General features: G+C 43.6%; 4 protein-coding genes and 76 non-coding genes across 82 annotated transcripts in view; 32 read left to right on the plus strand and 48 right to left on the minus strand.

Moving 5' to 3' along the window:
• Window positions 1–5,894, plus strand: part of LOC144949508 (leukocyte elastase inhibitor-like) — an 8,070-nt gene extending 2,176 nt beyond the window's left edge. Inside the window, exons 2-6 of the mRNA XM_078879433.1 lie at window positions 3,413–3,550; window positions 3,804–3,921; window positions 4,388–4,530; window positions 4,774–4,941; window positions 5,433–5,894. Of these exons, the coding sequence (XP_078735559.1) occupies window positions 3,413–3,550; window positions 3,804–3,921; window positions 4,388–4,530; window positions 4,774–4,941; window positions 5,433–5,894 (1,029 nt within the window). The remainder of the gene's footprint in view (window positions 1–3,412; window positions 3,551–3,803; window positions 3,922–4,387; window positions 4,531–4,773; window positions 4,942–5,432) is intronic.
• A 7,293-nt stretch (window positions 5,895–13,187) lies between these two features.
• Window positions 13,188–21,527, plus strand: LOC144949620 (leukocyte elastase inhibitor-like). Its single transcript, XM_078879591.1, has 6 exons — window positions 13,188–13,478; window positions 17,017–17,154; window positions 17,403–17,520; window positions 18,720–18,862; window positions 19,090–19,257; window positions 20,512–21,527. The coding sequence occupies exons 1-6, from the start codon at window positions 13,311–13,313 to the stop codon at window positions 20,923–20,925; spliced, it is 1,149 nt and encodes a 382-aa protein (XP_078735717.1). The 5' UTR covers window positions 13,188–13,310; the 3' UTR covers window positions 20,926–21,527.
• A 5,319-nt stretch (window positions 21,528–26,846) lies between these two features.
• On the plus strand, window positions 26,847–34,178 carry LOC144949621 (leukocyte elastase inhibitor-like). Its single transcript, XM_078879592.1, has 6 exons — window positions 26,847–27,026; window positions 28,986–29,123; window positions 30,321–30,438; window positions 31,491–31,633; window positions 32,232–32,399; window positions 33,765–34,178. Exons 1-6 carry the CDS (start codon window positions 26,859–26,861, stop codon window positions 34,176–34,178), a joined length of 1,149 nt encoding a protein of 382 aa, XP_078735718.1. The 5' UTR covers window positions 26,847–26,858.
• Window positions 34,179–40,449: 6,271 nt separating this feature from the next.
• Window positions 40,450–63,400, minus strand: NUP88 (nucleoporin 88). Of its 3 annotated transcripts, none has more exons than XM_078879595.1 (18): window positions 63,389–63,400; window positions 62,357–62,650; window positions 60,320–60,480; window positions 59,550–59,678; window positions 58,618–58,707; window positions 57,129–57,338; window positions 55,338–55,515; window positions 54,411–54,546; window positions 53,032–53,130; window positions 51,822–51,918; window positions 50,691–50,795; window positions 49,351–49,524; window positions 48,301–48,423; window positions 47,462–47,527; window positions 46,405–46,485; window positions 44,803–44,929; window positions 43,221–43,342; window positions 40,450–42,072 (listed from the first exon to the last, which is right to left on the minus strand). In XM_078879595.1, exons 2-18 carry the CDS (start codon window positions 62,633–62,635, stop codon window positions 42,009–42,011), a joined length of 2,241 nt encoding a protein of 746 aa, XP_078735721.1. In that variant the 5' UTR covers window positions 62,636–62,650; window positions 63,389–63,400; the 3' UTR covers window positions 40,450–42,008. The 3 variants fall into 3 exon arrangements, with proteins under 3 accessions (XP_078735721.1, XP_078735722.1, XP_078735719.1); XM_078879596.1 differs by lacking the exon at window positions 63,389–63,400 and adding an exon at window positions 63,087–63,114; XM_078879593.1 differs by lacking the exon at window positions 63,389–63,400 and adding an exon at window positions 62,767–62,790.
• Window positions 63,401–67,950: 4,550 nt separating this feature from the next.
• On the minus strand, window positions 67,951–68,023 carry TRNAT-AGU (transfer RNA threonine (anticodon AGU)). The gene has a single exon. It is a non-coding gene; the product is annotated as a tRNA-Thr (tRNA).
• Window positions 68,024–68,964: 941 nt separating this feature from the next.
• On the minus strand, window positions 68,965–69,037 carry TRNAT-AGU (transfer RNA threonine (anticodon AGU)). Its single transcript has one exon. It is a non-coding gene; the product is annotated as a tRNA-Thr (tRNA).
• Window positions 69,038–69,552: 515 nt separating this feature from the next.
• Window positions 69,553–69,625, minus strand: TRNAT-AGU (transfer RNA threonine (anticodon AGU)). Its single transcript has one exon. It is a non-coding gene; the product is annotated as a tRNA-Thr (tRNA).
• Window positions 69,626–70,566: 941 nt separating this feature from the next.
• On the minus strand, window positions 70,567–70,639 carry TRNAT-AGU (transfer RNA threonine (anticodon AGU)). Its single transcript has one exon. It is a non-coding gene; the product is annotated as a tRNA-Thr (tRNA).
• A 515-nt stretch (window positions 70,640–71,154) lies between these two features.
• TRNAT-AGU (transfer RNA threonine (anticodon AGU)) lies at window positions 71,155–71,227 on the minus strand. The gene has a single exon. It is a non-coding gene; the product is annotated as a tRNA-Thr (tRNA).
• A 142-nt stretch (window positions 71,228–71,369) lies between these two features.
• Window positions 71,370–71,451, plus strand: TRNAS-GCU (transfer RNA serine (anticodon GCU)). Its single transcript has one exon. It is a non-coding gene; the product is annotated as a tRNA-Ser (tRNA).
• A 715-nt stretch (window positions 71,452–72,166) lies between these two features.
• TRNAT-AGU (transfer RNA threonine (anticodon AGU)) lies at window positions 72,167–72,239 on the minus strand. Its single transcript has one exon. It is a non-coding gene; the product is annotated as a tRNA-Thr (tRNA).
• A 515-nt stretch (window positions 72,240–72,754) lies between these two features.
• On the minus strand, window positions 72,755–72,827 carry TRNAT-AGU (transfer RNA threonine (anticodon AGU)). The gene has a single exon. It is a non-coding gene; the product is annotated as a tRNA-Thr (tRNA).
• Window positions 72,828–72,969: 142 nt separating this feature from the next.
• On the plus strand, window positions 72,970–73,051 carry TRNAS-GCU (transfer RNA serine (anticodon GCU)). Its single transcript has one exon. It is a non-coding gene; the product is annotated as a tRNA-Ser (tRNA).
• Window positions 73,052–73,766: 715 nt separating this feature from the next.
• On the minus strand, window positions 73,767–73,839 carry TRNAT-AGU (transfer RNA threonine (anticodon AGU)). Its single transcript has one exon. It is a non-coding gene; the product is annotated as a tRNA-Thr (tRNA).
• A 515-nt stretch (window positions 73,840–74,354) lies between these two features.
• On the minus strand, window positions 74,355–74,427 carry TRNAT-AGU (transfer RNA threonine (anticodon AGU)). The gene has a single exon. It is a non-coding gene; the product is annotated as a tRNA-Thr (tRNA).
• A 516-nt stretch (window positions 74,428–74,943) lies between these two features.
• TRNAT-AGU (transfer RNA threonine (anticodon AGU)) lies at window positions 74,944–75,016 on the minus strand. The gene has a single exon. It is a non-coding gene; the product is annotated as a tRNA-Thr (tRNA).
• Window positions 75,017–75,158: 142 nt separating this feature from the next.
• On the plus strand, window positions 75,159–75,240 carry TRNAS-GCU (transfer RNA serine (anticodon GCU)). The gene has a single exon. It is a non-coding gene; the product is annotated as a tRNA-Ser (tRNA).
• Window positions 75,241–75,957: 717 nt separating this feature from the next.
• On the minus strand, window positions 75,958–76,030 carry TRNAT-AGU (transfer RNA threonine (anticodon AGU)). The gene has a single exon. It is a non-coding gene; the product is annotated as a tRNA-Thr (tRNA).
• A 142-nt stretch (window positions 76,031–76,172) lies between these two features.
• TRNAS-GCU (transfer RNA serine (anticodon GCU)) lies at window positions 76,173–76,254 on the plus strand. The gene has a single exon. It is a non-coding gene; the product is annotated as a tRNA-Ser (tRNA).
• A 694-nt stretch (window positions 76,255–76,948) lies between these two features.
• On the minus strand, window positions 76,949–77,023 carry TRNAT-AGU (transfer RNA threonine (anticodon AGU)). The gene has a single exon. It is a non-coding gene; the product is annotated as a tRNA-Thr (tRNA).
• A 514-nt stretch (window positions 77,024–77,537) lies between these two features.
• TRNAT-AGU (transfer RNA threonine (anticodon AGU)) lies at window positions 77,538–77,610 on the minus strand. The gene has a single exon. It is a non-coding gene; the product is annotated as a tRNA-Thr (tRNA).
• Window positions 77,611–77,752: 142 nt separating this feature from the next.
• On the plus strand, window positions 77,753–77,834 carry TRNAS-GCU (transfer RNA serine (anticodon GCU)). The gene has a single exon. It is a non-coding gene; the product is annotated as a tRNA-Ser (tRNA).
• A 694-nt stretch (window positions 77,835–78,528) lies between these two features.
• TRNAT-AGU (transfer RNA threonine (anticodon AGU)) lies at window positions 78,529–78,603 on the minus strand. Its single transcript has one exon. It is a non-coding gene; the product is annotated as a tRNA-Thr (tRNA).
• A 515-nt stretch (window positions 78,604–79,118) lies between these two features.
• Window positions 79,119–79,191, minus strand: TRNAT-AGU (transfer RNA threonine (anticodon AGU)). The gene has a single exon. It is a non-coding gene; the product is annotated as a tRNA-Thr (tRNA).
• A 142-nt stretch (window positions 79,192–79,333) lies between these two features.
• On the plus strand, window positions 79,334–79,415 carry TRNAS-GCU (transfer RNA serine (anticodon GCU)). Its single transcript has one exon. It is a non-coding gene; the product is annotated as a tRNA-Ser (tRNA).
• A 718-nt stretch (window positions 79,416–80,133) lies between these two features.
• On the minus strand, window positions 80,134–80,206 carry TRNAT-AGU (transfer RNA threonine (anticodon AGU)). Its single transcript has one exon. It is a non-coding gene; the product is annotated as a tRNA-Thr (tRNA).
• A 515-nt stretch (window positions 80,207–80,721) lies between these two features.
• On the minus strand, window positions 80,722–80,794 carry TRNAT-AGU (transfer RNA threonine (anticodon AGU)). The gene has a single exon. It is a non-coding gene; the product is annotated as a tRNA-Thr (tRNA).
• A 142-nt stretch (window positions 80,795–80,936) lies between these two features.
• On the plus strand, window positions 80,937–81,018 carry TRNAS-GCU (transfer RNA serine (anticodon GCU)). The gene has a single exon. It is a non-coding gene; the product is annotated as a tRNA-Ser (tRNA).
• Window positions 81,019–81,737: 719 nt separating this feature from the next.
• On the minus strand, window positions 81,738–81,810 carry TRNAT-AGU (transfer RNA threonine (anticodon AGU)). The gene has a single exon. It is a non-coding gene; the product is annotated as a tRNA-Thr (tRNA).
• Window positions 81,811–81,952: 142 nt separating this feature from the next.
• TRNAS-GCU (transfer RNA serine (anticodon GCU)) lies at window positions 81,953–82,034 on the plus strand. The gene has a single exon. It is a non-coding gene; the product is annotated as a tRNA-Ser (tRNA).
• A 719-nt stretch (window positions 82,035–82,753) lies between these two features.
• On the minus strand, window positions 82,754–82,826 carry TRNAT-AGU (transfer RNA threonine (anticodon AGU)). The gene has a single exon. It is a non-coding gene; the product is annotated as a tRNA-Thr (tRNA).
• A 142-nt stretch (window positions 82,827–82,968) lies between these two features.
• TRNAS-GCU (transfer RNA serine (anticodon GCU)) lies at window positions 82,969–83,050 on the plus strand. The gene has a single exon. It is a non-coding gene; the product is annotated as a tRNA-Ser (tRNA).
• Window positions 83,051–83,768: 718 nt separating this feature from the next.
• TRNAT-AGU (transfer RNA threonine (anticodon AGU)) lies at window positions 83,769–83,841 on the minus strand. Its single transcript has one exon. It is a non-coding gene; the product is annotated as a tRNA-Thr (tRNA).
• A 142-nt stretch (window positions 83,842–83,983) lies between these two features.
• TRNAS-GCU (transfer RNA serine (anticodon GCU)) lies at window positions 83,984–84,065 on the plus strand. The gene has a single exon. It is a non-coding gene; the product is annotated as a tRNA-Ser (tRNA).
• Window positions 84,066–84,782: 717 nt separating this feature from the next.
• TRNAT-AGU (transfer RNA threonine (anticodon AGU)) lies at window positions 84,783–84,855 on the minus strand. The gene has a single exon. It is a non-coding gene; the product is annotated as a tRNA-Thr (tRNA).
• A 516-nt stretch (window positions 84,856–85,371) lies between these two features.
• On the minus strand, window positions 85,372–85,444 carry TRNAT-AGU (transfer RNA threonine (anticodon AGU)). The gene has a single exon. It is a non-coding gene; the product is annotated as a tRNA-Thr (tRNA).
• A 142-nt stretch (window positions 85,445–85,586) lies between these two features.
• Window positions 85,587–85,668, plus strand: TRNAS-GCU (transfer RNA serine (anticodon GCU)). The gene has a single exon. It is a non-coding gene; the product is annotated as a tRNA-Ser (tRNA).
• A 718-nt stretch (window positions 85,669–86,386) lies between these two features.
• On the minus strand, window positions 86,387–86,459 carry TRNAT-AGU (transfer RNA threonine (anticodon AGU)). Its single transcript has one exon. It is a non-coding gene; the product is annotated as a tRNA-Thr (tRNA).
• A 142-nt stretch (window positions 86,460–86,601) lies between these two features.
• On the plus strand, window positions 86,602–86,683 carry TRNAS-GCU (transfer RNA serine (anticodon GCU)). The gene has a single exon. It is a non-coding gene; the product is annotated as a tRNA-Ser (tRNA).
• Window positions 86,684–87,400: 717 nt separating this feature from the next.
• TRNAT-AGU (transfer RNA threonine (anticodon AGU)) lies at window positions 87,401–87,473 on the minus strand. The gene has a single exon. It is a non-coding gene; the product is annotated as a tRNA-Thr (tRNA).
• A 516-nt stretch (window positions 87,474–87,989) lies between these two features.
• TRNAT-AGU (transfer RNA threonine (anticodon AGU)) lies at window positions 87,990–88,062 on the minus strand. Its single transcript has one exon. It is a non-coding gene; the product is annotated as a tRNA-Thr (tRNA).
• Window positions 88,063–88,204: 142 nt separating this feature from the next.
• On the plus strand, window positions 88,205–88,286 carry TRNAS-GCU (transfer RNA serine (anticodon GCU)). Its single transcript has one exon. It is a non-coding gene; the product is annotated as a tRNA-Ser (tRNA).
• A 717-nt stretch (window positions 88,287–89,003) lies between these two features.
• TRNAT-AGU (transfer RNA threonine (anticodon AGU)) lies at window positions 89,004–89,076 on the minus strand. The gene has a single exon. It is a non-coding gene; the product is annotated as a tRNA-Thr (tRNA).
• A 142-nt stretch (window positions 89,077–89,218) lies between these two features.
• On the plus strand, window positions 89,219–89,300 carry TRNAS-GCU (transfer RNA serine (anticodon GCU)). The gene has a single exon. It is a non-coding gene; the product is annotated as a tRNA-Ser (tRNA).
• Window positions 89,301–89,994: 694 nt separating this feature from the next.
• Window positions 89,995–90,069, minus strand: TRNAT-AGU (transfer RNA threonine (anticodon AGU)). Its single transcript has one exon. It is a non-coding gene; the product is annotated as a tRNA-Thr (tRNA).
• A 515-nt stretch (window positions 90,070–90,584) lies between these two features.
• On the minus strand, window positions 90,585–90,657 carry TRNAT-AGU (transfer RNA threonine (anticodon AGU)). Its single transcript has one exon. It is a non-coding gene; the product is annotated as a tRNA-Thr (tRNA).
• Window positions 90,658–90,799: 142 nt separating this feature from the next.
• On the plus strand, window positions 90,800–90,881 carry TRNAS-GCU (transfer RNA serine (anticodon GCU)). The gene has a single exon. It is a non-coding gene; the product is annotated as a tRNA-Ser (tRNA).
• Window positions 90,882–91,575: 694 nt separating this feature from the next.
• On the minus strand, window positions 91,576–91,650 carry TRNAT-AGU (transfer RNA threonine (anticodon AGU)). The gene has a single exon. It is a non-coding gene; the product is annotated as a tRNA-Thr (tRNA).
• Window positions 91,651–92,165: 515 nt separating this feature from the next.
• Window positions 92,166–92,238, minus strand: TRNAT-AGU (transfer RNA threonine (anticodon AGU)). Its single transcript has one exon. It is a non-coding gene; the product is annotated as a tRNA-Thr (tRNA).
• Window positions 92,239–92,380: 142 nt separating this feature from the next.
• Window positions 92,381–92,462, plus strand: TRNAS-GCU (transfer RNA serine (anticodon GCU)). The gene has a single exon. It is a non-coding gene; the product is annotated as a tRNA-Ser (tRNA).
• Window positions 92,463–93,178: 716 nt separating this feature from the next.
• TRNAT-AGU (transfer RNA threonine (anticodon AGU)) lies at window positions 93,179–93,251 on the minus strand. Its single transcript has one exon. It is a non-coding gene; the product is annotated as a tRNA-Thr (tRNA).
• A 515-nt stretch (window positions 93,252–93,766) lies between these two features.
• TRNAT-AGU (transfer RNA threonine (anticodon AGU)) lies at window positions 93,767–93,839 on the minus strand. The gene has a single exon. It is a non-coding gene; the product is annotated as a tRNA-Thr (tRNA).
• Window positions 93,840–93,981: 142 nt separating this feature from the next.
• TRNAS-GCU (transfer RNA serine (anticodon GCU)) lies at window positions 93,982–94,063 on the plus strand. The gene has a single exon. It is a non-coding gene; the product is annotated as a tRNA-Ser (tRNA).
• A 717-nt stretch (window positions 94,064–94,780) lies between these two features.
• TRNAT-AGU (transfer RNA threonine (anticodon AGU)) lies at window positions 94,781–94,853 on the minus strand. Its single transcript has one exon. It is a non-coding gene; the product is annotated as a tRNA-Thr (tRNA).
• Window positions 94,854–94,995: 142 nt separating this feature from the next.
• On the plus strand, window positions 94,996–95,077 carry TRNAS-GCU (transfer RNA serine (anticodon GCU)). The gene has a single exon. It is a non-coding gene; the product is annotated as a tRNA-Ser (tRNA).
• Window positions 95,078–95,795: 718 nt separating this feature from the next.
• TRNAT-AGU (transfer RNA threonine (anticodon AGU)) lies at window positions 95,796–95,868 on the minus strand. Its single transcript has one exon. It is a non-coding gene; the product is annotated as a tRNA-Thr (tRNA).
• A 515-nt stretch (window positions 95,869–96,383) lies between these two features.
• TRNAT-AGU (transfer RNA threonine (anticodon AGU)) lies at window positions 96,384–96,456 on the minus strand. Its single transcript has one exon. It is a non-coding gene; the product is annotated as a tRNA-Thr (tRNA).
• Window positions 96,457–96,598: 142 nt separating this feature from the next.
• On the plus strand, window positions 96,599–96,680 carry TRNAS-GCU (transfer RNA serine (anticodon GCU)). The gene has a single exon. It is a non-coding gene; the product is annotated as a tRNA-Ser (tRNA).
• Window positions 96,681–97,399: 719 nt separating this feature from the next.
• TRNAT-AGU (transfer RNA threonine (anticodon AGU)) lies at window positions 97,400–97,472 on the minus strand. The gene has a single exon. It is a non-coding gene; the product is annotated as a tRNA-Thr (tRNA).
• A 142-nt stretch (window positions 97,473–97,614) lies between these two features.
• TRNAS-GCU (transfer RNA serine (anticodon GCU)) lies at window positions 97,615–97,696 on the plus strand. Its single transcript has one exon. It is a non-coding gene; the product is annotated as a tRNA-Ser (tRNA).
• A 719-nt stretch (window positions 97,697–98,415) lies between these two features.
• Window positions 98,416–98,488, minus strand: TRNAT-AGU (transfer RNA threonine (anticodon AGU)). The gene has a single exon. It is a non-coding gene; the product is annotated as a tRNA-Thr (tRNA).
• A 142-nt stretch (window positions 98,489–98,630) lies between these two features.
• Window positions 98,631–98,712, plus strand: TRNAS-GCU (transfer RNA serine (anticodon GCU)). The gene has a single exon. It is a non-coding gene; the product is annotated as a tRNA-Ser (tRNA).
• A 718-nt stretch (window positions 98,713–99,430) lies between these two features.
• Window positions 99,431–99,503, minus strand: TRNAT-AGU (transfer RNA threonine (anticodon AGU)). Its single transcript has one exon. It is a non-coding gene; the product is annotated as a tRNA-Thr (tRNA).
• A 142-nt stretch (window positions 99,504–99,645) lies between these two features.
• TRNAS-GCU (transfer RNA serine (anticodon GCU)) lies at window positions 99,646–99,727 on the plus strand. The gene has a single exon. It is a non-coding gene; the product is annotated as a tRNA-Ser (tRNA).
• Window positions 99,728–100,444: 717 nt separating this feature from the next.
• Window positions 100,445–100,517, minus strand: TRNAT-AGU (transfer RNA threonine (anticodon AGU)). The gene has a single exon. It is a non-coding gene; the product is annotated as a tRNA-Thr (tRNA).
• A 515-nt stretch (window positions 100,518–101,032) lies between these two features.
• On the minus strand, window positions 101,033–101,105 carry TRNAT-AGU (transfer RNA threonine (anticodon AGU)). The gene has a single exon. It is a non-coding gene; the product is annotated as a tRNA-Thr (tRNA).
• Window positions 101,106–101,247: 142 nt separating this feature from the next.
• On the plus strand, window positions 101,248–101,329 carry TRNAS-GCU (transfer RNA serine (anticodon GCU)). Its single transcript has one exon. It is a non-coding gene; the product is annotated as a tRNA-Ser (tRNA).
• A 696-nt stretch (window positions 101,330–102,025) lies between these two features.
• Window positions 102,026–102,098, minus strand: TRNAT-AGU (transfer RNA threonine (anticodon AGU)). The gene has a single exon. It is a non-coding gene; the product is annotated as a tRNA-Thr (tRNA).
• Window positions 102,099–102,613: 515 nt separating this feature from the next.
• Window positions 102,614–102,686, minus strand: TRNAT-AGU (transfer RNA threonine (anticodon AGU)). Its single transcript has one exon. It is a non-coding gene; the product is annotated as a tRNA-Thr (tRNA).
• A 142-nt stretch (window positions 102,687–102,828) lies between these two features.
• Window positions 102,829–102,910, plus strand: TRNAS-GCU (transfer RNA serine (anticodon GCU)). Its single transcript has one exon. It is a non-coding gene; the product is annotated as a tRNA-Ser (tRNA).
• A 718-nt stretch (window positions 102,911–103,628) lies between these two features.
• TRNAT-AGU (transfer RNA threonine (anticodon AGU)) lies at window positions 103,629–103,701 on the minus strand. Its single transcript has one exon. It is a non-coding gene; the product is annotated as a tRNA-Thr (tRNA).
• A 142-nt stretch (window positions 103,702–103,843) lies between these two features.
• On the plus strand, window positions 103,844–103,925 carry TRNAS-GCU (transfer RNA serine (anticodon GCU)). Its single transcript has one exon. It is a non-coding gene; the product is annotated as a tRNA-Ser (tRNA).
• A 718-nt stretch (window positions 103,926–104,643) lies between these two features.
• TRNAT-AGU (transfer RNA threonine (anticodon AGU)) lies at window positions 104,644–104,716 on the minus strand. The gene has a single exon. It is a non-coding gene; the product is annotated as a tRNA-Thr (tRNA).
• A 142-nt stretch (window positions 104,717–104,858) lies between these two features.
• Window positions 104,859–104,940, plus strand: TRNAS-GCU (transfer RNA serine (anticodon GCU)). The gene has a single exon. It is a non-coding gene; the product is annotated as a tRNA-Ser (tRNA).
• A 718-nt stretch (window positions 104,941–105,658) lies between these two features.
• On the minus strand, window positions 105,659–105,731 carry TRNAT-AGU (transfer RNA threonine (anticodon AGU)). The gene has a single exon. It is a non-coding gene; the product is annotated as a tRNA-Thr (tRNA).
• Window positions 105,732–105,873: 142 nt separating this feature from the next.
• TRNAS-GCU (transfer RNA serine (anticodon GCU)) lies at window positions 105,874–105,955 on the plus strand. The gene has a single exon. It is a non-coding gene; the product is annotated as a tRNA-Ser (tRNA).
• A 718-nt stretch (window positions 105,956–106,673) lies between these two features.
• On the minus strand, window positions 106,674–106,746 carry TRNAT-AGU (transfer RNA threonine (anticodon AGU)). The gene has a single exon. It is a non-coding gene; the product is annotated as a tRNA-Thr (tRNA).
• Window positions 106,747–107,260: 514 nt separating this feature from the next.
• TRNAT-AGU (transfer RNA threonine (anticodon AGU)) lies at window positions 107,261–107,333 on the minus strand. Its single transcript has one exon. It is a non-coding gene; the product is annotated as a tRNA-Thr (tRNA).
• A 142-nt stretch (window positions 107,334–107,475) lies between these two features.
• On the plus strand, window positions 107,476–107,557 carry TRNAS-GCU (transfer RNA serine (anticodon GCU)). Its single transcript has one exon. It is a non-coding gene; the product is annotated as a tRNA-Ser (tRNA).
• A 522-nt stretch (window positions 107,558–108,079) lies between these two features.
• On the plus strand, window positions 108,080–108,152 carry TRNAT-CGU (transfer RNA threonine (anticodon CGU)). Its single transcript has one exon. It is a non-coding gene; the product is annotated as a tRNA-Thr (tRNA).
• Window positions 108,153–121,896: the final 13,744 nt, after the last annotated feature.

Raw genomic sequence — 121,896 nt, forward strand, 5'->3', positions numbered from 1 at the left:
ATCGCCCAATTCCCTGGCTGCAGGTAACCGTGAAGATTATCCCTATGAGAGGGCTTCTGGGTGAAAACCTGTCGGCCAGGTGACCTCCCCTCGGAGCTCTATGTGGGGGGAAATGTGTGAGGGTGTGGGTGTGTTTATGTGGGGGGTGGCGAGGGGGAAGCAGCGTCGGCCCCGTCACTTGGTGGTGACGAGATCGTAGATGGGGCACCCGCAGAGCGGCTTCGCGGTGGCGGCATCACACAGCGCCACATTAAATACGCACTACAATGACAATAGTTTCAAGCGATTTGAAGCATGTTTTATTTTCAAAATGGAAATATGATTTTGGGAGGGGGGCAGAGCTTTGTGACGTCATATTTGAGGGGGGTCTGACTTTTTGTGACGCCGTGTTACGAGGGGGGGGGGGGGGGTCAAAAATCGTCCAAAATCGTGTGACGTCATTTATGGACGGCCCCCCAAGGTCTTGCTAAATATTTCACGGCACTCTATTGTATGAAGGTGAAACAAAATTGGGGGTTTCAGTCCATAACAGACGGGGGTTTTTTTGGTGTTCGTGTCGTTAAACCTGCCACCACCCGACACACAGCCAATTAGTGAGGCTTGTCACGTAAATAAAACATGCCAACGAGTTACTAGTTCAGCACCCCGGTGTGTTGGAGAGTAAAACCCACAACATTTACAATAAAAATTTGGCCAGATAACCTGAGTGGATTCCTGTCTGGCTGGCTGCCGCGCTCACAATTGCTCGTGCGTGGTGTCGTCTTGTGGACTCGTGTCACGCCCATACCCCACCTCGGACGAATATCCCACACAAATGTGCGGCTTACTCTATCATGCGAAATCATCATCATACTCTCACTATCACACTCATGCTTACCATACTCTATTAGAACAGAGGTGGGAGGTGAAGACAAGGAGATAGAGCGGAGAGGAAGAGACGGAGAGTGGTGGGGGAGAGAGTGAAAGGGCATGAAATGAAGAGGAAAGAAAGAGCAAAACGGAAAGAGGACAGCAATGGAACGTGACAAGCAGCGGGAGAGAGAGGGTTAATGAGAGGCAAGATACATCGAGACGGGAAAGAGAAAGGTGGGAATAAGTAGAGCGAGTGTGAGAGGTGACAGGTGAGAGAGTAAACGGGGGAAGAGATCGTGGGAGGGAAGTGTGTGAGATACAGTGAAGCATGGAGAGGGGAGAGAGGAATTGATAAACGGATGGAAACAAAGATGGAGCGAGAAATCGAGATAAATCGCGATATACAGGAAAGAGAATGCAAGAAAAAAGTGGAGAGAGACAGGGGTCCGATATCAGAATTACAGTTTTGCGGACTGGCTAGCTGGCTCGGAGGGATGGAGGGTCACGTCCAAAGGTTGCCTGTTAAAGAAAACGTATGTATATTGCAGATCCACATTTTAATACTCCAATAAAACAGTACATATCCTATTGTGTGAATTGCTACCACGATACTCATGAAGCTCACAGACTCCAAACCTCTGGACGCCTTCTCTTTAGCCAATCAGCTGCCAATGAATATCCGAATCCCATTCAGCAATTGCAACAGTGCTGCATTAACCAGCTACGCAATGATAGTCTACTTCAGCAGTTTTTCCTTGCTGTGGTTGTCCCACCTGATGACAACTGCTTGTGTTGCGATCGAAACGTCGTATTTATTATTTTGCTACCTACGTGACTTTACCGAATGAACCAAAGAGTACGCAATGATACTTGATCAATAATGTAAAGTGGCCGTGCCAGTGGCATAAGCTATCCAGTGTGCAGGCATTGCAACTGCACCAGAGCGCACGGGCAGGTGGGGCCCAGGTGCTGAACTGCAATGAGAGGGAAGGCCGGTTTGGGCCCTGATTGCATTCCTTGCACCAGGGACGCAACGACCTAATTCGATAGGGGGGAGGCTACGCAAGTTACGACTGTGCCCCCCCCTCAACTCCTTTCTCACGACTCGCTTTTGCTGAAATAGCGGATGTTTTTTGAACCCGTATGCAATAATGTCGGCATTAACTCTTTATTGTTTTGGTTTTAGAGAAGAAAGACAGTCTCACAGTGACAGGTATTAATAAAAAATATATATAATAAAAGGCAACAATACTCACAATTAAGTCATGTGCGTCTTGTTTTCATGCCGGCCCACCGGTCTAAGATTTCCTCAATGGGGGTGGATTGCGCTGCTTGATGCTGCTGCTCTATTGATATGAAAGCCAGATGCGTTTATTGGGCTTGGTCCGTTGTAGACCGCAGGCAATTGTTCATGGATTTAAAAAAATGCATTTTTTCTTAACAATTCTTACTTGTTTAGTTCTTGATTCGAGGCCCCCTTCAAGAGTTGCGGCCCTCCCATGCCAACCACACCACGCCACCGCTTGTGACACAGCCACATTTGATAATTGCTGAAACTCAACATTTACTGTTGTCTTGCAGTCAAAATACCAACCAATAATTTACAGATGACCGTACACTTTACGCAGCGTGCTCATTTATAATAATGTAATGCGAGCGTAAATGGGGTTGTTGCTGGGCTCTGGCCCAACCACACGGCCTGGGGTATTGGGGGGCGGAGCTTGGTCTGCAGGGCAGTATGGGAAGGCCGGATCTTACGATCCGGAAGGGGAGGAGTCAGGGTCACGGGAGAGCGCGTGCCGGGCACGTGCGCGGCACGCGAGAGGAGACGCTGGTCCCTTGTCAGGACCAGCGGGGTGTGAGGACGAGTGGAGGAGCTGAGGAGGAAGTGCGTGCGGGGGCGCGCGCGAGACGACGCTGGTCCGCGGAGGAGACCAGCGGGGTGCGGAGAAAGAACTTTAATAAAAGACCAACGGAGACCAGCAGTGCCTGACGGAGTCTTTTATTACAATAACAAGCCGAAATAGACATTTGGCTGCCTGACGACGGAGATACTTTACGATACTCTTTGGTTCTTTAGGTAAAGTCACGTATGTAAGATTAAAATTAAATAAATCGCGACATTTCGAACGCAACACAAGCGTTCGTCTTCAGGTGAAAATCGCGATAGCTGCGATGTCTGCTGCGAGCAGCACGATGTCAGCTCCCTTTGACGATAAATCGTCGTTGACCCGAATACAATTCTTGAGTGGAGTGACAAACCTGGACACATTCAACAACAACAACAACAGAAAGGTGCAGGCAATGATACTATAATGTATAATTTAAAGACCTTGAATCACAACAATTCACATCCAATCGCTTTTGGTGTGACTCATTACATGCCTGCCCATCAGAATGCCCATCACAGCTGCACGCAGCCTCTGCACAGGCTGCTGTGAGGCATTGGGTGAAGTCCAAGCCGCAACAGCAAGGATTCTGGGTTACCGAGGATACTGGGTTACCGAGGATGTGTTGGATTCTCAAAGAAGGTGTGAATAATATTACATGTGTGTCTTAGGTACTTTGCTATAAAGGAATGAGCGATGTTCACGAAGCTTTCAAGAGTCTGCTCGGCACTTTGAAAGCTCCTGGAGCAGGCTGCGTCCTTCGCCTTGCCAACCGTCTCTACGGCGAGAAGTCCTTCGGCTTCCTCAAGGTGATCAGAAAGAGGAATGTTTAACCTAATGTAGAAACATGTGATGTATGTACATATGTTGCACTTCTTTCGCACTGTACGTAGCCAACCGTGATAATCGGAGTGTATGGGGGAAGGACAACAAACTAAGCATAAAGCAGTTCTAAAGAAAAAAGTTTTCACTCTCGATTTGAAACTTAAACATTTGGCATGTTGTTTTATTGCTGGAAAATGTATCTTGTAGTAAATGTGTTGCCATTGCTCTCTGCTTTAGGAGTTTCTAGAAAGCACTCAGAAGTTTTATGAGGCTGAGTTGGCTGCTGTAGACTTCACCGGAGCATCTAACGATGTACGGAAGGAAATCAATGCCTGGGTCGAAGGAAACACTGAAGGTGAATGATATATTTTCTCGTGTCTCAGACTAAAGTATTTGTTTTTTCACATGTTGAGACAATACGGTTGGTAGCAGCATGGTACATGGGGTCTCAACTTGCCTTTGCAGACCTCTGAAGATTATTCCTTTATACGTAGGTGGGGTTTTCTCCAGGTACAGTATCATAAAAAAAATTTAAGTGTATTTTATTTTTTCTCCCATGGTGATGGGACTTTGTAGGAGGAACGTTGAGATTTATAAGGGGGCACGGGGTGACCAATAAGGTCTGGATTGGTCTGTAGTGAGGTAGGCAATGATAAGTGGTTGACATGTATGCAATATTCCATTTCTTCCCGCATATGATAAACCTCAAGGGAAGTGTCCAACTACCCCCATTGCAAAACTGCACTGATGAAAAATCTTGATACTGAATGAGTTTTTACGTATTTCTATTTAACTGAATGCGAAGTGTTTTTCTCTTCTAGGCAAAATAAAAGATCTTTTGGGCGAGGGCACTGTGGACTCCATGACCCGACTCGTGGTCGTGAATGCTGTTTACTTCAAAGGGAAGTGGGCCACACAATTTAAGCTTCGAAATACCGCCCAGAGAACGTTTTACCTTAACAAGGTAACTGCCACCACGTTTGTCCACACACATTGTGGGATAAATTGTGCATGATGGGAAGGCGTGGGGAAAAGTCGCGGATAATGACAAACAATGGGAATAGGGCCTGAGGATAATCGGAAAATTCACAGACCCTACAACTGACGCATATAATAGGAGTCGCGGGTAAGGGGGGGGCCTTGGATAAGAGGAGTTCTGTATGCACAATGGGAATAACCAGTGATGTGTTTTATTTGTATTGCACAGCGAGAGACAAAGCCAGTGCAGATGATGTTCCAAGAGAATAAGTTTAAACATGGCTTTGTCAAGCACATGAATTTAAAAGTGCTTGAACTTCCATATGTGGGAAATGAAATGAGCATGATTATTCTGCTGCCAGCTACCATCAAAGATAAAACTACTGGTTTGGAAAAGGTATTTCATGTTACACATTTGCACATTCCAACATGTTAAATAGAATATCCACATGTTGGAGACATTTTTATTCCAGTGACCTCATTATGATGCTGATAGCATCAGTTCTCAAGGTATTGAATCCTTGAAAGCCTCCAATTGCATTTTATAAGAGTATACCAATGAACCTATATATTTATTGTATTAACTCACAACAATAACGTCTTGCCTGACATCACAGGTGGTTACACGTCCTTAATTGCAGTCTATTATTTTTACTAGCACGGTTGGCTACGTACAATGCGAAAGAAGGTCAACATAACCACACAGTGCAGGCCCTTCTTCCACAAGTGGTAGGAGCAAGCAATGCTGCAGGGCTGCACATTCACATTCCAGTTCCTGCGTGAGCACAGGAGTTGTTGCCTTCTCGCTAATGCTTCACCTAAGCATTGTCTGCTCGGTCACTTGTGCTTTAATCGTGTCTTTCGTTGTTCTCGCAATGAACGGATCAGCTGGAGAGGGAGCTGAACCTTCTGAGCCTTGAAAAGTGGACATCGCCCATGACGATGCACTCTGGGGACGTTTTCCTGCATCTCCCACGCTTCCGCCTGGAGCAAAGCTACACCCTCAATGAGCCACTCTCGACCCTCGGCATGGGAGACCTCTTCTCGCCGCTCACTGCCGACTTGTCGGGCATGGACGGAAAACGTGACCTGTTCGTTTCGCACGTGGCCCACCGCACTTTTGTTGAAGTGAATGAAGAAGGGACAGAGGCGGCTGCCGCCATAGATGAACACACGGTACTGTCTCTCATGTCCGATAATCGACCCTTTAAATTTTGCGCCGATCACCCATTCGTCTTCCTCATTCGTGACAACCGCAATGGAAGCGTTCTCTTTTTGGGTCGCTACACAACCCCTGAGGGTCCATCGAGGCTCCGATCTTCGTTGAGAAATGGGTGCCGTCTGATTTGACTGTGCTGCTTTAAGGGAAAAATATACTCATATACCAGTGGGAAGACACTCCGTCAGAGTAGGGGGGAAATATACTGGGGATAATATACACTCGACTTGAAATGTGTTGTTGTGGCACTCTTGATTATTGTTGTTTTTAAGTATTGTTGGCAAAACAATAAATTTTTTGGCTGCTGGGTTTTGTTGGGAGGGCTGCGTGATTAAAGTCTCTTGAAAAATTGCAGTGCGTGTGAGATTACTCTGGACACACCCGCAGTTATATCAACCAGCCACTTTACAATTATGAATTCCGGTTGTGACACGTGGCACATTTAAATAGCAGTTTCATGAAACAAAACAAGTTCATCTTTTTTGGAAGAATAAGTGTTGCTAGTCTTGATTTTATTGACAAGACTTTGGCAGTGATTTCAAGAGAACAGCAGCCATCAGATATTACCTCAGTTACCTTGGGAAATATTTGTTATCGTGAACCACTTAGTTTATGTTTAAAACTGTCCATCATATACTCCACTGGACGCTGGTCGTGTATAAAAAGACAGAAAAATAGTTGGACTGAATTATACACCACAGGGCCCTGACCTAAAATACATGTTTCCCGGTGAACAGTCTTACATTGGTGTATGACATTACCCAGAAGTAGATGTTAAATAACAAACAAACCCTTAAACATAAAAACAAATGTTACGCATGAATTTATTTGTATTTAAAGTAATCAAAGGTTGTTGACAGTGCATCATGGGTAACGTTATTACAGTTTGGTATCTGATTGAAGAGAGACCCATTGCCTGCTGAGTAACTCAATTATGGGCCTCGCTGATTATTTGAATAGGTCAAAAAAGGTTATTAAAGGTTGAATGAAAGGAGGTTGAGATATTTAGAAAAGACAACAAAGTTACACTTCGCCCAATGGAAAGGGACTTCACTCACATCTCCAGGGCACACAAGACACTCGAGATTATTTACTCATTTCCAGACCTTCATAAGCACATCTCACCACGATCTTATACGTGAAACTCTTTGATCACGCCCCAGTGATAATGCTACTCGTCTTGAATCCGGACGAGATCGAGAACCGCCTCTGGTCCCTGGACAGACGACTCCTGGAGGTAAATCTGTTCATCAGGGGATTTAAGGAGGATTTCTTTGAAAATAATACGGTCCCGACATAGCCTTCGTGACTGCAGGAATCCCTCCTCTTTGCTTCTTTCGGTAAAGTCACGTAGATAGAACATTCACAGATCACGACGTTTTGATCGCAACACAAGCAACCGTCATCAGGTGGGACAACCACAGCTGCGTCAGCAGGTCTCCTGCTGTGTTTGTTTCACCTGATGACGGTTGCTTGTGTTGCGATCGAAACGTCGTAATCTATTAATTTTCTATCTACGTGACTTTACCGAAAGAACCAAAGAGTACAGATTGTAAATGTTGTGGATTTGCTCTCCAACACACCGGTGTTGCTGTGCTAGTAACGAATTGGCCACGTTCTGTTTACGTGACAACAATTACTAGTTGGCTGTGTCGGGTGGTGGCGGGTTTTAGGACGCATTTATTTTTATGCGATCTAACCCAAAAGAAACCTGTTATGGATGATATTGGTGTCCAGTTTGGGGCAGAACGTTGTACCTTCCCGTGCCCCCACCCCCCGCAAACTCCGCCCATGAACCAACCCATACATATGTAATGCGAGCGTAAATGGGGTTGTTGCTGGGCTCTGGTACAATCACACGGCCCGGGGTATTGGGGGGCGGAGCCTGGTCTGCAGGGTGTGTGGGAGGGGCCACCGTTCACCTCGGCTCCAATGGGAGGCGAGGTGAATGGGGGCGGAGCCAGCGGGGTAGTATGGGAAGGCCGGATCTGACGATCCGGAAGGGGAGGAGTCAGGGTCACGTAGGGCGAATGGATATAAGTAGGAGCCCGGAAGAGATCTGGGCAGTCGGGGAAGTTAAGAGTCTGAGCCACGTTGGGTGGTGAGAGAGAGTACTGCGCCATTGGCCACGTGGCCGAAGGACCTCAGCACGCCGTCAGCCAGCGGTGTGCGGAGTGCGGGAGTAGAGGAGCTAACGGAGGAGCGTGCGTGGCACGCGAGAGGGAGCGTGCGCGGGGCGCGCGCGAGACGATGCTGGTCCGTGGAGGAGACCAGCGGGGTGCGGAGAAGAACCTGAATAAAAGACAAGCGGAGACCATCAGTGCCTGACGGAGTCTTTTATTACATATATAAGAGGCGACCTAAACGAGCATTGTCTTTTCTTGACTTAAAGCTTTCGTGACTGCAGGAATTCATATTCTTTGGGTCTTTCGGTAAAGTCACGTAGATAGATTAAAAGAAAATAACAGAAAATGAATGATTGCTTGTGTTGTGATCGAAATATCCTGATGACGATCGCTTGTGTTGTGATCGAAATGTCGTTTTTTGTTGTTATTTTTTTTTATTTTCTTTTAACCTATCTGTGTGACTTTACCGAAAGACCCAAAGAATATGAGCATTGTTTTTCTTTCCACCCCTCCGAATCTGGCTCCCGTCTCATCTGCAGTGGTTCAGTTTCATTTATTAGGCATAACCCTGTGAGCCATGCGGCTCTTGACTTGGGTGCAACCGCAACAAAACAAAAACATGAACAAGAAACATCTTAAAGTGACTACGCGCAACAGAAAAATCCTGGAAAAAACAGCAGTCTTCCAGAAAAAAACACCGTATTTCAACGCAGTGTGCAAAATCCCAGTGGGATGCAAGTCAAACAATAACAATCATAAGACAATTTAGATTAAATTTATCAGGCTAACTCTGTACTACAGCAAACAAACATGGCTAAACCAAAATGTTTTCAAAATCACCAAAATAAAGCTATAAAAACCATGTAACAGTGATCATAGGAACTGTGATTCAAATGTAACAATATACGATATACATAACATGTACGACCAAACTTTGCAGCCATAGCTGGCTGCCCCCCTTAGCCTCGGTTACCCGACCCCTCCATCCTGCAAACATATTTCAGGTGGTGTGTGAGGCGAGGGGGGAGGACCCATCTGACTATTGAACTATTGTTTTTTTAATTTTACCAGGAAAGGCCCACTGAGCTATGTAGCGCTTAAAAAAAGCCCTGGCCACAAATGATAGTCCAACGAAATGGCTCTTTATCATCGTATGGAAACAGCAGCCAAATTCTCTCAACGTGTGATGTTGATATCTAAATGTGGAGGGGCAAAAAACCGGAGGACCCGGAGAAAAATCCACGCGACCACGGGGTGAATATGCAAACTCCGAATAAACAGCAGCAAGCGTCAGGTTCGAGATCGAACCCACGACCTCGTGTATACCAGGCGATGTAGTTAACATCTCGCCACTGTGGCGCCCTGCAGTATTTCGACTCAATTGACGCTTTCCTGGATGTACAAGAGCAATGCCAACTCTCACTGACACCAAACACCAATACACAAAACGGGTGCAATGTAAGAACAAAAAATTCCCCCACAAATGTAATATTCATTCAAACGTGAAAAGTGGAAACGTGAAAATGCCCACGGTAGGCAGCAGAGGGCGGTCACGCGCTTAGCTGAGACACGTTCAGCTGAGCTCTTATAAGAATAGGTTTTACCATTTCTGGCAATAAAACAGGAGTTAAGATGTTAAACCACCAAACAGAAACCTTTTCCAAGGAATCATGTCCGCATTAACCACACGTACTTGTGGTGAACATGCAAAAAAAACTCTGATAATATATGCATTGTTTTTTAAATTGATTGGTCCACACCAGAAACAGCTTTCTTTAGAGCCTAGTCTCAAACAGTGTTAGACCAAAGGATGCCAAAAGGCGAACAGCACAGTATATGTTGAACACGTAGGCCTTTGCGACAAATATTATTGATAAAGGTTTTTGGGTGAGATCGCGTAAGTATAAATGTGTCGTAACCCTCCACCACCCGACACAGCCAATTAGTAAGGGATTTGTCACGTAAACAAAACACCAATTAATTACTACTTCAGCCCACTGGTGTATTGGAGAGTAAATCCACAACATTTACAATTTGAGTAGTACGACGTCTCGCTGGTAATTACATGCAGCATCATCGGGCATTTACCGACACATTTATACTTACGTGATCTAACCCCAAACCCTTTATTATGAAGCACAATATATATCTTCTTGGTTCTTTCGGTAAAGTCACGTAGAAGGGAAATAATAAAATAATAAAAATAAAACATTATAAAATAATTCTCACGACGTTTCGGCCACAACGCAAGCAGCCGTCTTCAGGTGGAGAACAGGTCTGTCAAGTAGACAGAGTCTGAATGGCACGCTCCAGGCTTGGAGCGACTATTTATGCTGGGATGGAGGGGCGGAGAACGTCTTGACAAAATAATTTGCATATCAAGAGGAATTTAGCATATTTATGGCAAATGCAGATATGCGATTCGTACTATTTGTGAGATACTTAGGATTGGCGAGGGGTTTAAAGTCATTATGGCCATGCATTATGCAGGATTAGCAGTATCAAAGGGAGGGAGTAAGGTTAGAATTAATAAAGGGAAAGAATGTTAATAATATGGCGCCGCAGCAACTAATATGTTTTTAGACTATACATTGTAATATTACACTATGTATTATTCTACCCACCCAACTGTATACCACACTGCTGTATATTAACTATACAATTACGATACTATATATTACCTTATACATTCTATTAAACATTACACTATTATACTATTTTTTTTTTCTTGGTTCTTTCGGTAAAGTCACGTAGAATGGAAATAATAAAATAATAAAAATAAAACATAATAAAATAATTCTTACGACGTTTCGGCCACAACGCAAGCAGCCGTCCTCAGGTGAAGAACAGGTCTGTCAGAAAGACAGCGTCTGAATGAACACCACTAGGCTTGGCAGCGTATATTTAAGCTGGGTTGGAGGGGGAAGAGCGCCTTGACAAAGGAATTTGCATATCAACAGGAATTTAGCATATTTATGGGAAATGCAGGTATGTGATTAGTACTACTTATGCCCGTGCATTATGCAGGATTAGCAGCATCAAAGGGAGGGGATATGGGAAATGCAGGTATGTGATTAGTACTATTTATGCCCGTGCATTATGCAGGATTAGCAGCATCAAAGGGAGGGGATATGGGAAATGCAGGTATGTGATTAGTACTACTTATGCTCGTGCATTATGCAGGATTAGCAGCATCAAAGGGAGGGGATAGGGGTAGCATTAATAAAGGGAAGGAGTGTTAATAGTATGTAGCTGCAGAAACTAAAACCACCACGTAAACAACTAAAGTATAAACTGCATAGTGTCATCAGTATACTAAATATACTCTACAATAAGCTGAGTAACTAACAGTAAGTAATACATTACAATTCTACGTCGTAAAAAATATAATATGCTTCCATCTAAACTTTATTCTCTTACATCACACGAGTCTACACCGTACTATATACTGCCATAGACAAACCCAACATTAAATTATATACTGTATTGCTATAAACCACCCGAAACCTTATACATTGTAATATTACACTATGTATTATTCTACCCACCCTAATGTATATCACACTGCTGTATATTCACTATACAATTACGATACTATATATTACTTTGTACATTGTATTAAGCATATACATTTTATACTATTTGTTATTATACACTGTACCATTGACCGTCGTGTGAAAGATACTAAGAGGAAGCAACGAAATGTCAATGGGAGAGGAAACTTGCAGCGGAGCAAAGAATCCATTCCCTGCAAAGAATACAATGCCAGTGAGTGGAAAGCGCTCTGAAAGTCACCGTAAACGTGAACACAATCAGTTAAGATCCGAAATGGTTTATTACGTCCTTCCAATGATTGCCAAGCCAGAATCCATCTTCTCGGTTGAAATTGTCTCTGTGTTTGTATATGTGGATCGCCTCATAAACGAATCTCTCATGGTAGCCAGATGGCTTGCAGAGAACCTCTGTCTTGGAGAAGTCAATATCATGTGAGCCCACTGAATTGTAACAGTGATCTGCCACGGCTGAGGTGTTTGTCCTACCGTGTTTCAAGTCTGCTTTATGTTCACGAATGCGGTCCGAGACATGTCGTTTGGTTTCCCCAATGTAACTGCTACCACAGAGGCAACTTAGTTTGTAGACGCCAGGATACTGAATGTCTGGAATTACATCTTTTACAGACGGGACCAGATCACGGATTTTATGTACTGTGTTGAATCGGACCTGAATCTTGTTTATTCAGGATTTTGGAGATATTTTTTGTGACCCCGCAATGTAGGGTAGGGTGATGGTTTTGAATGGCTCCTCAAGAGGATCCTTCAAAGTTGAGCAGGAGGGATCTTATAGTCCACTCCATACGTGATTGGTATAGCCAGTGCAAAAACACAAGAAAGAGGAGCAGGCGTGATGATAAGTGAACTGTGCTAATCGGAGGTCCGGGGGAATGACACGTGGGCTTGCGAAATTGTGTGGGCGTAAGGAATCTAGCAGCTGCATTCTGTCAAGGAGCACAAACCATCATCACGCAAACTCCGGTCGTCGTCTGCGCAGCAGTCGGTGGCCACCGCATCGCGAGGTTTCAGGTGCGCTTTTGCGGCCGTCTGGAACGCTCTTCCTTCCAATATTCGGAAGCCACTGGAGCTATGCACTTTTAAATCATCTGGACTGAAAACTAATTTCTAAAGAACTGCTTTTGTGTGTTTAGTTTGTTGTCCTTCCCCCGCACCTCCAATGAGCACAGTTGGCTACGTACGGTGCGAAAGAAGTTCAACGTGCGACCAATATTATCCGTAATAAAGGTGTTTGTTGGGTGAGATCGCGTAAATATAAATATGTCGTTTACCTGTCACTACCCGACAAGCCAATTAGTGAGGTGTGTCACTTAAACAAAACGTAACAACAACAACGAGCTGGAGTCTACCCAGCAGCACCTGACGCGGAATGCCGAACCAAGAAGTCATTCGCTGCAGTAATTCCACTGCCATTGGCTCAGCAACCTCATGAAGACTCCCCAACAATGACATCTACCCCGTGCTGTGTCGATCCACTCTCCCCCCACCCTCCCTCCACACGAACCTACACCCCCCACCCTACCCACCCCAAACCCGATCCTCCCTACCCACCCACCCTACCCACCCACCCTCCTCTACCCACCCACCCCCACCCTACCCTACCCACCCTCCCCTACCCACCCCCCACCCTCCCCTACCCACCTCCACCCTCCCCTACCCACCCACACCACCCTCCCCACGCTATAGGAACGCCCTGCGTGGTGGTGCTTGTAACAGGAAGGATGAACAACTTAAAGGCGTGTCCAGCCAAACAAATCCAGAGCAGAGGAACGAGTTCATCCTGACGGACAGGGCCTCTCTCTCTGTCTCTCCGCTCAGTTGAAAGTTTTCGAGGACGCGACCCCAGGCAGCGATGGAGAAGGCGGTTGCAGCCAACGCCGAGTTCGCCATCAACGTCTTCAAGACGCTGGGTGCACGGGAGGCTGGTGGCAATGTCTTCTTCTCCCCGCTCAGCATCTCCGCGGCGTTGGCCATGGTGCTACTCGGCGCCAAGGGACAAACGTCTGAGCAAATGTCCAAGGTAACAACAACAACAAACAAACAACAGCAAACAACAAGAGCAGCAACAGCAAAAAAAATCGCTCACGAATCCAACCCGGCAGCATGTGCCTTCGACTTGAACGTGGACTGTACACGGGGGGTCCAGATGTCTTGTGACCCGCCCCTCCCCTCCCAATTAATTCTCTAAAACGTAATGTGTCGTTTTAAAAGGAAGGTTTATTTAAAACATAAGTGGATATGCAAAAAGAAAAAAAAAACACCAATCGGGGGTCACGAGACATCTGGACCACTTGTGCAGTTTATTTGTCGGCGTTTAATTCGCGAATCTTGAGTGCACAGCTGTGGACTGTCGAGTTGGTGCCACACTAACGAAATGTTCTCGACGGACACATTTCGAACGATTAAAATAATACAGTACCATGCTGTGTGCTGTGACAGAAGGCACGTTGCCCAAAACGTCGTCTTGTTATCAATCAGGGCAGATAATTTCCTGGTTTTATTTTAAGAAGTGATGCCACAATCGTGCAACGCAATTTCTCCCATTACTCTCTTAACGCGTATCCCAAGGGCGTCGCTGTCATTTGATGAAAACATAAACGACAACATTTGTTTCGACGAAACATCTAAGACAAAAACAGGTTAACTTTTTTGTAACGAAGAACATTAATTTTAAACGGTCTTTGTATATTTCGATTTAAAGCTTTCGTGACTGGAGGGATTCATCTTCTTGGTTCTTTCGGTAAAGTCACGTAGAAGAGGAATAATAAAAATAAAACATAAAATAATTCTCACGACGTTTCGGCCACAACGCAAGCAGTCGTCCTCAGGTGCGTCTGGCTGTCTTTCCGACAGACCTGTTCTTCACCTGTGAATGACTGCTTGCGTTGTGGCCGAAACGTCGTGAGAATTATTTCATTGTTTTATTTGTATTATTTTATTAATTCCCTTCTACGTGACTTTACCGAAAGAACCAAGAAGAAAACGGTATTTGTATACTTTGCCCATTCATAATGAGGCGTGGTCATTCTCAGTAAACGCATGCAGACGAAGATCAGCGAGTCGATTGTGCTGCTCTGCCTTGCGCAGGCCACCTTTGAGGCACTGCTGCTGGTGGGGTGTGTTGGAGAGTAAAACCCACAACATTTATAATTAACATTTTTTTTTGGCCGGATAACCTGAGTGGATTCCTGTCTGGCTGGCTGCCGCGCTCACAATTGCTCGTGCATGGTGACGTCTTTGTGGACTCGTGTCACGCCCCACCCCACCCCGGACGAATATTCCACGCACAAATATGTGGCATACTCTTATCATGCGAAATCATCATCATACTCTCACTATCACACTCATGCTTACCGTACTCTATTAGAACAGAGGCGGGAGGTGAAGACAAGGAGATAGAGCTGAGAGGGAGAGACGGCGAGTGGTGGGGAGAGAGTGAAAGGGCATGAAATGGAGAGGAAAGAAAGAGCAAAACGGAAAGAGGACAGCAATGGAACGTGACAAGCAGCGGGAGAGAGAGGGTTAGTGAGAGGCAAGAGACATCGAGACGGGAAAGAGATACGTGGGAATAAGGAGAGCGAGTGTGAGAGGTGACAGGTGAGAGAGTAAACGGGGGAGAGAGATCGTGGGAGGGAAGTGGGTGAGATACAGTGAAGCATGGAGAGGGGAGAGAGGAATTGATAAACGGATGGAAACAAAGATGCAGCGAGAAATCGAGATAAATTGCGATATACAGGACAGAGAATGCAAGAAAAAAGTGGAGAGAGACAGGGGTCCGATATCAGAATTACAGTTTTGCTGACTGGCTAGCTGGCTTGGAGGGATGGGTGGTCACATCCAAAGGTTGCTTGTTAAAGAAAACGAGTACACGGCATGTATATTGCAGATCCACATTTTATTACTCCAATTAAACAGTACATATCCTATTGTGTGAATTGCTACCACGATACTCATGAATCTCACAGACTCCAAACCTCTGGACGCCTTCTCTTTAGCCAATCAGCTGCCAATGAATATCCAAATCCCATTCATAAATTGCAACAGTGCTCCATTAACCAGCTACCCAGCTACGCAATGATAGTCTACTAAAGCAGTTTTTTCTTGCTGTGGTTGTCCCACCTGATGAAGACTGCTTGTGTTGCGATCGAAACGTCGTGATCTATTATTTTGCTACCTACGTGACTTTACCGAACGAACCAAAGAGTACGCAATGATACTTGATCAATAATGGAAAGTGGCCGTGCCAGTGGCATAGCTATCCAGTGTGCAGGCATTGCAACTGCATCAGAGCCCACGGGCTGGTGGGGCCCAGGAGCTGGGCTGTAATGAGAGGGAAACCCGGTTTGGGCCCTGATTGCATTCCTTCCACCAGGGACGCAACGACCTAATCCGATAGGGGGGGCTACGCAAGTTACGACTATGCCCCCCCCCCCGACTCCTTTCTCACGACTCGCTTTTACTGAAATAACGGATGTTTTTTAACCCGTATACAATAAAGTCGGCATTAACTCATTATTGTTTTGGTTTTAGAGAAGAAAGACAGTCTCACAGTGCCAGGTATTAATACAAAAAAATATTTGAAGGTAACAATACTCACAATTAAGTAATGTGCGTCTTGTTTTCATACCGGCCCATCGGTCTAGGATTTACTCAATGGGGGTGGATCACGCTGCTTGATGCTGTTGCTCTATTGATATGAAAGCCAGATGCGTTTATTGGGCTTGGTCCGTTGTAGACCGCAGGCAATTGTTCATGGATAAACATTTTGTTTAATTCTTAACAATTCTTATTTGTTGATTCGAGGCCCCCTTGTGACCGATTGGGCCCCCCCCCCCGCAAGAGTTGCGGCTCTCCCAGGGCCCATGCCAACCACACCATGCCACCGCTTGTGACAGCCACATTTGATAGTTGCCGAAACTCAACATTTACTGTTGCCTTGCAGTGACAATTCGAACCAATGATTTACAGACGACCGTACACTTTACGCAGCATGGTCATTTAAAATAACAAGCCAAAATAGACATTTGGCTGCCTGACGGCAGAGATACTTTATGATACTCTTTGGTTCTTTCGGTAAAGCCACGTAGGTAGAAATAAAATAAAATAAATCACGACGTTTCAAACGCAACACAAGCGTTCGTCTTCAGGTGAAAATCGCGATAGCTGCGATGTCTGCTGCGAGCAGCACGATATCAACTCCCTTTGATGATAAATCGTCGTTGACCCGAATACAATTCTTGAGTGGAGTGACACACCTGGACACATTCAACAACAACAACAGAAAGGTGCAGGCAATGATACTATAATGTATAATTTCAAGACCTTGAATCACAACAATTCACATCCAATCGCTTTTGGTGTGACTCATTACGTGCCTGCCCATCAGAATGCCCATCACAGCTGCACGCAGCCTCTGCACAGGCTGCTGTGAGGCATTGGGTGAAGTCCTAGCCGCAACAGCAAGGATACTGGGTTACCGAGGATGTGTTGGATTCCCAAAGAAGGCGTGAAAATATTACATTTGTGCATTTTTTTCTCCCGTGTTAAATGTGTCGTAGGTACTTTGCTATGAAGGAATGAGCGATGTTCACGAAGCTTTCAAGAGTCTGCTCGGCACTTTGAAATCTCCCGGAGCGGGCTGCGTCCTTCGCATTGCCAACCGTCTCTACGGCGAGAAGACCTTCGGCTTCCTCAAGGTGCTCAGAAAGAGGAATGTTTAACCTAATGTAGAAACATGTGATGTATGTACATAGGTTGCACTTCTTTCGCACTGTACGTAGCCAACCGTGATAATCGGAGTGTGCGGGGGAAGGACAACAAACTAAGCATAAAGCAGTTCTAAAGAAAAGTTTTCACTCTCGATTTGAAACTTAAACATTTGGCATGTTTTATTGCTGGCAAATGTATATTGTAGTAAATGTGTTGCCATGGCTCTCTGCTTTAGGAGTTTCTAGAAAGGACTCAGAAGTTTTATGAGGCTGAGTTGGCTGCTGTAGACTTCACCGGAGCATGTAATGATGTACGGAAGGAAATCAACTCCTGGGTCGAAGGAAACACTGAAGGTGAATGATATATTTTCTCTTGTCTCAGGGTAAAGTATTTGTTTTTTCACATGTTGAGACAATACGGTTGGTAGCAGCATGGTACATGGGGTCTCAACTTGCCTTTACAGACCTCTAAAGATTATTCCTTTACACGTGGGTTGGTTTTCTCCAGTATCATGCCTGTCAACCCACACGGTTTACCCGTATTCTTGTACAGGGAAATATAATTTACAAAAAAATGTGTTTCTCCCTTGGTGAAGGGACTTTGTAGGATGAACGTTGAGATTTATAAGGGGCACGGGGTGACCAATAAGGTCTGAATTGGTCTGTAATGAGATAGGCACTGATGAGTGGTTGACGTGTAATGATTTTATTAGGCGAACGTACACCATCTCCGGCTAGCACCCACTGCTTACCTGCAGGGGACAGTCGCGATATCCCTAGCCCCGTGGCAGGGGGGGCTGTGGGGTGTCCTGTGATCCCCCGGGGCCCCTCCTGTGGGGAGGGGGCTGCGGGGTGTTTGGATCCCCCGTGGCCCCTCCCAACGGGTGGGGACTGCGGGGTGTCCTGGGATCCCACAGAACCCCGCCCCTCGGTGGGGAGATGTATTAAAGGCAGGAGCCCGAGAGAGTTGGGCAGTGTGCGCGAGCCGAAGCCAGAAGAGCCAGTAGAAGACTGAAGACCGGCTAGCTCGACCCTGGGACTCCTCTGGGCTGCCGTCCTTGTCGGGGCCGGGCAGAGAGAGCCAGTGGTGCGACCCTGGAAGCCTCGGAGCCTCACATACTTGTCAGGGCCGGGTCCGTGTGGCTGAGGGTCGAGACCTGTACCTTGGCTGGGTCGGGTCGGCTAGCCTCCCTTAGGACCCACTTAGCCGGAGGACCCGAGACCCTAGTTCAAGAGTAGGGTGTGTTAGATTAAGTGTACCTCCCAGCTAGCATCAGGTGAAGGGGCTGTTACCCCTTCGACAAGTGGTCTATACACAGTGCGTTAAGTGTGTTATCCGTTAATAAATAAGCGTTGCCTCTACGAGTCATCTGCACCGTCATAAGAACCCACTACACATGTATGCAGTATTCCATTTCTTCCCGCATATGATATACCTCAAGGGAAGTGTCCAAATACCCCCATTGCAAAACTGCACTGATGAAAAATCTTGATACTGAATGAGTTTTTACGTATTTCTATTTAACTGAATGCTACGTGTTTTTCTCTTCTAGGCAAAATAAAAGATCTTTTGGGCGAGGGCACTGTGGACTCCATGACCCGACTCGTAGTCGTGAATGCTGTTTACTTCAAAGGGAAGTGGGCCACACCATTTAATCTTCAAAATACCTCCCAGAAAACGTTTTACCTTAACAAGGTAACTGCAACCACGTTTGTCCGCACACATTGTGGGATTAAATTGTGCATGATGGGAAGGCGTGGGGAAAAGTCGCGGATAATGACAAACAATGGGAATAGGGCCTGAGGATAATCGGAAAATTCACAGACCCTACAGTTGACGCATATAATAGGAGTTGCGGGTAAGAGGAGTTCTGTATGCGCAATGGGGAATAACCAGTTATGTGTTTTATTTTTCTTGCACAGCGAGAGACAAAGCCAGTGCAGATGATGTTCCAAGAGAAAAAGTTTAAACATGGCTTTATCCAGCACATGAATTTAAAAGTACTTGAGCTTCCATATGTGGGAAATGAACTGAGCATGATTATTCTGCTGCCAGCTGCCATCGAAGATGAAACTACCGGTTTGGAAAAGGTATTTCATGTTACACATTTGCACATTCCAACATGTTAAATAGAATATCCACATGTTGAAGACATTTTTATTCAAGTGACCTCATTATTATTCTGATAGCATCAGTTCTCAAGGTTTCCTTGAAAGCCTCCAATTGCATTTTATAAGAGTATACCAATGAACCTATATATTTATTGTATTAACTCACAACAATAACGTCTTGCCTGACATCACAGGTGGTTACATGTCCTTAATTGCAGTCTATTATTACTTTTTACTTTATTGCATTTTATAAGAGTATACCAATGAACCTATATATTTATTGTATTAACTCACAACAATAACGTCTTGCCTGACATCACAGGTGGTTACATGTCCTTAATTGCAGTCTATTATTACTTTTTACTTTATTGCATTTTATAAGAGTATACCAATGAACCTATATATTTATTGTATTAACTCACAACAATAACGTCTTGCCTGACATCACAGGTGGTTACATGTCCTTAATTGCAGTCTATTATTACTTTTTACTTTATTGCATTTTATAAGAGTATACCAATGAACCTATATATTTATTGTATTAACTCACAACAATAACGTCTTGCCTGACATCACAGGTGGTTACACGTCCTTAATTGCAGTCTATTATTACTTTTTACTTTATTGCATTTTATAAGAGTATACCAATGAACCTATATATTTATTGTATTAACTCACAACAATAACGTCTTGCCTGACATCACAGGTGGTTACACGTCCTTAATTGCAGTCTATTATTACTTTTTACTTTATTGCATTTTATAAGAGTATACCAATGAACCTATATATTTATTGTATTAACTCACAACAATAACGTCTTGCCTGACATCACAGGTGGTTACACGTCCTTAATTGCAGTCTATTATTACTTTTTACTTTATTGCATTTTATAAGAGTATACCAATGAACCTATATATTTATTGTATTAACTCACAACAATAACGTCTTGCCTGACATCACAGGTCATACACGTCCTTAATTGCAGTCTATTATTTTTACTAGCACGGTTGGCTACGTACAATGCGAAAGAAGGTCAACATAACTACACCGTGCAGGCCCTTCTTCCACAAGTGGTAGGAGCAAGCAATGCTGCAGGGCTGCACATTCACATTCCAGTTCCTTGTGTAAGCACAGGAGTTGTTGCATTCTCCCTAATGCTTCACCTAAGCATTGTCTGTTCGGTCACTTGTGCTCTAATCGTCTCTTTCGTTGCTCTTGCAATTAATGGATCAGCTGGAGAGGGAGCTGAACCTTCTGAACCTTCAAACGTGGACATCGCCCATGGCGATGCACTCTGGGGACGTTTTGCTGCATCTCCCACGCTTCCGCCTGGAGCAAAGCTACACCCTCAATGAGCCACTCTCGACCCTCGGCATGGGAGACCTCTTCTCGCCGCTCACTGCCGACTTGTCGGGCATGGACGGAAAACGTGACCTGTTTGTTTCGCACGTGGCCCACCGCGCCTTTGTCGAAGTGAATGAAGAGGGGACAGAGGCGGCTGCCGCCACCGCATTAGTCATGATGGTGATGTGTGCCATGCCTTTCCAGCCACCCTTTCAATTTTGCGCCGATCACCCATTCATCTTCCTCATTCGTGACAACCGCAATGGAAGCGTTCTCTTTTTGGGTCGCTACACGTCCCTCTGAGGGTCCATCGAGGCTCCGATTTTCGTTGAGAAATGTGTACCGTCTGATTTGATTGTGCTACTTTAAGGGAAAAATATACTCACATACCAGTGGGAAGACACTCCGTCAGAGTGGGGGGGAAATATACTGGGGATAATATACAATATGAGAACTCTTTTGCCAATAGCAAGATAAAGTAATAGGTTTTTAACCTTTTATCTGGCACCAAAAATGACACCTTTATACAAGGGATGATGTTTTTCAGTTGTGCGCCTTTTGGTGTCACCTGCTCCAACACCATGTGAGACTAGGCTCTAAGAAAAGCCGTCTCGGGTGTGGACCAATCAATTTCAAGAACAGCGCATATCATTATCAGAGTTGTCTCTTCTTGTTTGCATTTTGACTGCAAGTGTTGTGGTTATTGCAAACATGATCCCTCGTATAAAGGTGTCAGTTTTGGTGCCAAATAAAGGGTAAAAACCTATTGCTGGATAATATACACTCCACTTGAAATGTGTTGTTGTGGCACTCTTGATTATTGTTCTTAAGTATTGTTGGCAAAACTTTGATTTTTGGCTGCTGGGTATTGTTGGGAGGGCTGCGTGATTAAAGTCTCTCGAATCTTAAAACTTGTAGTGCGTGTGAGATTGATCTGGACACACCCACAATTATATCAACCAGCCACTTTACAATTATTTTTCCGGTTGTGATACGTGGCACATTTTAATTTGCAGTTACATCAAACAAAACAAGTTCATCTTTTTTGGAAGAATAAGTGTTCATAGTCCTGATTTTATTGACAAGACTTTGGCAATGATTTCAAGAGAACAGCAGCCATCAGATATTACCTCAATTACCTTGGTAAATATTTGTTAATGTGAACCACTTAGTTTATGTTCATCATATACTCCACTGGACGCTGGTCGTGTATAGAGAGGCAGAAAAATTGTTGGACTGAATTATACACCACAGGGCCCTGACCTAAAATAAAGAATGTTTCCAGGTGAACAGTCTTACATTGGTGTATGACATTACCCATGAGTAGATGTTAAATAACAGACAAACCCTTAAAAAAAAAATGTTACGCATACATTTATTTGTATTTAAAGTAATCAAAAGTTGTTGACTGCATCATGGGTAACGTTATTACAGTTTGGTATCTGATTGAAGAGAGACCCATTGCCTGCTGAGTAACTCAATTATGGGCCCCACTGATTATTTGAATAGGTCAAAAGAGGTTCTCAAAGGTTGAATGAAAGGAGGTTGAGATATTTAGAAAAGACAACAAAGTTACACTTCGCCCAATGGAAAGGGACTTCACTCACATCTCTAGGGCACACAAGACACTCGAGATTATTTTTTCATTTCCAGACCTTAATAAGCACACCTCACCACGATCTTATACGTGAAACTTTTTGATCACGCCCCAGTGATAATGCTACTCGTCTTGAATCCGGACGAGATCGAGAACCGCCTTTGGTCCCTGGACAGACGACTCCTGGAGGAAGATCCGTTCATCAGGGAACTTAAGGAGGATTTCTTTGAAAATAATATGGCCCCGACACCTTCTCCTTCCCCCCAGATATTGTGGGATGCTCTTAAGGGATACTTCAGGGGACTTGATAGAGAAGGGTCCGCATACGGACGAAAATCCAGGAAAGACATCAGCAATTGGAGGAGACTGACCAGGCTTCACAGAAACTTTAAGACCTCACCTTCCGCAGAAATCTTAAAATAAATGGACGGGATAAAACGAGTTCAATAAGCTATTAAATGACCGAACATCAAGGCTATTTATTTAAAAAAACAGGCTTCCATTCCACGAACCATCCCCGACCACCGCAAGAGTTCTTGCAAGCATGTTGAAAACCAGGAGACATCGTTCACGCAGAGTGTCCATTCGCAAGTGAAACGACCCCCCCCCCCCCCCCCACTAACCAAAACCAAGGGTATCAATGAACAATGTATAGAATACTATGAATCTCTTTACAAATCCGTCTCGCCATCCATTGAAGCCATCAGCTCCATCATTGACAAAGTCCCTTTACCCGGCTTGAGTGTGAATCTTAGCAAAGAGCTGTGTGGACCCATCACGCCCAGAGTTACATTTGGCCATAGCTGCATCCCGGATGGATTTCCTGTAGATATTTACAAGAAGATGCACCCCCCCCCCCCCCCACTTTCAACAAAGCTTAAGGGCACCCTCGATGCCACGCTACAATTAGGACAACCTCCCCGACTCCATGAATGACGCTCGGATATCTGTCCTCTGCAAACCAGGGGCCCCTTAGACTCCACAAGGGACAGCTACCGGCAGATCTCCCTTTTAAATTCAGACTACAAAATCTTATCCATAATACAGGTGTTTCTTTTGGGTTAGATCGTGTAAAAATAAGTGTGTCGTTAAACCTGCCACTACCCGACACAGCCAACTAATAAGGTTTGTCACGTAAACAGAACATGCCAATTCGTTACTAGTACAGCACACCGGTGTTTTGGAGAGCAAATCCACAACATTTACAAGCTGAGTACGACGTTTCACCAGTGATTACAACTAGCTTCATCAGGCGACAAGCCAGATTTGTGGAGAAATCCTCCTGCTTCGATCCTTAAATAGAGGGATAGATGTGATGACGTCACTTGTGAGTCCTTCACGTGCCGGGGGGGGGGGGGATTAATGAATACAAATAAGAGAATTGGGTTTCCCCTTTTTTTACAACGGGTATCCATTGCCGGTTGGGTTATTCATATGGGAACTACCATATCAATATGGTAATGTATGTGTAAGAGATCCTCGCAACATTTTTCATGTATGATATCTTTTTTTCAATAACATTGAAAATTGTAAAACATTTGAAAATTAAAAACTTTTACAATTTATTTATTTTTTTACAAATTTTATAACATAAAATTCCGAGCAACAATTGTCCATCTTACCTTCCAGAGTTTTTTTTGCATTGCTGGCAGGTGAAATGAGGTGCCCAGGGTTTGTCTTGATCCCCGACAGGCATTCCGAAATATGCCTTGTAGGCCTCACACATCTTAGCAGATGATTCCATAGAGTACTTTTTCGCTCTTGTTATGATAAATTGGCCGCAGACATAGCAAAATGCGTCTGCCGGATGCTTGCAGCCTTTTGATGCCTTCTCAGAAAAATGCAGATATCTATCCATTTAGGCAGCTGGAACCAAACTGAACTGGTGGGCTTAAGGCATTATTTTATCCTTTTTGAGCCGGGACGGCTGGATTTTTCATCAGGGGGGGGGGGTCATGTATTGCGAGCGTAAATGGGGTTGCTGCTGGGCTCTGGCCCAATCACACGGCCCGGAGTATTGGGGGGCGGAGCCCGGTATGGGGGGCGTGTGGGAGGGGCCGCCGTTCACCTCGGCTCCAATGGGAAGCGAGGTGAATGGAGGTGGAGCCAGCAGGGCAGTATGGGAAGGCCGGATCTGACGATTCGGAAGGAGAGGAGTCAGGGTCACGTGGGAGAGAGGATATCGAGGGGAGCCCGGAAGAGATCGGGGTCAGTTGTTTGAGTGAAGAAGCGGGACCACGTTGGGTGGCCGCCTGTATGTACTGTATACGACTATTTATACTGGTAGGAACCTCTGGTTACACCAACCCACAGGGGATTATTTTGTCCGTCGTGCATTCCATATATGGGGTGGGTGGGGCTGGGTGGGGAAGGCGGCCACGGCACTCAATCTTCTACATTTAAGCCGCCAATTCGTTGAGCCATCATTCGAGGCAAGGTCACTTCGGAATCGTATACAGCTCAGTGGGCCCTGCCCGGTCAAAATAAAACATTTAGTTGAGCACTGTACACATTTTTGCACAGGGCACTGTACACACATGTGCTGTATCAACCAGAGGTGGGACAAAGTCATTGTTATGCAAGTCCAAGTCGAGTCGCAAGTCATCAAATTCATGACTCGAGTCTGACTCGAGTCCAAGTCACATGACTCGAGTCCACATCTCATAGGTGGGACAAAGTCATTGTTATGCAAGTCCAAGTCGAGTCGCAAGTCATCAAATTCATGACTCGAGTCTGACTCGAGTCCAAGTCACATGACTCGAGTCCACACCTCTGGTATCAACTACCGACCTTGGGAGCTGCTGCTATACGAGGTTCGGTTCGTGTTTTGAAAAAAAAAACACCATTCCTCCTGGGTCGATAAAATAGGTACCGGTTTGTGGGGAAGCCAACGGTGCTTGTGTGTGTACGCCTATGTTAACCACGCAGTGTGTGTGTGTACACCTATGTTAACTATGCTCTGTGTGTGTACACCTTTGTTAACTACACTGTGTGTACACCTATGTTAACCACACTGTGTACATCTATGTTAACCAAATGCTAACGTTGGCTCAACGTTGCATGTGTACTGAGTTTGAATGAAAATGTTGTTTTCTCGATGGAGTAACTTCTGCCCTTTTATATTTTTCAACGGTTTTACTTCACTTGATTCCTCTGTCGTGGTCAAATCTTGTAATACAAATTTACTCTACAGTAGAACCTCGGAGATCGAACGCCCCAGAACTCGAACAATTCGGTGATCGAACAAAATGCTCGAACATTTTTTGCCCCAGACATCGAACAAAAATTCGGAGGTCGAACAACTGGAAAGAACCTGTTTGGGCCGAGATGCGTAGCCAGGGCGACCGAGACAAAGGCGATTGACCCAGTTTACGCATAGCTCTCGCCCAGTGCAGACCCGCAAAACATCGTTCTGTTAACTTTTGTAGAAAATCATCCAGATAAGGCAGGAGCCAGCAAAGCAGGCGATTTTTTATAATGATAATGCATTGAGTCGTTTCAGAAACATCTTAAAGCTGAGGCAGAAACAATCCTCTCTTGACCAGTTTTTAGTAAAAAGGCCCTCAAGTGAATCAGTTAGTGCTAGAAAAAAGGCAAAGAAAGAACCCCAGAAGGGCAGTTACCCAAAGTTTTTATGGAGGGGAACTCCCCTTCCAAGCAACACTGACACCTCCTCCTCCCCTCGTCACCACCTTTCACTCAAGCCATCCACTTTCCTTACTACAGGTAAAGTGAAGTTCAATGTTAATTTATTCCATTACTGGTAGGAACCCCCAGGTTACACCAGCTCACAGGGGATTATTGTTTCCATCGTGCAGGGAGGGGCTGGGTGGGGTGGGGAGGGGTTGGGTGGGGAGGGTGGGGCTGGGTGGGGAGGGGAGGGTGGGGAAGGGCTAGGTGGGGAGGGTGGGAGGGGTGGGGCTGGGTGAGGAGGGGCTGGTCACCCCGTGGTGCCCTTATAAAACTCAACGTTTAACCTACTCACGCCGGCTTGTGCCCGCCCTCACAGTCGGGCATATGTGCAGAATACACCACGCCGCCGTTGACCCTGGCCATGGACCGAGCAACCCAACGTTCCTACCAGCTCCCTCTGCAGAAATGTGTTATTACTGAAAAGTTCTAGAATGTTCTAGAAGTTACTCCAAGTTTACTCAGCACTGAATCTATCTGGAATATTCTAGAAATAACACTTAATACCCAGGAACAACAACAAACATGTGTTACACAGTGTATATAATCAACGTACATTATGCGTGCACATTATGCATACTCATTGTTCTTGTATCGCCTAGCAGTACATGTTATTGTCTGCGTACAGGTGATCCGCAATGATGTATGGGTGACCCTTTATAGGCATGCATTTAAACAATGTATAATTGTTTAAATGCATGACCTGTATAACAGACACTCGTCTTAAAATTCTATCCCAATGTAGCAGGGCCCTCCTGAAAAAGGGTGCTTATGACTCAGTCTGGCTTCCAGACTGAGTCATAAGCACGTAGCAATTTTCTTTTCAGTCGGGCTTTTGTGGTTCGAGGGCGTTTCCAGCCACTGCGACGCAGAGCGGTCGAGCGAGTTCGCCTCTTCTCTCCCTGCACCAGAGCAGCAAACTCGGGCGAGGGCGCGACCCCAGGCAGCGATGGAGAATGTGGTGGCAGCCAACGCCGAGTTCGCCATCGACGTCTTCAAGACGCTGGGTGCAAGGGAGGCCGGTGGCAATGTCTTCTTCTCCCCGCTCAGCATCTCCGCGGCGCTGTCCATGGTGCTGCTCGGCGCCAGGGGACAAACGTCTGAGCAAATGTCCAAGGTAACAACAACAACATACAAACAAACAACAACAGCAGCAGCAAAAAATATCCACGTCGCTTGCAACGGCGCGCTCACCCCCGGGCAACGTGATACAAGAAACCCGCTCGCATGCGGCATCGAACGCCGTGGGTTAGTCGGCGTTTTGATTCACTTCGCGTCTGCACCTGGTCTCTCCTGTGTCGAGTTCTGTCGAGTGCAGGGTGGTCCAAGATGTCTCGTGACACCCATTCATCGTTGCTTTAAAACGTAATGTTTTAGCGTGCGTACCAATCGGGGTGTGGAATGTGTAATGTGAGCAATGTAACTTTTTAAAGTGTCATTGTTAGATATTTCACAGCAATACTTTGGAAGATCTTTCGCGATTTGTTTTCTGGTTTGTGGTCTTTCGTGAGCCCATGCGCCCACGACAAGACGTTCTTCCATAGCATTTGAACTCACGACAGGCATCTCAAATAAGTAAAGGTTAATTTAAAACAGAAATGAATCAACAAAGGGAGGGAAAAAATGTTATTAGTCAATTAAGTACATAGCACATATATAAACACACAAACTACTCGTGGTGCTGTCGTACATTATCGGGTCATTTCACTACAGTACTTCCTTGTGTTGTACAGGTTAAGCCTCGAGGCAATGGTGGCGTGTTTACGTGTTTAAGTGGGGTGTCATGCCGAGAATCGCTGCGTGCAAATTGTGTCAGTGTCTTGTAATCCGGCGCATGGACACGTATCACAGGTGAGCGAGGCCACTGTCGTGAAGATTTTGAAGAAGATGCATTTTGTTTTTATTTTGGAGGAAAAGGGCCAATTCCACTGAGGGGAAACGCCCATCGTCTCGTCAGGGTGGGGGGGGGGTGACCGACAACACTCACTAACTCATGCAGATTGAGCAATACTCTACCTTCAGTATGAAATGGTAAGAATTATGGTTTTATCCTTTCTGGAATGAAAACAGGTGTTAAGATATTCTTGCTTCTTTCGGTAAAGTCACGTAGAAGGGAAATAATAAAATAATACAAATAATAAACAATAACAATTCTCACGACGATGTTTTATATTTATTTTATTTTATTATTTCCCTTCTACGTGACTTTGCCGAAAGAAGCAAGAATATTAATCCCTGCTGTGACGAAAGCTTTAAATCAGGTGTTAAGATGTTCAAACACCAAAGAGGAACCTTTTTGCAAGGAACCGTGCCTGCATTTAACACACACGGTACTTATGGTGTACATGCGATCAAAGATGCTCTGGTAGTGTGTGCATTTGCTTTGAAACTGATTGGCCTACACCAGAGACAGCCTTCTTTATGGCCTAGTCTCACCAGGGTCAGACCAGAGAACGCCCAAAGGCGAACAGCATTGTCTTGGAAACAATCAGTTTCAAAGACAATGCATATATAATTTTAGACTTCAAACTTTCGTGACTGCAGGAATTCATATTCCTGGTTCTTTCGGTAGTCACGTAAATAGAAGAAAAAAAATAGATGAAAATGTAATAAAAATAAATAATAAATAAAGTCTCTACCCTGGATAGCCCCCCCCCCGTTAAAATAGGTGGCAGTGTCCCTGGTTGCACAAATGCGGATATAACACAGCCATTGCCAATAATACAACTAAGATAATGCGAATGGAATGGAAATTGTATCCTTGAATCATGTCCCCGATTCACGACAATACATAGCAAATTGCTTGTGGTGTGAATCATCATGTGCCCGCCCATCGCAATGCCCATCAGGGCTACACGTAGCCGGCTCTGGTCGCTGCGAGCCATCCCATCATGTGTGAGTCATCCCGTCATGTGTGAGTCATCCCATCATGTGTGAGGCATCTTGTCATGTGTGAGTCATCCGGCGGAGGTCCAAGCCACGACTGCAAGGATACCGGCTTCACCAAGGATATTTTGATTCCTCAAAGAAAGTGTGTCAACGTATTCGTGCCTGTGTCCATGTGCTTTGCTTGTAGGTGCTTTGCTTTGAAGGAGTGAGCGATGTTCACGAAGCTTTCAAGAGTCTGCTCGGCACTTTGAAATCTCCCGGGGCAGGCTGCGTCCTGCGCGTCGCCAACCGCCTCTACGGCGAGAAGTCCTTCAGCTTCCTCAAGGTGATTAGAGAGAGAGACATTTTTAACCTAAAGGGCCGTCCATAAATGACGTCACGCACCTAGGGCGGGGGGCGTCAGACATTTGTGACGATGTGCGACGAGGGGGGGGGGTTGAGAAACGTGTCCTCACGTAAAAATGCGCAACTTTAAATAAATATAGACGACACGTTCTATTTAATTAAATAGACTTTTTAATAAATGTTTTCTCCTACAACATCAGAGTGCAGCGCCACATTAAATACGCACTACAATGACATGTTTTATTTTGGGGGGGGGGGCAGAGGTTTGTGATGTCATATTTGAGGGGGGGGTCTGACTTTTTGTGACGCTGTATGACGATGGGGAGGGGGGGGTCAAAAATCGTCCAAAATCGCGTGACGTCATTTATGGACGGCCCCTAATGTAAAAACGTGATGTATGTACGTACATACATTGAACTTCTTTCGCACCGTACGTAGCCAACCGTGCTAACCGGAGGTGCGGGGGAAGGACAACAAACTAAACACAAAACAGTTCTAATGAAATTCGTCTTCAATCTAGATTTAAAACTTAAACATTCGGCATGTTTGTTTTCCGCCTACAAATGTATCTTGCGGTAAATGTGTTGCTATGGCTCTCTGCTTCAAGGGTTTCTAGGTGTGGCTCAGACGTTCTATGAGGCCGAGTTCCTCAAGGTGATGAGAGAGACACAGAGAGAGAGGAGACGTGTTTAATCCGATGGAGAAAAGTGTCGCGCACCGAAACATTTCGCACGATGTTTTTATTTTTTTACTTCTCCGAAAGTATTTTATGAACAAGATGATTCAAGGTACACAACACAGAGAGGATATGAAAGGAGGCTGACACCAGCACATCCGCACATTACAGACTACAGTGCAATGGAGACCCGTCTATACCGCACGTTGCAATAAACTCTCCAACCCCCTGGTGTCTTCCTGAGATTTGATACCCACGTCGGCGAAGGGGTTAAAGGGGGAAAGAGTGGGGAGGGGCTTAAATGCCCGAATCAATGCTCTCAAGAATCAGTGCCCACTAAGCTTCCTCCCTGCCCATAGTTTTGCACTTAGAGGCTCGAGAGCGTGCGCTTTCCAGTTGGCTATAATGATGCGTTTGATGTTTTCTTTTTTACAAATGCATCTTTGATGTAAAAAAAAACCTCCCCGTGTCAATGTCTCTGTCTCTCACTCTCCCCTTTAGGGATTTCTGCAAGCGACTCAGAAGTTGTATGATGCCAAGTTGGCTGCCGTGGACTTCACGAAATCATTTGAGGGTGTGCGGAAGAAAATCAACGCCTGGGTGGAAGAAAAGACTGAAGGTGAAGGGCACATTCGCTCCTCTTTTCGAAGGCTCGCGTAGGGGCAGCTGCCTGCAATACAGCACTTTGGAGACTATTCACACGGTGGCAGGAGAGTAAATGGGTTGTAAACTTGTTTTTGCACCCCTTAAGTACTGTAATAGTGTGTGCATGTTGAACTTCTTTCCCACCGTACGTAGCCAACCCGTGCTAATCGGAGGTGCGGGCAGAGGGGGGGGCAACAAACTTAACACAACAAGCAGTTTTCGTGACTGCAGGGATCCATACTCTTTGTTTCTTTCGGTAAAGTCACGTAGGTATAAAACAAAAGAAATTAAATCACGACGTATCGGGCGCAACACAAGCGTCCGTCATCAGCAGTTGTTTCTCGCTGTGGTTGTCCCATCTGATGACGGACGCTTGTGTTGCGCCAGAAACGTCGAGATTTTATTTATTGTTTTATATCTACGTGACTTTACCGAAAGAACGAAAGAGTACAACAAGCAGTTTTAAAGAAAGTGCATAGCTCCAGTGGCTTCCTAATAAGGAAGAGCGTTCCAACCGGCCGCAGAAGGGCGTCTGAAAGCGCACGATGCTGTGACCGTCTTTGTCCGATGGCCCAGCCAAATGCCGCTTGCGAGGATGACCGGAGTGTCGCGTGATGGTTCGTGCTCCTTGACGAGATCAGCGAGGTGTTGGGGTTCATTTGTGGCGAGCGCTTTTGTGTGGAAAAGGTGCGACCTTCTAATGCATGCGTTGGGCAAACGAAAGGCAATTCAGCTCGGCGAGCACCGGACGGACCCGATCGGATGTTGCAATTCCCATCACAACACGGGTACTGCAACATCCGATCATACCCTCCTTGCATATGGGGGTTTTCTCTGGGTACTCCCATTTCTTTGCACACGTGATGCTTCTAAAAGGGAAGTGTTCAAATACCCCAATGTAGAAGCAGACTGAAATATTGTTTAGAATCTTAAATTTGTCTATATAAATGGATGACTTTTGTGTTAGTTTAAAGTTGTCACTTAAGTGTTATGTTTAACTCAATGGTGCACGCTTTTCCATCCTAGGGAAAATCAAGGATCTTCTGGAAGAGGGAACTTTGGATGTCATGACTCGACTCGTGATTGTGAACGCTGTTTACTTCAAAGGGAAATGGACCAAAAAGTTTAACTCGCAAAATACCACTCAGTGCAAATTTCATCTCAACCAGGTAACTGTAAACACGTTGTTTTTGTTTTTATCCGCGATGAGATTGTCGTCAAATTTAATGTGGATTGTTTTTGTAATTTTGTTTTTATATGTAGCTGGGTTGTAATGTTTAAGTAATGTGAATACTGTATAATGTATGGACACTATCAATAAGTTCTCGATTTAATGTACTGTACATGTTTGTATGACAAATGCACTAGAATGAAAAGAGAAATTTAGACAAATTATCTTATTTTCGACTTGCCCACCAATGAAATAATATTGAAATAGACAAAGCAATAATATATTGGTTATATAATATGCATAACGGATTTGTACACTGAAAAGTAACCGTGTTAAATTGCATTGCCTGTCTGACTTAAGATACAAATATTGGTCGTGTATTAAACATTTTTTCTTCATTTTATGATGTAACACTGATGTACCGCTTGGAGACATGGCTGTTTATTTATCTGATGAACTTTTAAACACTGACGTGCAGTACGAACTTTAAATGTACATTCCCAAGAAGACTTGGCCCTCTTTATTGGTTACAATGGTGGAACCATATATGCACAATGGGGAAATAACCAGTGATGTGTTATACTTTTCTTACACAGCGAGAGACAAAGCAAGTGCAGATGATGTCCCAAAAGAACACGTTTCAACATGGCTTTGTCCAGAACATGAACTTAAATGTTCTGGAGCTTCCGTATGTGGGAAATGCGCTGAGCATGATTATTCTGCTACCAGCTGCCATCGAGGATGAAACTAACGGTTTGGAAAAGGTAATTTCCTTCACAAATGCACACACTGCATCGTTTCAATTTCAAAATACACTGCAGTTTAAGTGCACTTCGGAATTATGCTAATATTAGTTCTAATCCCCGTTAATGCTTTGAAGCTATCCAAGTGTACATTTTTACGTGAGCTTACATTTGAATAAATATTGTAATATGACAGGACTAGATACAACAGCTGTGATGCTTCCATGATTTAATGGGTTGGCGGAAGTGGAAACGATTTTTTTTTACAAATATTACATAGAAAACAGGGGGAACATAGACACAGAGTAGGGAGAGAGGGGGGGTAGAGAGAGAGAGAGAGAGGGGGTAGATAGCTAGAGAGGGAAGGGGTAAGAAGGAGGAGAGCAGAGCGTGAAGTCTTTTGTGAAATCTTTCATTTAAAAATGGGGGGGGGGAGCACATTAAGCAAAGCATTGAAACAAAACCCGAAATGATGAACGAAGCAAAGTGCCGACTACACCGAGCATCTTCTTGTTTCCTCTGATCGTAAAAAAAAGAGGCGAGTTTCTCAAATCCCCCTGCCTCTCTCTCTCTGCAACCAGCGGTAGCGTGCTTGCTGCTTGTTGCCGAGTCGCGCGGTTCGTGTCCTGGCATTCCGCCCCGGTTATTACTGTGCGTGCAATTGATCATACACACGCGCCGGTTGCTTCGCAGTGGGAGGTCAGAGATAGTATGTTGTCCTTCCCCCCCCCCCTGCCCGCTGAGCACCTCCGATGCGCATCACGTTTGGCGACGTACGGTGCAAAAGAAGTTCAACATACATGCATATGCACGTGACGTCATTCGAAAAGAGCAGGCAGTTGTGGTTTGGCGTAGCGGTTAAAAAAAAATGCCCACAAATGACACAATTGGGATTTACACGGAGCAATCATCGCCTCCTTCTGTCAGATAAATTCCCCACTTGCAGGCCCGTGCTAAGCCACCTTGTGTCACACCAGGGGACAGCTTCCATCGGAGGGGGGGGGGGTCCCCCTTTTGACCAAAAAATAAAGCTGTGCTTCGAGACGTTGCTTTACGTTAATGGGCGCTGTATAAAAAGCACGCTCATTATGAGAAATAGGGTGAAGGTGTGGGTACATGCAACGTCCCTCGAGATATCTGGCCAGTATGGAAGAGCAGGTTAAAATATCCTCCAGAGGGGTTCTACAGATGTCCCTGTGGCGATGGCCGTTCTGCCAGCAGTAACGTGAGCAAGCAATTGCAGGAATGTACCTTTGCATCTCGGTTCGGTGTGAGTTTTTACAGTCGCCGTTTGCCCTCGCCGTAAATGTTCACCGAGCATTGCCTACTCGGCCACTTTTCGTTTCAACCGCGTCTCTTTCGTTGTTCTCGCAATGAACGGATCAGCTGGAGAGGGAGCTGAACATTCAGAACCTTCAAGCGTGGACATCGCCCACGACGATGCACTCTGGGGACGTTTTGCTGCACCTCCCACGCTTCCGCCTGGAGCAAAGCTACACCCTCAATAAGCCACTGTCGGACCTCGGCATGGGAGACCTCTTCTCGCCGCTCACTGCCGACTTGTCGGGCATGGACGGAAACCGTGACCTGTTCGTTTCGCACGTGGCCCACCGCGCCTTTGTCGAAGTGAATGAAGAAGGGACGGAGGCGGCTGCCGCCACAGCGGTCACGATGAAACTGAGGTGTGCCATGCCCACGCAGCCACCCTTTAAATTTTGCGCCGATCACCCATTCGTCTTCTTCATTCGTGACAACCGCAACGGTAGCGTTCTCTTCTTGGGTCGCTACACGTCTCCCTGATGCACGCCGAGGCTCCAATTCTATACGGTAGAAACCCCTCCTCTTAACGACGGTAATTGATTCCACGGAACCGGTCGTCTAGTGATTTGGTCGTTAAGCGAGTGTAGAACTATACGTTAAATGATGAATTTGTTCCGAACAGCATCGAATGTAAACAATGCTCCCACGCTCATGAATGGATGTCGCTGATTGGCCGAGGCCTGGTAACTTTACACTACACTATACACTACTATACTATACACTATACATTGGGCTCTACGGAGGCCCATCGTTAAGCAATTAGTCGTTAACAGGGGTGGTCGATAAGAGGGGTTCTACTCTACACTACTATACACTACACTACGACACACTACACTATACACTACATTACTATACACTACACTACGCTACACATTGGGTTCTATGGAGGCCCGTCGTTAAGCGATTAGTCGTTAACAGGGGTTCTACTGTATATATTTCAAGGTCTATTGGCACGTTAAAATGCGTTAATGGTATTGGGACAGTTTTGGTTTATGGGACACGTTGGTTTTATAAGGTGGGTTTCACTACCTTAATCTGCAACAAAAGTCTACGCCACCCGGCTGAATGATATACACAGAGCGTAATATCACATTGCAGTGTCGTAAAGTGGAAATATTTCAATTGCTTTCTGGAATTATGTGTTGATAGTAATATTTTTTATTATTGATTATCAAATCGGTGCACAGCAGCAATCGGCTTTCAATCAACAACAAAAAATCGCCTAAACTCTTTGTAATCAAAAAAAGTTTTGCTGGCTGGCTTTTTGCCTGGATACCCGGCTCAAGTGGACATGTGTGACTGTAATGTAACGACGCACATCTGCGTGATTACATCACCTATATGTGACATTGTGGTGAACGAATAGACAATCACGTACAAAATGAGAGAGGGATCAATGGACAATCACATCTAAAGAACGTATAATTTTTCTCGTTGAAACAAAAATAAAACACGAAATCATTGCAAACGGATGCATCAGACATTACAAGTAATAGTTGACTCGAGTGCTCTTTAAATATTATCGACGTGAAGCACCTGGGTCACAATCGTAATACAAATTTCAAGCAGCAATTGTCCCGCAAGAGCCAGCAATAGCTATAGGGTATCTACAACGCCTAATTATTATTTTTAATAAACAATGGGGAATGGTCTTCTTGGTTCTTTCGGTAAAGTCACGTAGAAGGGAAGTAATAAAATAATAAAAATTAAACATAATAAAATAATTCTCACGACGTTTCGGCCACAACGCAAGCAGCCGTCCTCAGGTGACGACCAGGTCTGTCGGGGAGACAGCATCTGAATGAAACACCACCACGCTTGGAGCGTATATTTAAGCTGGGTTGGAAGGGGGGAAGGGCGCCTTGACAAAATAATTTGCATATCAAGAGGAATTTAGCATATTTATGGGAAATGCAGGTATGTGATTAGTACTACTTGTGAAATGCGTAGGAGGTTTGGCGGGGGGTTTCAAAGTCATATCATGCCCGTGCATTATGCAGGATTAGCAGCATCAAAGGGAGGGGATAGGGGTAGCATTAATAAAGGGAATGAATGTTAATAGTACGTAGCTGCAGTAACTAAACAACCACGTAAAAAAACTAAAGTATAAACTACATAGTATCATCAGTATACTAAATATACTCTCCAATAAGCTGAGCTACTAACAGTAAGTAATACATTACAATTCTATGTCGCAAAAAATATAATATGCTTCCAGCTAAACTGTTTTCCCTTACATCACACGGGTCTACCCCGTACTATATGCTGCCATAGACAAACCCAACATTAAATTATATACTGTATTACTATACACCACCCTATACCTTAGAATAATATATAGTGTAATATTACACTATGTATTATTCTATCCACCCTACTTTACCGAAAGAACCAAGAAGATTAATCCCTGCAGTCACAAAAGCTTTAAATCGAAAAAAAAAATGGGGAATGGCTCACCTACTCTCAAACAGTGCAGCTATGAATGTTAAAAGATAAGAAACGAGATCAAATGTAACTTCTAACAGCCATGGCAAACATGGCACGCCGCTTGTCTTAACAGTGCTAAAATTACTATTTCTTGCTGGCCTTAAAAGATGCCTTCCAACACGTTCCTTCGGAGTGGGCAGGTAGGAACTTGGTTGAACGGCGCATTCGTGCGATCCGTGTCACGCGGCGCAAGCTGCGTGGGGCGGCGCGTCACGTGGTGCTGAGCCCGCCCGAAGCGCTCTGTGAAATACAAATCGAGGGCGTGGCTATGCACGACAGACAGACAAATAATCCCTGGTGGGCAGTGTGGAACTGTTGTTCCTATCTGTATTATTGACGCTTGCAGGTGGTTATGCCTAATTTTTGTGGTGTTATTTGAATGATTATTGCATGTGGTTTTAACACAAGTTTATACATTATGAATGTATAAAGTTCATTAACAGCCCGAGTTGAACTGTTGTCGCGTGTGCATTCTTGTCGGGGTTTTTTGGTGAAAATATTTCTGACGTCTGCATCGCTCGTGATGGGGATAATTGCAAAGCTTGCTTCAACAATTTTCCTCCATGGCTCTTGTGTGAATTGTCTTCAAATTGCACCCACCATACCACTGGCTCCCTTCCCTCCGTTGTCCACAACGGCACCCCTAAAAAAACATTTTTATTGCAACATACCAATCAACAACACTGCCTTAAAATAAATAAATATAATCAACTATTTCAGCAATAGCCCTTCTCATAACACAGTGTTCATAATAGTTGGAGAATGCACGTTACACCATTTAGCCTGCTGAGTATATGTATTTTTTTTACATTGTATGATGACCAGTTTTTTTTATAGCATATGCATAGTTTACCTAATAGCTACAGATCAGATTGGATACCTGGTGAGGGTTTGGTCCATCTTGGACAAAAAGTGTTGTTTATGTAGTCCACACAGCCACTCTCGCAAGCAACGGCCACCTCCGACACAAACTCATGAGTCCAAGTGAGGCAGAGATTTCGTTCCCCCCCTCCCCCCTCAACAGTATTAAATAAACCTCCCAGCGCCAAATAACCGTAACCTGAAATGTGTTGATCAAACAACGGCTGCTCATCGACAAAACCCGGCGTGTCTCGTTCAAGTTGTATCAGAACGGAAGTCGCCCGAAGCTATCACCAGGCACCAACTCGCCCTTATCGAAGCATTTAACATTTGGGTTACAAAAACCACCCTGACATCCTTGAAGAATCGTGAGGCCCCTCATTCACCCTCTGGCATAACTCCCTATTCTCTCTCCATATTCGCCCGAGTAGCTTCAGAACACCTGAGTCTGAAACTGAGGACTAGGGAAGGGGCGTTCACCCAGATCTGGGGCCCCCTCGTGAATGCCACTCCAGAGACCCCGAGTTTACTCGACTCCACTTGACATGAGACGGACCCCCCCACCCATTTCCCTCTTCCCTCCCCAAAGAGAAGGGATCTGACGCAGCACGTCCCACGTAATGCTACGTTGCTACGCGTCCACGTTGGATGTCTGTCCGAGCCACCTGTCCCGCTATGGATCAATAAAACAGACTTTACAACAAAACGACGTCGGGAGGTTTAAGTTAAGAAGTCTCTCCAACCTCAGTTCCACTTTTGAGTCCAGTCCCGAAGAGGTCTATGAGCCTGGCACGGCGAAGAGCCAGTGAACTGCTTTTTGCGTTTAGTTTGTAGTCTTACCTCACCACCGATTAGTAAGGTTGGCTACGTACGGTGCGAAAAAAGTTCAACACGCATGCACAGGCGGACCCCCATGAGTCGACGGATGTCTTCGAGCTCCGAAACTTCAAAGAGACGCTGCAGGGTGTCTCACGGGACTCTCTCTTTGCCGGTTCGCTATCGGCCAGTCGCGTCGCCTCCTGCAAGTCGAGCGGTCGTAGTTCGATAGCCACCTCTGCTGCGTCTCTCAACAACGAGGTCTCTCTCGGTTGACATGGAACCTGGCGGGCCAGGGGGTCAAGGCGACTGTCCTGTCACACTCGGCGGAGTCCCTCGGCAAGCCCACATCGCACAACGTACACAAAGGTGGTGGTGGTGTCGAAATGTGGCTATGTGGCTTTGGGGCCGTCCATAAATGATGTCACGCACGGGGGGGGGGGGGTCAGACATTTGGGACGATGTGTGACGTCGGGGGGGGGGTTAAGAAATGTGACTTCACATCAAAATGCACAACTTTAAATAAATATAGACAACACGTTCTACTTAATTAAATAAACTTTTTAATAAATGTTTTCTCTTACAACATCAGAGTGCAGCGCCTCATTAAATACGCACTACAAAGACAATAGTTTAAATCGATTTGAAGCATGTTTTATTTGTTTTGGGGGGGGAGGGCAGAGCTTTGTGACGTCATGTTTGAGAAGGGTCTGACTTTTTGTGACGCCGTGTGACAAGGGCGGGGGGGTCAAAAATCGTCCAAAATCGCGTGACCTCATTTGTGGACGGCCCCTTTACTGGCTGCCCAGGAAGAGCTTGGGCATCGTGGCAATCGCAGTGGTGAAGATGATCTATCCACCCGTTACCTAGAGAGCGGTGTTCTTCACACATTTTCAGGGCGGGGGTTGGGGTGGCGGGGCCACTTTCGCCGATGAGACATCACCAGTGTGAGGGCCGCCCACACATTATTTTAAACTCTTGTTGGGTTTGACAGCAGCACGATGATGATGCGGGAGGGGTGTCACGTGTTGTGTATTTGTCGGGGGGCTGCACATCAGGAGCCGCCGGTAACCCGCGGGCCTTGCGATGAAGAGGACCGCTGGAGAGACAAAGTGGAAACTCTTCAAGACTCTTAGTTCTTTCGGTAAAGTCACGTAGGTAAAAAAATTAAATAAAAATTTATAAAAATAAAATAATAAAAATCACGTCGTTTCGGAGGCAACACAAGTCTCCGTCATCAGGTGGCTGTGACGGTCCAAGCTGATGACGGAGACTTGTGTCGCCTCCAAAACGTCGTGATTTTTATTATTTTATTTTTATTAATTTTAATTTCATTTTTTACCGACGTGACTTTACCGAAACAACTAAGAGTATGAATGCTTGCAGTCACGAAAGCTTCAAATCTAGAACTCTTCAAGAGGTGAAGCACTGTTTAACACGGAGGCGGCTTTCGCGACCAATACTACCCATAATAAGAGGTGTTTTGGGTTAGATCGCGTAAATATAAAATGTCGTTACACCCGCTACAGCCAATTAGTAAGGTGTTTGTCACGTAAACAGAACATGCCAATTCGTCACTAGTTCAGCACACCTGTGTGTTTGGAGAGTAAACCCACAACATTTAAAATCCGAGTACGTTTCACCGTTAATTACAACCAGCCTCATCAGGCGACAACCAGAGTTGTGTTGAAATTATCTTCATGTTTCGTTCTTAAAGAGGGATAAATGTGATGTCACTTGTGAGCCTATCAGATGCGAAGCCCAGGGGGGGTTGATTAATGCATCAATATAAATTAGAATGAATATATTATTAGTTAGGTTACTCACAGTGAATCAACATACATATGTTAACCATGCATGCATATTATGCATGCACATTATGTATGTAAATTGTTCCGTTTTTGGCTGCAAAAATCGCAAGTTGTTATTGGCGCCATTTCGGCACGTTTTGTTCACGTGAAACCCCTTTCGAATTTGGCCGTGTCGTATGGTGGCGGGTTTAACGACACATTTATATTTACGCGACCTAAACCGAAATGGGCATTTATGCTGTCCTTCCACTATTCCGAGTGTCGCTCTCGCTTAACCGCTGGGGGGGGGCATGCCCCTCTTTTTTGGTCGTCTCCCGGCCCCCTAATCAGACCAACTTATTTCAAGCTCTGTATAAAAGGGGACCAGCCAGGCCTCGAACTCCTTCTCTTTTCCCTTAAGCTTATGACTCAGGCGCTCCATGCCCGCATGCGCTAGAAGTTGTACTCTGCCACTGTTGACATGAAGGGGGCTCACGATCCTTCCAGTGGTCCAGTATGGTCTCCCTGGCTATGACAGGTTTCAGACACCACAGTGGGAGGGGGGGGGTCTCTTCTACCGGCGGGGAGAGATCTGTGCCACGCGAGTCATTAACAAAGCTCGTGATCGTATGGTAAAGTTTCGCAACGTCTGGGCAGAGCCAGAAGGCGGAGGGGATATGTACTATGCCCCGGGGGGGGGTGACAAAAAGTTTTAAAGCATGTTGCACAAACACCCCACATTGGAAACGAATACACACTTCACCGACATTGCGCATAGTAAATACATCAACATACTGTATAATAATAAGGGTTTAATGAAATATTCAGTCAATTAACTCTCAAAACATTTAAATATTGCAAATATTCCAAAGCTGCATACACTTGAAGCACACTTTGAGAATGATATCAAAGGACAATTACTTCGAAACGGCATTGTGTACAGAGAATATGCAAATGCATGTAAAACAATATTTAGAAAGTTAAGATTTTCGATGTATTAAGGTCACTGCAATGCATGAGATGTGCAAGTGGTTTGAATGCAAGAGCTGATGGGATGTGGACCTTGTACGTTGAACGTCCTTTGCACCTTAACGTAGCCAACCGTACTAATCAGAGGTGCGGGCGAAGGACAACAAACTAAACACATTGCGTACATTGCGGAAGAGAACGGTTATGCTGGGCCAGGGTGGAGTAAGAAAAATATGAAATGGCATAATAACACTTCCAAGTATAGAAAATTTAAACTTGAGCAAAACTCATGTTTGGGTTGTCCAAGATATAAATTTTTTACACATTTACCTGCGAAACCGCGAATAGGATAACGTACATTCAGCCAATTGACCGGTGCTTTAAACTTAATTTTGTATAATAGTCAATATTAATTAAAATCTTAACTTTTTCCTCCATGTGAAGGTACTGTATATGTTTTCCCAGAACGTGCTTCCTTTATCAGTAATTGTACAACTTCTACTGTTCCAGCAATGAAACAGAGGATGCATTGATAATCAAAGAAGCTTCGTTTGGACCGAACTTTGTGCAGTGGTCTAACGATACAAAAATAAGATATTGCAGAGAATAAGCCTGGAATGAACTTAAGACACAAATGAACACAAGCAACGCATCCAATAGGCGCGTGACATTTTCAGTTATATGACAGAACCAAGTAACACATGTGCGTGCCCGGTTGTAACATTTTCATTTCTGAGTAAAATGTTGGCTGTACCCATAACCGTTCCCTCGGGTAGGGCGAATCGGGGTGACTGCCCCGAGCTCCGCGCTTCGGGAGGGCCCCACGCTTGAACGTCACGGTATCAGATGTAATAATTACGGTCTTTGGGGGGTCCCGCACGGTGTGATTTTCCCCAGGCACCGCACCCCCATTATGGATGGTCATGGCTGTAGCTGCGGTAACATAGGGCTCTGACATGCCAAACCGATGACATCTCATTTCTGAAATATTCCACTTTGATGACAATTCAAATAAAGCCTGCAAAAGCACGTCACCAACTTAATATATTCCATTAAAATAAATTAAACCACAAAGCATAACAGTTTAGTTATTGCTTCTGTGTACGTATGAAAGGTGTTAACAGGCAATAACAAAAGTGAAACATACGTTAAGGTTATCAATAAGTAGTGTGCCTTTGGACATTCTTTCTGTGCTAACGAGAAAGTGAAAATGCAAGTGAAGTGGAATCTAGGTTCATTTGTTTTTTATTGTGTTAGCACACGATTAAAATGTAGATGCCAACCTGAATGTGAAAACGGTTACTTGTTTATTGACAGGCTGTTTCAATAAGTCTGTAAGATGTGATGTTGTGGCTTGTGTTTTTGCATCTTTCTTTTTTAGATCCATTCACACGTTTATCTGCGCTTTTATTTGGTTGATTTTCTTCACAAGATCTACGATTAACCTGTTCCTGCACACATTACAGACAAGAACACTCGATTAATAAAAACGCACAATATATATTTATCATGCAAAACTAGGAGCGATATTTGCAGGGATGTTTTGTCTACTCTGTATATGGCAATGGTAAACAGTAAAAAAAATATGCATGTTATCCTGTTACATAATGGCAAAAGCAGTTTTAACGGTGAATTACATAATGCTCAATAACCTATACACCATGAGAAACTCCCATTATATGCATTGAATTGCTATTGGCATACAAGGCCAATCATAGATTAGAGAAGTTATCACCAAATTTCATGCAGTTTGCTGTTTAAATCAATACAAATAATAAGTTAATATTGTATTCACAACATCACAACAGCGCAAGGCTGCGACGCAGACGCTGTTTCACAAACACATATGCCATAGCACCACAGTAGGCAGCGATTTCCCTATTAACTCACATGTGCACTACCTCTTGAGTAACATCACGGGATCCTTAACATCGACTGTGAATCAGAGGGCACGTATTTACGGTAAATACAACCCGTAGTATTTAAATGAAATTGTATGAGAGAAAAAGCACCTGCAGAATTATCCATGGCAGCTGGAAGACCTCGAACCGCTCACCTCTACAACGAGCGGAAAATGCACAATGGCTCGGCCATGCTACCATTTAATATTTACGTGATTTTTTTTTTATACAAGTGGTTTCATATAAAATTCTGTTATCATTAAAAGTGTTGTCGTGTTACATCTTTTCCTTACAATTGTTTTGCATGTTTTAACACGTAGGCTTTCGCAACCAATATCATCGTGTAAATATTTACGCGAAAAAAAACCTGTATCATGGATTATTTTGTACGTCTGCCATTTTTATATTTCTGATATTTTTTGTCATCTGCAAGATCAGTTTGAAAATAATAAAATTTAAATATATAAAATACAAATCATCAATGGTACTTTTAACTGCACTGCGAAACAGAATGCCACTTAAAAGCTCTGTATGCGTGATTTCAGTGAAGTTATTTGAAAAGTGTTACGCAAGGCTTTGGGTAAGAAATGGATGCTTACGGTGTGATGCACGGCACAAAGGAGGATACCGTACATGGCAAAGTAAGTCAATGTATATGTGTGTATGTGGTGTGCGTGTCCCTGGCTAGTCCTACTCACTCTTTTTCAAGGAGGCGCTGCACACAGCTGATCTGCTTGGGAGTCATCACGTTTTGCGCCTGCACCTCCAGATTCGGACGGATGATGACCTTCTTCTGCTGATAGTTACGCTTATTCAGCACCTACAGCACGTACCCGCAAACACAGCCACGCAAAACACAAGTGCCGCCGAACAGGCAATATGTGATGAATGGGAAAAAAATAAGCAGCAGCGTAATAATTATTCACTCGTTCCGGAGCCCGCCCGTCGAGGTTTGATGGTTGAAATCACGAATTTGTACTAAGGGGATTACCAAAAGTGTGGGTCTACGAGAAAGAGGATTATCAAGAGCTTCCGATTGTTAGCAAACAAGCAGCTTTGATATTCCCAATAGCGCAGGCTAACAGCAATTCCAATCAAATGCATAAATAATGTAGAATATTTTTTTCACAAAACCCTGTAACCAAATGTGTAATGGTATTACGCCTAACACAGAACACATATTTTATAGTGTCAGAGGTTTTTGGATTATGCAACGGAATACGTTTTTCAGTAATACATGAGGTAAAGACAATGACAAGAAAAAGATAACAACACAAATATGTCAAAGCGTTAAAACACGAAGAGGCGCAATATACACCAGACAGCGCTGGCTCAAGTGATGCAAATCCTAAAGGGCCCTAGAGGTTCCCCATCTGTTAATTACAAAACATTTCAAAAGTGCCGACTACTGGACAACACGCTAACAAGTGCTCCAAAGTGAAAAAGGATTGTATACTAATTTAAATTTTTACATTGTGGACTCAGTGAGGTTGTGTACACTAAATTGAAAACATGTTTACATCAAGATACATTTGTAGACAGAAAAAACATGCCAAATGTTGAAGTTTTAGATCTAGATTAGAACTGCTTTTTGAGTTTAGTTCATCCTTGCCCCGCACCTCCGATTAGCAAGGATGGCTACGTACGGTGCGAAAGGAGTTCGACACACATGTACACATGTTGTGCTGATTAATTATACTGTCATTTTCCATTATTTTATATTATTGTGTATGTCCCCAGACCCGCTGTGTGACATGCGGTACCACTGCACGCATGAAGCTGGTGTGCACAGCATGGCTGCCTTCCATACAGACGTTCATTGGCAGTCGCGAGTTGTGTGCACAACGGTGCACAAACATACATATGGGGGCCGTCCATAAATGACGTCACGCGATTTTGGACGATGTTTGACCGCCCCCCCTCGTCACACGGTGTCACAAAGTCAGACCCCCCCTCAAATATCACGTCACAAAGCTCTGCCCCGCCCCCCCCCCAAAACCATATTTCCATTTTGAAAATAAAACATGCTTCAAATCGCTTTAAACTATTGTCATTGTAGTGCGTATTTAATGTGGCGCTGCACTCTGATGTTGTGGGAGAAAACATTTATTAAAAAGTCTATTTAATTAAGTAGAACGTGTTGTCTATATTTATCTAAAGTTGCGCATTTTGATGTGACGTCACATTTCTCAAACCCCCCCCCCCAGGTGCGTCACGTCATTTATGGACGGCCCCACAGACGTATTGTCACAGTGAAGAGGCATGTGCTTAATCAGTGACCTGTTCGATAGATCGCTGGAGCTCCTCCACCTGATCGGTGATTGTTTGGATCTCGCTGCGAGCGTGCCGCTCTCTGTCCGAGAGGACGGGCAGACACGCGTGCGCTCCCCGCAGGACGCGATGCACTCTGAACACAAACGAAACAAACAGGGCATTTTAAAAAAATGCGTGCCGAACATCTATCGCAAACACAACGGCGAATATAAACCATTAAACAATTTTTTTACTTTACTATGTAAGGCCCACACTGAGCTATATAGCTCTTTTTTAGACGACCTGGCTATGACAAATGATAGCTTTAAAAAAAAAGTGGCTCATCATGTGGAAATTTATAGCAGCCAAATACTCTAAAACCCATGTTGAGGGGGGAAACCCAGAGGACCTAGAGAAAAATCCAAGGGACCACGGGGAGAACATGCAAACTCTAAATATACAGCAGGCGTCAGGGTCAGAATCGAACCCACGACCTCCTGTATACCAGGTGAGGCAGTTATGCACGAAAGAACATTTTTACATGGATTATACTACACTGGGTTTACACAGATAATTCAATACCACAACTCAACGCACACTCAACTTGGAGGCAACACTATTTAATAACGCATAACCAACGTGAACACTATACCTAAGGTGGTGACCACCGTTCCTCATCTCACTAACACTCGGGGAACACTACACAGCGTGACCAAGGCAGGTGACGGGCTTGCCTGGTCACGAACGACGATCGGAGACTCGAGGACCGCTAATGGCGGCTTCATCCCGGGGTTGAACAGCCCAGCTATCTGTTCACACCCCGCTTATAACTCCCGTGGCGTGGCTGGCTCCGCCCCAGGCCACGCCCCCCTTCTCGATCCTTAGGGAAGGTACGGGCCCCCAACCACGTGACCCCCAAGCTCTCCCCTGGACTCCCTAGCCCCCCTTTGTTCGGTCACGTGTCCTGTTGGGTTCACGCAGAGTGTCACGCCTGACACGACCCCCGTGACACCCGCCTACAGCACCCATACCGAGCCAACACAGTAGTGACGTCATATGTCCCTACGCTCGTACAGTCCCGACGCAGTAGTGACGTATGTTACTACACATGTAATACCATGTCATAAACAGCTTGTAGGTCATTTAAACACGAAATTACACGCATATTTGATTATACCATATGCAGTATGTTTAAAATTATAAAAAATGTTGTACTATGCACCACATGTTGCGTCTCACCACCACACGTGCACTTGAGCGTACAAGTTTCAAGTTCATATTGTTTAACCAGGTGAGAGAACTCAAGAGGCCAGGATAGTCTCAATTGCAATAGCGACCTGGAGCATTAGTGTGCCAGTAGGGGTAGTAATAAATTGCTGTGTATAATCCCAAATGTGTAATTTCCAAGTACGGTAATTCCGAATTTGGCAAATTTACACCCCGATGCTCTTGCGAACGTCAGGTGATCTTTAACGTCCGCTGTGAAGCAAATGTTTTATACGCATTATGGCGCACAGTATTATTACGGTCATTACCGACCCGCGGTATTAACGAGGGCGGCCACCGGATTCGAACCGCGAACCTCCGCAACGAGCGGCAAACACGTTGCCGCTGGACAAAGTTACCCACCTCTCCACCAGAGCCTCTTGTCTCTCTCGTGCATCCTCAGACTTTTCCACGAGACATTCAGCCGATTTCCGTAGCTCTTGCCTGTAAACATCAACCTCCATTGTAATCTTACTTAATTACAACTCAATTCTACGCGGGTCTGTACACGCACAAGTGCATTAGTTCATGTGTATGTGACCGAATATCGTAAAAGTCTATTGTAATCTTACTTAATTACAACTCAATCTAACACACACAAGTGCATTAGTTCACCTGTATGTGACCGAATGTCGTAAAAGTCTATTGTAATCTTACTTAATTACAACTCAATTCTACGTGGGTATGTACATGCACAAGTGCATTTGTTCGCGTGTATGTGACCGAATGTCGTAAAAGTATATCTCTTAAGGCTGCAGTGAAGATTTAGGATACACTCAGAAAAGCCAACATTTGTAGATAATGCTACGTACAATTACATACATTTGAAACAATATGAAGGCTAAATACATCTACGTTGTCAAAAGTCTGAATTTCACAGTGCATTGCCAGTGACATTGATACCGCTGGACAGTTCTGCCTATGCTTTCTGAGAGTCCTTAAATGGTTATGCTTGTTTTAATTAGTTTAACACGTAGGCTTTTGTGACAAATATTATGCACAAGAGATTTTTTGGGTTAGATCGCGTAAATATAAATGTGTCGTTAAACCTGCCACCACCCAACACAGCCAATTAGAACGGTTTGTCACGAACAAAACATGCCAACACACCGGTGTGTTGGAGAATAAACCCACATTTCCAATTCGGGTACGACGTTTCGCCGGTAATCACAACCTTCCTCATTAGGTGACAGACTGTCGCCTGATGAGGCTGGTAGTGGCGGGTTAAACGAAACATTTATATTTACGCGATCTAACCCAAGAAAAACCTCTCATGGATTGTTCGAATAATTCAAAAGGCGAACAATTCTCTCGTCTACTTCTCCAGGAAAGCATGAATGATATAGAAAAAGGATTAAGGGGTATCACTATACAGTAAATATATCACACACACACACAATGTAAGGAAATTAATGCGTACGCTTGGTGAGAAATCTGTTTCAGATCTTCCATCTGTTTTTCTTTCTGCTGCCTCATTCCCCGTACTCTGAAATGCAAACATTGGATCAAAAGCGGGCACATGCAGACATGCACACACACATACCCCTAGATTGTAAACTAATTTCTTGAGATTGAAAACTAATTTTTTTAGAACAGTTTTTTATGTTTAGTTTATTGTCCTTTCCCCGCACCTCCAATTAGCACGGTTGGCAACGTACGGTGCGAAAGAAGCTGAACATACATACATAATACACCCACAAGGTGGTAAAAGGGACCTTGAATAATATATACACTTCAAAAGGAAGCCAAATTTGTACTGTGGGGTGCAGTGGTTTGTGAACTAGACTGTGAACTCCCGTGATCCCGAGCTATAATTCCTGAACCAGTGATGCCACCCCCCCCCCAAACTTTTTTAAGGTTGCAACTTGCTTTACACTCAAACAGAAGATAATTTTTGTCAAACCAGTCATAAAAACATAAGTAACCTTATCCCTTTTATGGTAAATTGTCAACATTGATGAAAACAACAATGACTCTGCTCATGGGAAAATGTATGTTGAAACTGGTCCAGCAGTTTGCATGCCTTGAATCGTCGCTGCTAAAATTATGCACTCCCACAAGGCCACATTGCTGATGGGTTGTGTAAGAAATGATATTTTTTTTTTTCGCAGAGACAGATACGTGAAAGAGACATGCTTTTTTATTTTGTTATTTATTTTCTCTGCAACGTCGCAAATGATTTCAATCCTTTCGTGAATCGCTGTGAGCTCACAACAAACGCCGCGCGTAAGAAAGCAGAGGGCAGCATTTAACACTCGCCTGCGTAAGATTGCATCCCGCGCCAAGTCCAGTTTCAGAATGTTCTCTTCCCGAAACACCTGCACTGCACGCGTGACGAGCTGTAGACACTCGCACTGCGAGAGCTGTGCCTGGGAGCCACACCTGGGAAAAGACGCGCACCACGTTAAAAAAACCAATCCATAAATGTAGCACTGATACAGTCAACATTATACCCTTGTTTCAGTCACTTACGACCATTCGTTATTTTAGTTTATTTAATACGCAGACCTGGGTATTACTAATTTGTAGGTTTTCACTTTTGTGCTAGACGGTTCTCTCGATGTGTTTTCAGATTGTACCGCGTGTTGTTTGGCATGATGTCTGACGTTTCGTTCCATGTGCTGGAAGCTCTTTCAGGACTGAATTTAAGTTCCTGTAGAGCTCCTGAACATAGAGCAAAACATCACGCTCAAGATCACATCGACAAGCTCGACATGGGTATGCCCCACAACTTAACAAAAACATTTTTGCCCATAAACCTTTGCACCTGCAGAATATTTTCATGCAGCCATTTGTTTAAACAGCAATCCCTGGACCACTTTTGATTTTACGAGTCTCATTGGCAGTTGGGCCTGTTCAATAAATTACGTTGAGTTGCCTGGTGATATTTGCAACAGCCCTCCATGAACAAATATTGAAGCTGATAGGACTAAAATGTTAGTTTAAACGTACATGGTGGGACAGACATGTCTATTATTTCATGCAATCCAGCACAAAGATAAGGTTACCCTGTATATATATACCCTTTAAATACTGTGAGGGCAGGTGCTGTTAGCGAGCACCTATGAAGGCCGGCATGGCACACGAGAGGGTGGGTGACCAGCACCATGGCCAGCAGCCTTTGTCTGCTCAGTGCTGATGTTTACACACCGCACCAGGTACTCATTTGAGGCCAAGTCGACCTAGGGGAGTCCCAGCAACAGTTCAGATATTCGTCACTGGTGTTTGGTCATAAACGGGAATCGAACTCGGGTCGCCGGGCTCATAGCGCAGTGCGCTAAACGTTACACACACAAACACGTCACACACCTAAGTATGGGATTCCTCGTGTCTCGCTGTAGAATGCTATGGATGCGGTGCTCCAGCGATTCCTCCCGAAACGAATGCGACGCCACCCTCATGCTCGAGCCCCCTGCCTCGTCACCATTCTGACTCATGGATGCTTGATCAATGAGCAGTGCAGAGGGCTGCCAGGTGAACATACTGCACACCACAGAACACAGCAAACACATTGCACTCTTTATAGACAACAATGGGAAAACAAACAAGACAATGCCTGCACAATAGAACTACCGTAATCCATTCCCTATTATGAATCATGAAATTAACAGTGTGAAGTAGATTGGCCACGACTGCAAAGCTCAGTTTTGTGGCAGTCCTTCGCTGTGCGTACAAACACTGGGCTGTAGAGACCACGGGGATTTGCAAGAGGGTCACAGCTTGCAGGCGGGACACGGTTTGCGTCAATCCTCAAGCTCCGTGGCAGCCTCCCCTGCCATTTTGCAATGAACCTCCAAAAACACGCCCATGTTATAAGTAACTCGAAACATTCGGCAATCACACCGTGGCCTTACATATATTGTATGTACGTTGAACTTATTTCGTATCGTACGTAGATAACAGTGCTATTCGGAGGTGTGAATGCGGTTAAACTCATGCGAATGCAGCTGAACCCCTATTATCAGTCATCCTTTTAGCCATAAATGTTGTCTGCTGCTAACAGCATAGCAGAAATGTAACGATTATTCAATTGAGTAATATACATTCTTGCACTCACGATAAATTAACTGAATCGTGTACACGTTTGTATGTAGAACTTATTTCGCACCGTACGTAGCCAACTAAGCTAATTGGACGTACGGAGGAAGGATAATAAACACAAGAAGCAGTTCTAAAGGAGTGAATGTTTTTGTGCAGACATGTGATGTTTGAGTGGTGGTGGTGGCGCACGCCTGTACACCACCACTGTGGAGGCAAGGGTTGGTGGATCACAGCACAGCCAAAAATTCCCTTTCCGTGGTGAACCAAGGTGCCATACCCTGGGAGAAGCCAATACAGCAAACTGCAGCCTAATCTCCTTTCTTCCATCTGCAGAGGATAGAGTGTTGCCCTCTCGCACGCGTGGATTTTCTCTAGGTGCTGCGGTTTCTTCTCACATGCATAAACACTCATTGTTTGAAACACCTTAATATATAGAGGACTGCAGAACTTGGATATTTGCCGATGCCAGCTCATTGCCTGGCTGCTACCATCCAGCATATCCGTTCTTCCTCAGAGATTGTGAAATGCAATTTGTATGAACGATTAGATATTGTAAAATACTAAGCATCCACATTAGTACACATGACTCATAAACTTGTTGGGCTTACAGCAGCGGTCTTGTGACGACTTCGTAATTGGAAGTAAGGCAAAGGATGACTGCTCCCATAGATAAGTCACGTACAATGCACACTCCTTGAACTGCAGGGCCATGCCTTCACACAGACATTCCGACAGCACAGATGCAGGTTATAATGCATTGAAATTATTTGAGCAGATTTCTTGTAACTTATACACATTTCTCCAAAGGTGACGATTCAGAAAAGATATTTGAAGACGATTAGTGTGACCCTGAAATAAGTGTGGTATTGAATAGGTATGGCATTTATTTCATTAATTAAAGGTGTATGAAATTACCCTGGCCTGGACAAATGAGATACCGCACAGACAAAGCAAAAAAATGTGGCCCTTGTATTAAATCATGACACACCTGACCCCAACAATTAATTGAAATGTGTGCATCCCATGAAGTAAGATGTCAAGGGACCAAGCAGACTGACCTAGGGCCTCTAATTAAGACCCCTTAACCTTGCTTATCAAGGTAAAGCATTGGGTAAGGCCAGGGTCGAGACAACTAAATAATCAGGGAGTGGAAAGGGAAGTCATTTGATTGATAACACATTCCTGTGGAGGGAGCTGGTAGGAACGTTGGGTTGCTCGGTCAATGGCCAGGGTCAACGGCGGCGTGGTGTATTCCGCAAATATGGCCGACTGTGAGGGCGGGCACAAGCCGGCGTGAGTAGGTTAAACGTTGAGTTTTATAAGGGCACCACGGGGTGACCAGCCCCTCCCCACCCAGCCCCTCCCCACCCAGCCCCTCCCCACCCAGCCCCTCCCCACCCAGCCCCTCCCCACCCAGCCCCTCCCCACCCAGCCCCTCCCCACCCAGCCCCTCCCCACCTAGCCCCTCCCCACCCAGCCCCTTCCCCACCCAGCCCCTCCCCACACAGCCCCTCCCCACCCAGCCCCTCCCTGCACGACGGACGGACACAATAATCCCCTGTGGGCTGGTGGAACCAGGAGGTTCCTACCAGTATTACTGATGCAAATGAATTGTGATTATGTACACAACACTGCAAAACGTGGATGATGATTGCGTTAAGTATATTTGCAATGTATTTTTGTATTGAAAAATATGTAGACTGTTATGTTGCTAGGAACACTGAAGACAAAGTACATACATGTTTGCCGATGGCCGGGTGCACAGCACATGCTCAACTACAGAGGGGTGATCGTCCGCCAGCGTCGTGAGCTCATCCTCGGATTTCTCCTCGCCCGCTGCTCAGCACACAAAGAAACATACAACACAAATCAACCCCACTTCTCAGCACACCCAAGAAACGTGCAACACAAATCGCCGCATTGCAGGTCCACACCACGAACAAACTTAACAGCCAGGGGGGACCATTGCACGGTACCGTATACAGGCCCAGGAATGCAACCCTATTTTCCCATAAGGTATACTATTTGTCAAAACGCGGTTTTGTGTTTCCACAAATACAATATGGTATTTTCCAAGAATGTAACCCCCGTGTTAGGCGAGGTATCGCTGGACCGACACACTCCTTGCGGATTTCATCCGAGATGCAATAAACTCTTCGATAATCTAGAAAAATCTCGACGAGGTTTTACAAAATGTATTCAATGTGAGCCTGCGAGGTGTCAGATCAAGTGGAGGCATCACCAGCGGTGTGGGGGCCCAGATGCCACCTGACATTGATTGAGCAACACTCGAGCACCATCTATGCAAGTGCTGGCAAAATCCTCCCTTCTCTGCATGCAGGCTACCACCTAACTTCAACGGCCAGACTTGCTCTTGTTTCTACTATCCCTTTGTTTCAGTCACCTGTGCCACTCAAAGGAGTCAGTTATCGCCACCTAGCGGACATTTCTGGCTATGCAATTGGCATCATTGCTTGTCTGAACTGGAACCGCAAGCAGAAAAACTTTTTTAGCTTGAACCTTTTTTTGAGACTGGTCTATGAGATGACTAAGAATTTTGTGAAAAATTATTCACTTTTATGAGAAGCAAATATAACATACATTCACATGTCTGGTATACATGCAGCAAGCACACTGTAATTGTGTAGGAATCAAAATATATTCTGGAAAATAATTCAAATATACATTTGCAAGGCACATTTCATCCATAGATCCCAAAGCGCCCCATATGAAACGCAGGAAATCAACAGAACCAGCTGGGTAAACGGCCAGAACTAGGTAGGGGGTAAAGGCCAGTTTAAAGAAGTGAGTTTTTTAAGACAGGACTTAAATATAACCAATGATTCCTATTGTCTTATTAGCAAAGTGTTCCAAAGCTTGGGAGTTACACTGGAAAAAGGTGCATAGGTGAGTGAGTGAGGTTCGTGCACCGTTGTGCATGCGACTCACGACTGCCGACGAACGTCTGGATGGAAGGCAGCCATGTGATCGCTATGCTGTGCACACCGGCTTCATGCGTGCAGTGGTACCGCATGTCACACAGCGGGTCTGGGGACACAAGAAAATAATGTAAAATAATGGAAAATGATAGTATAATCAATCAGCACAATATATGTACATTCGTCGAACTTCTTTCACACCTTGATTCGAAGCTTTTGTGACTGCAGGAATTACTCGTTGGTTCTTTCGGTAAAGTCACGTGACTTTACTGAAAGAACCAAATAATTATTTCACACCGTGCGTAGCCAACCATGCTAATTGGAGGTGCGGGGGAAGGACAACAAACCAAACACCAAAAGCAGTTAAAACAAGGTTAAACTTTGTGAATAGCGTCAGAACTCCATTCGCATTCAACACAGCTTCTTTGGCATACAACACAAATTTTAATCATTTCCCTGTGGTGATGACTTGCCAAAATCTGTTTTAAAAATAAAAAATAAATTGAGTGTGTAATGATCAACACAAGGGCAAGTGACTAGTTTTTTATGTTAACTTTAACACCATAAAATAAATATATTTGTTGTCAATAAATATAAAGACACCAAATTTTTTTTTTTTTACCTGTAAATATTAACAAAAGTTTTAGAATTGTAAAATCATGAAAAATGACAGCATAATCAATTCACACAACATGTGGTCAAGCTGCGGTTAAACTTTGTGGAGAGCATCAGAACTTCAGACAAGAACTATAAACACAAACCACCTAACATCACCTGTCTCGTCAAAGCAATAGCTATTTTAAAACACATTATATATGGTGGCGATGCGTTGGCAGTGGTTTGCAAACACAAATAACAACAAACACAACACAAGCTTTGAAGAAGAGTCACTGCCCATAATGTCACCTATTCAATATTTGTTCATACTGGTAGGAACCACCTGGTTCCACCAGCCCACAGGGGATTATTGTGTCCGTCCGTCCGTCGTGCATCCAAAAATGGGAGGGGTGGGGCTGGGTGGAGAGGGGAGGGTGAGGAGGGGAGGGTGGGGAAGGGCTGGGTGGGAGGGGTGGGGCTGGGTGGGGAGGGGCTGGTCACCACGTGGTGCCCTTATAAAACTCAACGTTTAACCTACTCACGCCGGCTTGTGCCCGCCCTCAGTCGGCCATATTTGCGGAATACACCACTACGCCATTGACCGAGCAACCCAACGTTCCTACCAGCTCCCTCCGCAGGAATGTGTTTAAAAGCCCAGTGTTATATATACACGTATGTACGTTGAACTTCTTTTGCACCGTACGTACCCAACGGTGCGAATCGGAGGAATACTTAGATTTTTGTTATTTTACAAAGGGATGTAGGGCGTACGGGCCACGCACTAACGCTCACCTCGACTAAGCCTGATGGGGCACGTGAAGTCTGCCAACGTCTGCTCCTCCAACTCGCTGCTCGAAGGCAGATTCAGGGACAGCTCCAGCTCCACGGCGTCAAACACGAACAGAGTGTACGGGAGACCGTCCTCCGTCTGCGCGTGCACACGTCAACGTTTCACACAACGCCATCATCATCATCACACCGACTTCTCTTAAAACTAAATAACTAATGTGTTCTATAAACCATCCCAACAAAAATGTTATTAAAAAAGGCAATTTTAGGCACAATCCAATGCAATAATTTCATGTACAGCCCTGCCTCCACATACTGTATGGGTCGTAGGGGTTATTCGATCCTTCTGGCGGTACCCCGGGGTACCAAATAATACAAAATGGCTGAGGCTATGAAATATTTTATTTCTGGGACACTATTTTTTCCAGGGGTGTACGTAACTCCGCGATGTCGAAACGCAGCGAGGACGATTGCGCTGAAACCCTGAACACTCATATGCACCATAGTGCATCGTGTACAGCTCGTCGAGATGAGTCGATTGCCGCATCGCCGACCATCAACAGACTAAAAATGACTGCATCACAGACATTATGCCATAGCCGGGGTACCACGGTACCCCGGGGTACCGCCATAAGGTTCATTTGACCATATTTGAACGCCGGTCAGTGCAGGTTAGTGAAGGCAAGGAGCAAAAAACATAGTACATTACAATGTAATTCGCTGCGCACTTTCCATCGACTACCCAAAACGTAGCCCCCCCCCCCCCCCGCAGGCAGCGGAAAACACACGTTTATGCACGCTGCTTCTCCCCATCCAAACACTTCTTTGGACGTCTGATATCTCACGAGATGGGATACGTACAGGGCGAACTGGTCACACTCATCGCTTCAAGCAACCGCCTGAAATGCCACACACCAAACACCCACGTGCCTGAGCCTCTTCGAGCAGCAGGCAGTGGTACACGGTCCCCGTCTCGGTGGCGATGACGAGCACGGAAGGGGAGTTGCGTAAACACAAGAGTGAGCACGCTCCGTAACCGTAGTTGTCTTCTGCCGCGGGGTGCATCGGCAGGGGCCCCAAAACTCGATCGCCTGTCCGGGACTTGCCACTGGGGAGGAGAAAAATTAACCCGTAAAAACAAAGTTTTTCACAATAAATCCTTCATATGCGTGGCGGCTAGAGTCCTCTCGTCCTCTGGCTTGAGATGGCTGCCACCTATGGGTCAGATGATTGCCTGCCACCATTAAGCAATTGGTAATTAAACATAATTTATTTTTTCCTAAAAAGTGTAAAATTTTGGAAAAAAATTTTCACGAAAATAAATTGTCACGCACAACGAGTCTGTGTGCAAAATGTCAGCTCGATTGGATCACGGGAAGTGGGTTAAAAAACGACCGAAAGATTTGCACGGTCGTAAACGCGCAAGCAAGCAATAAAGCAAGCATGCAAGCAAGTGAACTTAATATAAAGGATTTAAAAAAAAAATGTTGCGTTAACCCTTTTCCCATTCCGAGACGTCTGCATGTTGCAGGGTTGTGGGTGTCCCGTTCACCGCTGAAGCTCAGAAACGCACAAGCGGTTCGCGTTCATTTTATTTAGAGAGGCATAGCGCCGTTTTTTTTTATAAAGACGTTGTACTCACTGCAGGGAACTGTAGTTTCACTACCGCACTCTACGATAGCCCACACCAAACTGTGGCACACGCCCTCCCGCATGGCCTTTTGGAAGCCTCAATACCGGTAAAGTAATTTTGTTTTTTGTTCCGGTGACGCATGCGTACGTCATCGGAACGCATCTACCACGTCAAACAAGGACTTATTGTAATTGCAAATCCGTAAATTACTTGAGAACCTCCTACCTCAATTATCACCTGATACTATAAGTTCCAATGCACAATCTTGACATCCTCTGGATATATTTAGAAACGTACGTTTAGAATATTTGGCTGCTATAAATTTCCATATGATAAGCCACTTGATTGGGTTATTATTCGTGGCCAAGTCACTTATGAAAAGGGCTATATAGCTCAGTGGACGGGCCTTAACTCATAAAATAAAATAAACAATGTTAAATAGTTACGTACTTATACGGGTCACAATAAAAACATCTCAATGGACTGAGGTTAATGTCTGCTCAGAAAAAAGACCAAGACTATGTAACTCCCTATCCGTTGAGACACGTATTCACTGAGCTTCAGCAGACAATCAAAATGCTTTCAGTCCGAGTGTCTGGGAACTCACATTATTTTTGTTAGACGACCTATATGCCGGTATCAACATTTCCAAATTAGAATTGACCTGCAAATTAAGCACATTTGAACTGAAAACAGCAATCAGCACCCTCCTCTGTCCGCCTAATGCCCCACCCAGGCCACCCTTAAAAATGAGACCACTGGTCTCTTGTGCTGTTACCTGGTTAAATAAAGTAAACTTTAAACACTCCTTCCCTTGGTTAATTCCTGCAATTTCCAACAGTTTTCCTCCTTCATAATTCTGGGCTCTGGGATGTTTGTTAAACTACAGCCCCATTACAAATGCAAGTTGTTGTCATTGTTGTTAAGCTTTCCTGCGTACCTCAGAGGGAAAGTGCGGATGTGCCATCCACTCATACAGAATCGTCAGAATATTTATTTATTCTGGAGAAATCCGATGATCTCCCAAGCTCTTTTTAACAGATGTTGTCCAGCATTTCAGTGTCCAGTACAAAGTAAGCTTCTCTCACCTCAAGCACGTGTGAACGACGTACGTCTCTCCGGTTTCGTACAAGACGTAAATGGGAAACACGGTCTCTTCCGGAGGAGCGATTCTGGATGTGCGCGCGCTGCTCATGGTGGGCACGCCAGGCACAAGAGGCACTTCGTTTTGCTTGGGTCGGGCTAGGCCAAAGTCAAACGCCACGGCTCGCTCGCCCAGAGCGCACGCAAAGGAAGACCTGCCAATGCAACACAGAGAGCAGGCATAAAACACTTTCAAAAATGCACCATGAAAAAATGAATACCTGCAGTTCTGCGAGCAGTGCGAACAGCAGCGTAACAATGCTCAGTTGGAGGGGCTGCATTTAGGGTTGATTTGGTCGAATACAAACATATCTGCTCAACACAAATGTGCGAATGGAAACATTTCCAGTGTATGAAAATGGTGCATGTTTTTGGTTATTTCGCATGTTTGTATACTGTTATTCTGTACGCACTTCATGATGCTCCCAATGTACACACACACTGTATCGACAGGTGTGCCTAGAAATACATGAATTCAAATTACGATTATTCGTTGTTGCGTTCGTTATAAATTAACACTTTTTCAGTTTTCGTCCTGCTTGTTTCATTATTACGTTTGTTAATATTCAAATTTACATTTCTTCGGTGGGAAAAATCAAAACACCCATAGTATATGCACGTTGTCGTTCGTCCGTGCGTGCATTTTATACTGTTCCAGGCCGTTTGCCTGGTCACCGCGTTTCATAGACTCGCCACTTGTTTAAAAACCACGTAGTTCAAACGAAAGCAATACCTCATCGAACGCAGGGGTTACATTCCTGAAAAATGTCGTGTTCTGCAAAACCGCCTCCACAATTAATAGACCTCATGGTAACCATAGGGTTCCGTTACTGGGTCTGAAACTATCACCCCGCTCCATTCTCTGTTTAACTAATTCTACACGATTTTCACCATTGTTATTGTAATTAAGGATGCCAAGTCACTCTCAATGTTTTGTGTGTGTGTACAATCTTTATTCTTTTTTATTTCACGTCGCGCACTCACGCCCCCAATGCTCGCCCATGGCATTGAATTGCCAGCCCGACTCTCGTCCCTAACACTGAATATCCGAAACTCACTCCCAATTCGTTCATATCTAGATGAACCAATCAACGCCAAACTTTGGCGTGATGGGCGTTGTCTGTCTGGGTATGTCACGGTCACTTGCACGTTAATGATACACCATCTAGGTGTGCGTACGACTGACGTCCTCAATGAGTGGACAGCTAGATGCATGCGGCAATGTAGGTGAACATTTTAAGTGTCATTTTAGTAGGTTTGAGGTCACAAATACTTTTCTTAGGAACACATCTTAGGTTATATAATGAGACCTTGTGGGAAAATATTTTTCGGTATACGATTTTTCCCTTTACATTCATGTTTTTAATAAAGCAACCCAGTTTCAGGCAATACAACTGCATTTGCTATGACTGAATAATGCAGTGTGCACATTACCGTGATTGTGGCAAGCTTGGGGAGTCCTCGAGGTCCGGTGTGAGCGAAAACACCTTCACTGCGGTATGGGGGTCAGCAACGGCATATATCCTGGTGACAACAGAAAGCAGCATTACTTGCAATGCACACAGCACAAGCCATACGGCGTTAATATCAACACAAAAAATTGGCTACGTAAATACACACACATATACCAGTTTATAAGCGAGTGTGACAAAAGTTGTTTTTTATTACAAATTCAATATGATGCGATTAACTTTTGCTTCCATAAGTGCACATGAATCAGTGCCAGTGACTATGATCACACTTCTGCTCGTCATGTACAGTGGCAAGCGTATTATTGCCCATGCACATATGATGGCGAGTCAATGTTTTTCCAGTGATCCAGACAAGCTGCATATATGTTAAATTATTTAATCAGTTTCCAAACAGTGCCACATTTTACCCGGCGATAAAAGTTTTCTGAAGTCATATTATTCGTCTCTGAAACCACAACTGAAAAAATGAAAATTTGTCCGTATTTACTCTTTAAACAAATTCTGTTGGAAAACATTGGGAGAAAGCCGATAATCTGATGGGACTACATTTATTTTAACAGTCAAACAGATCCCTATATATTATTCTGTGTATTTCTGTTGTACATGCACATTCACAAATGTGTGAACATGCACATTCACAAATGTGTGAACATGCACATTCACATCGGTATATTTCTATGTGTGACTACATTGTTCAATTGGGATTATACACAGCAATAATTGCAAGCCACATGTTGAGACACCATGTGCTGCACAGGGACAGCTGTCACTGGAAGTGCCCTTTTAACTGTGATGTCAAGCGTTGCTAGACATCTCGGTGTGTTGGGTGCTACAGTATATCGAAAACAAATCGTCATCATTGCTGTAGTTAACCACGGGTGTTTGAGCGTTTACCGCATCATGTTGTCCGAAGTGAGCAGCACCACGTGTGGCTCAGTCCCACCCTCCTCAGGGAACCAGCTTAAATCGAGCAGGCGCAGCGACGGGCGGCTGGTGAACAGGCGCTCCGCCACTATCGTAACCCTAAACACACAATTATGTGTTAGCACAAAGACAAAGATCCCCCTGTGTAGCTTGAAGAGACTGTTGGGGAAAATGCTGTAAGCCAGCACCTATGAAGGCCAGCATGGCACATGAGTGGGGTGGGTGGCCAGGACCACGCCCGACAGCCTTTGTCTCCCCAGTGGCAGTATTTTACACACCGCTCCAAATACTAATTTGAGAACGAGTCGACGTAGGGGAGGTCCAGGAACGGTTCAGATAACTGCCACTGGTGTTGGCCGTGAGCGGGAATTTAACTCTGGTCGTCGGATTCGTAGCGCGCTAACCAACTACCACTCCCCACACACACACTGCTTGTCTGCAGATTTAAGGGTCAAGCCCTTTCAGCTAGCATATGCCAACTCGTGAAACATCACAGCAAGTCAACCTGGCCTGCCCCTATTCTAGTGGGCATTCTACATAGCAAAACTCACAGCATGCAGAAGAGAGTCTACACTTGGCCTTGGCGATTTATAGCTGGATTAATCTATTATTATTCACATTTACTAATCACTGCAGTACAAAAATGTCCAGCATAAGATCGAAAACAACTTGAAACAGTTAGTCAATCATAAAACAGCGTAAATATACTTAAATCTAAGCGCGCGACTTTAAAACCACACCTGCAGTTTGTGCACGAGTCTTTCGTGCCGGCTTGCGGGTACGGAGGCAGGTGCATGACGACGAGGCCACGCGAACCCGCCAGGGCGACAAGCGACGTGGCAGAAGGCGAGGGCAGCACTCGCTGCACGCGGAACGACGGCGGGTCCAAGCACAGCAGCGTCTGGGGACCACAAACGAGGAAAGGTCAACACGCAGCGGCAAGGCTCCAGTCGCGTGCGCAGCGATGGATAGTTGTTTGCAGGTCCTTTTTAAGCGGTAGGTCTCTCGTGCGGCCGTGGGCCGGGTGTAAATTCATTGAACGGTCGTCATCGATTGGCCCATAACCCATTTGCTGTAACAGGCAACACCTGGCCAACTTACAGGGTGGCAGTTTCACTATAAAGTATTTTTATTTTACCAGGTAAGGCCCACTGAGCTATATAGCGCTTTTTCAGAAGCGACTGGCCACAAATGATAGCTCAACCAAGTAATTTATTGCGTAGAAATTTATCGCAGCCAAATACTCTCAACGCATGTCGATTCTAAACGGAGCGAAAAACCGAAGGATCCGGAGACAAATCCACGCGACCACGGGGAGAGAGAGAGACACAAACTAAAAATATATATGTACAGCAGGCGTCAGGGTCGGCATTTAACCCACGACCTTCGGCATACCAGGCGAGGTAGTTAACATCTCGCCAACGTGATACGGTACGGTAGGGTTATAGGGACAGCGTTCGGGATTGGGTTGGGCTTACGTCAGAGTCGGTAGGTGTTCGAGCTGGCGGACACGGCTAGGCTTTGTAAGGATGGGGGGATGTGGGTAATGGGGTGGCGAGGGGGTAATGGGGGGTGGCGGGGGAGGGTAAAATGGGGTGGTGGCAGGGGGGTGGTAATAGAGTGGGGGGGGGGGGTAACGGAGTGGGGGGGGGGGGTAACGGAGTGGGGGGGGGGGGTAACGGAGTGGGGGGGGGGGTAACGGAGTGTCGGGGGGGGTAACGGAGTGTCGGGGGGGGTAACGGAGTGTCGGGGGGGGGTAACGGAGTGTCGGGGGGGGGTAACGGAGTGTCGGGGGGAGGGGGTAACGGAGTGTCGGGGGGGGGGGTAACGGAGTGTCGTGGGGGGGGGGTAATGGAGTGTCGTGGGGGGGGGGTAATGGAGTGTCGTGGGGGGGGGGTAACGGAGTGTCGTGGGGGGGGGGTAATGGAGTGTCGTGGGGGGGGGGTAACGGAGTGTCGTGGGGGGGGGGGGTAACGGAGTGTCGGGGGGGGTAACGGAGTGTCGGGGGGGGGGGTAACGGAGTGTCGGGAGGGGGGGGTAACGGAGTGTCGGGGGGGGTAACGGAGTGTCGGGGGGGGTAACGGAGTGTCGGGGGGGGGTAACGGAGTGTCGGGGGGGGTAACGGAGTGTCGGGGGGGATAACGGAGTGTCGGGGGGAGGGGGGTAACGGAGTGTCGGGGGGTAACGGAGTGTCGGGGGGGGTAACGGAGTGTCGGGGGGGGTAACGGAGTGTCGGGGGGGGTAACGGAGTGTCGGGGGGGGTAACGCAGTGTCGGGGGGGGGGTTACGGAGTGTCGGGGGGGGGTAACGGAGTGTCGGGGGGGAGGGTAACGGAGTGTCGGGGGGGGGGTAACGCAGTGTCGGGGGGGGGGGTAACAGAATGTCGGGGGGGGGGTAACGAAGTGTTGAGGGGGGGGTAACGGAGTGTCGGGAGGGGGGGGGTAACGGAGTGTCGGGGGGGAGGGTAACGGAGTGTCGGGGGGGAGGGTAACGGAGTGTCGGGGGGGGGGGTAACGCAGTGTCGGGGGGGGTAACGGAATGTCGGGGGGGGGGTAACGGAGTATCGGGGGGGTAACGAAGTGTTGAGGGGGGGGTAACGGAGTGTCGGGAGGGGGGGGGTAACGGAGTGTCGGGGGGGAGGGTAACGGAGTGTCGGGGGGGGGGGGGGGTAACGCAGTGTCGGGGGGGGGGTAACGGAATGTCGGGGGGGGGGGGGGGTAACGGAGTATCGGGGGGGTAACGAAGTGTTGAGGGGGGGGGGGGTAATGGGCTTGCACCTCAAGTCCACCCTCGTCCCCGCGCCGCCGTCCGCTCTCGGCGCGGAGCAGCGCGGCGGCGCGCTCGTCCCACGCGTACACGTGGTCCCCCAAGGAGAACAGCAACTCCCGGCTCGCCGCCGCCGCCGCCGCTGTTCCCCCTTGGGGTCTCCCTGGGAGGGTCCCGGCGGCACCCGCGGAGGAGGCGGCGGCCTTCTCCGGCTCGGGAGAGACGGAGGCGGCGCCCTCAGCGAGCCGCGAGAACAGGTCCCGCAACCCCTGTGAGGAGAGCAGCGACATCTTTCGGCGGGGGCCCTGGGCGAGCAAGGGGACGAGAAGAGGGTTAGACGAGGAGGAGGAGGTTGATGATGATGATGACGAAGAGGAGCGACTCAAAAATGCGTTCAAACGCCGAGCGGGAAACACGAGACCGGGAGTTCGCCGTGGATCGATCCATGCGCGCTGAATCGACGGTCTACGATTCCTAACGTTAGGCGAGGCGCTGACGAGAATCGCGCCGCAAATCTGCGATTCTTCGATTCGTGCGTGAGTGCGAAGGGGCTTTCATCCATCAGTGGTGATGGAGGTGGGGGTGTTTTTGGTGATGGTGTGCGTGCTGTAATGGGATATAGCGATTTAGCGCGGGCTTATTTTGGTGTTTCCACCGTGGTGGAGGGCAGAGGAGCGACGCTCACAACAACGAGCGGAGCACCGGGCGGATAAAACGCAGCAAGTTGGTGGTGCATCTAACCAGTCATCTCAATCGGTCAACCCATGGCACCTGCAGGGTCTGTCCCGAGACCTGTCAGCGAGCCTTCCGACTCATCACGTGGGCCTCAAAAGTGCACCTGGCCTGGCACAGGCCCTCGTGGTGTCGTCACAGTCACTTCGTGACGAATGATCGGGTATTGGTTATTGGTATAGCGATGTTATCGATTCTGAAGGAATTAGTGACGAACAAAAACGTGGCATTATTTTACAATCTACATGAATCACGAACTCACCCCAGGAACAAATATGTGCATCGGGTAATTTATTTTTGAGTTAAATCACCTCACGATCTGACCAAATGTCAGAGGTGTGGACTCGAGTCATGTGACTTGGACTCGAGTCAGACTCGAGTCATGAATTTGATGACTTGCGACTCGACTTGGACTTGCATAACAATGACTTTGTCCCACCTATGAGATGTGGACTCGAGTCATGTGACTTGGACTCGAGTCAGACTCGAGTCATGAATTTGATGACTTGCGACTCGACTTGGACTTGCATAACAATGACTTTGTCCCACCTCTGCCAAATGTCGTTATCATCCTCACCCACCTCTACAGAGCCAAACATTATTGTAAGCCATCACCGGAATCGATTCCATTTTTATTTCTCAAACAGCGAATCGCAAAGTAGGAATCGCTTCCTCTTTCATTCGGAGTCGCTTACGAAAAAGGATCGATGCAAGGTCGTGCGGAATCGTGAAGTTGGAATCTGTAGGATCTGGATCGATTCAACTTCCTGCTCACCTGGACCCGGCTTGCCAGAGCCGAGGTTTTAACCTCCAGGCAACAACAAAAAACACATTTACGGCAGATTTAATCTGCCTATATAAGCAGACTAACGTAGAAGAAAAAAAGGTTGCACACAGATAGAGAATATTACCTGATGCAGACAGTGATTAGAAATAAACTCAATTACCCCTTATCACTGCCTACCTTTTTACAGACCAATTCATAGACATTTATTGGTCACCCCGTGACCCTTATAAATCACAACGTTCATCCTACAAAGTCCCATCACAAGGGATAAACACAAACAAACAGACAACAAAATGTGTCCGCATTGGACCTATCCCTGTACAAGAATACGGGTAAACCGTATGGGTTTATAATAATGCGACTACTGCCTATCAAATAAGATGGTCTACACATTTTTGGACCATCTTATTTGACAGGCACTATTTTACTTTACCAAGCGTTAACATCCGCAGCGTTTAACAGTACTCTCCTTTTTGTATTTGATTGTCAACCAACACTGGGTTAAACAACATGGGCATTTTCGTTCTCTTCTAGCATGTGCACCAACAGGCGCACCAACAGTTCCACATGCTTATATTCTTAGGTTTTTTCATTGGCTACCACCTCCCTCCCTCCCTTAACTTGTGCTTAAGAACTTGTATCTTGGAATCTTTGCCTCACTTGATACAGCAAATCTAGCTGTGACGGTCCCACCTGATGACGGAGACTTGTGTTGCATCCGAAACGTCGTGATTTATTATTTTATTTTATTTCTATTATTATTTTTTAGTAATTTTTCATTTTATTTTTTACCTACGTGACTTTACCGAAAAAACCTAATACAATGAATCCTTGCAGTCACGAAAGCTTAAAATCTAGAATTTTATAAGGACACCACGGGGTGACCAGCCCCTCCCCACCCAGCCCCTCTCCACCCTCCCCACCCAGTCCCTCCCCACCCACCCCTCCCCACCCAGCCCCTCCCTTCACGATGGACGGACGGACACAATAATCCCCTGTGGGCTGGTGGAACCAGTGGGTTTCTACCAGTAATACATTTGTGTGTTCACGTCCTCGCATGCATTCATAACTCTGCCCTTGCCTGCCTTCATAACACCGAACGCCTACGTTTTAAACCCAAAAAGCCTCGCCTGGCTTAACCCTCAACCCTCATTCTAAACCCTGACCTGTTTATACAATAAGATTAAAATTTCAATGAAATAAATATCATCTGATGGATTTTTTTTTTACCTTTCGTACTCACCCAGATCGATGGCATTAAAGTTACTGCTTTTAAATTGCAAATATTTTCCTCGTGGCGTTCAGTCGTTACTCAGGGTGTTTAAAATGAAACACTGAGAGTGCCCTGGATAGTATGAGGACCATTGATGATATTTCAAGTAAAAAATTATACAGTACAGTATGTTGTTTGTCTTCCTAAATGTGATTCTTAAATATGTTATTGTTTAATTCTAGATTTGAAGCTTTCTCACTTGACACAGTAAAATTAGCTGTGACGGTCCCACCTGAAGATGGAGATTTGTGTTGCCTCCGAAACGTCGTGATTTAATTGATTTATTTTCATTTATTATTATTTTATTTTATTATTTTCTACCTACGTGACTTTACCGAAAAAACCTAAGAATATGTTATTGTTTTAAAGTTAGATAAGAAACACTTTGTGCCCTACATTTTCTTTGGTGAAAAGTTGCCTAAGATGTGTCCAATCCTGTCCAGCTGGATCAAAAACTAATAAAAGTCACCTGCTTTCTAAACCCTAACCCTCACTTGCTTTCTAAACGCTAATCTTCACCTGCCTTCTAAATCCGAACCCTCAACTGCTTTCTAAAACCTAACCCTCTCCTGCCTTCTAACTCCTAATCCTCACCTGCTTACTAAACCCTAACCCTCAACTGCCCTCTAAACCTTAACCCTCATATGCTTTTGGAAACACTAACCATAATCTGCTTTCTATACCCTAACCCTCAACTGCTTCGTAAACCCTAACCCTCACCCAGAGGCGTAGCTAGGGAGGGGGGGCAGGGGGGTACATATGTCCCGGGGCGCCAAGGTAAAGGGGCGCCAAAATGAGGCTTACAACGTTACATTATAACTTATTGTGACGGGCGCGGCAGCCTGAAACTACTGCACAAATCTACACCTCAACCTAAAAGTTATATATCCCGCCACACACAGCCTACATGTAATGTAATTACATTTTGGTACGCACGCCTATTAAGAACTTACATGGAAGAACGTCCCAAACAACAGACAGGCGCATTCTTTCAGCCTTAGTCAGTGGCATGTGTTTTTTGGTGGCGGAAACTACGACATGATGATAAACTTGTTGACAGTAACGGGGAAGATGAGATAGAAGAATCTTCTGTTAGAGAAGCTGAAAATACTCATTATGATGCTGTTCCTGCTGTACTAAAGTTTCACGATGTTGGCTACTTAGAATATGATAAAACGACAAAGCTATCGAAAATATCACAGCCTCTTCACAATGAAATGATTACTTGCATTTTCAGCACAGAGACAATCTATCATCAGTATCCAGAGAACGTTCAATTACATCAGCATGGTATAAACGCCGACTAGCGAACGGAGAGGAAGTGAATCGTTCGTGGCTATTATATTCACCAATCAATAAAGCTGCTTATTGTTTCTGTTGTCTATTATTTACATCATTGAGTTCAAACTCACGAGCTTCGTTTGAGTTAACAAACGGTTTCAACAAGTGGAGAAAGCCAGAAAAACTAAATTCTCATGAAAACAATCCTAGCCACCGCACAGTATATATTTGTTTTTCTCTCGTTCAACAATTCGTTGCGAAGAGTTAAAAAAAGCTGTGCCCATCACAGTAAAGCGGGAGTCTGGAACACGCTGGAGTGCACGATCAGAAGCTGTTAAAGCTATCTATGAAGGACTGGATGAACTAGTAGGGCTGCTAGACAAATTATCGGAGGACGTAACTATGACGCCTGAAACCAGAAGTGATGCAGAACAGTTACATGCATGCGTATTAAATTTTAACTTCATAGTTTTATTACATTTCTGGAATGTCATTCTTGGAAAAATTGATCGTGTTCAGAAGCGCTTACAGGATCCTACTATGAATTTCAAGGAAGCAGCAACTGATCTTGAATCTTTGGAGCATGAATTTGTCAAGCTTCGTGATGATTTGAGCCAAGTTGCTGTAGAAAACGCCAAAACAAGATGCACAGCCTGGGGGATCGATGTGGACAGAAGAATTAGGCGACGTCGGAAGATTCCAGGAGAACTGGCAAGAGATGCAGGACTTTCAGCAGAAGAAGAAATTGTGCGCGTTATGAAGAGCGTATTTTATCGACTTCAACAGGAGATGTCAACACGGTTTTTACGACTAAAAGACCTGAACACAAAATTTGGATTTCTGCTGGACGTCAAAACTCTTCTATCCGACACAGATGTCAATGCAATTCGTCGAAATTGCACAGATTTTGGAAATTTCTATGACACCGATATCAATGGCCACGAACTTTTCACAGAAATTGGAGATTACAAAATGCTGCTCAATAACCGGAATAAAGTTCTACTAGAAACTCCTTTGGATCTTCTTGGTTTTATTGTGTTTTATGGAGACGACATATTTCCGAATTTTCCACGCCCTCGATTTGTATTTCATAGAGCGCTTCGGGCGGGCTCAGCACCACGTGACGCGCCGCTTGCGCCGCGTGACACGGATCGCACGAATGTGCTGTCCAACAAAGTTCCTACCTGCCCACTCCGAAGGAACGTGTTAATCCATCGTTCTCCACATGAATAGTTGCAATCGCCTTGTTTACTTCACAAGTATATATATGGATATGGCATCTTAATTGGGAAATCTTAAAAAACGGTCGCATTGGGAAATGCAAAGGTTTATGTTCCAAAACAAAAACTTACATTTTCAATTTCTAAAAATAAATCATGCAGAGGATTTGAACTAGGCACCCATTTAATGTTGTGATGGAAAACAAGTCTCCTTAACACTTCTATAGAAGTCAAACTCAATTACCAGGTAGTTACTTGGATTATTAACCCGTAATGCACTCATGCAGAAAAATACCATAATATATCGCAATGAGGCACCACTGGGATTTGAACCCAGGATCGCCTGTTTACTAGACAGGCGCTTTACCAACTAAGCCATGGCGCCATATTCCTCTACGGAATTTCTTAAGTTTCCAATCCCACTGGCAAATTCACAGAAACTCCGAAAAAAATGTTGATGCATTCAAGAAATGTGATGCCTAGAACGAATATATTTTTGAGATTAGTTATGAATCATGGCAACATGTGACAAGGTGCCCGAGTGGTTAAGGCGATGGAGTGCTAATCCACTGTGCTCTGCACGCATGGGTTCGAATCCGATCCTTGTCGATTTGCTCTTTTTAGAGTGAAATCTCGAGAAGCCATTTTTATGTCAATGATTGGGGATTATTTAACAAATTTAGCACCTTTAAGAAATGGAATGCTGAGAAATTACACTGCACTGTGATTGATCAAACGATTACCGTAATTCAGATGTGAGTTTGCTGAATCCTGAAGGTGAAACGCTATTACAGGTAGGAACAACAGTTCCACACTGCCCACCAGGGATTATGTGTCCGTCTGTATGTCTGTCGCGCATAGCCACGCCCTCGATTTGTATTTCATAGAGCGCTTCGGGCGGGCTCAGCACCACGTGACGCGCCGCTTGCGCCGCGTGACACGGATCGCACGAATGTGCTGTCCAACAAAGTTCCTACCTGCCCACTCCGAAGAAACGTGTTAATCCATTGTTCTCCACATGAATAGTTGCAATCGGCTTGTTTACTTCACAAGAATATATATGGATATTGATTCTTAATTGCGAAATCTCAAAATACGGTCGCATTGGGAAATGCAAACGTTTATGCTCCAAAACAAAAACTTACATTTTCAATTTCTAAAAATAAATCAAGCACAGGATTTGAACTTGGCACCCATTTAATGTTGTGATGGAAGAACAAGTCTCCTTAACACTTTTATAGAAGTTAAAACTCAATTACCAGGAAGTTACTTCGATTATTAACCCGTAATGCGCTCATGCAGAATAATACCATAAACATCTCAATGAGGCACCACTGGGATTTGAACCCAGGATCTCCTGTTTACTAGACAGGCACTTTACCAACTAAGCCATGGCGCCCTATGTCGATTTGCTTTTTTTAGAGTGAAATCTAGAGAAGCCATGTTATCTGTCACTGATTGGGGATTATTTAACAAATTTAGCACCTTTAAGAAATGTGATGCTAAAAAATTATACTGCATTGAGATTGATCAAACGATTACCGTAATTCAGATGTGAGTTGGCTGAATCCTGAAGGTGAAACACTATTAATCCAACGTTCTCCACATGCATAGTTGCAATCGCCGTGTTTACTTTACAGATGTATATATGGATATTGAATATTAATTGGGAAATCTCAAAATACGGTCGCATTGGGAAATGCAAACGTTTATGTTCCAAAACAAAAACTTACATTTTCAATTTCTAAAAATAAATCAAGCACAGGATTTGAACTTGGCACCCATTTAATGTTGTGATGGAAAAACAAGTCTCCTTAACACTTCTATAGAAGTCAAACTCAATTACCAGGAAGTTACTTGGATTATTAACCCGTAATGCACTCATGCAGAATAATACCATAAAATATCTCAATGAGGCACCACTGGGATTTGAACCCAGGATCGCCTGTTTACTAGACAGGCGCTTTACCAACTAAGCCATGGCGCCATATTCCTCTACGGAATTTCTTAAGTTTCCAATCCCACTGGCAAATTCACAGAAACTCCGAAAAAAATGTTGATGCATTCAAGAAATGTGATGCCTAGAACGAATATATTTTTGAGATTAGTTATGAATCATGGCAACATGTGACAAGGTGCCCGAGTGGTTAAGGCGATGGAGTGCTAATCCACTGTGCTCTGCACGCATGGGTTCGAATCCGATCCTTGTCGATTTGCTCTTTTTAGAGTGAAATCTCGAGAAGCCATTTTTATGTCAATGATTGGGGATTATTTAACAAATTTAGCACCTTTAAGAAATGGAATGCTGAGAAATTACACTGCACTGTGATTGATCAAACGATTACCGTAATTCAGATGTGAGTTTGCTGAATCCTGAAGGTGAAACGCTATTACAGGTAGGAACAACAGTTCCACACTGCCCACCAGGGATTATTTGTCCGTCTGTATGTCTGTCGCGCATAGCCACGCCCTCGATTTGTATTTCATAGAGCGCTTCGGGCGGGCTCAGCACCACGTGACGCGCCGCTTGCGCCGCGTGACACGGATCGCACGAATGTGCTGTCCAACAAAGTTCCTACCTGCCCACTCCGAAGAAACGTGTTAATCCATTGTTCTCCACATGAATAGTTGCAATCGGCTTGTTTACTTCACAAGAATATATATGGATATTGATTCTTAATTGCGAAATCTCAAAATACGGTCGCATTGGGAAATGCAAACGTTTATGCTCCAAAACAAAAACTTACATTTTCAATTTCTAAAAATAAATCAAGCACAGGATTTGAACTTGGCACCCATTTAATGTTGTGATGGAAGAACAAGTCTCCTTAACACTTTTATAGAAGTTAAAACTCAATTACCAGGAAGTTACTTCGATTATTAACCCGTAATGCGCTCATGCAGAATAATACCATAAACATCTCAATGAGGCACCACTGGGATTTGAACCCAGGATCTCCTGTTTACTAGACAGGCACTTTACCAACTAAGCCATGGCGCCCTATGTCGATTTGCTTTTTTTAAAGTGAAATCTAGAGAAGCCATGTTATCTGTCACTGATTGGGGATTATTTAACAAATTTAGCACCTTTAAGAAATGTGATGCTAAAAAATTATACTGCATTGAGATTGATCAAACGATTACCGTAATTCAGATGTGAGTTGGCTGAATCCTGAAGGTGAAACACTATTAATCCAACGTTCTCCACATGCATAGTTGCAATCGCCGTGTTTACTTTACAGATGTATATATGGATATTGAATATTAATTGGGAAATCTCAAAATACGGTCGCATTGGGAAATGCAAACGTTTATGTTCCAAAACAAAAACTTACATTTTCAATTTCTAAAAATAAATCAAGCACAGGATTTGAACTTGGCACCCATTTAATGTTGTGATGGAAAAACAAGTCTCCTTAACACTTCTATAGAAGTCAAACTCAATTACCAGGAAGTTACTTGGATTATTAACCCGTAATGCACTCATGCAGAATAATACCATAAAATATCTCAATGAGGCACCACTGGGATTTGAACCCAGGATCTCCTGTTTACTAGACAGGCGCTTTACCAACTAAGCCATGGCGCCATATTCCTCGATGGAATTTCTTAAGTTTCCAATCCCACTGGCAAATTCACAGAAACTCCGATAAAAATGTTGATGCATTCAAGAAATGTGATGCCTAGAACGAATATATTTTTGAGATTAGTTATGAATCATGGCAACATGTGACAAGGTGGCCGAGTGGTTAAGGCGATGGACTGCTAATCCATTGTGCTCTGCACGCATGGGTTCGAATCCGATCCTTGTCGATTTGCTCTTTTTAGAGTGAAATCTCGAGAAGCCATTTTTATGTCAATGATTGGGGATTATTTAACAAATTTAGCACCTTTAAGAAATGGAATGCTGAGAAATTACACTGCACTGTGATTGATCAAACGATTACCGTAATTCAGATGTGAGTTTGCTGAATCCTGAAGGTAAAACGCTATTACAGGGAGGAACAACAGTTCCACACTGCCCACCAGGGATTATTTATCCGTCTGTATGTCTGTCGCGCATAGCCACGCCCTCGATTTGTATTTCATAGAGCGCATCGGGCGGGCTCAGCACCACGTGACGCGCCACTTGCGCCTCGTGACACGGATCGCACGAATGCGCTGTCCAACCAAGTTCCTACCTGTCCACTCCGAAGGAACGTGTTAATCCATCGTTCTCCACATGAATAGTTGCAATCGGCTTGTTTACTTCACAAGTATATATATGGATATTGAAAATTAATTGCGAAATCTCAAAATACGGTCGCATTGGGAAATGCAAACGTTTATGTTCCAAAACAAAAACTTACATTTTCAATTTCTAAAAATAATCAAGCACAGGATTTGAACTTGGCACCCATTTAAAGTTGTGATGGAAGAACAAGTCTCCTTAACACTTCTATAGAAGTCAAGCTCTATTACCAGGAAGTTACTTCGATTATTAACCCGTTATGCACTCATGCAGAATAATACCATAAATATCTCAATGAGGCACCACTGGGATTTGAACCCAGGATCTCCTGTTTACTAGACAGGCACTTTACCAACTAAGCCATGGCGCCATATGTCGATTTGCTTTTTTTAGAGTGAAATCTAGAGAAGCCATTTTTTCTGTCACTGATTGGGGATTATTTAACAAATTTAGCACCTTTAAGAAATGTGATGCTAAAAAATTATACTGCATTGAGATTGATCAAACGATTACCGTAATTCAGATGTGAGTTGGCTGAATCCTGAAGGTGAAACACTATTAATCCAACGTTCTCCACATGCATAGTTGCAATCGCCGTGTTTACTTTACAGATGTATATATGGATATTGAATATTAATTGGGAAATCTCAAAATACGGTCGCATTGGGAAATGCAAACGTTTATGTTCCAAAACAAAAACTTACATTTTCAATTTCTAAAAATAAATCAAGCACAGGATTTGAACTTGGCACCCATTTAATGTTGTGATGGAAAAACAAGTCTCCTTAACACTTCTATAGAAGTCAAACTCAATTACCAGGAAGTTACTTGGATTATTAACCCGTAATGCACTCATGCAGAATAATACCATAAAATATCTCAATGAGGCACCACTGGGATTTGAACCCAGGATCTCCTGTTTACTAGACAGGTGCTTTACCAACTAAGCCATGGCGCCATATTCCTCGATGGAATTTCTTAAGTTTCCAATCCCACTGGCAAATTCACAGAAACTCCGATAAAAATGTTGATGCATTCAAGAAATGTGATGCCTAGAACGAATATATTTTTGAGATTAGTTATGAATCATGGCAACATGTGACAAGGTGGCCGAGTGGTTAAGGCGATGGACTGCTAATCCATTGTGCTCTGCACGCATGGGTTCGAATCCGATCCTTGTCGATTTGCTCTTTTTAGAGTGAAATCTCGAGAAGCCATTTTTATGTCAATGATTGGGGATTATTTAACAAATTTAGCACCTTTAAGAAATGGAATGCTGAGAAATTACACTGCACTGTGATTGATCAAACGATTACCGCAATTCAGATGTGAGTTTGCTGAATCCTGAAGGTAAAACGCTATTACAGGTAGGAACAACAGTTCCACACTGCCCACCAGGGATTATTTATCCGTCTGTATGTCTGTCGCGCATAGCCACGCCCTCGATTTGTATTTCATAGAGCGCATCGGGCGGGCTCAGCACCACGTGACGCGCCACTTGCGCCTCGTGACACGGATCGCACGAATGCGCTGTCCAACCAAGTTCCTACCTGTCCACTCCGAAGGAACGTGTTAATCCATCGTTCTCCACATGAATAGTTGCAATCGGCTTGTTTACTTCACAAGTATATATATGGATATTGAAAATTAATTGCGAAATCTCAAAATACGGTCGCATTGGGAAATGCAAACGTTTATGTTCCAAAACAAAAACTTACATTTTCAATTTCTAAAAATAATCAAGCACAGGATTTGAACTTGGCACCCATTTAAAGTTGTGATGGAAGAACAAGTCTCCTTAACACTTCTATAGAAGTCAAGCTCTATTACCAGGAAGTTACTTCGATTATTAACCCGTTATGCACTCATGCAGAATAATACCATAAATATCTCAATGAGGCACCACTGGGATTTGAACACAGGATCTCCTGTTTACTAGACAGGCGCTTTACCAACTAAGCCATGCCGCCCTATGTCGCTTTGCTTTTTTTAGAGTGAAATCTAGAGAAGCCATTTTTTCTGTCACTGATTGGGGATTATTTAACAAATTTAGCACCTTTAAGAAATGTGATGCTGAAAAATTATACTGCATTGAGATTGATCAAACGATTACCGTAATTCAGATGTGAGTTGGCTGAATCCTGAAGGTGAAACACTATTATTCCAACGTTCTCCACATGCATAGTTGCAATCGCCGTGTTTACTTTACAGATGTATATATGGATATTGAATATTAATTGGGAAATCTCAAAATACGGTCGCATTGGGAAATGCAAACGTTTATGTTCCAAAACAAAAACTTACATTTTCAATTTCTAAAAATAAATCAAGCACAGGATTTGAACTTGGCACCCATTTAATGTTGTGATGGAAAAACAAGTCTCCTTAACACTTCTATAGAAGTCAAACTCAATTACCAGGAAGTTACTTGGATTATTAACCCGTAATGCACTCATGCAGAATAATACCATAAAATATCTCAATGAGGCACCACTGGGATTTGAACCCAGGATCTCCTGTTTACTAGACAGGCGCTTTACCAACTATGCCATGGCGCCCTATGTCGATTTGCTTTTTTTAGAGTGAAATCTAGAGAAGCCATTTTTTCTGTCACTGATTGGGGATTATTTAACAAATTTAGCACCTTTAAGAAATGTGATGCTGAAAAATGATACTGCATTGAGATTGATCAAACGATTACCGTAATTCAGATGTGAGTTGGCTGAATCCTGAAGGTGAAACACTATTAATCCAACGTTCTCCACATGCATAGTTGCAATCGCCGTGTTTACTTTACAGATGTATACATGGATATTGAATATTAATTGGGAAATCTCAAAATACGGTCGCATTGGGAAATGCAAACGTTTATGTTCCAAAACAAAAAACTTACATTTTCAATTTCTAAAAATAAATCAAGCACAGGATTTGAACTTGGCACCCATTTAATGTTGTGATGGAAAAACAGGTCTCCTTAACACTTCTATAGAAGTCAAACTCAATTACCAGAAAGTTACTTGGATTATTAACCCGTAATGCACTCATGCAGAATAATACCATAAAATATCTCAATGAGGCACCACTGGGATTTGAACCCAGGATCTCCTGTTTACTAGACAGGCGCTTTACCAACTAAGCCATGGCGCCATACTCCTCTATGGAATTTCTTAAGTTTCCAATCCCACTGGCAAATTCACAGAAACTCCGATAAAAATGTTGATGCATTTAAGAAATGTGATGCCTAGAACGAATATATTTTTGAGATTAGTTATGAATCATGGCAACCTGTGACAAGGTGGCCGAGTGGTTAAGGCGATGGACTGCTAATCCATTGTGCTCTGCACGCATGGGTTCGAATCCCATCCTTGTCGATTTGCTCTTTTTAGAGTGAAATCTCGAGAAGCCATTTTTATGTCACTGATCGGGGATTATTTAACAAATTTAGCACCTTTAAGAAATGAAATGCTGAGAAATTACACTGCACTGTGATTGATCAAACGATTACCGTAATTCAGATGTGATTTTGCTGAATCCTGAAGGTGAAACGCTATTACAGGTAGGAACAACAGTTCCACACTGCCCACCAGGGATTATTTGTCCGTCTGTATGTCTGTCGCGCATAGCCACGCCCTCGATTTGTATTTCATAGACCGCTTCGGGCGGGCTCAGCATCACGTGATGCGCCGCTTGCACCACGTTACACGGATCGCACGAATGCGCTGTCCAACCAAGTTCCTACCTGCCTACTCCGAAAAAACGTGTTAATCCATCGTTCTCCACATGAATAGTTGCAATCGGCTTGTTTACTTCACAAGTATATATATGGATATTGAATATTAATTGCAAAATCTCAAAATACGGTCGCATTGGGAAATGCAAACGTTTATGTTCCAAAACAAAAACTTACATTTTCAATTTCTAAAAATAAATCAAGCACAGGATTTGAACTTGGCACCCATTTAATGTTGTGATGGAAAAACAAGTCTCCTTAACACTTCTATAGAAGTCAAACTCAATTACCAGGAAGTTACTTGGATTATTAACCCGTAATGCACTCATGCAGAATAATACCATAAAATATCTCAATGAGGCACCACTGGGATTTGAACCCAGGATCTCCTGTTTACTAGACAGGCGCTTTACCAACTAAGCCATGGCGCCATATTCCTCTACGGAATGTCTTAAGTTTCCAATCCCACTGGCAAATTCACAGAAACTCCGATAAAAATGTTGATGCATTCAAGAAATGTGATGCCTAGAACGAATATATTTTTGAGATTAGTTATGAATAATGGCAACATGTGACAAGGTGGCCGAGTGGTTAAGGCGATGGACTGCTAATCCATTGTGCTTTGCACGCATGGGTTCGAATCCCATCCTTGTCGATTTGCTCTTTTTAGAGTGAAATCTCGAGAAGCCATTTTTTATGTCACTGATCGGGGATTATTTAACAAATTTAGCACCTTTAAGAAATGAAATGCTGAGAAATTACACTGCACTGTGATTGATCAAACGATTACCGTAATTCAGATGTGATTTTGCTGAATCCTGAAGGTGAAACGCTATTACAGGTAGGAACAACAGTTCCACACTGCCCACCAGAGAATATTTGTCCGTCTGTATGTCTGTCGCGCATAGCCACGCCCTCGATTTGTATTTCATAGAGCGCTTCGGACGGGCTCAGCGCCACGTGACACAGATCGCACGAATGCGCTGTCCAACCAAGTTCCTACCTGCCCACTCCGAAGGAACGTGTTAATCCATCGTTCTCCACATGAATAGTTGCAATCGGCTTGTTTACTTCACAAGTATATATTTGGAAATTGAAAATTAATTGGGAAATCTCAAAATACGGTCGCATTGGGAAATGCAAACGTTTATGTTCCAAAACAAAAACTTACATTTTCAATTTCTAAAAATAAATCAAGCACAGGATTTGAACTTGGCACCCATTTAATGTTGTGATGGAAGAACAAGTCTCCTTAACACTTCTATAGAAGTCAAGCTCTGTTACCAGGAAGTTACTTCGATTATTAACCCGTAATGCACTCATGCAGAATAATACCATAAATATCTCAATGAATCACCACTGGGATTTGAACCCAGGATCTCCTGTTGACTAGACAGGCGCTTTACCAACTAAGCCATGGCGCCCTATGTCGATTTGCTTTTTTAGAGTGAAATCTAGAGAAGCCATTTTTTCTGTCACTGATTGTGGATTATTTAACAAATTTAGCACCTTTAAGAAATGTGATGCTGAAAAATTATACTGCATTGAGATTGATCAAACGATTACCGTAATTCAGATGTGAGTTGGCTGAATCCTGAAGGTGAAACACTATTAATCCAACGTTCTCCACATGCATAGTTGCAATCGCCGTGTTTACTTTACAGATGTATATATGGATATTGAATATTAATTGGGAAATCTCAAAATACGGTCGCATTGGGAAATGCAAACGTTTATGTTCCAAAACAAAAACTTACATTTTCAATTTCTAAAAATAAATCAAGCACAGGATTTGAACTTGGCACCCATTTAATGTTGTGATGGAAAAACAAGTCTCCTTAACACTTCTATAGAAGTCAAACTCAATTACCAGGAAGTTACTTGGATTATTAACCCGTAATGCACTCATGCAGAATAATACCATAAAATATCTCAATGAGGCACCACTGGGATTTGAACCCAGGATCTCCTGTTTACTAGACAGGCGCTTTACCAACTAAGCCATGGCGCCATATTCCTCTACGGAATGTCTTAAGTTTCCAATCCCACTGGCAAATTCACAGAAACTCCGATAAAAATGTTGATGCATTCAAGAAATGTGATGCCTAGAACGAATATATTTTTGAGATTAGTTATGAATAATGGCAACATGTGACAAGGTGGCCGAGTGGTTAAGGCGATGGACTGCTAATCCATTGTGCTTTGCACGCATGGGTTCGAATCCCATCCTTGTCGATTTGCTCTTTTTAGAGTGAAATCTCGAGAAGCCATTTTTTATGTCACTGATCGGGGATTATTTAACAAATTTAGCACCTTTAAGAAATGAAATGCTGAGAAATTACACTGCACTGTGATTGATCAAACGATTACCGTAATTCAGATGTGATTTTGCTGAATCCTGAAGGTGAAACGCTATTACAGGTAGGAACAACAGTTCCACACTGCCCACCAGAGAATATTTGTCCGTCTGTATGTCTGTCGCGCATAGCCACGCCCTCGATTTGTATTTCATAGAGCGCTTCGGACGGGCTCAGCGCCACGTGACACAGATCGCACGAATGCGCTGTCCAACCAAGTTCCTACCTGCCCACTCCGAAGGAACGTGTTAATCCATCGTTCTCCACATGAATAGTTGCAATCGGCTTGTTTACTTCACAAGTATATATATGGAAATTGAAAATTAATTGGGAAATCTCAAAATACGGTCGCATTGGGAAATGCAAACGTTTATGTTCCAAAACAAAAACTTACATTTTCAATTTCTAAAAATAAATCAAGCACAGGATTTGAACTTGGCACCCATTTAATGTTGTGATGGAAGAACAAGTCTCCTTAACACTTCTATAGAAGTCAAGCTCTGTTACCAGGAAGTTACTTCGATTATTAACCCGTAATGCACTCATGCAGAATAATACCATAAATATCTCAATGAATCACCACTGGGATTTGAACCCAGGATCTCCTGTTTACTAGACAGGCACTTTACCAACTAAGCCATGGCGCCCTATGTCGATTTGCTTTTTTTAGAGTGAAATCTAGAGAAGCCATTTTTTCTGTCACTGATTGTGGATTATTTAACAAATTTAGCACCTTTAAGAAATGTGATGCTGAAAAATTATACTGCATTGAGATTGATCAAACGATTACCGTAATTCAGATGTGAGTTGGCTGAATCCTGAAGGTGAAACACTATTAATCCAACGTTCTCCACATGCATAGTTGCAATCGCCGTGTTTACTTCACAAGTATATACATGGATATTGAATATTAATTGGGAAATCTCAAAATACGGTCGCATTGGGAAATGCAAACGTTTATGTTCCAAAACAAAAACTTACATTTTCAATTTCTAAAAATAGATCAAGCACAGGATTTGAACTTGGCACCCATTTAATGTTGTGATGGAAAAACAAGTCTCCTTAACACTTCTATAGAAGTCAAACTCAATTACCAGGAAGTTACTTGGATTATTAACCCGTAATGCACTCATGCAGAATAATACCATAAAATATCTCAATGAGGCACCACTGGGATTTGAACCCAGAATCTCCTGTTTACTAGACAGGCGCTTTACCAACTAAGCCATGGCGCCATATTCCTCTATGGAATTTCTTAAGTTTCCAATCCCACTGGCAAATTCACAGAAACTCCGATAAAAATGTTGATGCATTCAAGAAATGTGATGCCTAGAACGAATATATTTTTGAGATAAGTTATGAATCATGGCAACATGTGACAAGGTGGCCGAGTGGTTAAGGCGATGGACTGCTAATCCATTGTGCACTGCACGCATGGTTTCGAATCCCATCCTTGTCGATTTGCTCTTTTTAGAGTGAAATCTCGAGATGCCATTTTTTATGTCACTGATCGGGGATTATTTAACAAATTTAGCACATTTAAGAAATGAAATGCTGAGAAATTACACTGCACTGTGATTGATCAAACGATTACCGTAATTCAGATGTGATTTTGCTGAATCCTGAAGGTGAAACGCTATTACAGGTAGGAACAACAGTTCCACACTGCCCACCAGGGATTATTTGTCCGTCTGTATGTCTGTCGCGCATAGCCACGTCCTCGGTTTGTATTTCATAGAGCGCTTCGGGCGGGCTCAGCACCACGTGACGCGCCGCTTGCACCACGTTACACGGATCGCACGAATGCGCTGTCCAACCAAGTTCCTACCTGCCTACTCCGAAAAAACGTGTTAATCCATCGTTCTCCACATGAATAGTTGCAATCGGCTTGTTTACTTCACAAGTATATATATGGATATTGAATATTAATTGCGAAATCTCAAAATACGGTCGCATTGGGAAATGCAAACGTTTATGTTCCAAAACAAAAACTTACATTTTCAATTTCTAAAAATAAATCAAGCACAGGATTTGAACTTGGCACCCATTTAATGTTGTGATGGAAAAACAAGTCTCCTTAACACTTCTATAAAAGTCAAACTCAATTACCAGGAAGTTACTTGGATTATTAACCCGTAATGCACTCATGCAGAATAATACCATAAAATATCTCAATGAGGCACCACTGGGATTTGAACCCAGGATCTCCTGTTTACTAGACAGGCGCTTTTCCAACTAAGCCATGGCGCCCTATGTCGATTTGCTCTTTTTAGAGTGAAATCTACAGAAGCCATTTTTTCTGTCACTGATTGGGGATTATTTAACAAATTTAGCACCTTTAAGAAATGTGATGCTGAAAAATTATACTGCATTGAGATTGATCAAACGATTACCGTAATTCAGATGTGAGTTGGCTGAATCCTGAAGGTGAAACACTATTAATCCAACGTTCTCCACATGCATAGTTGCAATCGCCGTGTTTACTTTACAGATGTATATATGGATATTGAATATTAATTGGGAAATCTCAAAATACGGTTGCATTGGGAAATGCAAACGTTTATGTTCCAAAACAAAAACTTACATTTTCAATTTCTAAAAATAAATCAAGCACAGGATTTGAACTTGGCACCCATTTAATGTTGTGATGGAAAAACAAGTCTCCTTAACACTTCTATAGAAGTCAAACTCAATTACCAGGAAGTTACTTGGATTATTAACCCGTAATGCACTCATGCAGAATAATACCATAAAATATCTCAATGAGGCACCACTGGGATTTGAACCCAGGATCTCCTGTTTACTAGACAGGCGCTTTACCAACTAAGCCATGGCGCCATATTCCTCTATGGAATTTCTTAAGTTTCCAATCCCACTGGCAAATTCACAGAAACTCCGATAAAAATGTTGATGCATTCAAGAAATGTGATGCCTAGAACGAATATATTTTTGAGATTAGTTATGAATCATGGCAACATGTGACAAGGTGGCCGAGTGGTTAAGGTGATGGACTGCTAATCCATTGTGCTCTGCACGCATGGGTTCGAATCCAATCCTTGTCGATTTGCTCTTTTTAGAGTGAAATCTCGAGAAGCCATTTTAATGTCACTGATCGGGGATTATTTAACAAATTTAGCACCTTTAAGAAATGAAATGCTGAGAAATTACACTGCACTGTGATTGATCAAACGATTACCGTAATTCAGATGTGATTTTGCTGAATCCTGAAGGTGAAACGCTATTACAGGTAGGAACAACAGTTCCACACTGCCCACCAGAGATTATTTGTCCGTCTGTATGTCTGTCGCGCATAGCCACGCCCTCGATTTGTATTTCATAGAGCGCTTCGGGCGGGCTCAGCACCACGTGACGCGCCGCTTGCACCACGTTACACGGATCGCACGAATGCGCTGTCCAACCAAGTTCCTACCTGCCTACTCCGAAAAAACGTGTTAATCCATCGTTCTCCACATGAATAGTTGCAATCGGCTTGTTTACTTTACAAGTATATATATATGGATATTGAATATTAATTGCGAAATCTCAAAATACGGTCGCATTGGGAAATGCAAACGTTTATGTTCCAAAACAAAAACTTACATTTTCAATTTCTAAAAATAAATCAAGCACAGGATTTGAACTTGGCACCCATTTAATGTTGTGATGGAAGAACAAGTCTCCTTAACACTTCTATAGAAGTCAAACTCAATTACCAGGAAGTTACTTGGATTATTAACCCGTAATGCACTCATGCAGAATAATACCATAAAAGATCTCAATGAGGCACCACTGGGATTTGAACCCAGGATCTCCTGTTTACTAGACAGGCGCTTTACCAACTAAGCCATGGCGCCATATTCCTCTATGGAATTTCTTAAGTTTCCAATCCCACTGGCAAATTCACAGAAACTCCGATAAAAATGTTGATGCATTCAAGAAATGTGATGCCTAGAACGAATATATTTTTGAGATTAGTTATGAATCATGGCAACATGTGACAAGGTGGCCGAGTGGTTAAGGCGATGGACTGCTAATCCATTGTGCTCTGCACGCATGGGTTCGAATCCCATCCTTGTCGATTTGCTCTTTTTAGAGTGAAATCTCGAGAAGCCATTTTTATGTCACTGATCGGGGATTATTTAACAAATTTAGCACCTTTAAGAAATGAAATGCTGAGAAATTACACTGCACTGTGATTGATCAAACGATTACCGTAATTCAGATGTGATTTTGCTGAATCCTGAAGGTGAAACGCTATTACAGGTAGGAACAACAGTTCCACACTGCCCACCAGGGATTATTTGTCCGTCTGTATGTCTGTCGCGCATAGCCACGCCCTCGATTTGTATTTCATAGAGCGCTTCGGGCGGGCTCAGCACCACGTGACGCGCCGCTTGCACCACGTTACACGGATCGCACGAATGCGCTGTCCAACCAAGTTCCTACCTGCCTACTCCGAAAAAACGTGTTAATCCATCGTTCTCCACATGAATAGTTGCAATCGGCTTGTTTACTTCACAAGTATATATATATGGATATTGAATATTAATTGCGAAATCTCAAAATACGGTCGCATTGGGAAATGCAAACGTTTATGTTCCAAAACAAAAACTTACATTTTCAATTTCTAAAAATAAATCAAGCACAGGATTTGAACTTGGCACCCATTTAATGTTGTGATGGAAGAACAAGTCTCCTTAACACTTCTATAGAAGTCAAACTCAATTACCAGGAAGTTACTTGGATTATTAACCCGTAATGCACTCATGCAGAATAATACCATAACATATCTCAATGAGGCACCACTGGGATTTGAACCCAGGATCTCCTGTTTACTAGACAGGCGCTTTACCAACTAAGCCATGGCACCATATTCCTCTATGGAATTGCTTAAGTTTCCAATCCCACTGGCAAATTCACAGAAACTCCGATAAAAATGTTGATGCATTCAAGAAATGTGATGCCTAGAACGAATATATTTTTGAGATTAGTTATGAATCATGGCAACATGTGACAAGGTGGCCGAGTGGTTAAGGCGATGGACTGCTAATCCATTGTGCTCTGCACGCATGGGTTCGAATCCCATCCTTGTCGATTTGCTCTTTTTAGAGTGAAATCTCGAGAAGCCATTTTTTATGTCACTGATCGGGGATTATTTAACAAATTTAGCACCTTTAAGAAATGAAATGCTGAGAAATTACACTGCACTGTGATTGATCAAACGATTACCGTAATTCAGATGTGATTTTGCTGAATCCTGAAGGTGAAACGCTATTACAGGTAGGAACAACAGTTCCACACTGCCCACCAGGGATTATTTGTCCGTCTGTATGTCTGTCGCGTATAGCCACGCCCTCGATTTGTATTTCATAGAGCGCTTCGGGCGGGCTCAGCACCACGTGACGCGCCGCTTGCACCACGTTACACGGATCGCACCAATGCGCTGTCCAACCAAGTTCCTACCTGCCTACTCCGAAAAAACGTGTTAATCCATCGTTCTCCACATGAATAGTTGCAATCGGCTTGTTTACTTCACAAGTATATATATGGATATTGAATATTAATTGAGAAATCTCAAAATACGGTCGCATTGGGAAATGCAAACGTTTATGTTCCAAAACAAAAACTTACATTTTCAATTTCTAAAAATAAATCAAGCACAGGATTTGAACTTGGCACCCATTTAATGTTGTGATGGAAGAACAAGTCTCCTTAACACTTCTATAGAAGTCAAACTCAATTACCAGGAAGTTACTTGGATTATTAACCCGTAATGCACTCATGCAGAATAATACCATAAAATATCTCAATGAGGCACCACTGGGATTTGAACACAGGATCGCCTGTTTACTACACAGGCGCTTTACCAACTAAGCCATGGCGCCATATTCCTCTATGGAATTTCTTAAGTTTCCAATCCCACTGGCAAATTCACAGAAACTCCGATAAAAATGTTGATGCATTCAAGAAATGTGATGCCTAGAACGAATATATTTTTGAGATTAGTTATGAATCATGGCAACATGTGACAAGGTGGCCGAGTGGTTAAGGCGATGGACTGCTAATCCATTGTGCTCTGCACGCATGGGTTCCAATCCCATCCTTGTCGATTTGCTCTTTTTAGAGTGAAATCTCGAGAAGCCATTTTTATGTCACTGATCGGGGATTATTTAACAAATTTAGCACCTTTAAGAAATGAAATGCTGAGAAATTACACTGCACTGTGATTGATCAAACGATTACCGTAATTCAGATGTGATTTTGCTGAATCCTGAAGGTGAAACGCTATTACAGGTAGGAACAACAGTTCCACACTGCCCACCAGGGATTATTTGTCCGTCTGTATGTCTGTCGCGCATAGCCACGCCCTCGGTTTGTATTTCATAGAGCGCTTCGGGCGGGCTCAGCACCACGTGACGCGACGCTTGCACCACGTTACACGGATCGCACGAATGCGCTGTCCAACCAAGTTCCTACCTGCCTACTCCGAAAAAACGTGTTAATCCATCGTTCTCCACATGAATAGTTGCAATCGGCTTGTTTACTTCACAAGTATATATATGGATATTGAATATTAATTGCGAAATCTCAAAATACGGTCGCATTGGGAAATGCAAACGTTTATGTTCCAAAACAAAAACTTACATTTTCAATTTCTAAAAATAAATCAAGCACAGGATTTGAACTTGGCACCCATTTAATGTTGTGATGGAAAAACAAGTCTCCTTAACACTTCTATAGAAGTCAAACTCAATTACCAGGAAGTTACTTGGATTATTAACCCGTAATGCACTCATGCAGAATAATACCATAAAATATCTCAATGAGGCACCACTGGGATTTGAACCCAGGATCTCCTGTTTACTAGACAGGCGCTTTTCCAACTAAGCCATGGCGCCCTATGTCGATTTGCTCTTTTTAGAGTGAAATCTACAGAAGCCATTTTTTCTGTCACTGATTGGGGATTATTTAACAAATTTAGCACCTTTAAGAAATGTGATGCTGAAAAATTATACTGCATTGAGATTGATCAAACGATTACCGTAATTCAGATGTGAGTTGGCTGAATCCTGAAGGTGAAACACTATTAATCCAACGTTCTCCACATGCATAGTTGCAATCGCCGTGTTTACTTTACAGATGTATACATGGATATTGAATATTAATTGGGAAATCTCAAAATACGGTCGCATTGGGAAATGCAAACGTTTATGTTCCAAAACAAAAAACTTACATTTTCAATTTCTAAAAATAAATCAAGCACAGGATTTGAACTTGGCACCCATTTAATGTTGTGATGGAAAAACAGGTCTCCTTAACACTTCTATAGAAGTCAAACTCAATTACCAGAAAGTTACTTGGATTATTAACCCGTAATGCACTCATGCAGAATAATACCATAAAATATCTCAATGAGGCACCACTGGGATTTGAACCCAGGATCTCCTGTTTACTAGACAGGCGCTTTACCAACTAAGCCATGGCGCCATACTCCTCTATGGAATTTCTTAAGTTTCCAATCCCACTGGCAAATTCACAGAAACTCCGATAAAAATGTTGATGCATTCAAGAAATGTGATGCCTAGAACGAATATATTTTTGAGATTAGTTATGAATCATGGCAACATGTGACAAGGTGGCCGAGTGGTTAAGGCGATGGACTGCTAATCCATTGTGCTCTGCACGCATGGGTTCGAATCCCATCCTTGTCGATTTGCTCTTTTTAGAGTGAAATCTCGAGAAGCCATTTTTTATGTCACTGATCGGGGATTATTTAACAAATTTAGCACCTTTAAGAAATGAAATGCTGAGAAATTACACTGCACTGTGATTGATCAAACGATTACCGTAATTCAGATGTGATTTTGCTGAATCCTGAAGGTGAAACGCTATTACAGGTAGGAACAACAGTTCCACACTGCCCACCAGGGATTATTTGTCCGTCTGTATGTCTGTCGCGTATAGCCACGCCCTCGATTTGTATTTCATAGAGCGCTTCGGGCGGGCTCAGCACCACGTGACGCGCCGCTTGCACCACGTTACACGGATCGCACCAATGCGCTGTCCAACCAAGTTCCTACCTGCCTACTCCGAAAAAACGTGTTAATCCATCGTTCTCCACATGAATAGTTGCAATCGGCTTGTTTACTTCACAAGTATATATATGGATATTGAATATTAATTGAGAAATCTCAAAATACGGTCGCATTGGGAAATGCAAACGTTTATGTTCCAAAACAAAAACTTACATTTTCAATTTCTAAAAATAAATCAAGCACAGGATTTGAACTTGGCACCCATTTAATGTTGTGATGGAAGAACAAGTCTCCTTAACACTTCTATAGAAGTCAAACTCAATTACCAGGAAGTTACTTGGATTATTAACCCGTAATGCACTCATGCAGAATAATACCATAAAATATCTCAATGAGGCACCACTGGGATTTGAACACAGGATCGCCTGTTTACTACACAGGCGCTTTACCAACTAAGCCATGGCGCCATATTCCTCTATGGAATTTCTTAAGTTTCCAATCCCACTGGCAAATTCACAGAAACTCCGATAAAAATGTTGATGCATTCAAGAAATGTGATGCCTAGAACGAATATATTTTTGAGATTAGTTATGAATCATGGCAACATGTGACAAGGTGGCCGAGTGGTTAAGGCGATGGACTGCTAATCCATTGTGCTCTGCACGCATGGGTTCCAATCCCATCCTTGTCGATTTGCTCTTTTTAGAGTGAAATCTCGAGAAGCCATTTTTATGTCACTGATCGGGGATTATTTAACAAATTTAGCACCTTTAAGAAATGAAATGCTGAGAAATTACACTGCACTGTGATTGATCAAACGATTACCGTAATTCAGATGTGATTTTGCTGAATCCTGAAGGTGAAACGCTATTACAGGTAGGAACAACAGTTCCACACTGCCCACCAGGGATTATTTGTCCGTCTGTATGTCTGTCGCGCATAGCCACGCCCTCGGTTTGTATTTCATAGAGCGCTTCGGGCGGGCTCAGCACCACGTGACGCGACGCTTGCACCACGTTACACGGATCGCACGAATGCGCTGTCCAACCAAGTTCCTACCTGCCTACTCCGAAAAAACGTGTTAATCCATCGTTCTCCACATGAATAGTTGCAATCGGCTTGTTTACTTCACAAGTATATATATGGATATTGAATATTAATTGCGAAATCTCAAAATACGGTCGCATTGGGAAATGCAAACGTTTATGTTCCAAAACAAAAACTTACATTTTCAATTTCTAAAAATAAATCAAGCACAGGATTTGAACTTGGCACCCATTTAATGTTGTGATGGAAAAACAAGTCTCCTTAACACTTCTATAGAAGTCAAACTCAATTACCAGGAAGTTACTTGGATTATTAACCCGTAATGCACTCATGCAGAATAATACCATAAAATATCTCAATGAGGCACCACTGGGATTTGAACCCAGGATCTCCTGTTTACTAGACAGGCGCTTTTCCAACTAAGCCATGGCGCCCTATGTCGATTTGCTCTTTTTAGAGTGAAATCTACAGAAGCCATTTTTTCTGTCACTGATTGGGGATTATTTAACAAATTTAGCACCTTTAAGAAATGTGATGCTGAAAAATTATACTGCATTGAGATTGATCAAACGATTACCGTAATTCAGATGTGAGTTGGCTGAATCCTGAAGGTGAAACACTATTAATCCAACGTTCTCCACATGCATAGTTGCAATCGCCGTGTTTACTTTACAGATGTATACATGGATATTGAATATTAATTGGGAAATCTCAAAATACGGTCGCATTGGGAAATGCAAACGTTTATGTTCCAAAACAAAAAACTTACATTTTCAATTTCTAAAAATAAATCAAGCACAGGATTTGAACTTGGCACCCATTTAATGTTGTGATGGAAAAACAGGTCTCCTTAACACTTCTATAGAAGTCAAACTCAATTACCAGAAAGTTACTTGGATTATTAACCCGTAATGCACTCATGCAGAATAATACCATAAAATATCTCAATGAGGCACCACTGGGATTTGAACCCAGGATCTCCTGTTTACTAGACAGGCGCTTTACCAACTAAGCCATGGCGCCATACTCCTCTATGGAATTTCTTAAGTTTCCAATCCCACTGGCAAATTCACAGAAACTCCGATAAAAATGTTGATGCATTTAAGAAATGTGATGCCTAGAACGAATATATTTTTGAGATTAGTTATGAATCATGGCAACCTGTGACAAGGTGGCCGAGTGGTTAAGGCGATGGACTGCTAATCCATTGTGCTCTGCACGCATGGGTTCGAATCCCATCCTTGTCGATTTGCTCTTTTTAGAGTGAAATCTCGAGAAGCCATTTTTATGTCACTGATCGGGGATTATTTAACAAATTTAGCACCTTTAAGAAATGAAATGCTGAGAAATTACACTGCACTGTGATTGATCAAACGATTACCGTAATTCAGATGTGATTTTGCTGAATCCTGAAGGTGAAACGCTATTACAGGTAGGAACAACAGTTCCACACTGCCCACCAGGGATTATTTGTCCGTCTGTATGTCTGTCGCGCATAGCCACGCCCTCGATTTGTATTTCATAGACCGCTTCGGGCGGGCTCAGCATCACGTGATGCGCCGCTTGCACCACGTTACACGGATCGCACGAATGCGCTGTCCAACCAAGTTCCTACCTGCCTACTCCGAAAAAACGTGTTAATCCATCGTTCTCCACATGAATAGTTGCAATCGGCTTGTTTACTTCACAAGTATATATATGGATATTGAATATTAATTGCAAAATCTCAAAATACGGTCGCATTGGGAAATGCAAACGTTTATGTTCCAAAACAAAAACTTACATTTTCAATTTCTAAAAATAAATCAAGCACAGGATTTGAACTTGGCACCCATTTAATGTTGTGATGGAAAAACAAGTCTCCTTAACACTTCTATAGAAGTCAAACTCAATTACCAGGAAGTTACTTGGATTATTAACCCGTAATGCACTCATGCAGAATAATACCATAAAATATCTCAATGAGGCACCACTGGGATTTGAACCCAGGATCTCCTGTTTACTAGACAGGCGCTTTACCAACTAAGCCATGGCGCCATATTCCTCTACGGAATGTCTTAAGTTTCCAATCCCACTGGCAAATTCACAGAAACTCCGATAAAAATGTTGATGCATTCAAGAAATGTGATGCCTAGAACGAATATATTTTTGAGATTAGTTATGAATAATGGCAACATGTGACAAGGTGGCCGAGTGGTTAAGGCGATGGACTGCTAATCCATTGTGCTTTGCACGCATGGGTTCGAATCCCATCCTTGTCGATTTGCTCTTTTTAGAGTGAAATCTCGAGAAGCCATTTTTTATGTCACTGATCGGGGATTATTTAACAAATTTAGCACCTTTAAGAAATGAAATGCTGAGAAATTACACTGCACTGTGATTGATCAAACGATTACCGTAATTCAGATGTGATTTTGCTGAATCCTGAAGGTGAAACGCTATTACAGGTAGGAACAACAGTTCCACACTGCCCACCAGAGAATATTTGTCCGTCTGTATGTCTGTCGCGCATGGCCACGCCCTCGATTTGTATTTCATAGAGCGCTTCGGACGGGCTCAGCGCCACGTGACACAGATCGCACGAATGCGCTGTCCAACCAAGTTCCTACCTGCCCACTCCGAAGGAACGTGTTAATCCATCGTTCTCCACATGAATAGTTGCAATCGGCTTGTTTACTTCACAAGTATATATATGGAAATTGAAAATTAATTGGGAAATCTCAAAATACGGTCGCATTGGGAAATGCAAACGTTTATGTTCCAAAACAAAAACTTACATTTTCAATTTCTAAAAATAAATCAAGCACAGGATTTGAACTTGGCACCCATTTAATGTTGTGATGGAAGAACAAGTCTCCTTAACACTTCTATAGAAGTCAAGCTCTGTTACCAGGAAGTTACTTCGATTATTAACCCGTAATGCACTCATGCAGAATAATACCATAAATATCTCAATGAATCACCACTGGGATTTGAACCCAGGATCTCCTGTTGACTAGACAGGCGCTTTACCAACTAAGCCATGGCGCCCTATGTCGATTTGCTTTTTTTAGAGTGAAATCTAGAGAAGCCATTTTTTCTGTCACTGATTGTGGATTATTTAACAAATTTAGCACCTTTAAGAAATGTGATGCTGAAAAATTATACTGCATTGAGATTGATCAAACGATTACCGTAATTCAGATGTGAGTTGGCTGAATCCTGAAGGTGAAACACTATTAATCCAACGTTCTCCACATGCATAGTTGCAATCGCCGTGTTTACTTTACAGATGTATATATGGATATTGAATATTAATTGGGAAATCTCAAAATACGGTCGCATTGGGAAATGCAAACGTTTATGTTCCAAAACAAAAACTTACATTTTCAATTTCTAAAAATAAATCAAGCACAGGATTTGAACTTGGCACCCATTTAATGTTGTGATGGAAAAACAAGTCTCCTTAACACTTCTATAGAAGTCAAACTCAATTACCAGGAAGTTACTTGGATTATTAACCCGTAATGCACTCATGCAGAATAATACCATAAAATATCTCAATGAGGCACCACTGGGATTTGAACCCAGGATCTCCTGTTTACTAGACAGGCGCTTTACCAACTAAGCCATGGCGCCATATTCCTCTACGGAATGTCTTAAGTTTCCAATCCCACTGGCAAATTCACAGAAACTCCGATAAAAATGTTGATGCATTCAAGAAATGTGATGCCTAGAACGAATATATTTTTGAGATTAGTTATGAATAATGGCAACATGTGACAAGGTGGCCGAGTGGTTAAGGCGATGGACTGCTAATCCATTGTGCTTTGCACGCATGGGTTCGAATCCCATCCTTGTCGATTTGCTCTTTTTAGAGTGAAATCTCGAGAAGCCATTTTTTATGTCACTGATCGGGGATTATTTAACAAATTTAGCACCTTTAAGAAATGAAATGCTGAGAAATTACACTGCACTGTGATTGATCAAACGATTACCGTAATTCAGATGTGATTATGCTGAATCCTGAAGGTGAAACGCTATTACAGGTAGGAACAACAGTTCCACACTGCCCACCAGAGAATATTTGTCCGTCTGTATGTCTGTCGCGCATAGCCACGCCCTCGATTTGTATTTCATAGAGCGCTTCGGACGGGCTCAGCGCCACGTGACACAGATCGCACGAATGCGCTGTCCAACCAAGTTCCTACCTGCCCACTCCGAAGGAACGTGTTAATCCATCGTTCTCCACATGAATAGTTGCAATCGGCTTGTTTACTTCACAAGTATATATATGGAAATTGAAAATTAATTGGGAAATCTCAAAATACGGTCGCATTGGGAAATGCAAACGTTTATGTTCCAAAACAAAAACTTACATTTTCAATTTCTAAAAATAAATCAAGCACAGGATTTGAACTTGGCACCCATTTAATGTTGTGATGGAAGAACAAGTCTCCTTAACACTTCTATAGAAGTCAAGCTCTGTTACCAGGAAGTTACTTCGATTATTAACCCGTAATGCACTCATGCAGAATAATACCATAAATATCTCAATGAATCACCACTGGGATTTGAACCCAGGATCTCCTGTTTACTAGACAGGCGCTTTACCAACTAAGCCATGGCGCCCTATGTCGATTTGCTTTTTTTAGAGTGAAATCTAGAGAAGCCATTTTTTCTGTCACTGATTGTGGATTATTTAACAAATTTAGCACCTTTAAGAAATGTGATGCTGAAAAATTATACTGCATTGAGATTGATCAAACGATTACCGTAATTCAGATGTGAGTTGGCTGAATCCTGAAGGTGAAACACTATTAATCCAACGTTCTCCACATGCATAGTTGCAATCGCCGTGTTTACTTCACAAGTATATACATGGATATTGAATATTAATTGGGAAATCTCAAAATACGGTCGCATTGGGAAATGCAAACGTTTATGTTCCAAAACAAAAACTTACATTTTCAATTTCTAAAAATAGATCAAGCACAGGATTTGAACTTGGCACCCATTTAATGTTGTGATGGAAAAACAAGTCTCCTTAACACTTCTATAGAAGTCAAACTCAATTACCAGGAAGTTACTTGGATTATTAACCCGTAATGCACTCATGCAGAATAATACCATAAAATATCTCAATGAGGCACCACTGGGATTTGAACCCAGAATCTCCTGTTTACTAAACAGGCGCTTTACCAACTAAGCCATGGCGCCTTATTCCTCTATGGAATTTCTTAAGTTTCCAATCCCACTGGCAAATTCACAGAAACTCCGATAAAAATGTTGATGCATTCAAGAAATGTGATGCCTAGAACGAATATATTTTTGAGATAAGTTATGAATCATGGCAACATGTGACAAGGTGGCCGAGTGGTTAAGGCGATGGACTGCTAATCCATTGTGCACTGCACGCATGGGTTCGAATCCCATCCTTGTCGATTTGCTCTTTTTAGAGTGAAATCTCGAGATGCCATTTTTTATGTCACTGATCGGGGATTATTTAACAAATTTAGCACATTTAAGAAATGAAATGCTGAGAAATTACACTGCACTGTGATTGATCAAACGATTACCGTAATTCAGATGTGATTTTGCTGAATCCTGAAGGTGAAACGCTATTACAGGTAGGAACAACAGTTCCACACTGCCCACCAGGGATTATTTGTCCGTCTGTATGTCTGTCGCGCATAGCCACGTCCTCGGTTTGTATTTCATAGAGCGCTTCGGGCGGGCTCAGCACCACGTGACGCGCCGCTTGCACCACGTTACACGGATCGCACGAATGCGCTGTCCAACCAAGTTCCTACCTGCCTACTCCGAAAAAACGTGTTAATCATCGTTCTCCACATAAATAGTTGCAATCGGCTTGTTTACTTTACAAGTATATATATGGATATTGAATATTAATTGCGAAATCTCAAAATACGGTTGCATTGGGAAATGCAAACGTTTATGTTCCAAAACAAAAACTTACATTTTCAATTTCTAAAAATAAATCAAGCACAGGATTTGAACTTGGCACCCATTTAATGTTGTGATGGAAGAACAAGTCTCCTTAACACTTCTATAGAAGTCAAGCTCTATTACAAGGAAGTTACTTGGATTATTAACCCGTAATGCACTCATGCAGAAAAATACCATAAATATCTCAATGAGGCACCACTGGGATTTGAACCCAGGATCTCCTGTTTACTAGACAGGCGCTTTACCAACTAAGCCATGGCGCCCTATGTCGATTTGCTTTTTTTAGAGTGAAATCTAGAGAAGCCATTTTTTCTGTCACTGATTGGGGATTATTTAACAAATTTAGCACCTTTAAGAAATGTGATGCTGAAAAATTATACTGCATTGAGATTGATCAAACGATTACCGTAATTCAGATGTGAGTTGGATGAATCCTGAAGGTGAAACACTATTAATCCAACGTTCTCCACATGCATAGTTGCAATCGCCGTGTTTACTTTACAGATGTATATATGGATATTGAATATTAATTGGGAAATCTCAAAATACGGTCGCATTGGGAAATGCAAACGTTTATGTTCCAAAACAAAAACTTACATTTTCAATTTCTAAAAATAGATCAAGCACAGGATTTGAACTTGGCACCCATTTAATGTTGTGATGGAAAAACAAGTCTCCTTAACACTTCTATAGAAGTCAAACTCAATTACCAGGAAGTTACTTGGATTATTAACCCGTAATGCACTCATGCAGAATAATACCATAAAATATCTCAATGAGGCACCACTGGGATTTGAACCCAGAATCTCCTGTTTACTAAACAGGCACTTTACCAACTAAGCCATGGCGCCATATTCCTCTATGGAATTTCTTAAGTTTCCAATCCCACTGGCAAATTCACAGAAACTCCGATAAAAATGTTGATGCATTCAAGAAATGTGATGCCTAGAACGAATATATTTTTGAGATTAGTTATGAATCATGGCAACATGTGACAAGGTGGCCGAGTGATTAAGGCGATGGACTGCTAATCCATTGTGCTCTGCACGCATGGGTTCGAATCCCATCCTTGTCGATTTGCTCTTTTTAGAGTGAAATCTCGAGATGCCATTTTTATGTCACTGATCGGGGATTATTTAACAAATTTAGCACATTTAAGAAATGAAATGCTGAGAAATTACACTGCACTGTGATTGATCAAACGATTACCGTAATTCAGATGTGATTTTGCTGAATCCTGAAGGTGAAACGCTATTACAGGTAGGAACAACAGTTCCACACTGCCCACCAGGGATTATTTGTCCGTCTGTATGTCTGTCGCGCATAGCCACGTCCTCGGTTTGTATTTCATAGAGCGCTTCGGGCGGGCTCAGCACCACGTGACGCGCCGCTTGCACCACGTTACACGGATCGCACGAATGCGCTGTCCAACCAAGTTCCTACCTGCCTACTCCGAAAAAACGTGTTAATCCATCGTTCTCCACATGAATAGTTGCAATCGGCTTGTTTACTTCACAAGTATATATATGGATATTGAATATTAATTGCGAAATCTCAAAATACGGTCGCATTGGGAAATGCAAACGTTTATGTTCCAAAACAAAAACTTACATTTTCAATTTCTAAAAATAGATCAAGCACAGGATTTGAACTTGGCACCCATTTAATGTTGTGATGGAAAAACAAGTCTCCTTAACACTTCTATAGAAGTCAAACTCAATTACCAGGAAGTTACTTGGATTATTAACCCGTAATGCACTCATGCAGAATAATACCATAAAATATCTCAATGAGGCACCACTGGGATTTGAACCCAGAATCTCCTGTTTACTAGACAGGCGCTTTACCAACTAAGCCATGGCGCCATATTCCTCTATGGAATTTCTTAAGTTTCCAATCCCACTGGCAAATTCACAGAAACTCCGATAAAAATGTTGATGCATTCAAGAAATGTGATGCCTAGAACGAATATATTTTTGAGATAAGTTATGAATCATGGCAACATGTGACAAGGTGGCCGAGTGGTTAAGGCGATGGACTGCTAATCCATTGTGCACTGCACGCATGGTTTCGAATCCCATCCTTGTCGATTTGCTCTTTTTAGAGTGAAATCTCGAGATGCCATTTTTTATGTCACTGATCGGGGATTATTTAACAAATTTAGCACATTTAAGAAATGAAATGCTGAGAAATTACACTGCACTGTGATTGATCAAACGATTACCGTAATTCAGATGTGATTTTGCTGAATCCTGAAGGTGAAACGCTATTACAGGTAGGAACAACAGTTCCACACTGCCCACCAGGGATTATTTGTCCGTCTGTATGTCTGTCGCGCATAGCCACGTCCTCGGTTTGTATTTCATAGAGCGCTTCGGGCGGGCTCAGCACCACGTGACGCGCCGCTTGCACCACGTTACACGGATCGCACGAATGCGCTGTCCAACCAAGTTCCTACCTGCCTACTCCGAAAAAACGTGTTAATCCATCGTTCTCCACATGAATAGTTGCAATCGGCTTGTTTACTTCACAAGTATATATATGGATATTGAATATTAATTGCGAAATCTCAAAATACGGTCGCATTGGGAAATGCAAACGTTTATGTTCCAAAACAAAAACTTACATTTTCAATTTCTAAAAATAAATCAAGCACAGGATTTGAACTTGGCACCCATTTAATGTTGTGATGGAAAAACAAGTCTCCTTAACACTTCTATAAAAGTCAAACTCAATTACCAGGAAGTTACTTGGATTATTAACCCGTAATGCACTCATGCAGAATAATACCATAAAATATCTCAATGAGGCACCACTGGGATTTGAACCCAGGATCTCCTGTTTACTAGACAGGCGCTTTTCCAACTAAGCCATGGCGCCCTATGTCGATTTGCTCTTTTTAGAGTGAAATCTACAGAAGCCATTTTTTCTGTCACTGATTGGGGATTATTTAACAAATTTAGCACCTTTAAGAAATGTGATGCTGAAAAATTATACTGCATTGAGATTGATCAAACGATTACCGTAATTCAGATGTGAGTTGGCTGAATCCTGAAGGTGAAACACTATTATTCCAACGTTCTCCACATGCATAGTTGCAATCGCCGTGTTTACTTTACAGATGTATATATGGATATTGAATATTAATTGTGAAATCTCAAAATACGGTTGCATTGGGAAATGCAAACGTTTATGTTCCAAAACAAAAACTTACATTTTCAATTTCTAAAAATAAATCAAGCACAGGATTTGAACTTGGCACCCATTTAATGTTGTGATGGAAAAACAAGTCTCCTTAACACTTCTATAGAAGTCAAACTCAATTACCAGGAAGTTACTTGGATTATTAACCCGTAATGCACTCATGCAGAATAATACCATAAAATATCTCAATGAGGCACCACTGGGATTTGAACCCAGGATCTCCTGTTTACTAGACAGGCGCTTTACCAACTAAGCCATGGCGCCATATTCCTCTATGGAATTTCTTAAGTTTCCAATCCCACTGGCAAATTCACAGAAACTCCGATAAAAATGTTGATGCATTCAAGAAATGTGATGCCTAGAACGAATATATTTTTGAGATTAGTTATGAATCATGGCAACATGTGACAAGGTGGCCGAGTGGTTAAGGTGATGGACTGCTAATCCATTGTGCTCTGCACGCATGGGTTCGAATCCAATCCTTGTCGATTTGCTCTTTTTAGAGTGAAATCTCGAGAAGCCATTTTAATGTCACTGATCGGGGATTATTTAACAAATTTAGCACCTTTAAGAAATGAAATGCTGAGAAATTACACTGCACTGTGATTGATCAAACGATTACCGTAATTCAGATGTGATTTTGCTGAATCCTGAAGGTGAAACGCTATTACAGGTAGGAACAACAGTTCCACACTGCCCACCAGGGATTATTTGTCCGTCTGTATGTCTGTCGCGCATAGCCACGCCCTCGATTTGTATTTCATAGAGCGCTTCGGGCGGGCTCAGCACCACGTGACGCGCCGCTTGCACCACGTTACACGGATCGCACGAATGCGCTGTCCAACCAAGTTCCTACCTGCCTACTCCGAAAAAACGTGTTAATCCATCGTTCTCCACATGAATAGTTGCAATCGGCTTGTTTACTTTACAAGAATATATATATGGATATTGAATATTAATTGCGAAATCTCAAAATACGGTCGCATTGGGAAATGCAAACGTTTATGTTCCAAAACAAAAACTTACATTTTCAATTTCTAAAAATAAATCAAGCACAATATTTGAACTTGGCACCCATTTAATGTTGTGATGGAAGAACAAGTCTCCTTAACACTTCTATAGAAGTCAAACTCAATTACCAGGAAGTTACTTGGATTATTAACCCGTAATGCACTCATGCAGAATAATACCATAAAAGATCTCAATGAGGCACCACTGGGATTTGAACCCAGGATCTCCTGTTTACTAGACAGGCGCTTTACCAACTAAGCCATGGCGCCATATTCCTCTATGGAATTTCTTAAGTTTCCAATCCCACTGGCAAATTCACAGAAACTCCGATAAAAATGTTGATGCATTCAAGAAATGTGATGCCTAGAACGAATATATTTTTGAGATTAGTTATGAATCATGGCAACATGTGACAAGGTGGCCGAGTGGTTAAGGCGATGGACTGCTAATCCATTGTGCTCTGCACGCATGGGTTCGAATCCCATCCTTGTCGATTTGCTCTTTTTAGAGTGAAATCTCGAGAAGCCATTTTTATGTCACTGATCGGGGATTATTTAACAAATTTAGCACCTTTAAGAAATGAAATGCTGAGAAATTACACTGCACTGTGATTGATCAAACGATTACCGTAATTCAGATGTGATTTTGCTGAATCCTGAAGGTGAAACGCTATTACAGGTAGGAACAACAGTTCCACACTGCCCACCAGGGATTATTTGTCCGTCTGTATGTCTGTCGCGCATAGCCACGCCCTCGATTTGTATTTCATAGAGCGCTTCGGGCGGGCTCAGCACCACGTGACGCGCCGCTTGCACCACGTTACACGGATCGCACGAATGCGCTGTCCAACCAAGTTCCTACCTGCCTACTCCGAAAAAACGTGTTAATCCATCGTTCTCCACATGAATAGTTGCAATCGGCTTGTTTACTTCACAAGTATATATATATGGATATTGAATATTAATTGCGAAATCTCAAAATACGGTCGCATTGGGAAATGCAAACGTTTATGTTCCAAAACAAAAACTTACATTTTCAATTTCTAAAAATAAATCAAGCACAGGATTTGAACTTGGCACCCATTTAATGTTGTGATGGAAGAACAAGTCTCCTTAACACTTCTATAGAAGTCAAACTCAATTACGAGGAAGTTACTTGGATTATTAACCCGTAATGCACTCATGCAGAATAATACCATAAAATATCTCAATGAGGCACCACTGGGATTTGAACCCAGGATCTCCTGTTTACTAGACAGGCGCTTTACCAACTAAGCCATGGCACCATATTCCTCTATGGAATTGCTTAAGTTTCCAATCCCACTGGCAAATTCACAGAAACTCCGATAAAAATGTTGATGCATTCAAGAAATGTGATGCCTAGAACGAATATATTTTTGAGATTAGTTATGAATCATGGCAACATGTGACAAGGTGGCCGAGTGGTTAAGGCGATGGACTGCTAATCCATTGTGCTCTGCACGCATGGGTTCGAATCCCATCCTTGTCGATTTGCTCTTTTTAGAGTGAAATCTCGAGAAGCCATTTTTTATGTCACTGATCGGGGATTATTTAACAAATTTAGCACCTTTAAGAAATGAAATGCTGAGAAATTACACTGCACTGTGATTGATCAAACGATTACCGTAATTCAGATGTGATTTTGCTGAATCCTGAAGGTGAAACGCTATTACAGGTAGGAACAACAGTTCCACACTGCCCACCAGGGATTATTTGTCCGTCTGTATGTCTGTCGCGTATAGCCACGCCCTCGATTTGTATTTCATAGAGCGCTTCGGGCGGGCTCAGCACCACGTGACGCGCCGCTTGCACCACGTTACACGGATCGCACCAATGCGCTGTCCAACCAAGTTCCTACCTGCCTACTCCGAAAAAACGTGTTAATCCATCGTTCTCCACATGAATAGTTGCAATCGGCTTGTTTACTTCACAAGTATATATATGGATATTGAATATTAATTGAGAAATCTCAAAATACGGTCGCATTGGGAAATGCAAACGTTTATGTTCCAAAACAAAAACTTACATTTTCAATTTCTAAAAATAAATCAAGCACAGGATTTGAACTTGGCACCCATTTAATGTTGTGATGGAAGAACAAGTCTCCTTAACACTTCTATAGAAGTCAAACTCAATTACCAGGAAGTTACTTGGATTATTAACCCGTAATGCACTCATGCAGAATAATACCATAAAATATCTCAATGAGGCACCACTGGGATTTGAACACAGGATCGCCTGTTTACTACACAGGCGCTTTACCAACTAAGCCATGGCGCCATATTCCTCTATGGAATTTCTTAAGTTTCCAATCCCACTGGCAAATTCACAGAAACTCCGATAAAAATGTTGATGCATTCAAGAAATGTGATGCCTAGAACGAATATATTTTTGAGATTAGTTATGAATCATGGCAACATGTGACAAGGTGGCCGAGTGGTTAAGGCGATGGACTGCTAATCCATTGTGCTCTGCACGCATGGGTTCGAATCCCATCCTTGTCGATTTGCTCTTTTTAGAGTGAAATCTCGAGAAGCCATTTTTATGTCACTGATCGGGGATTATTTAACAAATTTAGCACCTTTAAGAAATGAAATGCTGAGAAATTACACTGCACTGTGATTGATCAAACGATTACCGTAATTCAGATGTGATTTTGCTGAATCCTGAAGGTGAAACGCTATTACAGGTAGGAACAACAGTTCCACACTGCCCACCAGGGATTATTTGTCCGTCTGTATGTCTGTCGCGCATAGCCACGCCCTCGGTTTGTATTTCATAGAGCGCTTCGGGCGGGCTCAGCACCACGTGACGCGACGCTTGCACCACGTTACACGGATCGCATGAATGCGCTGTCCAACCAAGTTCCTACCTGCCTACTCCGAAAAAACGTGTTAATCCATCGTTCTCCACATGAATAGTTGCAATCGGCTTGTTTACTTCACAAGTATATATATGGATATTGAATATTAATTGCGAAATCTCAAAATACGGTCGCATTGTGAAATGCAAACGTTTATGTTCCAAAACAAAAACTTACATTTTCAATTTCTAAAAATAAATCAAGCACAGGATTTGAACTTGGCACCCATTTAATGTTGTGATGGAAAAACAAGTCTCCTTAACACTTCTATAGAAGTCAAACTCAATTACCAGGAAGTTACTTGGATTATTAACCCGTAATGCACTCATGCAGAATAATACCATAAAATATCTCAATGAGGCACCACTGGGATTTGAACCCAGGATCTCCTGTTTACTAGACAGGCGCTTTTCCAACTAAGCCATGGCGCCCTATGTCGATTTGCTCTTTTTAGAGTGAAATCTACAGAAGCCATTTTTTCTGTCACTGATTGGGGATTATTTAACAAATTTAGCACCTTTAAGAAATGTGATGCTGAAAAATTATACTGCATTGAGATTGATCAAACGATTACCGTAATTCAGATGTGAGTTGGCTGAATCCTGAAGGTGAAACACTATTAATCCAACGTTCTCCACATGCATAGTTGCAATCGCCGTGTTTACTTTACAGATGTATATATGGATATTGAATATTAATTGGGAAATCTCAAAATACGGTCGCATTGGGAAATGCAAACGTTTATGTTCCAAAACAAAAACTTACATTTTCAATTTCTAAAAATAAATCAAGCACAGGATTTGAACTTGGCACCCATTTAATGTTGTGATGGAAAAACAAGTCTCCTTAACACTTCTATAGAAGTCAAACTCAATTACGAGGAAGTTACTTGGATTATTAACCCGTAATGCACTCATGCAGAATAATAGCATAAAATATCTCAATGAGGCACCACTGGGATTTGAACCCAGGATCTCCTGTTTACTAGACAGGCGCTTTACCAACTAAGCCATGGCGCCATATTCCTCTATGGAATTTCTTAAGTTTCCAATCCCACTGGCAAATTCACAGAAACTCCGATAAAAATGTTGATGCATTCAAGAAATGTGATGCCTAGAACGAATATATTTTTGAGATTAGTTATGAATCATGGCAACATGTGACAAGGTGGCCGAGTGGTTAAGGCGATGGACTGCTAATCCATTGTGCTTTGCACGCATGGGTTCGAATCCCATCCTTGTCGATTTGCTCTTTTTAGAGTGAAATCTCGAGAAGCCATTTTTTATGTCACTGATCGGGGATTATTTAACAAATTTAGCACCTTTAAGAAATGAAATGCTGAGAAATTACACTGCACTGTGATTGATCAAACGATTACCGTAATTCAGATGTGATTTTGCTGAATCCTGAAGGTGAAACGCTATTACAGGTAGGAACAACAGTTCCACACTGCCCACCAGAGATTATTTGTCCGTCTGTATGTCTGTCGCGCATAGCCACGCCCTCGATTTGTATTTCATAGAGCGCTTCGGACGGGCTCAGCGCCACGTGACACGGATCGCACGAATGCGCTGTCCAACCAAGTTCCTACCTGCCCACTCCGAAGGAACGTGTTAATCCATCGTTCTCCACATGAATAGTTGCAATCGGCTTGTTTACTTCACAAGTATATATATGGAAATTGAAAATTAATTGGGAAATCTCAAAATACGGTCGCATTGGGAAATGCAAACGTTTATGTTCCAAAACAAAAACTTACATTTTCAATTTCTAAAAATAAATCAAGCACAGGATTTGAACTTGGCACCCATTTAATGTTGTGATGGAAGAACAAGTCTCCTTAACACTTCTATAGCAGTCAAGCTCTGTTACCAGGAAGTTACTTCGATTATTAACCCGTAATGCACTCATGCAGAATAATACCATAAATATCTCAATGAGGCACCACTGGGATTTGAACCCAGGATCTCCTGTTTACTAGACAGGCGCTTTACCAACTAAGCCATGGCGCCCTATGTCGATTTGCTTTTTTTAGAGTGAAATCTAGAGAAGCCATTTTTTCTGTCACTGATTGTGGATTATTTAACAAATTTAGCACCTTTAAGAAATGTGATGCTGAAAAATTATACTGCATTGAGATTGATCAAACGATTACCGTAATTCAGATGTGAGTTGGCTGAATCCTGAAGGTGAAACACTATTAATCCAACGTTCTCCACATGCATAGTTGCAATCGCCGTGTTTACTTTACAGATGTATATATGGATATTGAATATTAATTGGGAAATCTCAAAATACGGTCGCATTGGGAAATGCAAACGTTTATGTTCCAAAACAAAAACTTACATTTTCAATTTCTAAAAATAAATCAAGCACAGGATTTGAACTTGGCACCCATTTAATGTTGTGATGGAAAAACAAGTTTCCTTAACACTTCTATAGAAGTCAAACTCAATTACCAGGAAGTTACTTGGATTATAAACCCGTAATGCACTCATGCAAAATAATACCATAAAATATCTCAATGAGGCACCAGTGCGATTTGAACCCAGGATCTCCTGTTTACTAGACAGGCACTTTACCAGCTAAGCCATGGCGCCATATTCCTCTATGGAATTTCTTAAGTTTCCAATCCCACTGGCAAATTCACAGAAACTCCGATAAAAATGTTGATGCATTCAAGAAATGTGATGCCTAGAACGAATTTATTTTTGAGATTAGTTATGAATCATGGCAACATGTGACAAGGTGGCCGAGTGGTTAAGGCGATGGACTGCTAATCCATTGTGCTCTGCACGCATGGGTTCGAATCCCATCCTTGTCGATTTGCTCTTTTTAGAGTAAAATCTCGGGGAGCCATTTTTTATGTCACTGATCGGGGATTATTTAACAAATTTAGCACCTTTAAAAAATGAAATGCTGAGAAATTACACTGCACTGTGATTGATCAAATGATTACCGTAATTCAGATGTGATTTTGCTGAATCCTGAAGGTGAAACGCTATTACAGGTAGGAACAACAGTTCCACACTGCCCACCAGGGATTATTTGTCCGTCTCTATGTCTGTCGCGCATAGCCACGCCCTCGATTTGTATATCATAGAGCGCGTCGGGCGGGCTCAGCACCACGTGACGCGCCGCTTGCACCACGTTACATGGATCGCACGAATGCGCTGTCCAACCAAGTTCCTACCTGCCTACTCCGAAAAAACGCGTTAATCCATCGTTCTCCACATGAATAGTTGCAATCGGCTTGTTTACTTCACAAGTATATATATGGATATTGAATATTAATTGCGAAATCTCAAAATACGGTCGCATTGGGAAATGCAAACGTTTATGTTCCAAAACAAAAACTTACATTTTCAATTTCTAAAAATAAATCAAGCACAGGATTTGAACTTGGCACCCATTTAATGTTGTGATGGAAAAACAAGTCTCCTTAACACTTCTATAGAAGTCAAACTCAATTACCAGGAAGTTACTTGGATTATTAACCCGTAATGCGCTCATGCAGAATAATACCATAAAATATCTCAATGAGGCACCACTGGGATTTGAACCCAGGATCTCCTGTTTACTAGACAGGCGCTTTACCAACTAAGCCATGGCGCCATATTCCTCTATGGAATTTCTTAAGTTTCCAATCCCACAGGCAAATTCACAGAAACTCCGATAAAAATGTTGATGCATTCAAGAAATTTGATGCCTAGAACGAATATATTTTTGAGATTAGTTATGAACCATGGCAACATGTGACAAGGTGGCCGAGTGGTTAAGGCGATGGACTGCTAATCCATTGTGCTCTGCACGCATGGGTTCGAATCCCATCCTTGTCGATTTGCTCTTTTTAGAGTGAAATCTCGAGAAGCCATTTTTTATGTCAATGATCGGGGATTATTTAACAAATTTAGCACCTTTAAGAAATGAAATGCTGAGAAATTACACTGCACTGTGATTGATCAAACGATTACCGTAATTCAGATGTGATTTTGCTGAATCCTGAAGGTGAAACGCTATTACAGGTAGGAACAACAGTTCCACACTGCCCACCAGGGATTATTTGTCCGTCTGTATGTCTGTCGCGCATAGCCACGCCCTCGATTTGTATTTCATAGAGCGCTTCGGGCGGGCTCAGCACCACGTGACGCGCCGCTTGCACCAGGTTACACGGATCGCACGAATGCGCTGTCCAACCAAGTTCCTACCTGCATACTCCGAAAAAACGTGTTAATCCATCGTTCTCCACATTAATAGTTGCAATCGGCTTGTTTACTTCACAAGTATATATATGGATATTGAATATTAATTGCGAAATCTCAAAATACGGTTGCATTGGGAAATGCAAACGTTTATGTTCCAAAACAAAAACTTACATTTTCAATTTCTAAAAATAAATCAAGCACAGGATTTGAACTTGGCACCCATTTAATGTTGTGATGGAAAAACAAGTCTCCTTAACACTTCTATAGAAGTCAAACTCAATTACCAGGAAGTTACTTGGATTATTAACCCGTAATGCACTCATGCAGAATAATACCATAAAATATCTCAATGAGGCACCACTGGGATTTGAACCCAGGATCTCCTGTTTACTAGACAGGCGCTTTACCAACTAAGCCATGGCGCCATATTCTTCTATGAAATTTCTTAAGTTTCCAATCTCACTGGCAAATTCACAGAAACTCCGATAAAAATGTTGATGCATTCAAGAAATGTGATGCCTAGAACGAATATATTTTTGAGATTAGTTATGAATCATGGCAGCATGTGACAAGGTGGCCGAGTGGTTAAGGCGATGGACTGCTAATCCATTGTGCTCTGCACGCATGGGTTCGAATCCCATCCTTGTCGATTTGCTCTTTTTAGAGTCAAATCTCGAGAAGCCATTTTTTTTGTCACTGATCGGGGATTATTTAACAAATTTAGCACCTTTAAGAAATGAAATGCTGAGAAATTACACTGCACTGTGATTGATCAAAAGATTACCGTAATTCAGATGTGATTTTGCTGAATCCTGAAGGTGAAACGCTATTACAGGTTGGAACAACAGTTCCACACTGCCCACCAGGGATTATTTGTCCATCTGTATGTCTGTCGCGCATAGCCACGCCCTCGATTTGTATTTCATAGAGCGCTTCGGGCGGGCTCAGCACCACGTGATGCGCCGCTTGCACCACGTTACACGGATCGCACGAATGCGCTGTCCAACCAAGTTCTTACCTGCCTACTCCGAAAAAACGTGTTAATCCAACGTTCTCCACATGCATAGTTGCAATCGCCGTGTATACTTTACAGATGTATATATGGATATTGAATATTAATTGGGAAATCTCAAAATACGGTCGCATTGGGAAATGCAAACGTTTATGTTCCAAAACAAAAACTTACATTTTCAATTTCTAAAAATAGATCAAGCACAGGATTTGAACTTGGCACCCATTTAATGTTGTGATGGAAAAACAAGTCTCCTTAACACTTCTATAGAAGTCAAACTCAATTACCAGGAAGTTACTTGGATTATTAACCCGTAATGCACTCATGCAGAATAATACCATAAAATATCTCAATGAGGCACCACTGGGATTTGAACCCAGGATCTCCTGTTTACTAGACAGGCGCTTTACCAACTAAGCCATGGCACCATATTCCTCTATGGAATTTCTTAAGTTTCCAATCCCACTGGCAAATTCACAGATACTCCGATAAAAATGTTGATGCATTCAAGAAATGTGATGCCTAGAACGAATATATTTTTGAGATTAGTTATGAATCATGGCAACATGTGACAAGGTGGCCGAGTGGTTAAGGCGATGGACTGCTAATCCATTGTGCTCTGCACGCATGGGTTCGAATCCCATCCTTGTCGATTTGATCTTTTTAGAGTGAAATCTCGAGAAGCCATTTTTTATGTCACTGATCGGGGATTATTTAACAAATTTAGCACCTTTAAGAAATGAAATGCTGAGAAATTACACTGCACTGTGATTGATCAAACGATTACCGTAATTCAGATGTGATTTTGCTGAATCCTGAAGGTGAATACGCTATTACAGGTAGGAACAACAGTTCCACACTGCCCACCAGGGATTATGTGTCCGTCTGTATGTCTGTCGGGCATAGCCACGCCCTCGATTTGTATTTCATAGAGCGCTTCGGGCGGGCTCAGCACCACGTGACGCGCCGCTTGCACCACGTTACACGGATCGCACGAATGCGCTGTCCAACCAAGTTCCTACCTGCCTACTCCGAAAAAACGTGTTAATCCATCGTTCTCCACATTAATAGTTGCAATCGGCTTGTTTACTTCACAAGTATATATATGGATATTGAATATTAATTGCGAAATCTCAAAATCCGGTTGCATTGGGAAATGCAAACGTTTATGTTCCAAAACAAAAACTTACATTTTCAATTTCTAAAAATAAATCAAGCACAGGATTTGAACTTGGCACCCATTTAATGTTGTGATGGAAGAACAAGTCTCCTTAACACTTCTATAGAAGTCAAGCTCTATTACCAGGAAGTTACTTGGATTATTAACCCGTAATGCACTCATGCAGAAAAATACCATAAATATCTCAATGAGGCACCACTGGGATTTGAACCCAGGATCTCCTGTTTACTAGACAGGCGCTTTACCAACTAAGCCATGGCGCCCTATGTCGATTTGCTTTTTTTAGAGTGAAATCTAGAGAAGCCATTTTTTCTGTCACTGATTGGGGATTATTTAACAAATTTAGCACCTTTAAGAAATGTGATGCTGAAAAATTATACTGCATTGAGATTGATCAAACGATTACCGTAATTCAGATGTGAGTTGGCTGAATCCTGGAGGTGAAACACTATTAATCCAACGTTCTCCACATGCATAGTTGCAATCGCCGTGTTTACTTCACAAGTATATACATGGATATTGAATATTAATTGGGAAATCTCAAAATACGGTCGCATTGGGAAATGCAAACGTTTATGTTCCAAAACAAAAACTTACATTTTCAATTTCTAAAAATAAATCAAGCACAGGATTTGAACTTGGCACCCATTTAATGTTGTGATGGAAAAACAAGTCTCCTTAACACTTCTATAGAAGTCAAACTCAATTACCAGGAAGTTACTTGGATTATTAACCCGTAATGCACTCATGCAGAAAAATACCATAAATATCTCAATGAGGCACCACTGGGATTTGAACCCAGGATCTCCTGTTTACTAGACAGGCGCTTTACCAACTAAGCCATGGCGCCATATTCCTCTATGGCGTTTCTTAAGTTTCCAATCCCACTGGCAAATTCACAGAAACTCCGATAAAAATGTTGATGCATTCAAGAAATGTGATGCCTAGAACGAATATATTTTTGAGATTAGTTATGAATCATGGCAACATGTGACAAGGTGGCCGAGTGGTTAAGGCGATGGACTGCTAATCCATTGTGCTCTGCATGCATGGGTTCGAATCCCATCCTTGTCGATTTGCTCTTTTTAGAGTGAAATCTCGAGAAGCCATTTTTATGTCACTGATCGGGGATTGATAATTGTTTTTTTACCCTTCTATCTGGCAACAAAACTGACACCTTTTTACAAGGAGTCATGTTTGCATAGACCGCAAAACCTGCAGTCATAATACAAACAAAAGACATAACTCTGAATTACGGTAATCGTTTGATCAATAACAGTGCTGTATAGTTTCTCAGCATTCCACTTCTTAAAGGTGCTCAATTTGTGAGATAATCCCCGATCAATGACATCAAAAATGGCTTCTCGAGATTTCATTCTAAAAAGAGCAAATCGACAAGGATGGGATTCGAACCCATGCATGCAGAGCACAATGGACCACTCGTCCACCTTATCACATGTTGCTATGGTTCATAACTAATCTCAAAAATATATTTGATCGAGGCATCACATTTTTTGAATGCATCAACATTGTTATCGGAGTTTCTGTGAATTTGCCAGTGGGATTGGAAACTTGAGAAATACCGTACAGGAATATGGTTCCATGGCTTAGTCGGTAAAGCGCCTGTCTCGTAAACAGGAGATTTTGGGTTCAAATCCCAGTGGTGCCTCGTTTAGATATTTGATTCTATGATTTTGCATGAGTGCATCACGGGGTAATGATCCAAGTAACTATCTGGTAATTGAGTGTGACTTCTATAGAAAAGTTAAAGATACTTGTTTTTCCATCACAACATTAAATGCCCCTTTGCGTGCCAAGTTCAAATCCTGTGCTTCATTCATTTTTAGAAATTGAAAATGTAAGTATTTGTCTTGTTTGGGAACATAAATGACTGAAGGAATTCATATTCTTTGGGTCTTTCGGTAAAGCCACGTAGATAGAACAAATAATACAAATAATAACAATATCACGACGTTTTGATCGCAACACAAGCAATCATCATCAGGTGAAAAATATAGCTGGAGCGCTGCTGAGAATATATGGTGGGAGCGCTGCTAAGGCAGGATGTTATAAAGGTTTGAGATGGATGTAGCCCAAGGGTCAGTGGGCGGGGCTAGAGATGAAACTTGCATGTCAATGTAAGATAGGAGAAATCTTGACAAACGAGATTAGCATATCAATGCAAGAAATTTGCTTGTAAATGTAAGCTCGGAGAGAGCTCGGAAACAGCCATTGCCACGTGGATAAGGATGGCAAGCCGCCATTTACTAACACAGCTAACGGTGGCTGTGTTAGTAACTCAGAGAGTCGAAATTAACTGCTCACATAGGTAGGTAGGGAGGCAACATCACAGCCAGTTATGACCTAAACTGGTTAATAGCGTCCTTCCAATGATTGCTCAGTTTGTACCCATCTTCTCGGTTGAAATTGTGTCTGTGTCTTGTTATTTGGATGGCTTCATGAACGAATCTTTGCTGATAGCGAATGGGCTTGCAGAGTACCCTCGTCTTGGCAAAATCAATTTCGCGTGTGCCCACAGCGTTAAAACAATGATCAGCCACGGCTGAGGTTTTGAGGACCAATAGATAACTAAGCGGAATATTCATCGTCATAACCTCTCTATAAATATTATAGTAACTGCAATCATTTAAATATATTTAGGACCAAGGGAATATTACTATTGTAAAGACGACTGGGACGGACTTGTCTTGAGATGGTTTCTTTATTGAAGAACACGAACACTTGAACAGGCGGGAGACCCCACTCCAGGCTGCCCGTAGCCTTCCGCCTATTCTCCTTATATACGGTGTGTAGCCACGCCCCTGTCCCGTGTCCACGCCCCTATTCTCGAAACTTCACGCTGGCCCTTGACCACCCGTTCTACTCCTGTCCTTCCACGTCACTTGACCATGCCCCCATTCTCGATCATTCCCGTGGCCACCGGCCCATTCGCACTGCACGCAGAATCTCCTGTCATTACCTCCCGTGGCCACTAGTCCATTCCTACGGTAGGTTGCCTCTACTGTCATTTACCCTATTATTATTACCCTATAGAATTGATGAGATAGCACAGGGGAAATGTGAGGTTCAAAATTAACCCACTGAATGTAAAAAACTCATTAAAAAGGATCACAAACCTTGTCCTGTGGTTATAATTTGCTGACAAGTTATGAAAAGTTAATCTGATACTGGGTTCACGTCTTCAATGTACAGGTATCCCTCGCTTTACGAACGTTTGGTTTACAAATACTTCGTATTAACGCAATTGACAAGATATGGACACTTTTCGAGAACCAAATCGAATTTTGGCGTGAACAAAATTTCAGGCGGCATGCGCCATGAGATCACAAAACAAGATACCACCTGGGAGGCTGCATCGTCATCCATCCGCAACAGCGTCACGCAGTCCCTGTAGTGCAACGGTAACACCTCCACATCGCCTTCCAGTCATTCCAACGTGCAGACATTTTGGTGAGTTCCCTGAAAAGGTATTTTTTTTTAATTCATTATTATTCAACCGTTTTCATATTTACGTTATTTTTTTCATTATGAAAAGTTATATAGGTTTTATATTTTATGTTAAGAGTCGAGTTGGAATGACTGTCCGAAACACATCCCTAAATCTTCGTATTAAATTAATGGGAAAAGCCATTCCGATTTACGAAATTTCGTTTTGTGTTTTTTTTAAAGAACGCATCCCTTTCGTAAATCGAGGGACCTGCATTTGTTTAATACAAAGATTTAAGCAGATTATTCTTAATAATTTTTGTCGCTCTTTCATATATTTTTTCTTTATAGCATTGCACAATGCTCCAGCAGATCAAGACATGCCTAATACAAATATTGTACTCGTAAAAACAATGTTCACCTTAAGCACTGTTTAAGTTCATTAATTCAAGATTTGAAGTTTTCGTGACTGCAAGGATTCATACTCTTTGGTTTTTTCGGTCAAGTCACGTAGGAAAAAAACTTAAAATAAATTAAATCACGACGTTTCGGAAGCAACACATTTTGCACCCTACATTGTCCTTCTTGCCTTCAGCAGGGGGCAGACTATAGCAGTTGCAAGTACGGTGTGCATTTGAAGTGCCTCTTCTGTCAATTCTTGCTTCTGCAATTCGTAGGGGAGATCGAGGCGCCTTACCAAGCCCACCGTGGTGTCAGAGGGAGGAACCAGGCAATATCCCGAGACCAGGGATCGGCAACCTGCAGCTCTGAAACCGCAGGCGGCTCTTTATAAGGACTGCAGTGGGGCTCTTGAAATAAAAAAAAAGATGATTCTTGTTATTTTCGTTGCCGACCCCCCTGACTATGGAAGTCCAGTTCACCATGGGAGTGCAGTCCAGTTCACCATGGGAGTCCAGTTCACCATGGGAGTCCAGTCCAGTTCACTATGGGAGTCCAGATCACCATGGGAGTCCAGTCCAGTTCACCATGGGAGTCCAGTTCACCATGGAAGTCCAGTTTTACATGGGAGTCCAGTTTACATGGGAGTCCAGTTCACCATAGGAGTCCAGTCCAGTTCACCATGGGAGTCCAGTTCACCATGAGAATCCAGTTTACCAGTTTACCATGGGATTCCAGTTCACCATGGAAGTCCAGTTCACGATGAGAGTCCAGTTTACCATGGGAGTTCAGTTCACCATGGGAGTCCAGTTCACCATGGAAGTCCAGTTCACCTTGGAAGTCCAGTTCACCATGGGAGTCCAGTTCACCATGGAAGTCTAGTTCACCATGGAAGTCCAGTTTACCATGAGAGTCCAGTTTATCATGGAAGTTCAGTTCACCTTGGAAGTCCAGTTCACCATGGGAGTCTAGTTTACCATGGGAGTCCAGTTCACTGTGGAAGTCCAGTTCACCATGGAAATCCAGTTTACCGTGGGGGTCAAGTTTACCATGGGCAGGGGTCGGCAACCTGCGGTTCCGGAGGACCACCATCTCGTACTCACGTTCAATTGCGGCTCTTGAAATATTGGGCGGTGGGGGGGGGGGTTACCGAATTGGAAAAAATGTCAAGGAGAGCCAGACGAAGCATGGCGGAGAAAAAGAAGCGGGAAACTTGAAGGGAAAGTGAAGAACGGTTGGATGAAGATAGAAGGATGATTGGTGAGTGGAGATGGGGGGGGAGCAGGAGGGGTGACGAAATGGGATCAAGGTGAGAGAGGAGAGAGAGGAGTTCTGAGTGCGGAGTCTGCTGGCGCGTGTGTTACCGGCTGTGTTACCTACTGTGGGGAGCGGTAGCAAAGTGGGTTAGCGCGCTGTGCTATGAGGCCCGGCCACCCGCGTTTGATTCCCGCTCATGGCTAACTACCAGTGACGATTATCTGAACCAGTCCTGGGCCTCCCCTAGTACCTGTCGCAATGTGTAAAAACATCGCCACTGAGGAGACGAAGGTGGTCGCGCGTGGTGTTGGCCACCCGCCCGCTCTTATACCGTGCCGGCCGTCATAGGTGCTTGCTAACAGCAATTGCCCCAAAAGTATGTTAAGGCTACACGGGGGGTCTTCGTCTTTGTTACCTGTTGTGTTATCTGTGGGTCACAAATAAAGATGCCATTGTTGAACACTGCGTGAGCCGAGTCCCTTTTCCGGAAGTGCTTGTGTCCTTTGGATGGCCTATTAATGGCATTATAGTTTATCTCAGCGTGCTTCTGAAGTGATTCAATCACACCCGAAAATAGTCACCCGACGTTATGGACACAGCGTGCATGACACGGGCAGTCAGAACAGTAAAACAGAGCCGTCTGAGTGGTACCTAATGGGCCTGAAAGGGGGATTGGTTAGAGGCAGGGAATCGAAGGGATTGGAGATAGAAATACAACATGGAAAGAGCGGGAAACGAAGGATGATTGATAGGGAGGATGGTTGGAATCCGTTAGGAAAAGTGGAAGGCGATTGGCAGAGTGAAAGCGGAAGGTCAAGGAACCTTCGGGAAAGGGGCTTGAGGGATAAATGATCCTTATGGCGGTCTCCCCGGGGTACCAAATAATACAAAATGGCCGAGGCAATTAAATATTTTATTTCTGGAACACTATTTTTTACGGGGGTATACTTAACTCCGCGACTGGGGTACCAGTCAATCCGAAATCAGTGCTACTCCGCGATGTCGAAACGCAGCGAGGACGATTGCGCTGAAACCCTGAACGCTCGTACGAACTACGGTGCATCGTGTACAGCTCGTCGAGATGAATCGATTTGCCGCATCGCTGACCATCAACAGATTAAAAAATAACTGTATCACGGACATCATGAGCCGGGGTACCACCATAAGGTTCATATAAGCGCGAGAGAGAGTTCAGGATCCTTGGAGAAAAGGGAATCTTTGAAGACCGCGTCACTTGCTGGAAGAAATGAAGACTCCTATTATTGAAGAGTACTGTGTCGGGTGTCACTACACTTTTACAAAAAACAACATTTGTCCACACAGTGCTACAGTGGATATATTGATGTGCTTTGAACCCAGTGACCCACGTTCAATTCTCGATCACAACTAACATCAGTGGCGAGTAATATCCGAACTGGTCATTCCCTCCATCTCACCAGCCTGTTATGTATATACTTCTTTCGCACCGAATATAACCAACCGTGCTAATCGGAAGTGTGGATTATAATGTTAATCAGTTTAACACGTAGGTTTTCGCGACCAATATCATCCATAATAAAGGTTTTTGGGTTAGATCGCGTAAATATCTAGATGTGTCGTTAAGAGCGCAGAAGTGTGGTCACCACATCTACGCCTCTATATAAGGAACGAAACAGGTGGATTTCTCCACAAATCTGGCTGTCGCCTGATGAAGCTAGTTGTCATTACTGGCGAAACGTCGTACTCAGATTGTAAATTTTGTGGCTTGTCTCTCCAACACACAACCGGTTAGTGCTATCCTAGTATACTACATTATGCACTACACTATACTACACTACTATACACTACACACTAGTGCTGTACTAGTGTAATGCGGGCGTAAGCGACCTTCCGGAGGTGACGTCACGGGGGGTGGAGTCATGTGACGTGGGGGTAAGGTTCGGGGCTTTAAGCGGGTAAACCGGAAGGGGAAGGCAGTCGGGGTGTGAGCGGAAAAGAGTGAGGCCACGCGGGCAAGTGTGGAGAAGGGGGGGCGCCGACGGCGATCGGGAGCCAACCCCGAAGATAAGAGCAAGCTGCGGAGTGGTGTGCAGCTGGGGAGGAGACAGCCAGGAGGGCTGCGAGTTAGAGGCAGCGGTGTGGCTGCCAGGAGGAGCTGCGGAGAGAGAGAGAGAGGGGGCTGCTTGATAGAGGCAGCGGTGTGGCTGCCAGGAGGAGCTGCGGAGGGAGAGAGAGAGAGCAAGAAGCTGTGAGAGCTGCGGAGGGAGAAGAGCAGCAGAGAGTACAGCCAAGGGGGGCTGTGTGAGAGAAACAGCAGCAGAGCTGCTGTTGGGGATCGGGCCGACATTGGAGTCAGCACCGTGGAGAAGCTACAGAGTAAAGACAGCCGTGTGGGTGTACAGCACGAACCGAATAATAAAGGACACTGAGCCAGACATCGTGGTCCAGTCGTTTATTACACTAGTAACGAATTGGCCACGTTCCGTTTACGTGACAACCCTCACTAGTTGCCCGTGTCGGGTGGTGGCGGGTTCCAACAACACATTTATATATTTACGCGATCTAACCCAAAACAACTATATTATTGATAATGTTAATAATTTAATCACATGCAGTTGAATAAATTAACGTGTAATTAGAACAGATGGCGTTCAATTAGTTGGTTGTATATGTAAGGTCATGACGCCAGAAGCCGACTGACCTGTTGGATCTTATCTTACTCCCAACGTGCAGCCGTTATCGGTAAAGCTACACAAATCTGGTCAGACACAGATCTACTGGATTATAAGACGCCACGTAAACTTTTACTTTTTTTAAATGCAAGGGGAGAGTGCGTCTTATAATTGTCCGGGACGTGTAATTGCAATACATGCGTGAGCGCTCCAGCATTTGATTACCGATGAAAGCCTCACCTCGGTAGCGTGACACGGCACTCGATCCATCACTGACCGAGGATTCCTCGGCGTGTAGGCATTTGCGTTGGCTAAACCGTGGCGGTGTATGAATTAAAAATAATCGCACGAATTGAAAATCTATACTTCACCGGACGGTGCTTGGGCATCGCGTTGAAACCAAACGTCACGCGCAACAATGCTTTTGAGACAGGTCAAGTGAGTGTCTCTTTGTGGGTAACATTGGCAAAACTCTTTGGTTTTTTCGATAAAGTAACGTAGGCAAATAAATAAATAAATATAAATCACGACGTTTCGGAGGCAACACAAGCTTCTGTCTTCAGGTGGAACCGTCATAACAAAATTTCTGATACAGTAACTTTACCGAAAAAAACAAAGAGTATGAATCTTTGCAGTCACGAAAACTTCAAATCTAGAAACATTGGCAATTTTCTGAAGAAATTGGTCCCTGCTATGAGAGAATGTGAATTTCCACCAATGGCTTAACTGGCTCAGAACCCCACACTCATCATTTTGCTTTCATATCCCTCGCTAAACCCTTCTTTACTTGCGCAGCGATGTTGTTTTCTTACTGTCTGACTCGCCCCTACCTGGCATCTGTGAGGGAAAAAAACAGATTCATAGCTCATCGGATTCGTCCAGCATAAATATTCCGATTAATTATTTTTTGGTCACAAAGGGTGAGATGTAGTTCCCCCCCCCACTTCATAAGTTATTTCCGATGCCAACGCAGCCAATGAAAATGTATTCAGTGTTTACACCACACCCATCTGTTGGCTAGGAGAAAGGCCTTCTTGCATTTTTTTTTTACAAACCTCTTGGATTCTCAAATAACAATAATGCAAGAGAACAAGTAGTATGTTGATACCGGTTAAACCAATAGCTATGTGAAAGTCGTAATTATTAACAATGCAAAAAAATTGGGGGTCTCTCTTTTATATATTTGTTCAGTAGCAGAAGACCCAAAGTCACACTCATTCAGCATCATTGATACATTTTTCGATTTAAAGCTTTCGTGACTGCAGGGATTCATATTCTTGGTTCTTTCGGTAAAGTCACGTAGAAGGGAAATAATAAAATAACGTGTTGCAATCGAAACTTCGTGAGAATTTGATTGCTTTATTTTTATTATTTTATTATTTCCCTTCTACGTGACTTTACCAAAAGAACCAAGAATATTGATTAATTTCTTAACCTCTCTCCTTCGCCCCTTGCTGTTACCCCCCGGTGACTTTGTATTTTCATCGTGTGCGTTATTTCGCAAGGCGTTTGGAGATGCCACCGTGGGGCAGTTTGGTGGATAAATAAACTAAAAACAAAAAAATCCTTACTCGTCACGATGCATCAACTTCTCGAACCAACCAACGCATCAAGGCCGCGTGTCACGGTGACAAGAAAGTGTGCGTGTGGTCGTTATCTGCTCCCTTTTTGGACGAAGTGGCGTGCGTCTAGCTACAGCTTGTCATGCTGACACTATGATCTGTGACAAGCCCCCAACTGGTGTTCCTGGCCTCCCGCATGGGAAACACGCGTTGACGGTGTTGCACAACGGATTCTCTTGTTTGTGGAGACCATATCATGCTGGCTGTATGGGCGTGTATGCCGCACAAGCAGTGCGATTTCATCACAATCTGCTTCACCCGGAGAATCCAAGTTTTATCTGGTTTTCTTTTTTACTATTCTCAACTCAACGGCTGACCTTACTTGCACCAACCTCGCCAAAAACGACTTTGTCCATCAAAAGGCACCGTGTTCTCTATCCCAAAGTCCACAAGAGATAAAGCTTGTATGACAGTCCTTTTTAGGGAAACGCCGTTAAGATAAAAGTTTATTGCACGCAAGATTGGACAGCTGTATTTTACGTAGGAGAGATCATGTCATTTATTTAAAGAATGATAACACTAACAACACAAAAATGTCCTGTAATCACCCGAAAAGCCTCACTGAGCCTTCAGACTATTTTCCAAGAAGGTCAATGTGTTGGTCAATTCCATGAACGTGTGGTCTTTGGCTTTGTGTGTATTTTCTTCCCCCCCTCCCCTCCCCCATGTTGTTGCTTTCGAAATGTGTTTGTGACCTAGGTCACTCTTGCACATGAGACTCTATCCTGGTGTCTTCCATTCTCACCCAGTTCAAACCAAAAACAATAAGCTTTAAAAAACGTTCAAGTTGGCATGTGGCAGGAAACACTTTATTCCACCAGTGGCGGACCTAGGGGAGAGTGATTTGAGCAATTGCCCCCGCCCCCCGCCTCTGAAACCCCCGAAATTTGTGTTTTGATATTTACCAGTGACAATGCACTGAATTTGTTTTTTTTATTTCATGTAAAAAATCGTGACATTTCGGGATTGCCCCCCCCCCCGCCTGCATGCATGCCCCCACCCCCACGGAGTGGATGAGTTGTCGCAATTCACGGTGACAGTTCGGTTCAAAATTCGATTTCATTTCAGTGGCCCTATAGTTCCTGCAGAAGTCACGCGGACCCATTTCACACGACACACACACACATATACGAATATTAAAAAAACACCGCCGTCCGTGTTGTGAAGCTTAATAATCGCGACATATGAACAGATTAACCATGGCACATTGTGTCCAAGGGAGGATCTAGATTAGAGTTCTTCATTGCAAGGCCCGCGGACCACTGATGGCCTTTAGTGCGGCCCCTGACGTACGGCCCCCGACAAATACACAACACGTGACACCCCCCCGCCCCACCCCCATCATCATCGTGCTGCTGTCAAACCCCCAATTGTTTCAAACGCGTGGCAGCCCTCAAACCGAAATGTCGTGAAGACTACTGATCTAGATTCTTCCCGAGGTGGGGAGTCCTACATTAATTATGAAAACATTCAATATAATTCCTCTGGTGAATATCAATAAAATATAAATATTCCGAGGCTCAATGTGGAGGGGAGATGGCTCTTGGATTCATGGCTGCGTCCGGCATTGCATACTAAGCCGCCACGATGCGTGATTTTATATCAAACCTCACCGGGCAACCTTTACTCAGAATGTTTTAACATTTATCCTCCAATAAACATTTATCTTCAGCTTGACCGCACCCGCCCATGCCGTTGGAGCTCTTGAGAGCAGCGATATTACGGGGCAGCTTCGGTCGTTTACAGAAACGATTGGGCTGGTGGCAGCAGGAGGTGAACATTCTAGACTTTAACAGTCAATGTCGTGTACTTTCTCCCTAATTGCTGGTCGTAAATGTATCGACCCTAAAGTGACGACGCGGAATGGTCAGATGCCTGCCACGAGTTGAACTTGTGATGTCAACATTATTAACCCGTTAAACCACGTAGGTATATATATACATATCATGCGTATAAAACTATACTCGGGCATAGGCACTGGGCGAACTGACGATGTTGCACGGAGGAATAGCAAAATATTACAGCGTTATGTTAGGTTTAGATATCCAGTCAAGAGCTTAGGGAGATGTGGAGTAACTCAGTGGACAGTTGACCACGAGACGTGTCCGTCGAATCCAGTTGGCCGCATTCGCATTGTGGAGTCTTCTCGAGTCTCTCCATTTGTGCGTCCGTGTGACGTTGCCACGTGTTTCGTGGCCTTCCCACTGTCACTTGGGGGCATGCGAAGATGGCAGCCTTCACGTGGGCCACTCGTTATCAACACGGCGACTGAACGTCGATCAACGGCCTCCTTGGTCTCCAGAGCAACAACTTAAGGCACCGTGGGTGTGCAGCCTGGAGACTCAACTGAGTAATGGGATTTCTCTTGTTAAGATAATAATAATGAAATGAATTACACAATGCTTTTGCAGTGGTGTTGGACAATTGGTGTTAGCCAATTTGATACTATTATTCTTGGTTCTTTCGGTAAAGTCCCTTCTACATGACTTTACCGAAAGAACCAAGAAAATGAATCCCTGCAGTCACAAAAGCTTTAAATCGAAAGATATTATTTTTGTCAGTGGATTTATTTTATAATAGTGTTGCCTTAAAAACGGTGGGATTTTTATGAACAGTGTTTTTTTTTGTTAGAGCAAGACATGGGGCAGCAAACCAATGATAATATAATACATTAGCATAGCTTCAGGAAAATACCGTGGACCGATTCACGACTGAACGTTGAGCCCCATAGTCGCTGTTCGCCCGCCAGGATATCCAGGCGTGTGATCAGTAGCGTTTACCCGCAGCCTGTGCCGGCGAAGGTCAGATCATAGGCACCGTGCCCAATTGGCCTGTACCGGAGACGGCAGTTCGATTTTATGGTCTTAAGTTGTCACTTAGCGCCGATATTGTCGGTATTGTAACCACTCACGGGCCTCGGACTCGCTCTCGCGTCCTCTCTGCGCGCAATAACTTATCGCTCCCTTTGCAATCGCTCGCTCTTTCTCACGCTCGCCTGGTTTAACTCACGCACTTACATTGAACTTCGTTCGCGCCGCACGACGCCAAGGGGCCGTCCATAAATGACGTCACGCGATTTTGGACGATTTTTGACCCCCCCCCACCACCCCTTCGTCACACGGCGTCCCAAAAAGTGAGATCCCCCCCCCCCTCCAAAAAAAAACATGCTTCAAATCGCTTTAAACTATTGTTATTGTAGAGCGTATTTAATGTGGCGCTGCACTCTGATGTTGTAGGAGAAAACATTTATTAAAAAGTCTATTTAATTAAGTAGAACGTGTTGTCTATATTTATTCAAAGTTGCGCATGTTGATGTGACGTCACATTTATCAACCCCCCCCCCCCATCGTTACACATCGTCACAAATGTCTGACTCCGCCCCCCCACCTAGGTGCGTGACGTCATTTATGGACGGCCCCCAACCGTGCCAAATCGGAGGTGTGGGGGAAGGACAACGGGCTGACGGCATGTCCAGAATGTACCTTTGAACCCTCGCAATTCTCGCCTACACTAGACACTTTACTCGACCTTGCGATGACCCCCGCGTCCGTATGCACACACGTAAGCCTGCGGCACCGTGAGGTCTCGTCACATTTCGACCACTGACAAACCCAAGTTGTATTGCACAATCGTGCAATACGCAGTCACACGAGCGTCGGCCAGTCACGTAGGGTCTTACGATCAAACTGCTTGAGCAGGAATTGTGCTGATGTGTTGGCTGATCCGTTTTGAGTAAATGATTTTCAAAATGTATGTATTATATTGCTTTTATACTGAGTGTCTGCTGCTGCTGTGTCTTGTACAGCGCTTTGAGATCCTTGATGAAGAGCGCTAAACAATTTAATTATAATACGTCAGCCCGTATGGGTTGTTAATGTGATTGGCCGAACATCTCAATGCAGGACCCTTCCAGGAAAAGTCTGAAGACTCAACGACGCTTCTTTTCTCGAATTAATAAATGGAAATTACAGAAGGCATTATATATTATTATGATTGGCAGAGGAATATTTTATAAAAGTGCTGATTTTAAAAAAAGTGAGATTTTATCAACAGTTGTTTTTTTTAAAGGGATGGGGGCAACAAACGAACGATGCCGCATTAATTTTAACTTCAGGGAAATCCCGTAGACAGATTCAAAACTGAAAGTTTTAAGGAGAATAGAAAACAATGGCGGCACAAGTACGCACCACTCAGCATGACCTCAAATCTCCCAAATAAACACATTGTCCTGCGGAGGGAGCTGGTAGGAAAGTTGGGTTGCTCGGTCAATGGCCAGGGTCAACGGCGGCGTGGTGTATTCCGCAAATATACCCGACTGTGAGAGCGGGCACAAGCCGGCGTGAGTAGGTTAAACGTTGAGTTTTCTAAGGGCACCACGGGGTGACCAGCCCCTCCCCACCCTCCCCACCCAGCCCCTCCCCACCCTCCCCACCCAGCCCCTCCCTGCACGACGGACACAATAATCCCCTGTGGGCTGGTGTAACCAGGAGGTTCCTACCAGTATAATTTTACACATTGCTTCGCATTCAATTATATGATACAATTTTCTATATATTTTTACAAATATTTCTGTCAATTTACTGCTGGATGAAGGCCTCTACAAGCTGTGTCGGTCACGGCGGGGAGGGGTGCGGGGGGATTAGAGTTTGACCATACTTCACCACGCTCGTCAATACGAGTTGACACCGTAGATTTGAGAACTCGCAGGTAGCACGGTGACGTGACGCGTACGACGTCATGCCAGTGCCCGAAATATTTCTTCATCGCGTCGAGTCTGTATTGTTGTGTTAAGTTCGTTATCCCCCCCCACACACACGCCCCTCCGATTAGCACGGTTGGCTACGTACAGTGCAAAAAAGAAGTTCAGCATACGTACAAACACACGTGCAGGTGCCATCATTGCAGGTAATGCAATGATCTCACCTGCCATCGCCAAGGAGGGCATGTGCACGGAGGCAGCTGTCACCGGTGAAACGACGACTGCGAAGAGATTCACACGAGTCATCGTGTGTGGCTGTCGCCTCCCGACCTGCTGACATGGCCGTGCGGGAGATTCCTTCGTGCGGAATGCGCTTACACGTGGCTTTTTCCAGCCGGGCTTGTGCCTTTCACGCTGGGTGGGTTACACAGCCGCGCGAAGACGAAACAAGCCTCCCAATGCATTGTTGTCTTGCCACAAACGAGCCACGACATCTCGCTGATATCGTCAAGGAGCATAAACCATCACGCAAAACTCCGGTCATTCTCGCAGCAGCAGCAGCAGCGGCTTTTGGCTGGCCATCGCGCGCTTTCAGATGCGCTTTTGCGGCCGTCTGGAACGCTCTTCTTTCCGATATTAGGAAGCCACCGGGGCTATGCACTTTTAAATCTCGATTGAAAATACTTTTCTTTGGAAAGGCTTTGTGTGTTTAGTTTGTTGTCCTTCCCCCGCACCTCCGATTAGTGGGGTTGGCTACGTACGGTGGGAAAGAAGTTCAACATACATTGTCACCATCATCATCGACGGCCATGCTCAATCCACTGCTGGATGAAGGCCTCCCCAAGCCGCCGCAATCTCTGACGATCCCACAATGTAACTGATCCACCTCGAACGCATCCGCACATCGCACGATTCCGTCACTCCGTCTCCGCAACAGGCGTCACTCTTGGACGCGCTTTCTCTGCATGCACCGTGCAAAGGAAAAATGACATTGAGTTTGAGACCATCAGCATGTAGACCCGTGGGATATCTGCAGTGGCGTAGCGATGTTGGGCATGGGCTGTGGTGCAGTTGATTCAAGTGTCCCATCCAGCCCCCCCCATCCTACTTCCCCCACGCCCCCTCCCCCCCCCACTTTTATTTCTAACCAAGGGCCTTGTGGCCCATGCACCTTGGTGCAGTTGCAAGTTGCACCCCCTGAATATTTGCTAGAGTTGGGTGCTCTGGACACAGCTAGATAGGGGCCACCCATTGAGCAGGTACGCCAAAATCTGTCAAAACTTGACCCCTTCCCCCCTCCCTGTACGCACGCGGACTTTTTACACCCCCCCCTCCCAC

The sequence above is a fragment of the Lampetra fluviatilis genome, chromosome 54, assembly GCF_964198595.1.
Source record: "Lampetra fluviatilis chromosome 54, kcLamFluv1.1, whole genome shotgun sequence".
Lineage (NCBI taxonomy): Eukaryota > Metazoa > Chordata > Hyperoartia > Petromyzontiformes > Petromyzontidae > Lampetra > Lampetra fluviatilis.

Bases quoted from the DNA above. Each gene is read 5' to 3' on its own strand.
- LOC144949621 (XM_078879592.1), top strand. From the start codon at position 26,859: ATGGAGAATGTGGTGGCAGCCAACGCCGAGTTCGCCATCGACGTCTTC. The intron at 27,027-28,985 runs GTAACAACAACA...CTTTGCTTGTAG, and splicing joins CGTCTGAGCAAATGTCCAAG to GTGCTTTGCTTTGAAGGAGT. The intron at 29,124-30,320 runs GTGATTAGAGAG...TCTCCCCTTTAG, and splicing joins AGTCCTTCAGCTTCCTCAAG to GGATTTCTGCAAGCGACTCA.
- LOC144949620 (XM_078879591.1), top strand. From the start codon at position 13,311: ATGGAGAAGGCGGTTGCAGCCAACGCCGAGTTCGCCATCAACGTCTTC. The intron at 17,155-17,402 runs GTGCTCAGAAAG...TCTCTGCTTTAG, and splicing joins AGACCTTCGGCTTCCTCAAG to GAGTTTCTAGAAAGGACTCA. The intron at 17,521-18,719 runs GTGAATGATATA...TTTCTCTTCTAG, and splicing joins GGTCGAAGGAAACACTGAAG to GCAAAATAAAAGATCTTTTG.
- NUP88 (XM_078879595.1), bottom strand. From the start codon at position 62,635: ATGTCGCTGCTCTCCTCACAGGGGTTGCGGGACCTGTTCTCGCGGCTC. The intron at 59,679-60,319 runs GTGTGGTTTTAA...TTGTGTGTTTAG, and splicing joins GACTCGTGCACAAACTGCAG to GGTTACGATAGTGGCGGAGC. The intron at 44,930-46,404 runs GTGGGTAACTTT...GTTTGTGTTCAG, and splicing joins CAAGAGGCTCTGGTGGAGAG to AGTGCATCGCGTCCTGCGGG.